This window comes from Helianthus annuus, chromosome 8 (assembly GCF_002127325.2).
Source record: "Helianthus annuus cultivar XRQ/B chromosome 8, HanXRQr2.0-SUNRISE, whole genome shotgun sequence".
NCBI classification, from domain to species: Eukaryota; Viridiplantae; Streptophyta; class Magnoliopsida; order Asterales; family Asteraceae; genus Helianthus; species Helianthus annuus.
In genome coordinates, this window is record NC_035440.2 from 164,688,304 (window position 1) to 164,832,482 (window position 144,179).

Here is a 144,179-nt window from a genome sequence, read left to right on the forward strand (position 1 = left end):
TTCAATCCATCAAGCCCAATAACTTAATACCCATTCAAGCCCAACCCAACTACTAGTTTTATTAAACAAACCAATCCACATAATTAAAAAAAAAAAACAAATCGCTGCCACTTGCCAGCGACTCCCGCCCTCCCTCTGCCTCACTTCAGCGCCTAGCGACAGCATAATTCCGGCCGGCGACTGCAAAATTTCGGCTGTAAACTGGTTAATTCAGGCCGCCCCTGACAGGTACATGTTTTTTACTAGGGCTTGAAGTTCAAAATTTTGGTTGGCAATCATGTTTGTGGATTATATGATTGTTGGTTGGCAAATAATAATTACTGGGGCTTGAAATTCAAAATTTTAAATTGAAAATTAAGGAACATGGGCTATGGTTGAACACTTGAAGATCCTTGTTTATTTTGTATGTGATAGGATTAGGAATGAACAATGAGTAGGGAAGTTATGCCGCGATTTCTCAAGAGGAAAGGGGTTAAACCACTTTTTTTCGCCGGATTATTCTAATTAAAGAACAAGGTATGTTATAGATAAGTTTTTTTTGTTCTTTTATTGAATGATTAAGAGAAATAAAAGTAGGGGTGGCTTGAACTTTGATGTTTTTTTGTTTGTTAATGTGATAGGAAGTTAGGAACTAGGGTTTGATTGTTTGAGAATTGAAATGGACCCGACCCGATCTGATTCGACCTGTTATGAAACTTTGTTTGTTTGTTTTTACTTGTTTTACATGACCCGGCCCGATCCAACCCGCTATGAACCAATTTTTTTATATAGCTAGAGGTCTAAAATCTTTAAAAAATTTCCGCACCCTCAGGAAAAAAATCTCGGGTCCGCCACAGACTACGACTTGAGATCTTTTGAACAGTTTTTTTTTTTTTTTTTTTTTTTTGAACAGAGAACTTCATTAAAAAAAAACGGGCACGCCCTCGAAACAAGGGCCGCCACAAAAACTATAACATATACAATGGATTCAACGCCCAATCCTTCCACACGATACAAGCAAAATTAGATCTACTTTTTAACCACAAAAAAGAACAAGCCTTAACAATAGCCACGACGTCAATCACCTTCGACGAAGACCCCCGAAAGATTTTATCATTTCGGCTCTTCCATATAGCCCAACATTCCAGCAAGTAACCATCATGATACCTCGAATCACTTTTTTCGCCCATTTACCCCCTGCAATCGACTCATGCATCCCCAACAGATCATTAAAGTGGAATGCCAAAATAGGGTCGATTTTGCACCACTGACCCACTAAGGACCACACTCCAAAAGAGAACCCGCACCCGGTGAACAAATGCATAACATCCTCGTCTCCTGAACCACACAAACTACAAGAGCCATCTTCCACATAAATATGTCTTCTACTCAGCGCCATTTTTGTAGGGATGCGATCCATTTCTGCTCGCCAAACAAAAAGGTTAACCTTGATCGGAATCCACGATTCCCACCGCATCATGTGTTTGCGTCTAACCTCACCTTCTTCTCCAATCATGCTTTTCATCAAGGCCACTTATATATACCTTTGACCAATTATATATACCTTTTTTGTATTGTTATTGTTATTACAAAATAAAGGAAAGTTGAATTTTCATTGAATAAGTGACCACATAAATAGCCACAAGTTACTAAAGACAATCCCCCCCCCCCCCCCCCCCCGAGCTAACAATAATAGCCACTAATTCCTTACGTAAAACAAAAGGAAATTACTAAATAAATAACGTGACAAGAGTTAGTACGAAAGAGGAAATATGTTACCAATGAAAAATGATGTGTGGAAAATAAAGAGTAAGTGAAAATAGAAATAACAAGTAGTAAAACCATGGGTAGCAAAAGGAAGTTATAAAGATATGGGAGGAGCTAACTTATTTACGCATGTTACATGTTATCATACTTGCCTAAAGTTTTCTTAATAAGTCTAAGGTTTTGTCCAATGGATAATCAAGATCTACACAAAGGAATGCAGCGTCAGCAAATGTCATTGCCTTTTTAACAATAGTGTCATCTACATTGGGGAGGCGTGGGTCCAGTGCTTTCCTCATGCAGCTTTCAACTTTCCGATTCGACTTGTATTTTTGTAAATTTGCAATACCTTTTCTACCACCAGTCAGCAGTTGAATCAATAATAATCCAAAAGAACGGCTAATGCCCACATATTTAGAATTATCTGTAATAATCACATCAGGTTGTTAATAACTTAATTTTTTATGCCACTAAGTTAATATATACAATGTAGGAATATGTTAGTACTAAAATAAAATAAAACCACTTTTAATTTTTTATCAAACTACAATACAATAAAAATGGAAAGTAGTAAATTACAACAACTTTTACAGCTTAAATAAACCAAAATACAAGAAATGAGTAAAAATTGGGGCTAAGGAATCTTTTAGACACAGGTTCTTAAAATACATTCTGAGTCTTACAAGAGAAATCGTTTTGTTTCCCAAGGTACAACAGCCGCAGCAATGGTACTGTCGTAATTGAATCTACGAACCATACCTTGAAATAAGTAGGATGTAGAAAAGATTGTTGGAATTCTTTTTTTTTTTTTTGTGTTGGTGTTTCATGGTGTATTTTTCAACCAAGTCTCTCTTTGGTGTATTCAAAAGTTGAGCCATAACAGGTCTAAGAATTAAAAAAACGAAAAATAACTTGCATTGAACGTATTCATTGCTCTTTATTCTGGTATTAAATTATGAGTTGAAACTATTGTTGACTTTGACTGTTTCAACTATCGCAATTCTGAAACTGTTATGCAACTGCAGACTGAGAAATATTTGCTAAGTTGTGCGTGCACCGCGAAAATAGCATGCCACACAGATGACTGAGCACGCAGTTCCACACCACGCCATGTAGACCACACGCATCGTATCAATCCACTTGACTGTCGCGCGATACGCCACGTTGTCTACAGGCTCGCATATGCACACGTCTCACAGTCACGCCAAATGGGGTCTGCCGTCTGCGTCATCCAACACTGATCATTTGCGCCATTCAGAGGCCACCATGCGCACCAGGGCCATCTGTACGCACCGCCACATCATCCTCCACGCCACCTGAGTACCAGATCATGCACACGCGGTCAAAAATATATGGTGCCATGTCATGTAAACCACATGTCGCGCCATATCGATCTGCCACACTGGCATGCCACACGCCACATCGTCTGCATGCTCACATATACACGCACTTCACAGTCACACCATATGGGGTGCCCGTCATCCGCCACACGTACTCACCACTGATCATTCGCGCCATTTGAAAGGCGTCACGCGCACCATGGCGCCATCAATACCCACCACCACCCTACCTCGTCCATGCTACGTGAGTACCGGACCACACCCACGTGGTCAAAAATACATGGCGCCATGTCATTTAGACCACATGTCGCGTCATATAGATCTGCCACACGCCACATCGTGTCATATGGACTCCACGTCATCCGCCAGCCACCTGGTCCATGTTACCTGATTACCAAACCATGTGCACACAATGCAAGATGTGGTAACACAATGTCCTCTTATCCCAAAAACTGAAATTCGAAAACAATACGGGAACCAAAAATTACCAACAGAGGAAAGTCAACAAAGTCGCACTAATCCAACAAGAAAACCAGTGAACAAGCCATCAAATCAAGTGGCTCAGAAGTCAATGAATCAAGGTCGAAAGGGGCAAAATCAAACAAAAGCTAAAAAAAGATGAACTTTGTGAAGTCAACGGGTATTGATAAAATCGAAACTTTAGAAAACAAATCTAATGTGAATATTGTTATTCTTGTGAAAATTTTGAAAAGAGATTGTCAAAACAACTCAAGACCAAGTACCTCGAAATCTCAAAGTTCGTCATCGAGTCATCAACATGATTCTTCGGGGTTTATTGAACGAAAATCATGTTTCAAGTGTGGAGAATTCGAACATATCATTCAAAATTGTCCTTATCTTCATAAGCTTAAGGCTAAAGCTGATGTTCCCCAGACCAGTCTTACCAAAAGCGATATGTTTCACCAAAACAAGATCCGTGTCTTGTGATGGAACGTGAGGTGAAAAAGAAACGTAAAAAAAAACAAGGTGATTGAAAAGCCACTCAAGACCGAAGTGGTTCAAAACCATCTATTTCAGTAAAACCAGAAAATGAAAATGCTTCAAAATTACAAACCGGTAAACCTCAACAGATCTGGAAACCAAAAACGGTCATAAATTCAGGGGGAGCATCACCTTTTCCAGACCATCGCGAAGTTGAAATAACTTTTGCCATCTCCAACTGATTGTTTAAGTACATGTGCAGGGTGTTCCAGGAGGAACAGTTAATAGTCTTTGGATTGTTGATAGTGGAGCATCCAGGCACATGACAGGCGACATGAGGCTTCTGCTGGAGATAAAGGCAGATATATTACAGGAGAATGAATTGTATCCAACAGGGTCGTGAGTTTTGATAAGATCAACTTTGTGCAACAACTTGATCACAATCTCCTTAGTGTTTCTTAAATATGTGATAAGAAGTTTCGGTGCACTTTGATGCTAATAGATGTTATGTGCTGAAGCCCGGTTTCAATATTCCCGAATACTGGATTCTCTTATCTGCTCCAAGAATTAATGATTTGTATGTGCTTGATATGAGCCAAGCAATCACCACGTCTACACAAGTAACCTGTTTTATTTCAAAAGCCACTGAAAATGAGTCCATCTCTTGGTACAAATGGATGGGACACATTCACTTACGAAAAATGAATCATCAAGTGAAGAATAAATTAGTGAATGGTGTGCCTGTTAAAAACTTTCACCTGCAAGACGTCTGTGTTTCATGCCATAAGGGAAAGCAAAGCAAGAAATTGCACCTGAAAAAGAAGGTCAACACGGTGGCAGTGCCGCTTGAACGCTTGCACATGGATTTATTCGGTCCTGTCAGCACAAAATCATCAGCAATGACTCATACTGCCTCGTTGTGACGGATGATTATTCACGATTTTCTTGGGTGGCGTTTATGGCTCACAAGGGCGAGACTTTCGAAACTATCAAAAACCTGATCACAACGATTAAGAATTTGTATAATTTGAAAGTGAGACGTATACGCAGCGACAATGGAATTGAATTTAAAAATCATACTATGGAGGAGTTCTGCACTTCTAAAGGTATTCTTCATGAGTTCGGTGCCAGATACACTCCTCATCAAAATGGAGTCACATAGCATAAGAATCGAACGTTGATCGAAACTGCAAGGACTATGTTAGTAGAGTCACAGTTGCCCATTCCAATCTAGAGTGAAGTTGTGGCCTCTACATGTTACACGATGAACCAAGTCCTTACAGTTAAAAGACATAACAAGACCTGCTATGAGCTTTTGCACAAACGGAAACCAGACTTACAATTCCTTGAACCGTTTGAAGCTCCTTGCACTATGATCGATCTAGATGGAAAATTCGGGGCAAAAGCAATCGAGGGATACTTTCTTGGGTATGCCACCCCTAATTTGAGAGTCTGGAATCTTGATACTAAAAGGGTCGAGGAATGGTCTGAAGTCATTGTTCAGAGACATGTGCTGCCAGTCAGATGTCCTGGTTAGCCATGTATGTGTATGTTTCAGTACAATGACTTTTTCAGTTCGTTCAATGTGGAAGAAGATGTAGTAGATGTTGCGGCACAGATGTTTTTCGATAGTGACAACGCATTAGAATCACCTTTGGTTCGTCCAATTATTGTTAACAATCAAGTATCATCTTCGGTTAACAATAATGCTCTAGATAATAAGGATTTTCAAGATCCTGCTGAACTGAACGAATACTCAGAGGATGATAAATTTTATAATGCAAACCAAGAAGTTCCTACAACAGTTGTGCATGGTACTTCTGAGGCTACACCTCCAGTGGACCGCCCTGTAGCCTCAACAGCAGCTGAAGCCACTACATCATCCTCTTCGCCTGCTCAGGGTCTTGATTTGGTTGTTGATCTCAACTTCAATAATCTGGGTATAAACATTCCAGATCTTGCTAATCCAGAAACGGGAATTCATAATACTCATCCTCGGCAAAACATCATTGGAAATGTTCAAAGTGGTGTGCAGACGAGATATCAGTTAAGAAACAACAACAACGTTAGCTTGTATGCAGAGATTAGAAAGTCGGGTGTGCAGAATGATTGGTCCTTCGCATGTTATCTATCACAAGAGGAACCGAGGTCTTGGAAAGAAGCTTTAAAGGATAATTCTTGGGTGGAAGCTATGCAGGAGGAACTACAACAATTCAAGAAGCTAGGTGTTTAGAAACTGGTTGATAGACCTGAGAACTACAAGAAGATTGGAACCGTTGAGTATTTATGTAACACCTCGTAAAATCATGACCAACATAATGAAGACACGTGTCATGGACTTTAAACGTGTAAAAGTGTGATCTGGAATGACCGAAATCGTCAAACAATGTAAATATGTGAATAAAGGGATCCAAAGGGTCAACATGCCATTCTTGTGCCTCTGATTGACCACACGCGACGTTCGTATTCTTTAAAGAATAATTCATCAAACTTGAAAAGTCGTTTGTGCTTAAAATAAGGATCTTATGAAACATAGTGATTAAAAGTGTCAACATGTTAACTTGATACCTCTGAATGACCTTTTTATTAATTCCAAACCTTAATATGTTTTATAAACATCCAATATATATTCAAATCCAGTTATTTCTGGTAATAAATAATTCAAATTTTGCAAAAAATGGATCCTATGTGTCTTTACGACAAAACTTCATTCAAAAACCTCCTTCAATAAAGTCCAAGAACTTGTAAGTGCATGGCATCACATGCAAGGGCATGCAAGGCCTGATTATATGGTCCCCTCTACTGGAAAAAGACATGAGATTCGAAGTTTAAAAAGGTTGCATGGTCAAATGTTAGAAGTTCACAAATTTTTGTCTTCTAACCAAGCTTTACGGACCGCAAAGGGTCCACTTTACGGACCGTAAGGTGGCGGAGCTGGGCGGATATAATTAAAAAGCGGATACGGACCGCAAAGCCAAAGGCTTACGGTCCGTAAGACCTGTAACTGGGCAGAAATGTGGACAGCTGCATGTTAAGCAGGTAGCACCGCCTTTGAAACCTTGTTTTCGAATTCAGGGGTTGCACCAGTGGTTTTTACAGTATAGGGACACCTGGAATTCATCAGAGATCACTTGTAGACTTGTGTGTAATGATCTTGGAAGTTTTGATGTCCTATATAAGAGCTTGTAGTTTTCCTAGTTCAATGCTCATTCACAAAATTCATTCTAACTCACCTCTGGAGCTTGCAAGAAGTAGGAGAAGAATTCCAAGTGTAGAAAAGATAGCAAGGACCCTAAGTAAGAGTCTTAATCCCTGCTTAATCCTGGTCGGGGGTTAAGGGAACGGTTTGGTAAGGGTCTTGCCCTTGTTCAGCGTTTAGAGGTCCTGCTTGGGACCTGGGTCAAATTTAGTAGGATCTCCTTCAATGCCCATAGGTATTGGATGGCGGGGATCCAAACTCTTTGACCCCCCTCATAAGTTAACTACTATTAATACTATAACCCGGCTATTTAGGAGTGTATCCCTGCTGACTCAGACTACTTAGCCGAGGGTAACGTCACCGCCGAAAGCGAGGCCTACCATAATTTGCATTAATAACTTAATTCATTATCTTCCAATAATCCAACCCTTTAGGATTGTATCCTTGCTGACTCAAACTACTGGGTTGAGGGTAACGTCGCCTTCAAAAGAGGGGCCTACTACAATAACTAAGATAATCTCTTAAACAAGTGCAAAAGTGCGGAAATAATCAAAGGTTATACTAATACACGAGTCGGATCCAAGTGATTCATCTTGTCTATCTGTTTTTACTTTTTTTTTTATTTTTCAGCATTTAGTTAGTTTTTATTTTCTTAGTTTAAAAACATTTTTTCTCACTTTTTGATTTGATTAGACGTTGAGGATAAACCGGTATTAAAAGCTCTTGTGTCCTTGGACGACCTCGGTATCTTACCAACACTATACTACGTCCACGATGGGTGCACTTGCCCATATGTGTGTTTAGTGTTAGTGAATATCGTGTTTTTATAAATTTAAAACTTGGCTAAAGGTGTAAAAAGGGCTTAAATATACATTTAAATTATATTACACTACACACGCATCATATTCATTCTCAAATAAGTGAGTATCTCACATCATATACGTTAAAAACAGATAATAAATGGTATACTCACCAGTAAGATGAACTCTCATGCATACCTTGATATGGGAATGTGTTGTGAGTGGATGAACACAGTTTAGTAAGTATAAATCATACCTTAACGTATCCCCAAGTCATAGGATTACATCTGATTGTTGAGTTTAAGTGGAAAACAATACCGATAATCGTTATAGGATACTTATGTAAATGTTAACTAATTGAACAACAAGGGTGTTTTGGCATGACCGTACACTGATATGATTCTCTTACCCTCGAAACTCGCAAAAAGAATGTCTGTAAAAAGTTATTTATATTTCTTCATTTCTGCATGTCTATAAATATTTTATTTATTGCTTTCCGTCTTTACGTTTGAAATATTCAAAAATACCAAAAAGATTTTAGGTGTGTTTTAATATAAAATTTATAAAAGCCAAAAAGATTTTACTTCTATCTTATTTTTGACTGACCGATGTTGAAACTCGAATCTATCCCACCAAAAACCCTGATTAAAAGCTAGATAACAATTGCATCTTCATAAACAGTCGAAGTAAAGTTAAAGAACTAAAATTGAACAATTTTGAAACTTTCATTGTGTTGTCGGTTGGTAGTTGAATGAGAGTTGGTCACATGTGTGTCGTCTGTTAATATTGTTTAAAATCAACTCTTAGTGAGGTTTTCATCTGAAAAATTCTCTAAGATTGATTAAATCCATAGCGTTTATTCTCATTACACGTTTAGCTCTGTTGTGTGTGCAGATGAGGCATTCGCATCAACTAAAGGCGAAGAGAACGTGTCAGATAACAAGCTGTGGAGTGACACATGACGTGGATGAAATCAAGATGATCAAGATGATTAAGCTGTAGCTGACCACTCATCAACATCATGAGGATTTGAAGCCTTGAAGATCAAAAATTCTAAAGCAACATTCAAGGGGGAGTTTGTTGATACACCTCCTGATTGTGACATGTGAAGACATTTGAAGATCCTACAGCATGAAGAACGAACCATCTCCAGCAACATCCAAGGGGGAATTTTTTGATGCACTTTTGTGTGGATGTGGCTTGGTTCGGTTCGGTTCGGTTCGGGTCAAGACTAACGTCGCGATGTTCCTCTGCTGTACGACCTGGAGTAGGACACACGAATGACGAAGACACAAGAGTGATCCTGTTGAATATTGATGACATTACCATGATCAATAGTATATCAAATGCATGCATGGAATCGAAATAGACATGCATTCTTCTGATCGAAATAGACAAGCATGATGATTTGGACATATTGGATATATTCTATTTGGATATATTCTATTTCGATTACATATGTCTTACATCGAAATAGACTATTTCGATTACATATAAGTGTGTTTCGATAGGTAAGTCTGTATTTCGATGTGTTGCATGTCTATTTCGTCTGTTTCGATGTATCTCTGTTGTATGTACTATAAATACAGAAGAGGCTCTGTATTAGGGAGTGAGCTTGTATGAACTAGAGAGAGAGTGTAGTGACAGAGAGTTGTCGGGTTGCTTTGTATTAGTCGAATCTTGTACCAAAACTCTATCGAAATCAATACACGGAACCGTTTGTTGTTGATATCTTTGTTCATTCTCTCACTCGGTTTGTGTCATAGCTTGGATTCCGCACTCGCTATGGCATCAGAAACAAGAAATCGCGTTCGTCCGACGATCCGTATCGGGACCTACAGATACAACGATCCCCATCTCCTCCCACAAGCAACAACAAGATTTCCATCAATCACCTTCCACTTCTCACCACCAAACTTAACATCTAGTCCCTGTTTATCCAGTTGACTAATAGAAATAAGTTTCTTCGTTAAACCTGGAATTACCCTGACATTCTGCAATTTCGTTATAGTGCCTAGTGAAGTCTTTAGATTGACATCTCCCATACCCGTAACGTTAAGAACATGAGCTTTAGCTAATCGTACCTTTCCAAAGTCTCATTTTTTCATATTCACCATCATATTCCCGCTGTGCATGGCGTGAAACGAAGAATCAAAATCCATAGCCCAAGAGTCTGTAGACTCTTAACAGCAAAGCAGTACGTCACCGTCAGTTCATCTAACATAAAATTGTTTACATGTTGTTTACCATCCTCTTTCTTAGGAGTTAGGGTCAGGACACTCGTATTTAACATGCCCATTTTCACTACAGTTCCAGCACCTCACATTCTTCCCAGCTTTAGACAAGCTTTTCCCACGACTCCCACTGCTTCTGTTATTACCTCTTCCCCTGCTAACACTAAACATACCAGAAGTAGATCCTCCACCAGAGTTCCTTCGGCTAACGTCTTCACCTAAAACACTATCCCGGGCCCAATCAAACTTCAAATTTCCAGTTCTAGCAGTTTCAGTGACCGTTGTCACAAATCCTGACCAACTATCAGGCAAGGAAGATAATAAAACCACAACCTGAGTGTCATCATCCAACTTCATGCCCATAGTTGCTAACCTGGACAAAATTGAATTGACTTCGTTAATGTGATCAGCAACTGAAAGCCCTCGTTCATTCTCATATTAAATAGCTCCCTCATCAAGAACACCTATTACCGGTAGATGGCTTCTCATACATATTTGACAGAGCTGTTAACATACCACGAGCAGTTGTTTCTTTCATGATATTAAATGCAACGCTACTTGTCAAAGCCAATGTAATTTTACCTCTTGCCTTTTTGTCCTTTGAGTTTCAAATTGCTTCAGCAGCTTTCTCCATTCCAGTAGGTTTTTCTTCCAATACCACATTCAAATCACATTCACCAAGCAACGCCTCTATTTGCATTCTCCACCATGCAAAATCAGTACCGTTGAACTTCTCGATTCGTAACTTCCCGTCTTCAACCATAGAAAACGAGAAAACCAAAAAAAACCCACAGAAAAAAGCACCCGAAGACCCGAGCAACCTTCAATAAACAAGAAATCCGAATCACCCGAACCGGTGACTTCTCCCGCAAACCCGAGCGTACAACCAGCGAATTACCAGGGTTTAAGAAGCAAAAGCCTAATCGCCAAACACCCCAAAACCACCAGATCTGCAACAGAAACCCTACGGCTCAAACCCTAGACTTACGAGTCGTAACCAGAGAATAGGTACGATCCATAAACAAGTCAGCGGTGACGGCAGCAACAACAGATCAAGATCTCTCGTCCAGTTCTCTCCCTCTCCTGCAATAACAGTGTGAACCGTGTATTTAACTGAACCTTTGGCTCTGATACCACTTGTTAGGGTATCGGATCAGAGTAGGCTCGAGCGGAAGCGGAACATACCATGGGTTGCAACTAGGGTTTCATTTTTATTAGATGCTCACAACTGTTTACAGAATGACACAGACTACAATTACTTCATAGGTATTTATAGAACAAGATTAGGGTTTCCTACTTGATCAAAAAGTTAACTAAGTGGACCTAATAACTAGGGTCGGCTACCCTAAAGCCTACGAACCCAACAACCTGAGTACCAGACCACTCGCCACTTGCACGCAGTCAAAAATACGTAGCGCCATGTCATGTAGACCACATATGACGTCGTATCGTTGCGCCACATGCCACGTCGTGCTATATGGAGTCTGCATCATCCGTGAGCCACCTAGTCCATGTTGTTGGAGTACCAGACCACGTGCACATAGTGCAAAATACAAAGGCAGCCATCAAAGGGCCACATTGTCGTATCGATCCCCCACATGCCACGCCGTGCCATATGAAGTCTACTTCATCCACCAGTTTGAGTATTAGACCACGTGCACACAATGCAAAATACATAGGCAACCATCAAAGGGGCACATTGCGCCCATCATAAACGCCACTCGCACATGTGCGAGTTACCCTTTGTGTCCGCACAAGTATGTGCTTGCATGAAAAAATAAGGAATGAGAGCTCCTACCTATATATCATCTCAAGTTTTGTCTCTCCTCCTATGTGGTACAAGTTCCATTTTACCATTTTATATAATTGGTAAATTTTTTTCGGCTTTGACAATTTCAACACCAACTTTCAAACATCGATATCTCATCCATTTTAGCTTTGTTTTAGGCACGGTTTGATTCGTTTCGAAGCTTTCACATCATAGAAAACAAACCCACAAACAAATATATACTAACCTCGGTTACATATACATATTTTTGTCCAAGGTTTATGAACAATAGTTTTCCTACTTTTGTGAAAAACTCATTTTCACCAAAATTTCCAACATACATGTCTAACATGAATGTCAACATCTACGGAAGTAAGAGAGATAACATAAAGATAGGAGAGACATAGAAGCAACTTACTTGGTCGACTGCAGTAGTATAATGAATCGATAATCTCCTCCGCGTATAAATCTCCATATACCAGTTTTGTAGATTCAAAATCAGAAATCTTTGCGTTGAAGTTCTACAATGCATGCTCGGTAAAATGAGAAATAAAACCACTGGTTGTCATAGTTGTTGCATTGTAAGTAACAGAATTACCTTGTCCAACAATATCTGATGCATCTTAATAGAGTACCTATAAGCCTGATAACTAGTGTGCAGGGATGAAAGGACTTCACCTATTTGTATTGCTATTTGAACTCTTGTCTCCCATGAAAGTGGTATCTTGTCTTCTGAAAACGTCGATGCAGAGGTTACATTCTACATCCCGTAACAAGTTACAACATTTAGTTTCTTATATGTTGTTTAAGGATCCACTTACTTGTGAACATGTGAGACTCTAAGCTTCCATTCTCCATGAATTCATAAATAAGGAACAGTGTCTTGTCTTCAAAGCAGTAGCCTAGAATCTTAACCAGGTTTGGATGATTAAATCTGCTTAAGAATGTCATGTCAAGACGCTGCAGCCATATTTGTTCGTTAGGTCCAAAACCATCATTCAAGATATGACAATATAAAGCATGGGGTGTAAGTTTTCACCAAATACCATCATTCAACTGATGCTTTTTCATAATTGTCCGTAATAGGCGATGCTAGTATTTCCTTAATTAAGAAGTTCTACATATAGGAGACTAGCATTTGATGGTGGGCATGGTTCAGTGGCGGAACCAGAACGATTTAGTTAGGGGGTTATCATAAGCTTATATTATATACTGGTTCAAATTAGGGGGTCCATCTCTAAGTTTGTTCTTCAAAAACTCAAAATTTATAAATAAAAATTCAAAGAGTTCCGGTGACTGGAGGGTCAACGGACCCCCTTGACCCCCCTCTAGTTCCGCCCCTGGCATGGTTCATAGATACTATGCTTAGGGTTTGTTGTGTGTCAGTTGGAGAGTGGCCTACCTCTCGAAAGTAAACGGTTGCCTCTCGAAAACTGCAAATTTGTGCTTTGTGAAATTCATATTAAGTTGTGTAGTTGTGTACTAATATTTGAAGGATTGTCACAAGGGTGTGACAAATAAAATAACAACCAACTCTGTATTTCTATTTTAGGGAGACTATAAGATGTTCATAGAAACCATTTAAAACAAATAAGATTTTTTGGCTTTTATGATTTCTTATGGAGCATATATGAAGCCATGAAGACAACCAGGCTAAAGCAGTATGGCTTATTATAGATAACAAATTGGGTGAATCATACGTAAAAACTTATTTATTTGATGACCTGCAATATTATTGATAAACTTTCATACTTATGTTTGTCTTTAAGTTGCAGTAGATGATAATATTAGAAAATTACTGTAGACTGATTGTTGTCAATATATAACAAACCCTCCTCAAAGGAAGTCACATACAATATTTGATATTCTTATCAAAATGTTAATATAGTTACCTTCTTTTCCAGGTGATGTTGTATCTTGGAGTAATAAAACCTTTTAATGGCAATCCTTAATTGACCATTAACAACAGAAGGAGAAGATGTGTTTGTATGTATCCAACCTTCAAAAACCTCTCCAAATACTCCGTTACCAAGCCTCGTATGGTTCGTAAAGTCTCTCGTGGCACTTTTTAGATCATCAAAAGAAAACTTCTTCAGATCATAAGCCAGTATTTGTATATTCTCATCAGAAAATACTTCAAGGTGATCATCATTATGGTCTTTTGGCAAGGAGGCATGATTAATGTTGTCTTTGTCAAGAGGCTTGGGTTGATCTTGAGGAAATAAACACAACAAAAAAGAACATAAGAAAGAACTTCCTCAACCACGCATTCTTTTCGATCTTTTGAGGATATGTCCATTATATGACAAATAGATATGGAACAAATGAGACTTGAGAAAATTACAATGAATACAAATCACTAAATAAGTTGCACACTACCTGGAACATGATTCAAATGATCCGGTATATCAACCAGAGGGGTCACTTCACCATGATCATCGCTATCTTCATTGACTGTTGAGAGCTTTCCATCACTTTGAGCTATAGGGGAAAATGATGAGGATCATAAGTAACGGTTAATAATTTCATGGAATACACAAATGATCTGTATATGTATATACCAGTGTTGATTTCAAGGGAGATAAAGGGCCACTTAATCCTTCTAGCCAATGCCAATATGCCTGCAGCTGGCTTTACACGGCTGTCGAATTTATTTTGTAATCTCAGAGAGAGCTCAAGAGCTACCAGAATCTCTGCCATAGTGGGGCGTTTCTTTGACTCACTACTCAGACAACGATCTGCAATCTGCACGAATACCTTCAAACATTTTGGAGAGATCTGACTTTTGATATCAAAATCAATAATTTCATACATTTTCCCTTCCTCAATAGATTCATGAGCCCACTTAGCCAAACTGCACTCATCTTCGTCAAGACTGTTATCAAGTGCCGCCCTCCCGCACAACAATTCGAATAATACCACGCCAAAGGCAAACACATCTGATTTTCTTGTCAATCGTCCAGTCAAAAAATACTCTGGATCGAGATAACCAAAGGTACCCCTAACAAGTGTATTGACATAGGCACCAGATGTGTTTGTTGGACCAATTTTGGATAATCCAAAATCTGATATCTTAGCAGCATAATTTTCATCCAACAAAATATTTGTGCTTTTTACATCTCGGTGTATGACTCCATCTTGGGTGCCTGTTCCGGTATGAAGGTAGTGCAATCCTCTTGCAGCACCTATGCTTATCTGTAGTCGTTGTACCCAACTCAGGCTACTACCCTTTCTGTGCAAATGATCATCCAGGGTTCCATTCGGCATAAACTCATATATAAGGATCATCTCTGAGTTATCGTTACAATAACCAATCAAAGACACAAGATTACAGTGCCTCAACTTGGTAAGCATCTTGATTTCAGCCCAAAACTCGGTTGCTCCTTGGCTGGAATCTAATAAATCCAATCGCTTGATGGCAACAATAAAAGTTGCCCTGTTTTCCACAGTGATGGTAGCTTTATACACCTTACCAAAACCACCCTTCCCTACAATCAACGCATCATCGAAATTCTGGGTGGCTAATAGAATCTCACCAAGTGAAAACTGGCGGCATAATAATGTGTAAGGCAATGATGACATTTCAGCTTCCATTGAAAAAACAACAATGGTTGCTATAGTTTTGGAAGTGTGTATGCTATAATGAAACCATTGAAAAAACAATGGTTGCTATAGTTTTGGGGCCTATGAGAAGTGTGTATGCTAAAATGAAATAGAAACCACTAAAAATCTACCCAGGTCAACAGTCAACACGTTGAAAGATAATTGGCACTTACGTACACCAATTGACTTCTTTTTAGAATTGAAGAAACAAATGTCAATTAAAGTGGCTAACTTCGGTTGAGGCTAATGACTTTGGTGTTGGAAAGGCTAAAAGGTTGTGCATATGAGAGAAGTACACTAAGCATGAAAAGTTGTAGAAAAATGAATAGTAAATATGTATATGAAGAAAAACTTTCAAATTAATATATACTAGTATTTTGACCGTCGCGTGTTGCGGCGGCGCTCGACAGGTGAAAACATATAGTAAGACAAAACACGATTCGTAAAACGCGGTGCGTAAAAGACAATTACAAAAAAAAGTGTAAAACACAAAGGTAGACACAAAGTGTTAAAATAAAATGCATTTGGGCTTGTCATTCGTTTGGGTTTAATAAAGGTTGACTGGGCCTATTATATTGGGCTGGTTGTTACTAAACAGTTTAGTTGTTATAGTTGTTGCAACAGGTTGTTACTGCTGTATAAGTTGAGGGGTGCAAAGTGTACATTTACAAGGGTCGCGATCATCTCTTGCAATAGATTTGGACTAACGTGCAACTTTTCAGTTCTGATGTATAAAAAGGGGTTGTTCAGTCATTTGTATTATTAACCCCCAATTTTGTTCATCTCTTTCACTGTATAGTTCTAGGGTTTGCTGCGATTGTTGCAGCCGTTGTTGTATCTTCACATCTCTCATCTGTTTGAGAGATTTACAGTGGTTGTTTGTGTAGATGATCATCAGTGGATGATCATCAAGACTGGTTGTATCGTTCTTTTTTTGTACAGATCTTACGTTTGCAAGATCTCTGGGTTATTTGGGGGGTAAACTTTTCTGGTTTGGGTTAATAAGAGTTTTGTCACGTTTTTGTCGCTATTTTGCTATTTGTCTTGTTATTTTGTTGTTGATTCATCATAATACCATTGTTTTTAACATGGTATCAGAGCCTTCGAGCTCCGGTTGATGATTTGTTTTGTGTATCCGCTGCATTTGATCTTGTGTTTACTAATTAGTTGTTTGTTTTTTGTTGTTTAGGGTTTCTGTGCTCGGAAACTCCTGTTGATAACAGATCTGGTTAGATCTGTTTATTCTTGGTGGTGTTGGACGAAACCCTAGCTTAGGGTTGACTGGTTATTGACAGATCTGGTTAGATCTGTTCATTCTTGGTGGTGTTGGACGAAACCCTAGCTTAGGGTTGACTGGTTGTTGGTCTTCTTTGATCAAGACTTCTGTGTTGGTCTCTGAATCCTTAGAAGATTCAGGGCAAACTAACCAGAAGGGTTATCTCGTGGTCTTCTTCTTTATCAGGTCCTGTAGTTCTTGAAAACTACAGATCTGGTGTTTGTTGAAGACATTTGCACCCGCTGTAAGATCGTTCTAATCTCTCTGTTTTTTGTTTCTGTTGTTGGATTAGTTGAAGTCGGGGTAGTGAGAACCGGCACTTTATTTGCTCTGTGGTTTCTATTGGTTATCTAGGGTTAGAGTGGCTCCTAAGTAAAGGCTTGTCCAGGCACCTTTGAGTGATGAACCTGGAATCTGGTCCCTGACTCAGCTTCACCCTTTGTTGTTTGATATTTTGAGTATTATTAGTTGTTGGTGCTTGTTGTTTGTTTGTATTGTCTGTTTTGTCTGCTGTTGTTCTTGGTGTTTCTTGTCATTATGGCAGGTGGTGAGGGAACTTCTGTTACCCTGATTAGTAAACTGGACATAGGAGACCCTCTTTATTTGCATCCCAGTGACTCAAGTGCCCTGACCATAGTTAATATAAAACTAAAAGGCACTGAGAATTATTCTGTATGGTCCAGTGCAATGAAACTTGCACTAGAAGCAAAAAATAAGTTTGGGTTTATAAATGGTAAATGTGAGAAACCTAAAGATAATGATGTTTTAGCTGTTCAATGGGATAGATGCAATTATGTGGTGTTGACATGGTTATTGAATTCTGTATGTGATGAGTTGTTTTTAGGGCAGGTCTTTTCCAAACTCGCTTCTGAAGTTTGGACAGATCTGAGAGAAACTTATGATAAGGTTGATGGTTCTGTTGTCTATGACTTATATAAAAGGATAAATTGTATTTCTCAAAATGGTAGTTCTGTGGCTGAGTATTATAATAAATTGACAACTATGTGGAAGTAGTTTGATGCAATGGTGCATCTGCCTTCATGTTCTTGTCAAGCAGCCAAAGACTACAATGATTTTTCCACTTTAATAAAACTGATGCAGTTTCTCATGGGTCTTGATGATGTGTATCAATGTCACACCCCGATTTCCACGTGTCTCACCGGTGGGCCCGATGGGGGATTACCGTGACGTAGTTGGCAACAATATAGTCAAACCACACAATTATATGAATGCACAGCGGAAGCATAAAGATAAATATAATTCAACCATTGATTGTAATATCGAATGTATCACAAATAGTCGAATGGTATCCACAGGGGGATCAAAATAATAAAAAGTATTGTTCAACAGACAGGGCATCAAAGCTTGCGAGACTTCTTAAGATGCTAAGGAGCTATAGCCAGCCGATAACGTTTAGTACCTGCAGTTAATCTTTTTGGGAAAATACGTCAGTTTATACTGGTAAATACATTCAACCGACACTTTTGTAAAATGTTTATTAAAATTGATTTGAATGCACAAGGAACAAACTCTTTTATAACTTGGGGTAATTTATAACTAAATCTTGTAAAGAATTACATGTTTGCTATGCGTTCGGTCGCCCGGGTCGTGCCGGGTTAAAGTTTAATAGACACACCACATAGCATATAACACCGTGGCGGGTAACCAATGGCTATACTTTTATAGTTATAGACATAATGCCGGGTGTACGCCTACACCGGGATGTCAAGGTCGTGGCCATTCGTAAATGCTGCCAAGGATATCCAGGACATGGTCATTAAGCCCCCAAAGGCGTTAAGCCAACAAAACAAGTTTTAAACGGGTCACATCGATAATACCCAACTACAAATGAGTTGGGGTCAATTGCCCGACCAAGCGGTATTTTAGATACCGTAACCCAAGCCCGTAATACGGAAAATAAGTTAAAAGTATTTACCTTTGCAAGTATAGTCCTTAATTGATTAAATCACAGATATCTTTTACTAGGCTCGTATTCTAGAACGAAGGTTTAAAATAACCTATTAGAATCCTAACGGGTCTTTATATTGGCCGTAGCCTAGACCGGTCAGTTTCAAAGGATAGATACGGTTTAATCGCGTGAAAGGAGAAAACCGAGAATGGAATGTGATTCTGACCCAACAAGTTTGAAGGCTTGTTTTATATGGGTTTAATATTCACACTCTGGATTTTGGGATCAAAACAATATGGTTTGACCCGTATCGGCTAATTTATGTAAACTAGTTACATAGGCCGAACCGTGCGCGCAAGAGGCGCAACGGGTAACCGTAAGAGTCCTACACTGTTTTCCTAAGTCAATATACTTTAAAGAGATTGTGGTATCAGTAGGATACCTTCCATAATGCCCGTAACGAGTTTTAAGTTCATTATACGCCCCGTAGGGGTTTTTCGGTCATTTTAAAGACTTTTAAAAGAGGTTTTAGAGTTCTACAGGAAATCTGAGTTTCCCGAACAGTTTATAAAGTCTAAAATACTTTATTTATTATTTAAAATCAGTAGCAACTGGAATCGGGTCAAAAGACCTTGTAGAACTCAAGTTATGGTCGAAAAGGACGTATTCGGTATTTACCAAACCGTAGCCATAACCGTAGGTTATGAGCAGGTTAAAAATAATTAAAAATCTTTAATATTCCCAAAATATTATTTTACAACAGTGAGTAAAAGGTTTGGTGACGAAATCTTGGTTTAGGTAGGCGTTATGCTAATTGCGCCTTTTATTACAAAAGTTTCCTTTAATTGCGCTATTTAGCATAACTCCTATTCTAGACCTCGGATTGACGTGAAACTTTAGAGACATGCTTAGAATTTAGTAAGCAAGGTTATGGTCCCTTCACCTGTCCGAAATACTCGTTTTATTTTGATAAGGGCGTTACGGTCAACTTTTAAGCACTTAACGGAAAGGTGTAAAAGACTTGGACAAACGATGAACCGGTCACAGAGGGTGATACCATCATGTGACCTGGTCCTAAGAGAGTCCTAAGGCATATCTACATTACACTAAAACGGGTCAGAACTGTAGTCAAAGCAAAAGTCAAAGTTTTGCGACTTTCGGCTCCGAACCGGGTCAATATAGCAAATGGCCGGATCAAACAAGCTTAGACGTGTTAATATACTTATTATCATGTTTTATGAATGTTCAAACAGGTTGCATACCATCTACATTACAGATTACATGTAAAATCGCAAAATAGCTTTCTGTTGACTTTTTCTAAGCATGTTTGACTCGTTATTTGAACTAGTTAGAGTGGCGATCAGAGGGAACCCTTTTAAGGGTTTATTACCCACATAAATACCAACACATAACTATCTTTGATTCGACCAATCACTGGACCATTCGTGATTTATCGCAAAGTCAATCGTTAATTACGACGGATTGACTTTTAAGCAAAACTAAGCAAAAACTAAACCACAAAAGGGTTAGACAACTTACAGAAGCTTGTGCACGACTTAGGATGATATAAGAACACTTGAGAGCCTCAGGAATGATCTTGAGAGCAGTGTTTGAGGTGTGGTGAACTTATGCACAATGTAGGCCTTTTTATAGTAAAGTTTGGTGCACAAGATCATTACAACACATCCAACATTGCTCATGGATGATCAGCAAGTGTCCTGAGGTGCTAGGGGTCAGGTAGAGGGCGCCCATGCTTCATTGATTGCTCACAAGATCGTTTTGAAGCCAAATCATTGAAGCTGCCCATGTTTTCTGCATCTGTGTGGTTCACGCGGCCTGCATTAAGATTTAGACTGGGCTTACGCGGGCCGCCTAAATCTTAATATCAGAAACGTATCTACAGGAGGCTCGCGGCCCGCGTTAACTTATGTGTAACCTTTACGCGACCCGCGTTAGGTCTGATTTCCAAGATTTTTGAATCTTTTGTAATGATTAACGAAATCTTCGGTAATTAATAACCTGACCTTTCGGGTTTGAAGGGGTAACTTTGCGATATGGCCCTCGGTTTATTACAATTAAGGGCCTCGTGCCGTTTACCCGTATTGTTAAGTCCCCGGTTAATTTAATTACTATCCGGAAAGCCTTAACTTTCATTGTTGACGCTTTTAACCCCTCTCGTACGAATTTGATCATAACTTTCTCGTTTTAAAAACGGAACTTCGCGAAATTTATATAGTACATTATAGTGAGCGTATTTTACTGTTACGAAGCCTCGGGTTCGTCAAAGGGTCACTCAGAGGTATAATTAAACATGTTGACACAGTTAACCCCTGCAGCTTGTAATCTCTCATTTTCTTCCGCGTTTCGCTTCCGTACGATCCATGATTTATTCGTTTGAAGGTACGAGCGTCGTTTTAGGTTTACTATACAGTATATTTACCCTTTGTTGGCATTTATAACCCTCGAATTTACATGCTTTCAAGGTTTGTCAACTTTAGTCCTTTATTTAATATTAAATGCCATGTGTAAACTCATGACACGTGTTAACACATTATTGGACACAAAATTTCGAGGTGTTACATCCTCACCCCCTTAAAATAAATCTCGACCCGAGATTTACTCGAACAAATAAGGGTATTTCTCTTTCATCGTGGCTTCAACTTCCCACGTGAATTCGGGACCTCTACGGGCATCCCACTTGACCTTTACTATAGGTACATGCTTCCTTCGAAGCTTCTTCACATGTCGATCTTCAATCGACAAAGGTTTCTCTACAAATTTCAGGCTCTCATCTATATGCACATCTGTGTGTGGGATCACCAATGATTCATCAGCGAAGCACTTCTTTAGATTGCAGATGTGGAACACATTGTGAATTCCATTGAGCTCCTCCGGTAAGTTTAGCTTATAGGCAACGGAGCCGGCCCGTTCGATAACCTCGAAAGGTCCTATGTATCTCGGGCTCAGTTTGCCCTTCTTACCGAAACGCATCACCCCCTTCCAGGGTGATACTTTAAGTAATACCTTTTCACCTACCTCGAAGTGAAAATCCTTACGCTTTGGATCAGCGTAACTTTTCTGCCTATCACGGGCAGCTTTGAGACGCTCTCGAATCTGGACAATCTTGTCCGTTGTTTCAAAGACTATCTCTGGTCCTGATAATTGGACCTCTCCAACTTCCGCCCAACAAACAGGCGATCTACACTTTTTACCGTATAATGCCTCGAAAGGCGCAGCCTTAATGCTGGTGTGGTAGCTATTGTTGTAGGAGAATTCGATTAGGGGTAAGTTCTTATCCCAACTACCACCCAAATCGATAGCACATGCACGCAGCATGTCTTCTAACATTTGAATAGTACGCTCACTCTGATCGTCTGTCTGAGGATGGTAAGCCGTACTAAAATTCAAACGTGTGCCCAAAGATTGTTGGAAACTCTTCCAGAAATGCGACGTGTATCTAGTATCTCTGTCTGAGATAATGGACACAGGTATGCCATGTAGGGCTACAATCTTATCAACGTACAACTGGGCTAAAGTGTCGGAGCTATAAGTCTCCTTGATGGGTAAGAAATGAGCTGACTTAGTCAGTCTATCGACTATAACCCATATCGTGTCATTTCCTTTCCTTGTTTTGGGTAACTTGGTAATAAAATCCATAGTTACACATTCCCATTTCCATTCAGGAAGTTCAGGCTGTTGTAGCAAGCCTGACGGCTTTTGATGCTCTGCCTTGACTTGCGCACAAGTTAAGCATTTGGCTACATAAGCGGCTACAGACTTTTTCAAGCCTATCCACCAATAATTTGCCTTTAAATCCTGATACATTTTATCCGCTCCAGGATGGACAGAATATTTGGAACTATGGGCTTCCTGGAGGATAACATCTCGTAGTCCTCCATAAATTGGAACCCATACTCGCCCATTCAATCGCAAAATCCCATCCTTGCTAAGAGTTAACTGCTCCTCAGTCACTCCCAGCTTCTCCTTAGGATAGTTAGCTTCCGACACAGCTTCTCTCTGTGCAGCTAACACCCTTTCAATCAAATTATTCTTTACTTCAATGCTCTTAGCATTGATTCGGATTGGTTTCACCCTTTCTTTTCTACTCAGGGCATCAGCGACTACATTCGCCTTGCCGTGATGATATCTGATTTCACAATCATAATCATTTAAGGTTTCCATCCAACGGCGTTGCCTCATGTTTAATTCCTTCTGATTAAACAGATGTTGAAGGCTCTTGTGATCTAAATAGATCACAAACTTGATTCCGTACAGATAATGCCTCCACAGTTTTAGTGCGAACACAACGGCACCCAGCTCTAAGTCGTGAGTGGTGTAATTCCTTTCGTGCACCTTTAACTGTCTCGAAGCATAGGCAATAACCTTGCCTTTCTGCATGAGCACACACCCCATGCCAGTGCCAGTGTGTGACGCGTCGCAGTAAACTACGAACTCTTCGGTACCTTCCGGTAGTGTCAACACAGGAGCGTTGCTCAGCCTTTGCTTCAGAATATCAAAGGATTCTTGCTGCTTAGGGCCCCAAACAAATTTTATCTTCTTCTTGGTTAGAGAAGTTAAGGGCGCAGCAATCCTTGAAAAATTTTCAATGAATCTCCTGTAGTATCCTGCTAACCCCAGGAAACTACGGATCTCTGTAGGCGTCTTTGGCTCTTGCCAATTCATGACCGCCTCTACCTTAGCGGGATCCACCTGGATACCACGCTCGCTGATGACATGTCCTAGAAATTGGACTTCTCGAAGCCAGAATTCGCATTTAGAGAATTTGGCATATAGTTTCTCGCGATGTAGTAGTTTGAGAATACAACGAAGGTGTTTCTCATGGTCAGCTTTGTTCTTTGAGTAGATAAGAATGTCGTCGATGAACACGATGACGAATTTGTCCAAATACGGCTTGCAGACGCGATTCATGAGATCCATGAACGCAGCCGGTGCATTTGTGAGTCCAAAAGGCATCACTAGGAACTCGTAGTGACCGTATCGAGCCCTAAATGCTGTTTTATGTATGTCTTCATCTCTGACTTTCAGCTGATGGTAGCCCGACCTCAAGTCGATCTTCGAGAAATAACTAGCCCCTTGCAACTGATCGAACAAATCATCGATCCTTGGCAAGGGATATCTATTCTTTATCGTGACTTTATTAAGTTCGCGATAATCGATGCACAGACGCATCGATCCGTCCTTCTTCTTAACAAACAGGACAGGTGCTCCCCAGGGAGATGAACTAGGCTTGATGAAACCTTTCGCTAACAGTTCATCCAGCAGAGTCCTCAACTCCTTCATTTCGGTTGGTGCTAGTCTGTAAGGTGCCCTAGCAATAGGAGCTGCTCCAGGGATGATATCGATTCTGAATTCCACTTGCCTATCTGGTGGCAACCCAGGTAGATCTTCGGGGAAAACTTCTGGATACTCCGAAATGACGGGAATGTCCTCTATCTTTGGTTTGGGCTCTTCAATAATCACATGTGCCATGTAGATGACACAACCTCTTTTTAAACATCTAGAAGCCTTGAGCATAGTTACGTTCTCGGGCAATCCATACTGCGTATCTCCTCGAATGGTAAGCGATTCACCAGTCGGAGTCTTTAGCACTACATGTTTTCTGTTGCAGACGATCTGGGCCTGGTTGTGGGATAACCAGTCCATACCCAGAACTATGTCAAAACCAGCCAGTTTAAAGGGAAGTAGAGATAGTGGAAAAGAGTGGTTCTTAATGGATATCACACATCCATCTAGTATAGTGGCGACGGTTTCTACTGTGCCATCTGCTAGCTCTACCTCGTATTTCACATTTAAGGTTTTGACAGGCATATTCAGCAATTTGCAAAATTTTTGGTCTACGAAGGACTTATCAGCGCCTGAATCGAAAAGTACTCTTGCAAAGATATTATTTACGAGAAAAGTACCTGTGATTACGTTATCATCTTGCAAAGCTTCCTTCACATCCATCTTGAAGACTCTAGCATTGTTCTTCTTGGTTTCTTCAGGCTTTTTGGCGTATTTGGGGCAGTTGCTTTTAATGTGCCCCTTCTCATTGCAGTTATAGCAGGTCGCATCTTTTATCTTCTTGCAGTCCACAGTCTTGTGGTCCTTGGGCTTGCACAGTCCACAAGTATACGACCTTGACTGGGACTGCGAGTTTGACCCAAGCCTACATTTCCCAAAGTGATACTTCTGGCAGTTTTTGCACTTGGGCTTCTCTCCAGATTGTTGCCCATCTTTCCTCAACTCTGACCCTCTCTTGTTATCACCGTTCCCACGGTGTTTCTTGCCCGACCTTCGTGAGGTATCGTCCTCACGCTTCCTCTTTTCGGCTTCTTTGTTTCTCAGCGACCGTTGCCGGACCGCATCCTGAGTGAGGGACAAAGATAAGTCGGTCACAGATCTGAAGGTCGTTGGCCGAGAGGCCTTCACACTTGCCTTTATTTCGGGTTCTAACCCCCCGATAAAACGAGCGATTCTCCTTGGCTCCGGGGTTACCAGATATGGAACCAACCGAGACATCGTGTTAAAGCTCGTTAGGTAAGCTTGGCAGTCGAGGTTTTTCATCACCAATGACACAAAATCGGATTCTGTCTTTTCCACCTCATGTTGAGGGCAGTAATTTTCTTTGATGAGAGAAATGAATTCCTCCCATGTCATGCTGTATAGCACAGCTTTTCCCGAGGCCTGAACCAGCGCCCTCCACCAAGCCAGGGTCTCGCCCTTAAACGATTGCGACACAAACTTTACCACATCCCTTTCCGCACAGCCACTGATGTCCACCACAGTGTCCATCTCATCCAGCCACGTCATACAATCGACGGCACCTTTCTCCCCCGTGAAGTCTCGGGGTTTACAAGACACAAAGTACTTGTAGGTGCAGCCCCTGGCACGGGATGCATCAGTATACTCCCTTTCACGACGAACGCTGTTTTCATTGGACGAGTGATTATCGTCGTCCTTTTTGGGCTTTGACAGGGGTTTGCTGTGGGATTTTGAGTGTGTTTTCGGCTTGGAGGGTGGTTTGGATACGGTTCTGCTCCGAGATTCGGTATATTGTCGATCTAGAGCTGCCTGAACAGCGTTGTCGACAAGAGCTTTTAATTGAGCGCCCATTAAATGTACTTGGGCGTTATTATATTCGTCTTCACTCGTATGACTATTTTCTCCATTAGGATCCGCCATGGTAACTTGGATCTGTTACAGAAGATAACGAAAATTTTATTTAGGAGTTTATTATTGAATTGTCTTTTATGGCAATTCATTAACCATGGTAACAGAGACCATATCTGGTTAATTTGTTACTCACTTTTATTTAGGATTTGAACATACTTATCCTAATTACAACTAATATTGTTTGTGGCATAAAAGCCTAGTCACGAGGACGTTATTATAATATTAGCCGAGATTACAGAGAATCAAGGTATGAAGGTTTGAACCGTAGTCCTTTTACCCTTTCTGACAGGGAGTCATAAACCACCACTGTCTTTTGTCTTATACGACAATAGTTATGGCCCGTAGGCACGACATCACTAATGGATGCTTAATAAGGTTGGCCCGTAGGCACTACATCGCTAATGGATGTTTAATAGATGATCATCTTTATTGATGATTTAACCCATGATTTATTATATCATTTATTTGGGCTTTGGAGTCCTTAGAAGGATTCTTATATAAGAATGACGCGTGCGATTTTAACGAATCACATCTGCCATGAACGTTAACATGATTACAGAGGTTAACAGAGAAGCTGAATCTTTTAATTAGGTCTTACCATCTTGGCTGGATCTTATAACGATACCTGGCTAGGTTTCACTCTTAAGATTCTTTATTTAGGCAGATTTAATTTAAAAGGAATGATTTTGATTTATTTCATATATAGTAATAACAAAAATGAAATTATAACATAACATTCCATAACTTCAAATACGATTACACGCTGCCCTAAACGGGACTTTTAAACAAGTACATACCTACACAGAGGTTAATAAAGAGACAAGTCCACGCAGGGACTAATACAAGATAGATGTCCGCGCAGGGACTAAAAGATAAGTCCACGTAGGGACTGAAATACGATAAACGTCCACGCAGGGACTTATTTAAAATAGACATTACATTAGAACTTATATAAGGACTAATGGTCACGTTTCTTCTTCTTGCCTTTCAACAGGTTCGCTAGACTCTTAAGGAATCCCCTGTTGTTCTTTCGTTCTTCCTCGAAATCCCGTTCCACACGAGTTAAGCGGTGGAGGATTTCTTCTTGTTTAGGCGGAGAAAAAAGTGGTTGTGGCGCCGGTTGCGGAACTGGAGGTCTAGGAGGTGCTGGATACCCATGAGCTGAGTATTCCGGTATCCCCATGTTTCCAAAAGCTCCATCGGGATAGCGGGCATTATACCTAGCCGCTACCACATATGGGTCGCGTTCATAGTTGTAATTGTAATGTACGTGCGATGACGGTTCGAACGGGTTGTATGCCGTTGTGCCCGTGTACGCAGGTATTGGGTGGTCATACCCAAATGGTGGCGAAGATGGTGCAACTGGTGCAGAGTTCGCCTCTTGTACTGGACTTGAAGGTCCTTCTTCTTGTAGTGGCGGGTAGTGGCTACTACTAGAGTGTCGAGGGGTGCTGAAGTGGAATTCCCCTCCTCGGGTGGACATACGAGCACCCGATCTCCTACGCCTCGGCGGATCAGGCATTATTGGCTGAACCGGTGGCGGAGGTGGTGGCGTAACTGCCACGAAGCGTGGATCCTCGGAGGGATCTTGTTGTTGTTGCTGCTCGTGTTGCGATGTCTGATGGGAGGGTGTGAAGTACCACTCGTGCTGGTTGAACAGCGCTTGAAAGCTATCTGGCCCTTGATAAGGTGTGCCATGAAAAGAAGATCCATCAGAGATCTCGATAGGATGTGTGGACGTACCACGAGCAGGTTCTATGGGATCTGTGTCTTCATCCATATGGTCTTCTGAGAAGTGATCCTGTGGTCCTAACGGGACAAAGCTTGCAGGTTCCTGAATGTAATCTGATGGGTTAAACTGGCCTCTGAAGTAAGGAGTAGGATCGTCAAAAGCACGGTGCGATACCGAACGCTGTAGAGGCATGTAGGAGGGTTGAGGGTTATTGGGATCATTTTCGGAATCTGGCCCGAACGAGTGACGGTACGATGGCGTCGAGCTATGCGAGGTAGAATGCCTCGCAGGTTCAAAAAGGTTTCTTCGTGTTTGAGGTTCTTCACTCCTTGTGGTCGAAGGAGCTCGCGTATTCGAAGGTCCAGCTTCGTGATCATTGTGAGTAATGTCCGTTCCTCTGCCTCTTCTTCCTCTTCCTCTTCCTCGGAATGTTACAGGTGGCATATTTCCTGCTTTCAAAACTTTAAATAACAATAATAATAAAAAGACAAACTTGGAATAACAATTCGAATTTGTCCTATGTTCTTGTCTAGACTCAAGTAAGTGCAATTGTGTCACTGAGATTAAACACATTAAGATAGTGTTTAATTCACTCAATGTTGGCTCTGATACCAACCTGTCACACCCCGATTTCCATGTGTCTCACCGGTGGGCCCGGTGGGGGATTACCGTGACGTAGTTGGCAACAATATAGTCAAACCACACAATTATATGAATGCACAACGGAAGCATAAAGATAAACATAATTCAACCATTGATTGTAATATCGAATGTATCACAAATAGTCGAATGGTATCCACAGGGGGATCAAAATAATAAAAAGTATTGTTCAACATACAGGGCATCAAAGCTTGCGAGACTTCTTAAGATGCTAAGGAGCTATAGCCAGCCGATTACGTTTAGTACCTGCAGTTAATCTTTTTGGGAAAATACGTCAGTTTACACTGGTAAATACATTCAACCGACACTTTTGTAAAATGTTTATTAAAATTGATTTGAATGCACAAGGCACAAACTCTTTTATAACTTGGGGTAATTTATAATTAAATCTTGTAAAGAATTACATGTTTGCTATGCGTTCGGTCGCCCGGGTCGTGCCGGGTTAAAGTTTAATAGACACACCACATAGCATATAACACCGTGGCGGGTAACCAACGGCTATACTTTTATAGTTACAGACATAATGCCGGGTGTACGCCTACACTGGGATGTCAAGGTCGTGGCCATTCGTAAATGCTGCCAAGGATATCCGGGACATGGTCATTAAGCCCCCAAAGGCGTTAAGCCAACAAAACAAGTTTTAAACGGGTCACATCGATAATACCCAACTACAAATGAGTTGGGGTCAATTGCCCGACCAAGCGGTATTTTAGATACCGTAACCCAAGCCCGTAATACGGAAAATAAGTTAAAAGTATTTACCTTTGCAAGTATAGTCCTTAATTGATTAAATCACAGATATCTTTTACTGGGCTCGTATTCTAGAACGAAGGTTTAAAATAACCTATTAGAATCCTAACGGGTCTTTATATTGGCCGTAGCCTAGACCGGTCAGTTTCAAAGGATAGATACGGTTTAATCGCGTGAAAAGAGAAAACCGAGAATGGAATGTGATTCTGGCCCAACAAGTTTGAAGGCTTGTTTTATATGGGTTTAATATTCACACTCTGGATTTTGGGGTCAAAACAATATGGTTTGACCCGTATCGGCTAATTTATGTAAACTAGTTACATAAGCCGAACCGTGCGCGCAAGAGGCGCAACGGGTAACCGTAAGAGTCCTACACTGTTTTCCTAAGTAAATATACTTTAAAGAGGTTGTGGTATCAGTAGGATACCTTCCATAATGCCCGTAACAAGTTTTAAGTTCATTATACGCCCCGTAGGGGTTTTTCGGTCATTTTAAAGACTTTTAAAAGAGGTTTTAGAGTTCTACAGGAAATCTAAGTTTCCCGAACAGTTTATAAAGTCGAAAATACTTTATTTATAATTTAAAATCAGTAGCAACTGGAATCGGGTCAAAAGACCTTGTAGAACTCAAGTTATGGTCGAAAAGGGCGTATTCGGTATTTACCGAACCGTAGCCATAACCGCAGGTTATGGGCAGGTTAAAAATAATTAAAAATATTTAATATTCCCAAAATATTATTTTACAACAGTGAGTAAAAGGTTTGGTGACGAAATCTTGGTTTAGGTAGGCGTTATGCTAATTGCGCCGTTTATTACAAAAGTTTCCTTTAATTGCGCTATTTAGCATAACTCCTATTCTAGACCTCGGATTGACGTGAAACTTTAGATACATGCTTAGAATTTAGTAAGCAAGGTTATGGTCCCTTCACCTGTCCGAAATACTCGTTTTATTTTGATAAGGGCGTTACGGTCAACTTTTAAGCACTTAACGGAAAGGTGTAAAAGACTTGGACAAACGATGAACCGGTCACAGAGGGTGATACCATCATGTGACCTGGTCCTAAGAGAGTCCTAAGACATATCTACATTACACTAAAACGGGTCAGAACTGTAGTCAAAGCAAAAGTCAAAGTTTTGCGACTTTCGGCTCCGAACCGGGTCAATATAGCAAATGGCCGGATCAAACAAGTTTAGACGTGTTAATATACTTATTATCATGTTTTATGAGTGTTCAAACAGGTTGCATACCATCTACATTACAGATTACATGTAAAATCGCAAAATAGCTTTCTGTTGACTTTTTCTAAGCATGTTTGACTCGTTATTTGAACTAGTTAGAGTGGCGATCAGAGGGAACCCTTTTAAGGGTTTATTACCCACATAAATACCAACACATAACTATCTTTGATTCGACCAATCACTGGACCATTCGTGATTTATCGCAAAGTCAATCGTTAATTACGATGGATTGACTTTTAAGAAAAACTAAGCAAAAACTAAACCACAAAAGGGTTAGACAACTTACAGAAGCTTGTGCACGACTTAGGATGATATAAGAACACTTGAGAGCCTCAGGAATGATCTTGAGAGCAGTGTTTGAGGTGTGGTGAACTTATGCACAATGTAGGCCTTTTTATAGTAAATTTTGGTGCACAAGATCATTACAACACATCCTACATTGCTCATGGATGATCAGCAAGTGTCCTGAGGTGCTAGGGGTCAGGTAGAGGGCGCTCATGCTTCATTGATTGCTCACAAGATCGTTTTGAAGCCAAATCATTGAAGCTGCCCATGTTTTCTGCATCTGTGTGGTTCACGCGGCCCGCATTAAGATTTAGACTGGGCTTACGCGGGCCGCCTAAATCTTAATATCAGAAACGTATCTACAGGAGGCTCGCGGCCCGCGTTAACTTATGTGTAACCTTTACGCGGCCCACGTTAGGTCTGATTTCCAAGATTTTTGAATCTTTTGTAATGATTAACGAAATCTTCGGTAATTAATAACCTGACCTTTCGGGTTTGAAGGGGTAACTTTGCGATATAGCCCTCGGTTAATTACAATTAAGGGCCTCATGCCATTTACCCGTATTGTTAAGTCCCCGGTTAATTTAATTACTATCCGGAAAGCCTTAACTTTCATTGTTGACGCTTTTAACCCCTCTCGTACGAATTTGATCATAACTTTCTCGTTTTAAAAACGGAACTTCGCGAAATTTATATAGTACATTATAGTGAGCGTATTTTACTGTTACAAAGCCTCGGGTTCGTCAAAGGGTCACTCAGAGGTATAATTAAACATGTTGACACAGTTAACCCCTGCAGCTTGTAATCTCTCACTTTCTTCCGCGTTTCGCTTCCGTACGATCCATGATTTATTCGTTTGAAGGTACGAGCGTCGTTTTAGGTTTACTATACAGTATATTTACCCTTTGTTGGCATTTATAACCCTCGAATTTACATGCTTTCAAGGTTTGTCAACTTTAGTCCTTTATTTAATATTAAATGCCACGTGTAAACTCATGACACGTGTTAACACATTATTGGACACAAAATTTCGAGGTGTTACAATCAACCTGTGAGAACTAACTTGTTGACAAGAGAACCATTTCCTTCTGTTAAGGCTGCTTATGCCTTAATTTCTAGAGAAGAGTCACATAGACTCTCAAGTAGTGGGTCTAAGGGACAAAGTGTTTCATATGTTGCTAGGTCTAGCCAATCAAATCAAAATTCATCTAGAAGAAATTTTAGAGGACCTAATTCAACATTAAAATGCACTCATTGTAATACGATAGGTCATACAGTTGATCGTTGTTTTGAGTTGATTGGTTATCCTCCTGGTTTGAAAAAAAGACCTGTTGGTCAGTCTGGTAGAAACAATGTAGGTAATAGGTCAAATCAATCTGCTGCTCCTTCTAGTTCTGTTGCATCTGCTCTTCCTTTCACTTCTGAGCAGATTACTAAGTTGATGAGTTTAATTGGTGAGAAGTCAGAAGGAGAGCAACTGAAGTCTAATATGGGAGGTGAGTCTAGTTATGTGAATAGTTTTGTTAGATGTTCCAGTGTTGTTAATTTTGAACATGATTATAGTTGGGTTGTTGATTCGGGAGCAAATCAACATATGGTTAAAACTGATAAAGACATGATTAATTGTGTTGATGTTTCTGAGTGTGGTTTAAAAGTTGGTCATCCCAATGGAACTAGTGTAAATGTTTTAAAAATTGGTGAGTTAAAACTGATTAACAATGTTGTCTTAAAAGATGTTTTTTATGTTCCTGGGTATAGTGTTAATCTTCTTTCTGTGCATAAGTTAGCTAAAGATAATAACATTGCTGTGTTGTTTAATGAGAGTAATTGTATGTTACAGGATTTGAAATCAAAGAAAATCCTGGTGATTGGTAACCAGGATAATGGATTGTATTTTGTTGGTAGACATGGTAATTCAGTGAATTTATGTTATAATAGTGTCTTAAAGTCCAATGTGTGGCACAGTAGGTTAGGCCACCCTTCAGATCATGTTCTGGCTGTTTTGAGAGATAAATTAGGAATTAAAACTATTGAGCATGGTCCATGTGAAATTTGTCACAAGTCTAAACAAGTTAGAGTGCCTTTTCCGTTAAGTGATCATAAGTCTAAGAGTATTGGTGATATAGTGCACTTAGACTTATGGGGTCCATATAAAGTTGCAAGTTATGAAGGATACAAGTATTTTTTAACTATAGTTGATGACTACTCTAGGTCAGTTTGGTGTTATCTACTTAGAAATAAAATGGAGGTCTTTGAGAATTTAAAAAACTTTTATGAACTTATTTTAACGCAGTTTAAAACCAAAGTAAAAGTGTTTTGTAGTGATAACGGAACTGAGTTTGTGAATAATCAGATGAATGTTTTCTTTAAAGAAAAAGGTATTTTACACCAAACGTCCTGTTCATATACACCACAGCAAAATGGTGTAGCTGAACGTAAACATAGACATCTATTAAACATAGCCAGAGCATTGATGTTTCAGGGTGGGCTACCACTGAGGTTTTGGAGTGATTGTGTGCTAACTGCTGTGTATTTGATTAACACGCTTCCGTCTTCTGTGTTAGTAGGAAAGAGTCCGTATGAACTTATGTTTGGTTTTGAACCCTCCTTGTCACATCTGAGGTCTTTTGGTTGTTTATGCTTCAGTACTGTGTTGAATGAGTCTGATAAATTCGCTTATCACGCTGATAAGTGTGTTTTAATTGGATATTCCAATGTTAAAAAAGGATATAAACTGTGGAGTTTAGACGAGAAAAAAATCTTTTTTTCTAGAGACGTAAAGTTTTATGAACATGTTTATCCTTTCAAGTCTAAACTTCTTAGTGATAATGTGGACAAAGTTGGTGTTGATAAAAGTTTAAATCATGTAAATTTTTTTGATTTGTATGAAGCATATTCATCTGAAATACCTCAAACTCCCAATGATGAAGAGGGTATAGACAGATCTCATGACATTGTCAGTGATGATCAGCAGCCGATTCCCTCTACGTCTGTCACTCCTGGACTTGATGATTTAGGTCGCGTCTAGTGTAGGTAGTAGTGATAGAGTGGAGTCAGGCGTGGCAGAGGACACTGCTGTGTCAGATGTTGAGATCGACCCATCTGAGGGAACTTTTACAAGTCTTAGAAGGTCGTCTAGGACTACATCTGTTCCTAAACGTTATCAAGATTATGTGCTTAATAGTAATGTTAAGTATGACATTAATAAAGTGGTTAGTTATGCATGTTTATCTGCTGATTCTGCTTGTTTTATTAGTAGGTTAAATAAAACCATTGAACCTAGTACATATAGTGAAGCTGCTAAAGATCCCAAGTGGATCGAAGCAATGAACTTAGAAATGGAAGCTTTGCTTCGTAATAAGACTTGGGAAGTGGTTGATTTACCTGCTAATAGAAAACCCATAGGATGTAAATGGGTCTTTAAAATTAAATACAAAGCTAATGGTGAAATCGAAAGGTATAAGGCTAGATTAGTTGCAAAAGGGTATAATCAGCGCGAAGGGTTGGATTTTGGTGAAACTTTTTCACCAGTTGTTAAGATGGTTACAGTTAGATGTGTTTTGAGTCTGGCTGTAACAAATGAGTGGACTTTGTTTCAACTAGATGTTAACAATGCGTTTTTGTATGGAACAATAACTGAGGATGTATACATGTCTCTTCCTGAAGGTTATTTTTCAAAAAATGAGAATAAGGTTTGTAAACTTGTTAAGTCATTATATGGGTTGAAACAAGCTCCAAGAAAATGGAACGAAAAATTAACGGATGTGCTTCTTAATGTTGGTTTTGTTCAAAGCTGTTGTGACCATTCGTTGTATACTTTGTCTAAAGATTCTGTTTTTATTATTCTGCTTGTGTATGTTGACGATATTATTATTACTGGTAATAATAATAATGAATAAATCGAATTAAAAAACTTCTTAGTGATAGTTTTCAAATCAAGGACTTGGGAGTTCTTAGATATTTTTTAGGTTTAGAGATTGTTTATAGTAATGAGGGAATATGTTTAAATCAGAGAAAATATTGTTTAGAGCTGTTAACTAAGTTTGGATATCTGGGTTGTAAACCTGTCAATACACCCATAGAGTTGAGTCATGTGATTAATAAAAGAGTTAGTGAAGAAACAAGTGTGTTAGATGATATTACCAGTTATCAGAAGTTGATTGGTAAATTGATTTATCTGTCGCTAACTCGACCGGACATTAGTTATACAGTTCAGTACTTAAGTCAGTTCATGCATAAACCCTTGTTGGTCCATCTTAAAATTGCTTTAAGATTGTTGAGGTTTCTGAAGTTGAGCCCTGGAAAAGGTATTATGTTTAAGAAAGGTAATTCTTTAGAGTTGGTTTGTTATACAGATTCGGACTGGGCAAAATGTCTAGATACCTGAAAGTCTGTTACTGGTTATTGTATTTTCCTAGGGGACTGTCTTGTTTCTTGGAAAAGCAAGAAACAAAGTACAGTTTCCAGGTCTACAGGGGAGGCTGAGTATAGAGCAATGTGCTCAGCTACCTATGAGTTGGTTTGGATTGTAAATTTGCTTAATGAGTTACATGTATTGTGTAAACTGCCTATTAAAGTGTTTTGTGACAGTAATGCTGCTATATCAATAGCAGCTAATCCTGTTTTTCATGAGCGAACCAAGCATTTTGAGATTGACTTATATTTTCTAAGGGAAAAGGTTGCAACTGGGTTCATAAGTACTGAGAAAATTGAGTCTGAAAATCAGCTTGCTGATTTGTTCACTAAAGGGTTGAGTATTAATCAACTTGAACATTTCTGCAGCAAGTTAGGCATGATCAATCTGTTTAAACCCAATGAATGATGGGGGGGGATGTTAAAATAAAATGCATTTGGGCTTGTCATTCGTTTGGGTTTAATAAAGGTTGACTGGGCCTATTATATTGGGCTGGTTGTTACTAAACAGTTTAGTTGTTATAGTTGTTGCAACAGGTTGTTACTGCTGTATAAGTTGAGGGGTGCAAAGTGTACATTTACATGGGTCGCGATCATCTCTTGCAATAGATTTGGACTAAAGTGCAACTTTTCAGTTCTGATGTATAAAAAGGGGTTGTTCAGTCATTTGTATTATTAACCCCCAATTTTGTTCATCTCTTTCACTGTATAGTTCTAGGGTTTGCTGCGATTGTTGCAGCCGTTGTTGTATCTTCACATCTCTCATCTGTTTGAGAGATTTACAGTGGTTGTTTGTGTAGATGATCATCAGTGGATGATCATCAAGACTGGTTGTATCGTTCTTTTTTTGTACAGATCTTACGTTTGTAAGATCTCTGGGTTATTTGGGGGGTAAACTTTTCTGGTTTGGGTTAACAAGAGTTTTGTCACGTTTTTGTCCCTATTTTGCTATTTGTCTTGTTATTTTGTTGTTGATTCATCATAATACCATTGTTTTTAACACAAAGTGTAAAACACAATGCCTAAGACATTTCGTAAAAGACAATGCATTGACATTTGTAAAAGTAGGAGTTGTAGTCTAGGGGTTACAATTGTAATTTTTTTAAAGTTGGACGGGTGTAAAAATTGAGTAATAGTGTAAGGGGTAAAAAAGCAAAGTCTAAAAAAGACAGTGTAAAAGTATAGGGATAGTGACGGAAATGTGTAAAAGATGAGGGGGTGTTGGTGGAAATACAAAAGAAGGGGGTTGGTGGCGTAACTGTGTAAAAGATGAGGGGGTGTTGGTGGAAATATAAAACAAGAGGATTGGTGGCGTAACTGTGTAAAGGCTAAGGGGGTGATGGTGGAAAACCAAAGTAGAGGGTTGGTGCTGACAAAGTTTGAAAGATGAGGTTGTGGTTTTGGGAATTCAAAGTAGAAGGTTTAGGGACTAAATTTGTCATTTTATGAAACTTTAAAGGTACCAAAGTTAAGGGGCTAAAATTGCAATATCGTTAAACTATAGGGACAGGAAGGCAAAGCCAGTGGAAAATCCACCGAGTTTGTCTTTTAAGATTGTATACATATATATATATATATATATATATATATATATATATATATATATATAGGGTTAGGATTTAGAGAGAACGGTGAGAACGATTTTGGTGGTGACATGTGGCATTGATGTTAAATTACACTAAGGGGTAATATTATCAAAAAAATCATTCACATGAACTGGGTGTTCAAATAAAACGCAATAAAAACACTCAAAAGCTATTTTTTGAGCTATAATTTACAACAGCTCAAAAAAACCATTTTTTTGAACGCCATAAAACACTCAAAACGCCATGAAACACCATAAAACACTCAAAAGCTATTTTTTTGAGCTATAATTTACAATAACCCAAAAAAACCATTTTTTTAACGCCATAAAACACTCAAAAAGCTATTTTTGAGCTATAATCTACAACAACTCAAAAAAACCATTTTTTTCAACGCCATAAAACACTCAAAAGCTATTTTTTTGAGCTATAATTTACAACAACTCAAAAAAAACCATTTTTTTGAACGCCATAAAACACTCAAAAGCTATTTTTGAGCTATAATTTACAACATCTCAAAAAAACCATTTTCTTAACGCCATAAAACACTCAAAAGCTATTTTTTTGAGCTATAATTTACAACAGCTCAAAAAAATATTTTTTTTAGTCCCAGTTAAAACGCCATAACAAAAAAAGCTATTTTTTTGAGCTACAGCTCAAAAAAACCATTTTTTTAGCTATAATTTACAACAGCTCAAAAAACCTATTTTTTTAACCATCCGCCTAAATTAATATTTTTTGAGCTCAGAAAAATCATAATTTGTACTGTAAAAATGCCATAAAATACACAGTTCAGAAAAACGTCATGAAAAAACTTAGTTGAAAACGCCATAAAACACTAAGTTCAGAAAAACGCCATGAAAATATCTAGTTAAAAAGCCATAAAAACACCTAGTTAAGAAAAATATCATGAAAATATCTAGTCTAAAACGCCATAAAACACCCAGTTCAGAGAAACGCCATAAAACCCAGTTTTTTTTTTTTTCGAAAAGTATATCAATAGTATACTCATTGGAAAGATAAAAAAAACGCTGAGTTTTATGGTGTAATTTTTTTCGAAAAATAATCACGTATAAAAAACTTATTGTCGTTTAAATATGATGGGGGAAAATGGCATGTGATTAGCATGTGCACCTTTGTTTGGATCTTCCTGTTTTACCCCTCCTGTTAGTTCCAAGACCCCTATTATTTACAAAAATGGCACCGCATCAATCTCAGCCGCAAACCACTAAGATCTTGTGGCTGAGAATCGTTCTCACTGTTCTCACACTTTGAACCGTTCTCTCCTGATCTTGTTCCTATATATATATATATATATATATATATATATATATATACATATATGGATAAATAACTAAACATAAAATATATAAATAAACATGAAACTTAAAAAAATAATTAAAAACACAATTACATTAAAATTAAACTACTCATCTCTCAAATCGGAAGATAGGATAGCAATGTGTTCCACAAGGTCATATCGAAGTTTTAAAGTGTTCATTGTTGTATCGTGCAGACACCCTTCTAGTATAAATTAAATTAAAGGGTGTGTGAGGTTCAGTTTTGTTCGGTTATTAGCCTCAGCTGAAATTGAAACCGATGACTTCGGTTAATCTAATTTATTAACCAATCATTTTTCGGTTAATTTGTTCGTTTATTCGGTTAGATAGTTGATTTTCAATTTGGGGCGATTAATTTCGGATAATAACCAAACCAAGCTTGGGTTAAAAGTTTTTCTTTGAAATACATGAAATAGATGTACAAATACATGAGATGGAAGTATATAACATGAAATACATGTAATGGAGATATAAAACCTAAAAATTTATGAAAATCTGAATGGTGGGTTCGGTTAATTTCGGTTATTTGAGTGTATAAAAATACTGATAAACGATTTTTGATAATTTGGTTTTCTGGTTAATTTAATTATTTGTTTATTTCGGTTCAGTTTCGTGTTAACGATTCGGTTCTTGCTCACATCTAGACATTTTTAATCACTTAACATATCAAGTATATTTAATTAAAAAAACTATAGCCATATTATACTAAAATTAAAGAGAATAAAATGTTCGTTTTTATGATGTGGTTTAAAAAAATTTTAACGTATGAAAAATTATGGTCGTTTGAAGATCGTGAAGTCCTTGGATTAAAATAAGGGGGCAAAGATGTAACTACTACCTAATTAAACATAACTAGCAATAAGACCCGCGCGCGTTGCAGCGCGGGTACATCGTAAACATCGAATGGATTAGTCTAAGCATTATATGATGTGTTAACTTTATGAAAACGTGCATTTCGACATATCATAGAAAACATAATAGGTATAACAGAAAAACTGACATGTATAATTGAAAGAGATTAATTAGAACTTTTGGAAATAAAGGGAAAAAAAGAAACCACAATTTGACTCCACTCGGTTCGAAACAAAATTGGTGAAACATTCATATAATAAGCAAGGAAGCATATTATATTTGACCTCACTAATTTCATAAAAAAAAGTTTACGTTGAAACATACACCAACTCGAATACCAAAACGTACATATAAGTATGGACGTAAAAATGTTTTTTAAACAAATGCATAGTATATTTGATCTGACTTATTTCCAGGAAAAAGTTTTTGTCGAATAGAGAAAACTAAATTCATACCGACACGTACATAAAAATATACATGTAAAAATAGTTTTCTTTAAGTAAAGGAAGTCTAGGGGTAAAGTTGAGACACATTATTTTTAGTAAAAAATTTAATACGTTAAAGACGTGTGTAAAATTGTGCCAAGTAGTCCAATGCCACACCACCAACACAGAAGAGCTGTAAAATAAAATAAATAAAAAGAGTAAAAGTAACTCGGAACGAAAAATAGACGTAAAATCATTGAATCATGCACACCCGTTCCGGTATGTTAATGCGAAGAAATTACCGAAACATAAAACGTAGAAAGAAAAAAAGTAAGTCAATTTAGGACCCGCACATTAGAACGAACTTGTCAAACGAAGAATAATAGACGCGTTGCGACGAACCTGTCAAATAGGAAAAATAGACAAAAAACATTGAACCATACACACACGTTGCGTCGTATTGACTCGCCAAATTTTGAACAAAACGTAGAACAAAAAACTTGCAAAAGATGAAAAGTATAGATGACTAAAGTTGAAAATAAAAAAGTGTTAGAGGTTAAATTGTAAAAGATGAAAGTCATTGGGCTAAAAGTAAATGAATAAAAAAAATTAAAATGAAAAGATAAAAATTTTAGATGAAAAATGAAAATGGAAAAGAAAAAGAAAAGAAGAAATTTTTTGAAACTCACCCCATGCACATGGTACAACTAATGATGCAAGAAAAAGTTGCTTATTTATAGTAGTATAATATAATATAATATAATTTGGTTAAAGATGATAGAATTAAAGTCAAATTATTATTATTATTATTATTATTATTATTATTATTATTATTATTATTATTATTATTATTACACTATAAAGAAGCAACTTTTTTGTGCATTAGGAGTTGTACCCCAAGCTAAGGGAGTTTTTCAAAAAAAAAAAAAAAACAAAAACAAAAACAAAAACAAACAAACAAACTTGATTTTACACTTTTAACCCAAACATTTCTTTTGTATTTTAACCCTTTTTAGTTTTTTTACTTTTAACCCAAAGTTTTCCATCTTTTATAATTTAACACAACACTTTATTATTTACAACTTTGGTCCCATATACTTTTTATCTTTCGCAAGTTTTTCGTTTTACGTTTCGTTCTAAATTTTGCAAGTTAACATGTCGTAGTGTGATGTGGTTGTGACCAGAATATAACACAATCAAGCCATATTATAAACACCTTGATTAGGGACAATCAAGCAGATCAGGCGAGTTTTTTCCCATAATAGTGTTGGTGGAAAAACTACTTACCAAAATGGTGTTGTTAGAAAACTATTTACCAAAATAGTGTTTTTGAAGAATTTTTTTGTTTCTCACTCTTATTCTAATTGGATAAATCCAATTCATTAAATAGCTATTGATCTAATCATGTTTTTTTAGAATCTAAAAAGAAAATCATTTTTTTTCTTAAACCTACTTTCAAACAAAAACATATTTTATAGGTCGAAAAATTTGTATTTCGAAAAATCTAAAAAGAAAATCACTTTTTTTTCTTATAACTTTCCTCATATTCATGTTTAAGTTATTCATTAAAGTTACCCCCTCATATTCAAGTTTAAGTTATTCAACGAAAAAAAGTGAAAATTCACTTAATTTTGTCATTGATATATTTCTGATGACTAATATTTTATTTCTGTTGACTAATTATTTTATATATTGTTATATTGAATAAAACATAATATATTAAATAAACTTGTAAAACTGTTTAAGTTTAACCGGTAAATAAAAAAAGCTTTTCTTTATTATTTTCTCTTTTTTTTACAAAAACAAAGTTTGTAGATTTAATTACAACTGATAAAAATTTAAAAGTCTAAATTTTGTTTAAGTAAAGTATTCTCTAAGAAAAACCCACATAGAAATTATGTATTTCATGTTCGAACACATAAAAGAGATAGTAGGTTCGAACCTACTAACTCCTTTTAACATGTATTAATTAACGAAGAAAGTAAGGACGGATCCAAACCTAGTTAACGGATTGAATAAAAATGTTCAAACTCAGAGCTTGAAAACTTGATTTTTGAAAAAAATAAATAAGGTATCAACGGAATAGGTGACTAAAAATCCTTTTTTTTTATCAAATACAATTTTTTTTTAAATATGTTTTTGTTTCAAAGTAGGTTTTATAAAAAAGTTGTTTTGTATATTCTTTAAAAATATGATTAGATTAATAGTTATTCAATGATTTATCCAATTAGAATAGGAGTGAGAAAAACAAAAAAAAAATCTTCAAAAACACTATTTTGATAAATATTTTTCTAAGAACACTATTTTGTTAAATACTTTTTCACCAACACTATTATGGGAAAAAGAGCACCACAATCGCAGCATCTGAAGGAAAACAGAAACTAAACTGAATAGATGAGTCCAAGATTCAGAGCAATTAAAGAGCACCACAATCCACAATCACAGCATCTGAAGGGAAGTATGACCTGCCTCCAATCGAGCCGAACAGTTTCAGAGGTCTGTTTTTTTAGATCAATTGAAGATCTTAACACAGATAAAGGGACCGATATTAGAGCCGAAGCTCCGATACCATGTCAACAAATGAAAATTATATGCTTTGTTAAATAAATAAACACAAACAGATGTTCAGTTCTCAAAGAAAAAAACCTGTGTAATCCAATACAAGGTATGCAAGACTAAGTCTTGAATAATAGAGAAAAACTGAACGATCGTATCACACACAACAAAGGAACCACCGGCTGAAATCAGGCGAGAAGAAGGCAGCAAAATAGGATAGACACAAAATCTATGCATACCAGTGGATTTTCCTTTGGGAATCCAAAAAAATCGCGTCTTCAAGCATTTCATGGGCATCTTTGTCCAATATTCCTAGGCTTAATAAAGCAGCGGTCTGAAGATAAAATGCAAGTGACCATTCAGGATTTATAATCTGTGCTTGCATTGCATCTCTTAATGCTTCTTCTGCCTTGTTTATCATCAGATAACTCAAACAGCGTCTTACATGCCTGATTGGTGCCACCATGATCTCTTTCTCGATTAACTGCAAAACCCAAGATATGATTATAAAGTTATATTATAATCTAATTCTTTGAATAAAATGATGTAAGATGTTAAATGACACTTGAGGGTGACTTTCAACTCGTTTGACCTCATACATATAATAAATAGTTTGACTCAACTCATTCATCAATAAAAGGGTTGAAGTTGTCCCTTCTATAAGAGTTCCTTTTTATAGTTGATACTATATTACTTACACTTGTGTAACATTCTAGCAGTAGTGAAATCCTTGGCTAGAAACGCATTGTCTCCGTTCTTCATATGGTTTAATGCATCATACATGTCACTAGTCCGGCAAGGGTACAGAAACTACAAATAAATAAATAAACGAGTAAACTGCCATTTTGGTCCGTGAGGTTTAATCACTTTTGCCACTTTAGTCCAAATTTGAAACCTTTTGCATCTGGGTCCCTGTGGTTTCACTTTTATTGCTATTTTAGTCCAAAAATAAATCAGGTCATATTTCTCAAAGAGTTAACTACCATTTTGGTCCCTGTGGTTTGGTCACTTTTGACACTTTAGTCCAAAACTCAAACTTTTTGCATCTGGGTACCTGTGGTTTCAGTTTTATTGTCATTTTGGTCCAAAAATGAAATCAGGTCATATTTGTCTTATAAAATTATGCTATTTTGTCATTTTCCGTAGGGGCAAAATGATCATTTCTTTTTTTATAAATAAATACCATATTTTATAAGACAAATATGACATGATTTACCCCCTGAGGAAAATGACAAAATTGCAGGATTTTATAAGACAAATATGACCTGATTTCATTTTTTGACCAAAATGGCAATAAAACTGAAACCACAGTGACCCAGATACAAAAAGTTTGAGTTTTGAACTAAAGTAACAAAAGTGACCAAACCAACCAAAATTGCAGTTTACTCTAAATAAACACAAAAGAATTCAGCATCCATTTCGGAGATTATCAGATCATGGGGAACACATATTAATATAGTTTCATAAACTATTTTATGTTTTTTCGAAATCATACGTCATCCTCAACCCCTTTATAACCATCATACTTAAATATTTATCAGTATCTCATGTATGGCGGCTAACTCCGTTCTTGAGCAAGCATCTCCAAGTGGTGAAAGTTCCTCACTAATTCTCAGCAATACACGTGATGAAGCCTGTTAAAATATCACTTAAATTAGAAAAAGAAAACTAGATTCCGATGATGCTCACCGGTTGTTATCAGAGGCGTCTCTGAGAATTCACATACCCTGTTCAAGCTTGAAAAAATGTGTCCTTCCATTATGTTTTGTTATTATTTAAAAAAAATCAAATTAGTATTGGGTTCAATAAACGTAATTCCAAGTGGCCTAAATTGTAAACCATAAAAAATGATTTGTAAATGGGCTTATATTGGAAGTGGTATGTGTTTACTATTTAAAAAAAATAACATATACGTATCGGATTTTTTTAAATCGCATGCCCCTCGAAATCGCGGGCCTTGTGCGGAGGTCCTCCCCGCACACCATCAAAGCCTCCCATGGTCGTTATTTCTGTTATAGAAACTTTGTAACTTAATTTTTCTTTTTTGGGTATGTTAGAGGAGTAATACGTGCACTTACATCTGTTTGTTTTTGAAGTGGAGTAAGCGCAGCCACAACAGATTCGATATTGGGCCTCTCTTGAGGTTCATATTCCAAACAATGTAATGTGGTTCTTATTAATTTAATTCCATCATCATCAGAGAAATTTCCCTCTAAATGTGAATCCATTAGCAGCATCCAATCCCTCCGTTTAATTAGATCAAGAACCTGCAAGGATAAAGTGTGAGAAGATTCATCGCGTAGTTTCTATGCAGCTATTCAAAGCTTTATGGGATGTTCGGATGAAGAGATGATTATGTTAAAGTATTATATCAGATAACTAGATGCTCAAGCGAACTTACGTGGCTCGGGGGAATCTGCTTTGTGCTAAGAAGATCAAGTAGTAAAGTACCAAAGCTGTAAATTACACTTTCTGCTATCACTTTACCTGTCAAACAAGAAAATTAACCTATTTTAGCTTTACCTAAATTTGTCTTACATTATATAATCTTGTTATGACCATTTGTTATACCTGTTCTCAAATATTCTGGAGGGGTGCAAGCTACGTTCGTGCTATAGCTTTTTTCCATTTTAGCTATTCTTCATCAGGCCAAAACAGGAGAGCCTTGGATTGCATTCTTACCCGAAACAATGATAAGAACACAACAACAGAGCGTAAAAAGCAATTTAGAAAAAAACTGATTGTGAATGAATCTGATTGGGTTGGATTCTGTCTCAAACAGGTCAAATAATAGTAGGTTAGTAAAAGGAGAACAAATCAAATTGGTTTAAGTCACTTAAAGTATATTTTTAATGCACACAACCTTTTAAGAAAGAGTCAGACGGGTCAACGCGACCTGCCCAACCCATTCAACCCTGATCTTTCCCTACCGTCAATCTTTCCAACTATAATATGTAGTTACCAGATCAAGCAAGACTCTGTAAGCATTAAGGTTGTGATACAGAAGCCGCCCTTTGCTGTTGCAGTAGTGCAGTACTCTAATGCTTGTGCCATGTACAAAGCTACCCGCAAACGCATCGCCAATTTTAGTGGTTGGCTTTTCGCTAAATCAATTAAGTTGTACACTATAAGTTATTTATAACATATGAAGTTGGCAATGAAAACTGATAAACAACTCACAATGAAATAGATATTCGGCTAAAGTTTCAAGAGGCATGAATTCTACCACCACCAATCTTTCATTTCCTTCATAGCAACATCCCAAGAAATTGGCTAATCTTTGGCTCCTAAGCTGTCCAACTGCTCTTGCTTCATCCTAAGAGCCCAATTAACACACAAGTAATTAATGTCAAATACCATAATAAACAAACACACTTTTTGTTTTTTTTTTTTTCTCACAAATATCCGTCAACTTTTTTGCATATTAAAGTCCCTCTACTTGGTTATTTTGAACAATGAACTTTTTTCTTGAAAAAAATATTTAGTTACAAATTAGGTCATGTAATGTATATATATGTTGGCCCTCGCGGTGCTATGTGTGAGCCCGGTGGGGCAAAAGTGAAATTGCACTAATTTTAACGTTATTTTATTATTTTTGTGAAAATAACGTTAAAAGTGGCGACAGTTAATCATGTGGTGGCGTTGATAGCCGAAAGACGAAAGGGTACGTGCACTAATCAGTCTTTGTCCCGATTGCTGAGTGTTATGTGCCTTATGTCCAAGGCTTGATGAAAAACTACTATCGAGCTGGGGTCTCACTAGAAGCAATCTCTATTCCTATGGGGTAGAGGTAACGTTGTCTACATCTTACCCTCCTGAGACCCTACCTTAGCTTTGCTATTGGTGGGATTTACTGAGTACAGTGATTAAATTTATAGTCGCTTACATATCATGTACTTTAACTTATGTTTTTTTCTCAATATTCTCTACCCCCATTATATACATACAAAAGAAAGCCAATTTCCAATTACTAACTCAAGATTATGTCATGGTTGGCTCAATCAATCGCTAGCTCTCTCCAAATCAACGCAAAAGACATGATAATAATAGGGTTGTTCGCGGTCCGGTTTTGACTTTTAGGTCAAACCGCTAGTAATGGTTTTTTAGTATGGAAAATCAAAACCAAACCATTCAAATTTAAAAAATGAAATCATATCGAATTGTTGCCGACGGTTTGGGGCCAGGTGCCCCCCAATGACGAAGCAAACAAAAAAAAGGTGTTTTTGCTCTGAGGGCGGGAAGAGAAAAAGAAAAGTTCAAGTGTTCTTGATGACAAGGGATCTCTCAACCCAACCCACATCTCCTACCCACATCACGGCCCACCCTACATCACCTAACCCAACTCAACATAAGCAACTAGTTATTAAAGTCATTAATACAAAACCAATTAAGAAGTGTAAAAGATTAAAAATAAAAAGTATTATACTAAACACTTGTCTTCACCAAGTGATGTAAGAGACTTAGGCAAACATGGCCTTGATTGTCAAGAACTCTTACGATCAATCTTGGATCCCGAGACGACTCACACACTCTATGATGGACAATGGATGATGGTGGTGGATGATGGTGGTGGGTGGTGGATGAACTGTGAGAGAGGTGGTGTGCCAAGGGATGAGTTGCAATGAATCCAAGCACTCCTATTTATAGGCTGAACAGAGGCCTGGGCACGGCCCCGTATCCGCTGGGCACGGCCCCGTGCCTGTCTGACACTATCTCTCCTCATTAAATGTAATTCGCAATTACAATTAATGCGCCTGCAGTACTTTGGGCACGCCCCCGTGTTCACTGGGCACGGCCCCGTGGTGAGCAATAGAAGCTTCTACAGGTTTGTCTTTTCTGCTGCTTCTTGGGCACGGCCCCGTGCTCGCTGAGCACGGAGCGTGTTCAGCCTTCTGTCTTCCTTGTTTTGCTTGGGAGGATGCTGTCGAGGGGTCGGGTTGTCCACTTTTGTTCCCTTTCTTGTATTTATGTTAGATTTAGCTGTCTTTTTGCTTCTTTTGTTAATTTAAGCTCATTTAATCCTGAAAATACAAAAGGAAGACAAAAACACACTTTTTCCAACATTAGTACTTAAAAAGGGTTAGTTTTATGCCTCATTTTATGTTGCATTTTACACACATCATGTAACAAAGAATACCGATGTCAGTGCGAAACGCGGTCTTATCTTCATCTTCCAAGGCCATCTGGATTTGATGAAGCCTTTGTAGCAATCCAAGAAACATTTCCCACCTGAATGGCGCGAGAGGGTCTATTTTTTTTGTTGATCTCCGGCAGTGAGTAATCGTCTTTGGGACATGCCTTGTTGAGATCTGTATAGTCGACGCACATGCGCTACTCTTCAGTAGACTTCTTGACCATGACAGGGTTCGCGAACCAACTTTGATAGCGCACCTCGCGCAATATTTCTGCCTTGAGCAGCTCACAAACTTGTTCATTCATAGCCTTCATCTTTTCAGTCCCTAGGCTGCGCTTCCTTTGGACTTTAGGTTCAACAGACGGATAAGTGTTCAAATAATGCTCGGTGATGTCGCGCAGGACACCCGATATGTCTGACGGTGTCCAGGCGAATATATCCATATTTTTTAAGAGCAGTTGTTTTAGATGCGACCTGATGCTTGGGGAAATAGCGTGGCCAATCGTCACTGTCTGTTCGAGGTATTTGCGATTCAAAATCCATTTCTCTGGTTCAGTTGGTGAGACCCCACTGGCCTTCACCAGAAGGGCATCTACTGTCGCCATAACCTCTTTTCTTGAATATATGATTACCACTCCCGTTTCAGTTGGAAACCCAACGTCTAATGGGGAGTGGAAGTGACCATGCTCATTTCTCCTTGGGTCTCTCTTCCAATCAAAACGTCGTGTCTTGACTTCACTGGCATAACCATGAAGTTGACGTTTGTTGTTCTTGAGTGTTTCCCATCAGATAGCATGACAGGGAAGCTAATCTGACCTATTGGGAAAACTGTTTCGTTGCAGAACCCAGACAACGGGTAGTCTACTGGCTCGAGACGTGCTTTATCTTTGGGTCGAACTGATTGAAACACTGTTCATAGATTATATCGGCCGTGCCTCCAGGATCAATGAAAACAAAATCTGTTTCATAATGGCCTATGATGCCAGTAATGACATGACGACGGGGCGTGTGGCGCGTGGCCCCCGCGCACTACTGGGAAGATGACTTGTTGCTCTTGCCAAGTTGGCTCAAATGGGCGTTTACATTTGCTTTTCGTGTTGTGTCTTGGTCCATCGACCATGCGCGTTTCCAAACGTCTGACCTTCTTTTGGCCCCTTCATCATTTCTTTGAATTTGGCGCGTCTCCTTGCGCACGTTCTTGACTAGATGGCTCAACTTGCCGCTTTTTAGGGCCTTCTCAATATCTTGTCTCAAGCTTATACAGTCATCAGTCAGATAGCCTGTATCTTTGTGAAAGTCACAGTAAATATTAGGGTCCTGACCCTTCTTGTTTGTCATTAGTTTCGGCACTTTAAAAACATGATTCTCCGTCATGAGCACCTCCTTAGGTGTCTTGATGAGCGGAGTCCAATGTTTTTCTCTATTCTCATTTTTGACAGCTTTGCGATAACCAATCTGATCAATTGTATCTCGTGCACCCTCATTGAAGTGAGGTCTTTCTTCATAACCGCTGGACTGGCTTGCCTTCCAGCCAGGGTTCTTGTTTTTGTTGCGCCTGTTAGAATCGCGCGCGTTGCTTCTTGAATAACGATCCTCTAAATAACTATACTTACCACCAGCCAGTGATTCTTCGGTTTGCGCAACTATCTTTGCTGCTGCCATGAACTTGTCCCATTCTTTAGGCATGTCGTCTTTACATGTGATAGTCCTGATCAGACTGTCACAACGGATGGCCTTTTTGAATTAGGCGCGCATCAAATCTTCACTCACGCCTCCAATTTCCAAACACTTCTTGTTAAAGCGGGTGATGAAATCTTCTAACCCTTCATTCTCTCTGCGCCAGATATTCGTGACTTCGGATGTATCGCGCTGGTAACGCCTCTGCTGGCTGAAGTGTGCTACGAACTGGTCTTGAAAATCGATCCAAGATTTGATTCTTCCATATGGGAGGCTATCGAACCATGCACGAGCAGCTTCCGTGAGAGTTTGGACAAAGAGATGGCACCACATTGGCATGGTCCATTGTCCCAATACACCAACACTTGTGAAGAGTCGAACGTGATCATCAGGGTCAGTAAGGTCGTTAAACTTTCCCATGGTTTGTGGAAGTTTATCTTTTTCCAGCGGAGCTAGAGCGATGCTTCGGATAAACTTGGAATGCTCGGCTGCTGCCGCTGGCCTGTAAACGAGACTGAAATCGTGCTCTACTGCTTCGTTATACGCAATGCGCGACTTCAGTTTGTATGACTCATTATTCTTCTGCAGGCGGCTAAAGACTGAAGAACTTACTTCCTCTTACCAAGTGGGATCATCCTCGTCCGTGTTGTCCCATGCATTGTTGATATTGCGCGGCCCAAGCCGGCTGTGCAACGGACGCCTGTGTTGCGGGTTTGACGGATGATCGTAGTAGTTGCCAGTCTCCTCATAGGTATCGCATGTGTCATGCATGCTTTGTCTACTCTGAGAGGGAGGTCTCTCATACTGTCTTTGCACGTTCTGCTGAGGAGTTGCCTGACGCGCCCCCTGTGTTAGTGTAGGAGTTGCCACCAGAGAAGGTTGCGCTGGTAACATTACTTGTTGCGCGCTTAACGATCGGTATACAACATTTAAAGTAGCTTGTTGTTTGGCATACCAGGAGGCCAAGGTTTCACCCTTTAGTAAACCTAACAACGTGGATATGTTTGAAGGTGCTGGATTTGACAGGCCAGTAGTGTGACTTGTTGGGGTAGTCGTTTGGGTGATGCAAACACCACTTGCGCGGGGTCCCTCAATGTTTGTTGCTTCGCCTTCGGCTAACTCGTCAATGGGAAGGTTTTGGACGTGCGAGGTGTCCTCCCCCGTCCCCATTTGAGAGCGTGTACCGAAACCGAAATCTGGTATTCCCTGATCAGCCATGGATCGAGAGAACAGAAAAGCTCAGAAAAAAAGATGAAAATGATTGTAGAAATCGGTGGGCGCCAATGAGGAAACACGGAACTAATTTTAGAAATTTTGTTTGGTTTATGTTTCGACCATAAGGGTTAATCTTCTTAATCCTTCCTGAGCTGTTGACTTGATCTCCCTGCAAAATACTAAACACCTCATTAAGCTCGTTAAGAGGAGGGGAATAGGGGGGTTCTACTCTTAACCACTCTCCAACGTGAGAATAAATATATGTTTTGAGGGAATAAGTGTGTGATTAAAGCTGAGAGAGCAGAGAACAGAAGAATTAACCTGTACATGAAGGTCCATATTTATAGCCGGAATAGTGTAGAAGGAGATGGGCTGATGGGCACTTGGGCCTGGAGTCAAGAACAAAGAATATCCTCTTTGTCCCTTCTGTCATGACCGTTAGTGTTTCTAGAAGGTTAAGGGAGCTGGCGCACCCTTAGTGGAGCCACGTGTCCTAGTTGTCATCGTTCTTGTCTCCCAGACATCAGCAGGTGAGTGGAGATCATGGGGCGGATGTCGCTGCCCTTTGATTGGTGCCACGTAGGTGTCCTTGTGTACCTTCTTGTCTCCTGCACGATTGCTAATCGTGGAGCACGATACGATACAGCCTGTTGGACGCTGATTGGCCCACTACTCTGCCACTCGTACCTTTAGTACTTGTCCTTAGATGGCCTGCGCTTCTGTCCTCCGCGCGACGTATTGGTGAGCCCCATGTAGCCTGCGCGAGTTCCAGGAAGTGAAGGCTTTCATCCAAGAAGCTAAGTGTGGAATTTGGTCTGACCTTTGCTCGGCTTCGCGCGCGACCTGGGTTTCACCCGATTAGTCGGCGCAGGGTCTAGAAAGTAGACAAACTAATGTAGTAGGAGTATGGTCCTGCGCGCGACTTGATTGGTCAACGCGGATTTTTGAAACCATACCCTTCAGTTTTCTTTCTCATACTTCTTATCTGTCAAAGACTCATCGACGTCATTCTCCTCGTACATGTATGCGGTTTTTTCTATTACTGTTTTCAAAAATGGTTGCTATATTAAATATGTCATAATAAGGTAGAAACCCAGGTCAACAAACACCTTGAAAGATACTTGGCACCTGCTCCATTTGACTAACACCTTTCGAAGATTACAAGGATGCTGTCTTCTTCAAGCTTTTTTTTTATTCAAGAGTTGAGACTCTATTGATTAAATTACACCGGAAAAAAAAACATGTAGGGCTTGTTTGGCTAAGCTTATATACTCAAAAAGAATTTTTGTGAAAAAGATTTATTGACTTATTAATTTCTGAAAAGGAGTTTTTAAAAAAAAGTGTTTAGATTAGTTTATTGGGTGGGAAAAGCCAATAAGGTTGTTTCTTAATAAGTTTTTGGCTTAGCTTATTCATGTAAAATGACTAAGAGGGACATTCTTTTATATGTCAATTAGTTGTTTTTTAAGACGTGCTTGGCTTAGCATACGAATACAAACCATGTATCAAAGAAAGTAGATAGATAGATTGAAATTCATGAAATGAGAATACAAGCAAATTAACAGAATTATGTGCAGAGGTTGAAACGAGAATACAAACAAATTAACAGAATTATGTTACATACCTGCTCGTAACTGAGAGCTGGAGCCGGTACTGAACCCTTGTATTCGGTACCGGTACCGATACCCACTTTTCCCGTTTTCCAGTACTGGTACTTTCGATACCGATTCCAGTTCGATAACGAACGGGTACCGTGCTTATTCCTACCAGCAACCAACCAAATGTGAAACCGTATATTTACATTTACAAATATGTCTTTAAGGTCTAATGTTCTATGCTCTTTTTTTTCTTGTATTGAATGGTTGAAATGAATACTTCCAAAATTCTATGTAGTTTATATCACGTTACCAGGAACGTTTTCGTCTTTCACCAGCGGGTTGTACTTGTACCATCATCACCCTTTACAAATAATCCCCAACAGCTTTCAAAACCCTAGAACCAACCAACCAACCAACATGTCAGGCGGTTTCTTCCGGGTGAGTCCTTTCACTTTCGTACGCCTTTACATTCATTCAAATTTCCTCATCAACAGCTTTTCTAGGTTAACGCTGATGAAACTGATGAATTTGATATTCTGTTAGGGCACTACGGCTGATCAAGACACTCGTTTCTCTAACAAGCATGCTAAGCTCCTTAAATCGCACAAGTTTCCACCTGAATTGGAACATCTGGTTCGTTTTTCTTTTTTCTTTTACATCATTCATTCGTGTTTTTTATATTTCACAGATTCTTGTTTTTTTTATGTAATTGTGATTGTATTATAATGAGCTATCTGGAGCTTCTGTGAGTGAGTGAGTGAATTTTTGTTCTAGGAGATAAAACAAACAACGTTCAAAAGTCAGATTTTAGTGAGTGTTATTGAGAAAGGCTAATATTAGATCTGTTTTAAAATTAGTAGTAGTTAATGCGGTAAAATATCATATATTGATCAAGGACCCATATTTTATTGCGGTGGGATATTGGTAATTTTAATATCATGCTAAATTTAACACTTAGGGGAGGGGGGTGGTTCACTAGTGATAAAATTCCATCACTCACAACCTTTTTTAGTGGGGGTGGTCATCACTCATCACCACACCCAACAATTTCCCCCCAACCAACAATTCCACTCACAAAAATAAATCATCACGCGTTATACTCATCACGAAAATCGATTTCGTTGAACTCACCATGCGTTATACTTGTTGCCGGCGGTGGACATTAACGCGTTATACATGTCTCCCGTGATGAAATAACGTGCAAAAAGGGAACCACCCCGGGTCCCCTTATACTATTAACAAATTAACCTTTTGCAACTTGCAAAACACTAACAATTGTAGCAACTAGGAACTCATTAAGACTTAAAACAACACATAGACGGAAATACAAGAAGACAATGCCCTGCAATGTCCACCTAAAGTTTAGGAGTAATCTAGAGTCTAGATCCCTTGACAAAAACGATAAAAGGAATCTTGTGGACACAAATCAAGGCATCAGTTTCTTTTGTGATAATTATGGGAAAATTAGTAGTTTTGGTTTGCATCTTTTTAAAACAAGGTTGTAATTTTAATGGACATGAATATGATATTGTGGACACAAATCAAGGCATCAGTTTATTTTGTGATAATTATGTCTCTTCCTCAACTACTGTAGGACAGAGAGGCTGTTGATGTGAAAGCTGCTAATTTGGACACCCACTCGAGGAGACGCACAAAGTTTTCTAGCAAGTGGTCAGCTGATGACAAAGGGACGGATGAGAAGAATGGATCAAAAGAAACCGTCAGGTCATTTGTATATGTTTGGGAGCATAAGTAAAACAATTAATTTGATAATGCTTGTGAAAGAGTGTATCTATACTAACAGCATTGTTAAAATGTCCCATTATTTGATCCTTTTTACAGAATATCTCGATCTCCGCGTCCAGCTGATCGTTCTATGTCACCACCTCGGTACCATTTTTATCATTACTAAAGCTTTTTAAGGGTCTCAGACCTTTACATGCCTCTTTTAGGAATTATTTATGTTGTTTCTTTATTGATTTTTTTTGTATCTACATTACTTATTTTGCAGAGGTACACGCTCCAGATCGGTTAGCAAATCCTTTTCTAATTCTAGAAGTCATTCAAGGTGTGCAACCATTCGGATCATAAAGCATAATTATTTATATATGGTCGGGATTTAGAGAAAACGATAGAAAGTGTGAGAACGGTGAGAACGCTTAACGATCGTCCGATCAAAACAATCTATGGACTAGATTGGCGCGGTGGCGTTTTCGTAAATAACATCAATTTTATTACGTGGACGCGCTTCATTAAGGGTAAAAGGATCTTTTGACAACTCCACATAAAACGCCAAATCGTGAAATAAAACGCCAAAAACAAAATCACAGACTATTCTAAGTAAAACGCCATTAAATATAAAACGCCAAACTTAATTATAGTAAAATCTCGCCTTAAAAAACCGTCAAAAAAAATCCTATATATACAACATTTCAAACCTTCGGTTAAAAACACACACAAAAACCCAAACGCCATATTTAATATAACCCATTCGCCTTAGAAACGCCAAAAAACCCAAACATCAAATATCTTCAACTCCAAAAACGTTTTTTTTTTTTTTTAATTCAGTTTGGCTGTCAGTAAGATTTCGCTCAATGAAATAGACAAAATCCTAAAGTGAGGATATAGTCCATTTCATTTAGTAAAATCTCATTGACTTTATTAGACTATGGGCCTACGGGCTCGGTTAGGTTTCTAGGGTTACTCGTAATCCCTATATATTGTAACATACTCATTCAATAATAATCATTCAGTCTTTTATAATTCTTACATGGTATCATTGGTATCAGAGCCAGCCTAGGCTCTCTACCGTTTCCGCCGTTCCACACACAAATAACCAAACCCTAGCCGTCACCACTTGAGAAAAACCCTAGACAGGGCGGTGTGCCGTCACTATCGCCGCCGCCCTGTCCAGCCGTTGTTCGTTTTCCGTTTCCGGTTCTTTTTTTCCTAGTTTCATGTTCAAATAAAGCTTCGTTTTTTGTTATAGATTCACCCGTGTTCTTACAGTCTCTTACCACATAGATGATTGCTACGGTTTATCTTGTTGATTTCGCGTCTGCATCAAGCCGCCCCTTGCCGCCGTGCCGCCGCCGCTCATTAGACTACGGTCTCCCACCACGCCGCCTGCAGGATTACGATCCGCCGCCGTTGCACTGCCGTATTGGTTGCCTCTTATAGGATTACGAGATCATTCAAAACTGTGGATCAAAGATTATGGATTGAAGATTGCAAGATATTGGAATTTTGACCAAAATCGAAGACAGTTTTTTAGGGTTTATTGTTGTTTTTTTTTTCAGTCTAAGCTTCTAGTTCCATCCGCTACGACTATGGGGGAGTATTAGACTATGGGCCCACGGGCTCAGTTAGGTTTCTAGGGTTACTCGTAATCCCTATATATTGTAACCTACTCATTCAATAATAATCATTCAGTCTTTTATAATTCTAACAGACTTATCATAAACTTCCATCAAATTTATAACGCCAAAACATACAAACATATTATTGAGGTTTGTTGTCAATAAAGTTTAGCTGTATGGGGTGGACAACATTGTCAGTTATCTTTCTTAACCGAGGATTAACAATGTTGTCCATCTCATACAGCAAAACATTATTGATTTTAGCATGATCAAAATTTAAGGTTTAAGGTGATCTTATTTCGTGGCGTTCTTTTTATCGGTAAAATGCCAAAAAAGTTAAAAAAATCAAACATCGTTGATTGTAAAAATTCAAGATTGTTGGCTGAAGGATATAAACTCAATAACATTTTGCTGCATGAGATGGACAAATATTCAAGAAAAAGATGTTGATGTTAGACTGTGTGCTTCCAAACAGCAACACAAAAAACTACTTGAAAAACAAAAAAAAAAAAACAAAATGAATCATACGAAAGTTGAACCATCCAGTTAACATGATTCAAAAAAGAGAAAGAAAGAGACTGGAGCCAGAGAAGATTTGGAAGATCAATTGTTTATGTATTCTTTTTTTATATTTTCCTTTTCAGTTAATTGTTATATAATAAAAACTTCATATATAATAAAAACGCCAAAACAGTCAAAATGCTTGTTTAAAACGATATCATCCAGTTAAACGCCACCAAAAAATTGCCAAACTATAATAAGATTACTTTGAAAAATTGTTATAAAAAACCCAAATAAAAAAAAATAAAAATAAGAAAAAAAATAAAAAGCAAACTTGAAAATATAACTAGAAACAGTAAATACAAAATCATTAAATACCGAAGAATCTAAAACGCCAAACTTGAAAGATGGGACGTGTTACAGACTTCAGAGATAAAAGTTTATCAAAAACATTAATTACAAAACAGTAACTGAAAAGACAAACTACTTTATTATAATAATGCGCCGCCTAATTTAGGCGCCAAAAAGACATCCTATAAAATGATACATCTCAACAACTTCCATTTAATCAAACCAAAAAAACAAACGCCAATTACTACTAAATACCACCCACTGTAAAACGCCAACAAATAAACTGAATGAATTGTTATGAGAGGGAAGTACCTCAGAAAAAATTTTGGTGCATGAGATGGACAAAATTTCAGGAAAAAGATACTGATGCCAGTCATATGGCATTTTGTATTTTTTGTTCTTGAAGAAGGTTTGGATGAGGAGAAGAGGTCAATGACACTGAAGAGTGGGTTCACTACAAAGATGAAGATCCAGATAAAGAAAAAGCGAAAAACTCACTCACACGCCATAGATCTATGTCCCCAAACATCCACACAAAAAGATAGTTCAACAGACGAGCAGGCAAAAAAAAAAATCAAACCCATGGGTTTGTTAAGTTTTACATAAAACGTCATATATTTTATGACAGTTCTTGTACTATTAAAGAAGATAGAGACTGATGACACAAAAGATTGGGAAAAGAGATCCGATCAGGATTTTTAATTTATTTCCTTCCCTTGTATTTTTTTTTTCCTGTGGTTGAAATAAAATTTAACAATAGTAAAACGCCAAGATAACACAAACGCCAAAATGTTTATAAAAAATAACAAATCGATAGGCCAACTTGTTTAAACGCCTTGGAAAACGTCATTCAAATAGATTTCCTGCCCCCTGGGTTCCATTGGCATATTATATGAATAACGCCATAAACGCCAAAATGTTGATACAATGGAACCATGAAAACACCATTAGTTATTGAATTTGGTTAACGCCAAAAATCTCAAAAACCAAAAATTAAAACAACATTGGGAAAAAGTGGAACAGGAAAAGCAGAAGATGAAAGGACAAAAAAGCCCCTCCACCATTTTCTAAGAGGCGTTACACGTGTCGGGCCAGGAAGCGTTATCACCGTTCTCAGACTTTTGATCGTTTTCTCCCGATCCCGTTTCTATTTATATATACTCTTATTAACCGTCTTTTCAACTATCTTCTCACTTTGTTTTTTTATATATCCAATTATCCTCTTCTCAGGTCAAGAAGTTTGTCAGCATCCTCCAAAGCCTCAAGGCGCTCAGTTTCTGTTGAAAGGAGGCCCCGCTCTGTTTCAAGACGATCTTCTACACTTCGCAGAGTGGGGTCACGTCGGCGATCCCTATCCCCTGCACCTTTACATAGACAATCACCTTCACCTGCAAGGCGTAGGTTGCGATCACCATCCCCTGCACCTTCACATGGGCGATCACCATCACCCGCAAGGCGTAGGTTGCAATCCCCTGCACCTCGGTACCTTTTTTTATCATTACTAAAGCTTTTTAAGGGTCTCAGACCTTTAAATGCCTCTTTTAGAAATTATTTGTGTTGTTTCTTTATTGATTTTTTGTATCCACATTACTTATTTTGCAGAGGTACACGCTCCAGATCGGTTAGCAAATCCTTTTCTAATTCCAAAAGCCATTCAAGGTGTGCAACCATTCCGATGATAAAGCATAATTATTTATATATACTCTTATTAACCATCTTTTCAACTATCTTCTCACTTTGTTTTTTTATATATCCAATTATCCTCTTCTCAGGTCAAGAAGTTTGTCAGCATCCTCCAAAGCCTCAAGGCGCTCAGTTTCTGTTGAAAGGAGGCCCCACTCTGTTTCAAGACGATCTTCTACACCTCGCAGAGTAGGGTCACGTCGGCGATCCCCATCCCCTGCACCTTTACATAGACGATCACCTTCACCTGCAAGGTGTAGGTTGCGATCTCCATCCCCTGCACCTTCACATGGGCGATTACCATCACCCGCAAGGCGTAGGTTGCAATCCCGTGCACCTCGGTACCTTTTTTTTATCATTACTAAAGCTTTTTAAGGGTCTCAGACCTTTACATGCCTCTTTTAGAAATTATTTGTGTTGTTTCTTTATTGATTTTTTGTATCTATATTACTTATTTTGCAGAGGTACACGCTCCAGATCAGTTAGCAAATCCTTTTCTAATTCCAAAAGCCATTCAAGGTGTGCAACCATTCTGATCATAAAGCATAATTATTTATATATACTCTTATTAACCATCTTTTCAACTATCTTCTCACTTTGTTTTTTTATATATCCAATTATCCTCTTCTCAGGTCAAGAAGTTTGTCAGCATCCTCCAAAGCCTCAAGGCGCTCAGTTTCTGTTGAAAGGAGGCCCCGCTCTATTTCAAGACGATCTTCTACACCTCGCAGAGTGGGGTCACGTCGGCGATCCCCATCCCCTGCACCTTTACATAGACGATCACCTTCACCTGCAAGGCGTAGGTTGCGATCTCCATCCCCTGCACCTTCACATGGGCGATCACCATCACCCGCAAGGCGTAGGTTGCAATCCCATGCACCTCGGTACCTTTTTTATCATTACTAAAGCTTTTTAAGGGTCTCAGACCTTTACATGCCTCTTTTAGAAATTATTTGTGTTGTTTCTTTATTGATTTTTTGTATCTACATTACTTATTTTGCAGAGGTACACGCTCCAGATCGGTTAGCAAATCCTTTTCTAATTCCAAAAGCCATTCAAGGTGTGCAACCATTCTGATCATAAAGCATAATTATTTATATATACTCTTATTAACCATCTTTTCAACTATCTTCTCACTTTGTTTTTTTATATATCCAATTATCCTCTTCTCAGGTCAAGAAGTTTGTCAGCATCCTCCAAAGCCTCAAGGCGCTCAGTTTCTGTTGAAAGGAGGCCCCGCTCTGTTTCAAAACGATCTTCTACACCTCGCAGAGTGGGGTCACGTCGGCGATCCCCATCCCCTGCACCTTTAGATAGACGATCACCTTCACCTGCAAGGCGTAGGTTGCGATCTCCATCCCCTGCACCTTCACATGGGCGATCACCATCACCCGCAAGGCGTAGGTTGCAATCCCGTGCACCTCGGTACCTTTTTTTTATCATTACTAAAGCTTTTTAAGGGTCTCAGATCTTTACATGCCTCTTTTAGAAATTATTTGTGTTGTTTCTTTATTGATTTTTTGTATCTACATTACTTATTTTGCAGAGGTACACGCACCAGATCGGTTAGCAAATCCTTTTCTAATTCCAAAAGCCATTCAAGGTGTGCAACCATTCCGATCATAAAGCATAATTATTTAAATATACTCTTATTAACCCTCTTTTCAACTATCTTCTCACTTTGTTTTTTTATATATCCAATTATCCTCTTCTCAGGTCAAGAAGTTTGTCAGCATCCTCCAAAGCCTCAAGGCGCTCAGTTTCTGTTGAAAGGAGGCCCCGCTCTGTTTCAAGACGATCTTCTACACCTCGCAGAGTGGGGTCACGTCGGCGATCCCAATCCCCTGCACCTTTACATAGACGATCACCTTCACCTGCAAGGCGTAGGTTGCGATCTCCATCCCCTGCACCTTCACATGGGCGATCATCATCACCCGCAAGGCGTAGGTTGCAATCACCTGCACCTCGGTACCTTCTTTTATCATTACTAAAGCTTTTTAAGGGTCTCAGACCTTTACATGCCTCTTTTTGGAATTATTTGTGTTGTTTCTTTATTGATTTTTTGTATCCACATTACTTATTTTGCAGAGGTACACGCTCCAGATCAGTTAGCAAATCCTTTTCTAAGTCCAGAAGCCATTCAAGGTGTGCAACCATTCCGATCATAAAGCATAATTATTTATATATACTCTTATTGACCGTCTTTTCAACTGTCTTCTCACTTTATTTTATTATATATCCATTTATCCTCTTCTCAGGTCAAGTAGTTTGTCAGCATCCCCCAAAGCCTTGAGGTGCTCAGTTTCTGTTGAAAGGAGGCCCCGCTCTGTTTCAAGACGATCTTCTACACCTCACAGAGTGGGGTCACGTCGGCGACCCCCATCTCCTGCACCTTTTCATAGACGATCACCTTCACCTGCAAGGCGTAGATTGCGATTACCATCACCTGCAAGGCGTTGGTTGCAATCCCCTGCACCTCGGTACTATTTTTTATCATTACTAAAGCTTTTTAAGGGTCTCAGACCTTTACATGCCTCTTTTAGGAATTATTTGTGTTGTTTCTTTATTGATTTTTTGTATCTACATTACTTATTTTGCAGAGGTACACGCTCCAGATCGGTTAGCAATTCCTTTTCTAATTCCAAAAGCCCTTCAAGGTGTGCAACCATTCTGATCATAAAGCATAATCTATCTACTATAATAAAACAAACCAAGTTTTGGAGACGTGTCATTCATAGAAGGTATCCTCAAATCTATACTTATCTTATATTAACTAAATAAATAAATAATAAATTAATATTAAATCTTATCATACTTTAATAAAATATTATCATCAAATCTAAATTGTTAATTTAATATAATTTTAAAACAAATACCTCTCTTTCCTACTTATCTTATATTAAATATATAAATAATAAATTAATATTAAATGTTATCCTAATTTATTAAAAATATAAATTTTTTTATTAATTGGTATACAGAATTATATTTATTTAACTCGTGTAAAACGCGGGGTTTTAAAAAATATAACCTTTTTTTATTATTTACTATACAAAGTTACATTTATATAACACGTGTAATACACGAAATTTTTAAAGATATAACTTTTTATCATTTGTTATGTAAAATTAGATTTATTCAACACGTGTAATACACGGGGTTTTTAAGTATACAATTTTTGTATTATTTGGTATATTTTCAACCCGACTATATACGGATTCTTTTAAAGATACGACGTTTTTAGTATTTAATAATATACAAAATTACATTTATTTAATATGTGTAATACACATAATTTTTAAAGATATAACTCTTTTTTAGATCTATTCAACACGTGTAACATACGGGGTTTTTAAGGATGTAATATTTTTATTAGAGTAAATTACAAGTTTTGTCCTTTATGTTTGTCCCAAATTTCAGGCGCTGTCCTTTACCTTTAAAATTGATGAGTTTTGTCCTTAACGTTTCAAAATCTTGCACGTTATGTCCTTTAGTCCTAACTTAGTAAGATTTTTTTTTTTGTTAAATTAGATTGCAAAAGAGTATTTTTAGTCTTTTTACCTTCTTAGGGGGGTATTGTGTAAACAACTTTTAATGAGGGACTCTTTGTACAAATTCAAAAAATAAAAGGTTTTATATAAACTTTATCTTCTCTTTCTCTCACTCTCATCAGATTTTCCCCCCCTCTCTCTCTCTCTCTTCTCTCTCTCATCTGAAATTCCAGAACCACCACCGCACCACCCCCACTTTTTACCACCAACTCCACATCCACTTTTTCAGATCAATAAATCTCCAATTTGTAGTGGAGGCGATCAGAGGAGATTTCTACAAATCATATATAAAATGTTACATATAATTAGGATATAACATTTTTAATTTCCATAAACCTCCACGGCTTCAAAAGAGTGAATGAATCGACCAGATGTCGTTTTGACTTCATAAATCTATCACCGTAATATTCCTCACCGGAATCCAGATCTTCAAGAAAACCCACCGGAAAAGATGGTGCACGCTGCATATAACTCACTCGAACTCCTCGCCGGTTGTCGTACGAAGATCGACACCGTCGAATCCTACGCTTCAAACCTCCTCATCGCTTGCACCGATGGATCTCTTTGAATATTTTAGACAGAGCTATTGAGAGAATATTTTAGATAAAAAGTCTGAGCAATCAGAAATTTTATTGGTGTAAATGGGTTTTTGAGTTCTTTTAATTGCTGTTGTTGGAGTGAAAAAAAAAAATAGGGTTTTGTAGTTAAAAGAGAGATGGTTGGGTGGGTTAGGTTGGAGGTGGTGGCAGAAGATGATGCTAGGTGGCGGTGGTGGTTTGTAGGAGAGAGAGAGAGTGTTTAGGTTAGAGAGAGTATACAGATCTATTCTATTCATATATATTTTAATTATTTTACACTTAGATATTAAATATTTACCCAATAGTCCCTACAATTGTAAAAGGACAAATATACCCTCACATGCAAGTCACATGACCAGACATAACAGAAAAATCCAACTGAGTTAGGGCTAAAGGACATAACGTGCAACATTTTGAAACGTTAAGGACAAAACTCGTCAATTTTAAAGGTAAAGGACAGCGACTGAAATTTGGGACAAACATAGAGGACAAAACTTGTAATTTACTCTTTTTATTATTTGGTAGATTTATTCAACCTGATTATACGCGGGTTTTTTAAAGATATGACGTTTTTAGTATTTAGTATACAAAATTACATTTATTTAATCTGTGTAATACACATGGTTTTAAAGATATAACTATTTTTTTATTATTTGATATATAAAATTACATTTATTTAACCCGTACAATATACGGGGTTCATAAAGATATAATTTTTTATTATTTAATATATAAAATTACATTTATTCAACCCGTGTAATACACGGGGTTCTAACCTAGTTATTTATATATACTCTTATTAACCGTCTTTTCAACTATCTTCTCACTTTGTTTTTTTATATATCCAATTATCCTCTTCTCAGGTCAAGAAGTTTGTCAGCATCCTCCAAAGCCTCAAGGCGCTCAGTTTCTGTTGAAAGGAGGCCCCGCTCTATTTCAAGACGATCTTCTACACCTCGCAGAGTGGGGTCACGTCGTCAATCCCCATCCCCTGCACCTCTACATAAACGATCACCTTCACCTGCAAGGCGTAGGTTGCGATCTCCATCCCCTGCACCTTCACATGGGCGAACACCATCACCCGCAAGGCGTAGGTTGCAATCCCCTGCACCTCGGTACCTTTTTTATCATTACTAAAGCTTTTTAAGGGTCTTAGACCTTTACATGCCTCTTTTAGAAATTATTTGTGTTGTTTCTTTATTGATTTTTTGTATCTACATTACTTATTTTGCAGAGGTACACGCTCCAGATCGGTTAGCAAATCCTTTTCTAATTCCAAAAGCCATTCAAGGTGTGCAACCATTCCGATCATAAAGCATAATTATTTATATATACTCTTATTAATCGTCTTTTCAACTATCTTCTCACTTTGTTTTTTTATATATCCAATTATCCTCTTCTCAGGTCAAGTAGTTTGTCAGCATCCCCCAAAGCCTCAAGGCGCTCGGTTTCTGTTGAAAGGAGGCCCCGCTCTGTTTCAAGACAATCTTCTACACCTCGCAGAGTGGGGTCATGTCGGCGATCCCCATCCCCTGCACCTCTACATAAACGATCACCTTCACCTCCAAGGCGTAGGTTGCGATCTCCATCCCCTGCACCTTCACATGGGCGATCACCATCACCCGCAAGGCGTAGGTTGCAATCCCCTACACCTCGGTACCTTTTTTATCATTACTAAAGCTTTTTAAGGGTCTCAGATCTTTACATGCCTCTTTTAGAAATTATTTGTGTTGTTTCTTTATTGATTTTTTGTATCTACATTACTTATTTTGCAGAGGTACACGCTCCAGATCGGTTAGCAAATCCTTTTCTAATTCCAGAAGCCATTCAAGGTGTGCAACCATTCCGATTATAAAGCATAATTATTTATATATAATCTTATTAATCGTCTTTTCAACTATCTTCTCACTTTGTTTTTTTATATATCCAATTATCCTCTTCTCAGGTCAAGTAGTTTGTCAGCATCCCCTAAAGCCTCAAGGCGCTCGGTTTCTGTTGAAAGGAGGCCCCGCTCTGTTTCAAGACAATCTTCTACACCTCTCAGAGTGGGGTCATGTCGGCGATCCCCATCCCCAGCATCTTTACATAGACGATCACCTTCACCTGCAAGGCGTAGATTGCGATCTCCATCCCCTGCACCTTCACATGGGCGATCACCATCACCTGCAAGGCGTAGGTTGCAATCCCCTACACCTCGGTACTATTTTTATCATTACTAAAGCTTTTTAAGGGTCTCAGACCTTTACATGCCTCTTTTAGGAATTATTTGTGTTGTTTCTTTAGTGATTTTTTTGTATCTACATTACTTATTTTGCAGAGGTACACGCTCTAGATCGGTTAGCAAATCCTTTTTTAATTCCAGAACTCAATCTAGGTGTGCAACCATTCCGATCATAAAGCATAATTATTTATATATACTCTTGTTAACCGTCTTTTCAACTATCTTCTCACTTTGTTTTTTTATATATCCAGTTATCATCTTCTCAGGCCAAGATGTTTGTCGCGATCCCCTTTTCGAAGTAGGTCGCGATCCCCTGTTCGTAGTAGGTCGCGATCCCCTGTTCGAAGTAGGTCACGATCCCCTGTTCGAAGTAGGTCGCGATCCCCTATTCGAAGTAGGTCGCGATCCCCTATTCGTAGTAGGTCGCGATCCCCTGTTCGAAGTAGGTCGCGATCCCCTATTCGAAGTAGGTCGCGATCCCCTGTTCGTAGTAGGTCGCGATCCCCTGTTCGAAGTAGGTCACGATCCCCTGTTCGAAGTAGGTCGCGATCCCCTGTTCGAAGTAGGTCGCGATCCCCTGTTCGAAGTAGGTCGCGATCCCCTGTTCAAAGGAGGTCCCGGACCCCCATCCGGCGTAGCTCACGAACCCCGATCAGGCGAAGGTCACCATCCCCGTTTCAGCGAAGGTCACAGTCCTCTGCATCCCCTTACTCTGTGCATTCTGGATCTCCACCAGTTCGTGGCAGGTCTCCATCTCCTACGAGGCGACGAAATCAGGGAGCTCCGTCAATTCCATGCGGTCGGTCTCCTTCTCCAGTTAGGCGTAGGACAACCGTCCCTGTGCGTCAGAGATCCCCAAGCCCTCAAAGCAGGTCTTCTTCACCATCACCTGTACAATCTCCTAGACTCATCGTCCTTCTCCTCATACATGTATGTGTTCTTTTATTACTGTTTTCAACAATGGTTGCTATATTAAGTATAAACCCAGGTCAACAAACACCTTGTAAGATACTTGGCACCTGCTCCATTTGACTAACACCTTCCGAAGATTACAAGGATACTGTCTTCTTAAAGCTTTTTCTTATTCAAGATTTGAGACTTTTGTTTTTTTTTTTCGAAAATAGCTTCCTGGCCTCTTATGTCTGCGTCGCGCAGACATTTGGGTCTGAAGACTGTTTGTTTTCTCGAAGACCTTTCATTAAAAAAAGTTTGTGCGTCCTCTTTTTGGTGCAGATGTGGACTCTTCTCTTCTAACCTCTTTTCCTCCCCTAATTTCCATTTCCCCAATTCAATGAACCACATCTGATTCAATCGCAATCTTCAACACAATGGACGTCACGTATCTCTACCAAACCAAATGCATATCCAATCTCCATTCAACTCATCATCATCCTCTCTCAGTTCTCTCTAGGGTTTCAATTTCAAAACATTACGAGCATAATGCTCGCCGTTCATTACGGTTAGGCGTTCGGAACATGTGTATGGCTTCCAGCTCCGACACATTCGTCTTCGGTAAGTCTTCTTCTCCAACTGTCGCCAGCAAAAAAAGATATAGAGGAAGAAGAAGAAGATTTGAAATCGTGGATGCATAAGAACGGTTTGCCTCCGTGTAAAGTAGTTCTTAAAGATAGAGTTGCGTATGATTCACGGCATCCTCCTATTCATTGTGTTGCAGCTAGTGAGGATTTGCAGGTTGATCTGGTTTACTGTTTTTCGTTTGATTTTGGTGAATTTTAATTAGTTGAAATGAATTAGGTTTGTTTGATGATGTGTGTTAATGAATGTTGCTGAATTTTGGTGTTAAATTTCATAAATTTATAAATTTGTTGGTAGTTTGCTGAATTTTTTATTAATATTCATGCCTATTATGTTGTTTTAGCGGCTTGCAGAAGTTAAAAAAACAAACAGTCTTCTTCTTACAGACTGCAGAGATTTGATCCACCTCTTCAGCTGCAGATGTGGTCCGCAAACTGCAGACGTTTTACCTCTGAAAAAACAAACACCACCTAAATCACATTGGAAAAAACATGTGGTCATCAAATCTTGTGTAGAAATCCTCATAACATGAGCAAATGTGTGTTAAACTAGTGCAACAAAATAACTTTTTTAATCACTTAATTACATTTAATAAAGCGGCTACGGAACTACTTTAAATCACTTTGCTGTAAATGAGATAAGGATTTTTTTTTTAAAGCGGTTCGCTTAAAAAAAGGAACCCACTAGATTATCTCAATTGTAGTGGTAACTCGCTAAAATTAATCCATATCGGTTACAGCAGTTCATAAACCGATCTAAAAAGATGATGAACCCGCCAAGATTATCTCAATTGTAGTGGTTGACCAAGGGCGGTAAAAGGTAACCCACTAAAAATTATCCCTACAGTGATTCTTAAACCGCCCTAAAAAATATATCAATTACAGCGATTCCTAAACCACTTGAAAGAAAAGAATGAATCCGCCAAGATCAACAATTACAATTACAGTGTTCCACAAACCACATTAAAAGAAATTTAGAAAATTAGTAACCTTTTACAGCAGTTTATAGAACCGCTTAAAAGGTTTTTCAAAAGAAAATGATGATAACAATATATTACCAGCAACCAACCAAATGTGAAACCATATATTTATATTGACAATAGAACCGCTTAAAAGGTTTTTCAAAAGAAAATAATAATAATAATAATAATATATTACCAACCAAATGTGAAACCATATATTTATATTGACAAATATGTAATGTTCTATGCTCTTTTTTTTTTGTTCCTGCGAAGTTAATAATATATATTCCTACAAGCATATCTTTGGTGGATGGGGTTCGGTTAGAAAGTCCAAATTTCCTAAAAAGTGTAAAAAGTCATAAAACACTCTAATTTCAGCCATAAAACACATCTAAAACCCACAAATAACAAAGTGAAAATTACTAAAACACCATATTCAAACCATAATAGTTCATAAAAACTTAAAACACACAATCGTAGAACTATGAATATAAAACACAACATGCTAATCAACATAAAACACAATAATATTTGTTATTCGATAATCAGAGCCTTATCATCCAAAACACAAAACACAACCCACATATATGATGTTTTATTAATCTTTATTTTGTTATTTGTGGGTTTTTGGTGTGTTTTATGATTGACAATTTGGTGTTTTATGACTTTCTACACTTTTTAGGAAATTTGGACTTTCTAGCCAACTCCTAACCTATCTTTGGTATACATATATTTTTTTTGAAGGGCTTAAATTACACCAGTTCCGTCTTCGGCGGAACTTGAACCCTTGGCCTCAAGGGGAGCAACACCACATTAACACCCAACTCTAATGGCACTTCCCATAACAAAAGATCTATTGTAAAGGTAAGCCCATAACATGCGATCATGAACAGAATCCCGACTAAAGACGCTTTGGTAAGAAGGAACATCTCGGTTGAGTCGGATTTGTGCGTATTCTGTCACGAAGATTTGGAATCTGTTGATCACCTTTTTACGGCTTGTGTCACGGCTCATCGGGTGTGGTGTCGGTTCAGCGAGTGGGTGAAAATCCCTCCAATTTTCGCCTTCTCATTGACTGACCTTACTGATTTGCATAAAGGTATTAATGGGGACAAAAAAACAAAGGAGATTGTTCAAGGCCTGATCACGGTTACATGTTGGTGCCTTTGGAAAGCGAGAAACGCGAAGATTTTTTCGGATGGGAGCGGTAATGTGGACGAGATCTTTGGGGAGGTTAAATCCCTTAGTTTTCTTTGGCTTAAAAGTAGGTCCTCGTTTAGTAATCTAAGTTGGAGAGAGTGGTATAGTTTTCCTTTGTACATGATGTAATCAAGTTGAGGTGTGGTCCTGTTTTTGCAGCCCGCCTTGTGTTAATAATATTTACCTTTCAAAAAAAAAAAAGTAAGTCCATAACAAGATAATCCTCCCAAATTGATTAAACATTAACTCATGGGTTTGTCATTAATAAACTCTACAATCAATTGCCAAAATGACAACTTACGGATAAAACCATAACAAAAATCAACATATTCACAATTAATAACATATTCACCCATGCCCTAGATTACAAATCCATGCATGAAGATAACATGAAAAGAAGATAAATGTTTATCTTGTAGATGACAAACTTTTGCAAATATTTGTAAATTAAATTCATTCATTTTACATTTCCACGTAATACCACAATGTGGGGCTAGCCCACTTGGTAGAGGTTGATGTCTCTTAGAGGGGAGGTCTCAGGGTCAAACCTGGACAAATGAGAGTACTTTAGGATTAGTGGTGTAAAAATAGAATAAGAGTAACATTTGTTGTTAAAGGATTAATGGAGCTACTTTACACCTGTAAAATGTAATTACCAAAAAAACCTTGATCTGTGCTTTTCTTCTCACATAAGTAAATCCGTACAGGCTCGAGACTATTTATTAATTAGGGCAATAGAGGTTTAATCATCATTTTTTTTTTTTTTTTTGAAAAGTAACTATCATAAAACCAAAAAACGCCAACCCAAGCCGGGCCGACAAAACAAACAAACAAAAACTAACTTATATATTTACAAATGAACACCAATCGTCCCAAACTAAATCTTTATACTTGGATCTTCTCGAAAACCATAAAAATCCCAAGGCCTTAACTTCACTGACGATATTTTCAATCTTAAACGTGGAATCCGAGAATCTAGCCTTGTTTCTAGCTCGCCATATGCACCAACATGTAATCATCACAATCCCTTGAACCGCATCTCTCTTCTTCTCCGAAACCCTTAGATCTCTAAATATCGTGAAGAGGTCTTTAACCGAGAAGGCAAAAATACCGGGGATTTTGCACCATGAACTGACGATGTTCCAAATAACCGCAGCCGACTGACAACCGATGAAGATATGCTCAGCTGTCTCTTCACTCGATTCACAGAACTTGCAAAAAGAAGGGTTGATGATAACATTCCTTTTTTTCAATGCCTCCGCAGTCGGTAATCTATCCATAGCCAACCTCCATACGTGTATATTACATTTTGCAGGAGCCCAATTACACCAGTCTAAGACAAAATCCGGGGCTTGTTCACCGACAGATACTAACAACTGCTTTACGCATCATTGATATAAACTGCTTTAATCATCATTGATAATGCTTTTTTTTTAATATCCAACAAACTGTTGGCATAATTAGGGGAGAGATAGTTTAAGCAAATGAATTGTTCAGGAAGAAATCATGAACAAAGTATAACGATATGAACTTAGAACATACTAGGAGAAATAGTTTCCTGAAGTCTCAGCCCTTAATAGATTGCGGGTTCCAATACGGATATAGTATTAGTTGATACTCGACCCGATTACCTGAAGCATACAATAACAGACCCATAAGCTTTCTTCGTTGGGTCAAAAATCATTGAGATTCTGTTGTCTAAAACCAAAATAAAATTTTTATATACAATCAAAATATGTCAATCCATCCGGTTGTTTAAAATCGAAATAAAATTTTAATATACAATCAAAATACGTCAATCACCAATAGATACATATGTGATAAAAGTACAACATTCCTATAGTTGATCTCAACAATTTATTTTTGAAAATTATTCATATCATCTAGAGAAATACTCCCAAGGGCGAGTCACACCAAGGTGTTTGGGTAACTCAAGGTATAAAGCGCACCGCTTCACATACATGGGTCGCAAGGTATTTATAGAAAATAACAATATATTTCTCATACATTATTATATTTGTTATAAATCAGATATACATATCATAGTGTATCTCTCACCATAACCGTTTAACAGTTATACCCATATGTATATAAACTCTTGTATTGAATGGTTGAAATGAATAACTTCCAAAATTCTATGTAGTTTGTATCACGTTACAAACCGTCCATCTTCAACCTTTTGTCAATCACAAATTTGTCGTTGTTTCAAGCCGCCGACCACTTTGTTTTGCGATTCATCAAATCTTATGTTCGTCACAATCCATAAATATGTATACTAGCTCCAGCATAGCTATTAACGGTGATGAATGTCTGGTAAATAGCGGTAGTACTAACACAATTCTCAAAGATATGAAATTTTTCTCCAAGTGGTCTCCGGCGGAGACACCTATTGTTACTATATCTGGTGTTAGTAATCTTATTGAAGGCTCCAGGAGAGCACACATAACCATATCTTCGGGTTTATTGACAATACATACATTCTAGTACATCTAGAAGAAATTTACTTAGTTTTAAAGATATCTAAAAAATTGTTACCACCTAGAAACAATATCCGGAAATAATATTGAATATCTTCATATTATTTCAAACACAAATGGCCAAGAAACCATTGTCGAACAACTACAAGCTTTATCCTCTAGACTATATTGTACTAGTATCAATCCTATCGAATCATACATGGTGAATAACCAGAAGTTATTAAATAAAGTTACATTCATGGTATGACCGATTAGGTCACCCTGGTAGCATAATGATGAGACGCGTAATTAAAAGTGCAACGGGGCACCCTCTTAAAAACTTAAAATTTTTGTTACGACAACATCTAACATGTGCAACATGCTCTCTAGGCAAACTTATTACTCGACTCTCACAAACTAAATTAATACCAACACCCATTACCCTATACCTATGTGGGTAATCAACTTATCTTAAACCATCTTCCCTAGTTTAAGTCTAGACACTATCCTTGTATCAAGTTCAATTAAATTGCAAGTCTGATATCAACTTGTAACACCCGCCTTCCAGGATAGGCTCTGGTAGTGTTACTGTCACACCCCAACCGATGGCGGAATCATCGGGGCATGGCACTGAGCGAAACAGATTGTCCAGAAGTTTCCACAACAACTATCATTACTATTTATTTTAAATGATACGTCCCATACCGTATCCCAAATAATAAAACAAGTTATTACAGATAAGCATCTAGTCAAATATACTGTTCCGACAACTCAGATTTAAATAAAAATATAAAGGTTGTTTAAATGCTTCTAGAGACTCGATCTGCAAGATCTACCGACAACTATGCTCTAGACGCTTATTCCTAGCTCGCCTTCCTAGCAGATAAGCATCCTAATTGCCTGTCACATACGTTAAAATAAAGTCAATACATAAAATGTAAAGGTGAGCATACAAGTTTGATAGTAGCATATAGAGTTTGAAATAGTTTACGCATAACCAGCACGTACACAGAGGAAAACGAAGCATGTTAATTATCAACATGGATCTATCGATACCAATGACTGCGGGTTGACTGTCCGAGACAGTTCGCAATACATGATTACCACCGTAATCCATGCAAGTAATTGTCCTTAACAACCCCCGTGTGAACGGGTGCTGAGTCCAAACTATAGTACTACGTCGTTAAGGCAGGTAGACAGCATTCCACGTGTAAACATAACAACAAGCATTCATTTAGTCACGTAATACATGCGAATTGGTTAGCGTTCAAATAATTGAGTAGTGTGATCGATTGTGATTTAGATAAGTAACGTATGTAACACCCAAAAGTGCTAAAGCAAAAAGGGTTCGAGTATACTCACAGCGATTGATTGATGGATTGAAGGGAGCGCTTGAGAGTAGGGTTAGCCTGAATAGTTCCATAGCATAACGATGAGTACATGTAAAATGGAAACAAGTGATGATGGGTCGAACAACCTGGTCGATCGAACAGCAGGTTCGATCGAACGGGTTGTTCGTTCAGTTAGGCAGTCCGTTCGGACAGCCTGTTCGATCGGCCGGTAGGCTCGATCGGTTAGACTGTTCGAGTGGATTGTTTCTTCCTCTGAGTAGGATGTGTTTGTGTATGATGGCTTGTCCTTTTGAAGTTTTCGTTGTAGTATTTGAGAACACTGAAGTGTCCTTACCTTTCAGGTCGATCGATCGAACGGCCTGTTCGATCGGTCGGCTTAACCGATCGGTTAGGAACTTCAGAAATGGGTCCTCAGTAGGATGTCACCTGATCGATCAGCATGTTCGATCGGGTGGCACTCCAATATGTCGAACGAGTTGAAAATCGATTAAGGGTTGAAGCATAGTATCTCATGATCCGAAGCGTAATGTTACCAAACAGTCGTTCGGACGAACATTACTTCGTTCAATACCATACTTCATAAAATTGTCAAAGTGTGGGGCCATATGCTAGCCGATCGGCTGGCCTGGTTGATCAGCTGACATGTCCGATCGGCTGGGCTGTTCGTTCGAACAGCCTGTTCGATCGGTCAGCATCCTGACCTGGTCGGCCTGTTCGTCTAACACTTGGCTGTTTTGATTGTTTGACGTTATATCTAGGTAATTTGACAACGAGCTGAAACATGACACTTTCGTTCTTACTTGTTTCCTCTGCTCAGACAGGAATCACCCAAGTCCGGCCGGTGAATGGTTCGGAACGGTAGTTTAACGTTTAACCCGGAATCGGTGAACCTCGTTGATAGAATCCGAATCTTGAGCCACGCAACCATTAGAATGATCACCAGTTGGCTCAAGCTCCGTTTCTACCGGTTTGAAGGCATTGAGTGTAAAAGAGTTGAAAGAAAGTTGGAAATCCTTCTTTCAATCCTTCACGCCATGTAAATGTTCAGATCTGTGATAGATCTTAGTTTGTTTATGTGGAAAGCGGCTAGATCCAAGTGATTCTTGGTGGGTTGAGGCCAAAACATGATGTTCTTGAAGAACACCATGATGACATCATCCTAGAATGCTTAGATCTTGATGATTTCACGGTTAGAAATCAAGATTTGAAAGATAGAAAGGTGTAGGAGTGTGTTGTGACACCTGTGTCACCGCGACCATCAAACAAATACCAAGCCAATGAAATATTGTATTTCATACTTGGGATCTTGTATAAATATGTGTATCTTTTGCACATATCAATTCTTGTTCAATTTCAAACTCTACATCGCTTTCTGGAGAATTATACGCAAACTGGTGCGTAAACGTACTCAGTTTAATGTGACAAATACTCCGGAACCTCAACATATACTTAACATACCTTAAGTAACCTATACATAATTTAGAAATAAGTTTTGAAGGCTTTGGTATGGCAAAAACAAGTTAATTCGCTTAGAGGGACTAAACTTGACAAACTGCGAAAGTATGCCAATTTGAACTGTAACGAACATTCCGGAACATGTCCATAAGTTAAACATGCCATAAATATCCTCTCCATAGCTTAGAAATAGGCTTTGAGGTATTCGGTGTGCTAAAATAAACTTTTGGATCATTCAGGGACTAAAAGTGTCAAAAAGTGCATAAGTTTGCACTTTCGCGCATAACTTACGTTCTGAATACATTCGGACATCCAAAAATTTATGTAAGCATCCTTATATTATGCCTTAGTGTTTGACATGAGAAAAATCCACCCGTCGCGTCATTTGGATCGTTTTTCGCGCTTATGCGCATTCCGTCGTAATTAACCGAACATCGCATTCGTACGGCCAAACGAACCAACACCCGACATATTTTCGAGCATGTTTCATGTCCACAACGTTTAGGCATCATTTTAGGGCCTTAAAGTTGGCTTTACGGGCCTTAGAAGTGTCGGAAATGGCTTAAACATGCAACAGGGACCAAAACTGCCATTTCTGAAAAATTGTGCAGATCAGGCATGCCCAGGCAGCCCGCCTGAGTTTTGTGCATATCCTGAGGCAGGCCGCATGGCCCCTGCAGATGCAGAAACTTGTTTTCTTGGCTGAACTTGGCCTTTCAATCACTCCAAAGGGCAATGCCCTTACACAATCTCAGGAGCTAAGGGTCATTATGAGCCACCACAACTTTGCGACAAGTGTACGGCTTGGATAGTGGCACGATATTCAAGAAACGATCCTAACGGCTTTACTTTTCCTATAAATCCCCCCCCCCCTTGGCTAAAAACCCACAAAATCTGATCTAAAGCTCTAAGTTGAGGCCTTTGCTTCATACCTGAGCTCCTGGATCGAGATTAGCTTTCGGGGACCCTTCGTAAGTGTTCTTTCGTCCTTTTATTCGCTTTTCGAGTCCGAAAGTCAACGTTTTGTTTGACTTTCTGCGTTGACCAGCCTATGGTCAACACGAAGTTCAATAGAACTTCATAACGTGAGCGTGATCACGATGGCTATAGTCCGTAGTGACTATACCTACTGATTACCACGTTATTTAGGCTCAGTGACGAGTCGTAGTTTCGGCCAAAATGCGCATTCTGGCGTATTTTGTAACCAAACTACTCGTGAGCATCAAAGCCGTTTGTTTTGATGCCAAACCTGTTTTCTAAACTTAGTTAAGCATGTTCTAACATGCTTAGCTCGTCACTTTTAGTATAGAGCTTATATAGGGTCGTAAGGTAAACCATCGCTTATACTTTCGAACCCGGCCCATTTGGTCGATCATTAGGATCCGACCAAACACATTAGGTGACCATAGCTGTAACCTTCCGAGGTTATACCTTGTGGTCACGATGTTAGGCGTTCGAAACGCGTTATACGCGAACGACGCGTTAAGGTAGCATAAGCTACCTAAACGGGTCGTAGTGGGCCGCATGCACTTAGGTTAGGTTTCATTTTAGTATGTAGGCTTTGTTGAACCATATTACACGAGTCTCCATACTCGTTTGGTTTACGAACCTGCATACTATCCGATCCTTCCGATTTTGGGTCCGGTATATTAACATAGCTACCTATTAGGTGCCGTTTGATATTCCGTGATCTCTAGCATTATTTGGTTATTATACAAGAACTTCAAAGCAATCTCAGGTGAGTACATTGAACCCCTCTTTTACTGTTTTCCAAACTGTTTTGGGGTGAAACACATGTGCCTACTTGTTACTTTCATGCTCTCCATGTTTTCACACCATATACCTGCTATATTCGTTAGTACATTATAGTACATGATTTCATTACATTTCATGCTATGTATGCCCATTGTGTGCGTACTTAGTACATGGTTTTACATTACATTTCATGCTATGTATGCCCATTGAGTGCGTACTTAGTACATTGTTTCACATTACATTTCATGCTATTTATGCCCATAGTGTGCATACTTAGTACATTACTTTACAATACATTCCATGCTACGTACGCCCATTGTGTGCATACGTAGTACATTATTCTACATTGCATTTCTGTTGCATATGCTCATCCAGCATATGAACACATTCTACTACATTTTGAACCGTTGTAACCATTTGACTATGTGAACCGTCTAAACCCTTTGATTATATGAACCGTTCGTAACCATTGAACCGTGTGAACCAGTTGTATCTGTTGACATGATTTACATTTGACAATAGACATTTGACTATACATGAACATTTCTACAATTGTTAAACACTTCATCTTGATGGTTTGGTTTGAGTAAGTGATCTAAGTAACGGGGCGTGTGTAATATGATACAAGCATGGTGGATAGGCCGCTGGTACTTCCTATACATAAGTGTTTGTATGATATTACATATCGTAGCGTTATTTGAGACATTTCAATTTGAGACATATAACAATTTATACAAACTCATTTTACATGGTTATCCATTTAACCACACAGTGTTCTCTTATTTATACATATCATCTGATCCTATCGTTTTTCAAATGATTTACAAGACAAAGCAAAATACAAGGTTCATGACTAAACATTTTCTCAAACATAAGTCATGAATTCCGTTTTCACAAAACCAATGTATCTCACAGGCATTTTTATGCTGACGTACCTATTTTCACATGTGTTTTCAGGAGATGATACATAGGACTTATCAAGACATACTTAGGCGGACCTGTGCCTTAGTGACTTAAAACGAGACAAGAACTAGTTAATTTATGTTATGTACTCTTTGGTTCTTGTTTAAACAATGTATACTTTCATGTTTGATTAATAAAACGAAACTTCAATTGCCATGGATTTGAAACAATTGATTCTGTTACAACACTCCCCGACGTTTCCACCACGTTTTGTATGTTCTACGTGGTCGGGGTGTGACAGAAAAGTTGGTATCAGAGCCAATGGTTATAGGGAATTAGGTTATTAGTAATGCTTTGACCTAGTCTATAACCTTCCTAGGACCCTAACGCGAGTTTACTTGCGTTTAGTCACAAAACAATACCGTCACCTATCCTTAGGCGACGACCACAACAAGAACATAAATTTCAAAACCGCTTTGAAAACTAATCATCTGTTCTAGGATGATTGATTACTAGGTTTTGAACCCTCTGTTATAAGGTTTTGAACCCCTTTGAGTTTTCAAAACTCTCGTCAAAGTCTTGGGTCCTAAATAGTGTGAACACGTGCAAACTGGAAGAGTGAATGCCTGTACTCTGGGTTTTCTGTCTAAGGCAAGAGTGTTCGTACAAATCCACATAATCAGACCCGTCACTCTTACCTGGGAACTCTTGGGGTGAGTGTCCACTTATAGGCGAGCATGTCTTCGCGATACACTATGAGGATCTATTTGCTTTGATTCAGCCTTGGTGTTGTTTGTTTGCTTCGTGGTTCAAACAAATGACCATCAACCATGATTATGGCCGGTAATTGTAACATCCTATTCTTACCCAATGCCATTTCATTTGTTTTCTTTCTTGTTTCTCTTTTAGAATGCCTCCTCGACGCGAAAACCAGATAGCAACTGCCGAACTGGCAGAGATCATTGCACAGCAAATGGCTGCTCAATTCCCAAACCTCTTTGCTCAATGGAACCAAGCCAACAACAACAATCATGCCCCCTGCAACTTCAAGACGTTCAACTCGGCTAAGCCATCAAAGTTTTCTGGGTCTCAAGGAGCGACTGCACTTCTACAATGGTTCGAGAGTTTAGAGAGCACCTTCAGACATGTTCAATGTCCAAACGAGCGAAAGGTAGAATTCGCATCTAGCATCTTTGAGAAACGAGCTTTGACATGGTGGAATGGTGTGATGAGAGATAGGGGTGCCGATGTGGCACTGGCTCAAACATGGCAAGAGCTTCGAGCTCTGATGATGAAGGAATTCTGTCCTCGTCACGAGATCAGGACATTGGAAACGGAGTTCGACGATCTTAAGCAAGTTAGCGGTGAGCATCGAGCCTACACGGATCGTTATGAGGAGTTAAGTTTGTTATGCCCGGATATGGTTACACCTTTGGATAAGGCAATCGAAAAGTACATTGATGGCCTCCCTGACTCAATACAAGACATTGTGACTTGTAGCAACCCTACTACAGTTAGACAGGCCATTGAGCTATCTGCAACCTTGACTGAATCAAAGATCAGGAAAGGTAAACTTTTCCGAAAAGGTGACAAGAAACCGGACAGGGAATCGAACCCAATCGAGGAATCAAAGACCATGGATGAACAGACTGAATCCCCTAAGAAGTCAAAGAAGCAAAAGGCTTCTCAGAACTTCGCCGTGGTCGCTCACAATGGTCAAGCCGTCCCCAACCAACCAGCTCAGCCCCCTGCTAGAAAACCATACAATGGAACTGCACCCTTGTGCAACCAATGTAGTCTCCATCATCACGCCAATGTACAGTGCCGAAAATGCCAAACTTGTGGACTTATAGGCCACACCGCAAGAGTCTGCCCAACTGCAGCTACGCCAAACCAAGCTGGCAACAATCCTGCTCAAGGTTGTTTTCTACCAGGCTCTTGTTTCAACTGTGGCGAGATGGGTCATTTCCGAAGAAATTGCCCAAAGCTTGCTAATGCATATCCAGCACAATGATGAGCATCTGACTGACTAGAAGACAACATCGTTTAGAAATAATCACGTCTTATGTATTATTTTCTTTTGTTGTCAAGGTCCAAGAAACAGTTGTTACTATTGTTTATAAATAAATCTTTTATTTACATTGCAATGTATTATCTGTGGTTGCATGTATAAACGACATATCCCCTTACAATACCGACAATCAAGGAACCGTATTCCTTAAAGAACAAACTACCCCCAAAATTCTCCCATTCTATGATCTCTTGCGTCTTCCACGAAATTCCTAAGTACCCGTTTCTTCTAAGGAAAACGAAATACAAGGCGCAAGTTACAACACATGACGAATACCCAAAGTACCACTATAAATCCTTAATAGGGTACCTAAGGATTTCCCGTAAGTCCTTAATTGTTGTATACCTTAATTCGAATATGATAATTCCTTGTAATCAAAAATCGAATTTTGGGAGATCTTTCTATCTTCTCAGATATATTCCAGTGAACATTGAGACCCGTCGATTGGTTTCCATATCCGTATTCAATCAATAACAAGTTAATAACAAATTATAATCAAGTTAAACAATTATGTGACTTTGTGCTTATGTGTTCCCTTATGTGTTGTTGTGTGATCCAAATTATGTTATCCAAATCCTCGTAGAATCCTACATTCTTGTACAAGAGATTCATCGTAGGATACCCAAAGGTATTACTTAAAATCCTTAATGGACTTCTACGTTACAGTTAAGTCCCTTGGGTTATAAAGTACTACTTCATAATTAGACCCCTTGAGTGGTCTAGTTAAACAGATTCATCCAAAAAAAAAACTGGTTAGGGATATCATGTGACGATATAGCTGAAAGGACTCCTTGGTGGCCTAACTAAGAAGATCCCCTGTGGATCTAATTAAAAGGACCTGATGGAAGTCTAGTCACCCTCATCACAAGTTTGATATCCTTCCCCAAAACATTACAAAACACACTGTGCGGACTGTGCAAGGGATTACGTAATTATGGATGCATACATAATTATGGAATTTAGTGCACAGAAATCACAGCAAGTTATGTCATGTGTCTAGAGTTAACTCTATTCATTTCCAACTCTGAGGAAGCAACCGTTGAAAATAACTCCGTTAGTTCATTTTCGTCTCTGAAGATTTACCCGTTGAGGAAATGAATATCCGTTGTGTAATCCTTCATTTCCAACTCTGAGGAAGCAACCGTTGAAAATGACTCCGTTAGTTCATTTTCGTTTCTGAAGATTTACCCGTTGAGGAAATGAATATCCGTTGTGTAATCCTTCATTTCCAACCCTGATGAAGCAACCGTTGAAAATGACCCCGTTAGTTCATTTTCGTTTTTGAAGATTTACCCGTTGAGGAAATGAATATCCGTTGTGTAATCCTTCATTTCCAGCTCTGAGGAAGCAACCGTTGAAAATAACTCCGTTAGTTCATTTTCGTCTCTGAAGAGTTACCCGTTGAGGAAATGAATATCCGTTGTGTAATCCTTCATTTCCAACCCTGATGAAGCAACCGTTGAAAATGACTCCGTTAGTTCATTTTCGTTTCTGAAGATTTGTCCGTGGAGGAAATGAACATTCGTTTGCTTATTCCGTCATTCCCATTTCTGAAGAATACTCGTTGAGAAAAATGACTCCGTCTGTTCATTTTCATTTCTAAAGAATGACCGTTAAGGAAATGACAGGATATTGCCTTGCATATCGCTGATGGTTATTTGGCAGAGTCACAAATAGACTCCTACGAATAAATTTCGGGACGAAATTTCCTAAAGTAGGGGAGACTGTGACACCTGTGTCACCGCGACCATCAAACAAATACCAAGCCAATGAAATATTGTATTTCATACTTGGGATCTTGTATAAATATGTGTATCTTTTGCACATATCAATTCTTGTTCAATTTCAAACTCTACATCGCTTTCTGGAGAATTATACGCAAACTGGTGCGTAAACGTACTCAGTTTAATGCGATAAATACTCCGGAACATCAACATATACTTAACATACCTTAAATAACCTTTACATAACTTAGAAATAAGTTTTGAAGGCTTTGGTATGGCAAAAACAAGTTAATTCGCTTACAGGGACTAAACTTGACAAACTGCGAAAGTATGCCAATTTGAACTGTAACGAACATTCCGGAACATGTCCATAAGTTAAACATGCCATAAATATCCTCTCCATAGCTTAGAAATAGGCTTTGAGGTATTCGGTGTGCTAAAATAAACTTTTGGATCATTCAGGGACTAAAAGTGTCAAAAAGTGCATAAGTTTGCACTTTCGCGCATAACTTACGTTTTGAATACATTCGGACATCCAAAAATTTATGTAAGCATCCTTATATTATGCCTTAGTGTTTGACATGAGAAAAATCCATTCGTCGCGTCATTTGGATCGTTTTTCGCGCTTATGCGCATTACGTCGTAATTAACCGAACATCGCATTCGTACGGCCAAACGAACCAACACCCGACATATTTTCGAGCATGTTTCATGTCCACAACGTTTAGGCATCATTTTAGGGCCTTAAAGTTGGCTTTACGGGCCTTAGAAGTGTCGGAAATGGCTTAAACATGCAACAGGGACCAAAACTGCCATTTCTGAAAAATTGTGCAGATCAGGCATGCCCAGGCGGCCCGCCTGAGTTTTGTGCATATCCTGACGCGGGCCGCATGGCCCCTGCAGATGCAAAAACTTGTTTTCTTGGCTGAACTTGGCCTTTCAAACACTCCAAAGGGCAATGCCCTTACACAATCTCAGGAGCTAAGGGTCATTATGAGCCACCACAACTTTGCGACAAGTGTACGTGATGCGCGTGTAGTGTAGTATATTTTTGATGTATATTTTAAGCCCTTTTTACACTTTTAGCCAAGTTTTAAATTTATAAAACACGATATTTACTAACACTAAACACACATATGGGCAAGTGCACCCATCGTGGACGTAGTATAGTGTTGGTAAGATACCGAGGTCGTCCAAGGACACAAGAGCTTTTAATACCGGTTTATCCTCAACGTCTAATCAAATCAAAAAGTTAGAAAAGGTTTTTAAACTAAGAAAATAAAAACCAACTAAATGCTGAAAAATAAAATAAAATAAAAACAGATAGACAAGATGAATCACTTGGATCCGACTCGTGTATTAGTATAACCTTTGATTATTTTCGCACTTTTGCACTTGTTTAAGAGATTATCTTAGTTATTGTAGTAGGCCCCTCTTTTGAAGGCGACGTTACCCTCAACCCAGTAGTTTGAGTCAGCAAGGATACAATCCTAAAGGGTTGGATTATTGGAAGATAATTAATTAAGTTATTAATGCAAATTGTGGTAGGCCCCGCTTTTGGCGATGACGTTACCCTCGGCTAAGTAGTCTGAGTCAGCAGGGATACGGTCCTAAATAGTCGGGTTATAGTATTAATAGTAGTTAACTTATGAGGGGGTCAAAGAGTTTGGATCCCCGCCATCCAATACCTATGGGCATTGAAGGAGATCCTACTAAATTTGACCCAGGTCCCTTGCAGGACCTCTAAACGCTGAACAAGGGCAAGACCCTTACCAAACCGTTCCCTTAACCCCCGACCAGGTAGCCAACATACCTCCATATAGACCGTGGAGATATGAATGGTGAAAATCTTTTATTTTATATAGACAGTAAAATAATGCCAAGACACCACGGACAAACGATAAGGAAAGATCACCTTCAACATAAGTAACTAGTTATTAAAGTCATTAATACAAAACCAAATAAAAAGTGCAAAAGATTAAAAATAAAAAGTATTATACTAAACACTTGTCTTCACCAAGTGATGTAAGAGACTTAGGCAAACATGGCCTTGATTGTCAAGAACTCTTACGATCAATCTTGGATCCCGAGACGACTCACACACTCTACGATGGACAACGGATGATGGTGGTGGATGATGGTGTTATGGTGGTGGTGGGTGGTGGATGAGGTGTGAGAGAGGTGGTGTGCCAAGGGATGAGTTGAAATGAAACCAAGCACCCCTGTTTATAAGCTGAACAGAAGGTTGGGCATGGCCCCGTGTTCGCTGGACACGCCCCCATGCCCGTCTGACACTGTCTCTCTTCATTAATTGTAATTCGCAATTACAATTAATGCGCCTGCTGTACTTTCACCACGCCCCCGTGCTCACTGGACACGGCCCCGTGGTGGGCAATGGAAGCTTCTATAGGTTTGTCTTTTCTGCTGCTTCTTGGGCACGGCCCCGTGCTGGCTGAGCACGGGGCGTGTTCAGTCTTCTGTTTTCTCTTCTTTGCTTGGGAGGATGCCGTTAAGGGGTCGGGCAATCCACTTTTATTCCTTTTCTTGTATTTATGTTAGAATTAGCTGTCTTTTTGCTTCTTTTGTGAATTTGAGCTCATTTCATCCTGAAAATACAAAAGGAAGACAAAAACACTCTTTTCCCAACATTAGTACTTATAAAGGGTTAGTTTTATGCCTCATTTGATGTAATTTATATGTTGCATTTTACACACATCAGTACGGCTTGGATAGTGGCACGATATTCAAGAAACGATCCTAACGGCTTTACTTTTCCTATAAATACCCCCCCCCTTTTGGCTAAAAACCCACAAAATCTGATCTAAAGCTCTAAGTTGAGGCCTTTGCTTCATACCTGAGCTCCTGGATCGAGATTAGCTTTCGGGGACCCTTCGTAAGTGTTCTTTCGTCCTTTTATTCGCTTTTCGAGTCCGAAAGTCAATGTTTTGTTTGACTTTCTGCGTTAACCAGCCTATGGTCAACACGAAGTTCAATAGAACTTCATAACGTGAGCGTGATCACGATGGTTATAGTCCGTAGTGACTATACCTACTGATTACCACGTTATCTAGGCTCAGTGACGAGTCGTAGTTTCGGCCAAAATGCGCATTCTTGCGTATTTTGTAACCAAACTACTCGTGAGCATCAAAGCCGTTTGTTTTGATGCCAAACCTGTTTTCTAAACTTAGTTAAGCATGTTCTAACATGCTTAGCTCGCCACTTTTAGTATAGAGCTTATATAGGGTCGTAAGGTAAGCGATCTAAACCATCGCTTATACTTTCGAACCCGGCCCATTTGGTCGATCATTAGGATCCGACCAAACACATTAGGTGACCATAGCTGTAACCTTCCGAGGTTATACCTTGTGGTCACGATGTTAGGCGTTCCAAACGCGTTATACGCGAACGACGCGTTAAGGTAGCATAAGCTACCTAAACGGGTCGTAGTGGGCCGCATGCACTTAGGTTAGGTTTCATTTTAGTATGTAGGCTTGTTGAACCATATTACACGAGTCTCCATACTCGTTTGGTTTACGAACCTGCATACTATCCGATCCTTCCGATTTTGGGTCCGGTATATTAACATAGCTACCTATTAGGTGTCGTTTGATATTCCGTGATCTCTAGCATTATTTGGTTATTATACAAGAACTTCAAAGCAATCTCAGGTGAGTACATTGAACCCCTCTTTTACTGTTTTCCAAACTGTTTTGGGGTGAAACACATATGCCTACTTGTTACTTTCATGCTCTCCATGTTTTCACACCATATACCTGATATATTCGTTAGTACATTATAGTACATGATTTCATTACATTTCATGCTATGTATGCCCATTGTGTGCGTACTTAGTACATGGTTTTACATTACATTTCATGCTATGTATGCCCATTGAGTGCGTACTTAGTACATTGTTTCACATTACATTTCATGCTATTTATGCCCATTGTGTGCATACTTAGTACATTACTTTACAATACATTCCATGCTACGTACGCCCATTGCGTGCATACGTAGTACATTATTCTACATTGCATTTCTGTTGCATATGCTCATCCAGCATATGAACACATTATACTACATTTTGAACCGTTGTAACCATTTGACTATGTGAACCGTCTAAACCCTTTGATTATATGAACCGTTCGTAACCATTGAACCGTGTGAACCAGTTGTATCTGTTGACATGATTTACATTTGACAATAGACATTTGACTATACATGAACATTTCTACAATTGTTAAACACTTCATCTTGATGGATTGGTTTGAGTAAGTGATCTAAGTAACGGGGCGTGTGTAATATGATACAAGCATGGTGGATACGCCGCTGGTACTTCCTATACATAAGTGTTTGTATGATATTACATATCGTAGCGTTATTTGAGACATTTCAATTTGAGACATATAACAATTTATACAAACTCATTTTACATGGTTATCCATTTAACCACACAGTGTTCTCTTATTTATACATATCATCTGATCCTATCGTTTTTCAAATGATTTACAAGACAAAGCAAAATACAAGGTTCATGACTAAACATTTTCTCAAACATAAGTCATGAATTCCGTTTTCACAAAACCAATGTATCTCACATGCATTTTTATGCTGACGTACCTATTTTCACATGTGTTTTCAGGAGATGATACATAGGACTTATCAAGACATACTTAGGCGGACCTGTGCCTTAGTAACTTAAAACGAGACAAGAACTAGTTAATTTATGTTATGTACTCTTTGGTTCTTGTTTAAACAATGTATACTTTCATGTTTGATTAATAAACGAAACTTCAATTGCCATGGATTTGAAACAATTGATTATGTTACAACACTCCCCGACGTTTCCGCCACGTTTTGTATGTTCTACGTGGTCGGGGTGTGACATGTGTATTGATCAAGAAAGTACAAGATTTAGGATGAAAACTTACCGGAATCAAGAGAAATCTGAGAAAAGAGGAGGAGCACGAGCTGGTCGAACAGAGGGTTTCCAAAAGTGGAAAGAATGACAATGACAAGCCTATTTATAGGCTTCCAAAAGAGGAAAGGGCCGGTCGATCGGCCAGCCATCCCGATCGGACAGCCTGCTCGATCGGACAGTCCGTCCGATCGGCTGGGCTGTTTGATCGGCTGACAGCCTGATCGATCAACAACCTGGTTCGAGTGTTCGGTGCGACGATTTCTGATATTTCGATTTCGATTGAAGACGATACGAGTACGATAGAGTTTCCTGTTCAAATTACTTTTAGTCCCAACCACTATATCTACATACAAGCATCTATATTTCACACTATCCTTACGCTACCATTCATCATAATTCGATTTCGATTGCATTCGATTGAGGTTCGAGTTTCGATTCGATTGATTCGATTGATTACCACACAAACATAAAGTAAGCACGCACAGGTAACACATAAGGCACACACACACGTAATATAACACCAAATTCGCATAGTTCAAGTTTCGAGTTCGATTGATGGTTCGATTAGCTTGACTATTGATTGATTAACTTTATCGCATTGTTACTTCCTACTATTCACAGTCGTAAATCGTTTCGCGTCGATTAAACATTCGATTACTTCGATAACACTTACTCCACATAATACAAATAAAATATAAAATAGATTAATTACAGTCAAAGAAGTCAAAGTTGACTTGGACTTTGACTTTGACATTCGAAAACACGGGGTGTTACAGTTACGCACCGGATATACAAAACACATAGTAACCAAAGAATTCGCAGTGGGAGTTTTAACTTTAATTAAACATTAAAAAGTGTTATGCATTTGTCATATTTACGATCTAGCTTAACTATACTAGATATTTATGTCTTCAATAACGCCCTTTTTATTTATCCTCATAAGCTAGGCCCATAGTCTCCAATCACATGGCACCCAGGATGTGTGCCACAAAATATTTGGAATGAGGAATGATTACATCGACAGCAAGATAAAAGCAAACCAATAGAGTATCACCATCTCTACTTGATACATGTGGAGCATCTGCCCAGAACTCAAGTGACAGAAAATTTGCTTAAGCAAACATCATCAACCTTGGAAAGGCATATGCCTCTACTTGCTTCTAGACAAATTGACAAATGAATTACCACTTGGGTGATTCACTTGGTTGATCTAGTAGCAAACCAACATAATCGACGAAGAAACCCAGTGTATCTCTTTCCTCCATACACCACACATCTCCTTTTGCAACCAACGCCTCACCTTGCATCTGTCTAGTCTCATCATCCTTCCTTTTGATTGGTGAAGTTATATCCTCCGGTACCAAGGTTTCCACTGCTTTTCCTCTATTTAATTATAGATACATGTTTGATTGTGTATTAAAAATATTTACTCCTTTTGTGTTTGATTTTGTTCAATATTAAAGGTATGTAATCTTTAGTTGTGTTTATGGTTTTTCATTTTTGAGCTGAATGATTTTAAAGTCGTTCAACAATAGTCGCATAGTTTCGGTTTTGGGTAGTGGAGCGTGGTAATGATTAAGTACCAACCAATGTTGTAATAACCGTTAGGCCCTAGGGATTAATTAGGATTAATCGGTTTGGAATTTTTATATGTAATTTTATTATGTCTATATATATATATATATACACACAACCATCCACACAAAAATAATACTTCAAAATTCAATGTATATTTCAAATAATATATTTAATATAATATATGTAATAAAAATGTGTATAATTAATATTTGTGATAAAAAAGTGATATGAGAACCAATAATATATATTTAATATTTGTGTTTAGGGAACCAAAAAGCTGTAGGAACAATACATATTAAATATAGCTGTGATAAAACAACGATAATTGACCAGTTTTGAGGTTTATTTTTTTATAATAAGATCTTAAGAAGATGAATCGATGTCACTTGTCGAAGAAGAAAGATTTGCCAGTCGGAGGAGCGTCAGACGATCGGAGAAGGAGAGACGATGTCGGAGGAGAGCTGGTTTTGACGGAAAAGGAGAGTTGATGTCGGAGAAGACTGTTTTGACGGTTGATTTCGGGTTCCAAAAGGTACCGATTAGCTCCGACTAGCTCTGACCAGGCTCGATTTTGACCGGCTTTGACGGGTACCTATTTTATTGACCGATTTGCTCAATTTTAATCGATGGGGTACCGATGACCGCCTAGGCACCAAATAATCGGCCACGTAGAACGACTTCTATAACACTGGTACCCACAACAAACTCAAAAAGACAAGTAGGGGTGTTCAGAATTCGATTCAGATTCCAAAAGTTCGAAATTCGACTGTCAATAATTCTATTCGATTATCAAGAATTCGAATTCGATTCAGTTTGAATTACAGTCCAGTAAATCAAATACGTATTTATAATTTTAAATTTGATTCGATTTGAAATTCGAATTCAAACTATACATATTTATTTATTATATTTATATAAAATACACACATATAATTTTAATTTGAGCTATAGTTTAAATTAATCTATAAATTTAATTTAAGTCCTAAAATAGTATATCACTAGGACCAAGTAACACCTTACATTTTTTAAATGAATTTGAATTAAAACGAATTTATTCGAATTTGTCCGAATTCAATTCAATACAAATTGGCGTAGTAAATACGAATTCGAATCAAAGTGACCAGTTTTAAATCGAATAGAATTCAAACGAAAAAAATTATTCAAAAAATTTGATTCGAGTAATTCAAAAATTGTTATTTGATTCGATAAACACCCTTGAAGCGAATCACATATTCAAACAATTTTAATGAAACATTGATAGATGCCTAAGATATGCAATTCAAACAATTTTAATGAAACATCGATAGGTGCCTAACATATGTAAAATATGATATTGGCCATCATATGTCAAGCACGTGATGAGTCCATTGGTTGCTAAACCTCAAAAGTTACGACCAAAGGTGTAAATATTTGAAGTTTCATCACCAAAAATAACACAATTTCAAAAGGTCTGGGATCGATTGTTAAAGTTATCCTAAACTTGAAGGGTGCACTTTGTAAAGTATGCATCAGCGGGTTGTACTTACTTGTACCATCATCATCACCCTTTACAAATAATCCCCCAAATTAGATCCTCGTAGCCCTATTTCCGAACATCTTTTCAAAACCCTAGAACCAACCAACCAACATGTCAGGCGGTTTCTTCCGGGTGAGTTCTTTCACTTTCGTACGCTTTACATTCATCCGAATTTCATCATCAACAACTTTGGTAGGTTAACGCTGATGAAACTGATGAATTTGATATTCTGTTAGGGCACTACGGCTGATCAAGACACTCGTTTCTCCAACAAGCATGCTAAGCTCCTTAAATCGCACAAGTTTCCACCTGAATTGGAACATCTGGTTCGTTTTTCTTTTTTACATCATTCATTCGTGTTTTTTATATTTCACAGATTCTTTTTTTTTTTTTTATGTAATTGTGATTGTATTATAATGAGCTATCTGGAGCTTCTGTGAGTGAGTGAGTGAGTGAGTGAGTGAATTTTTATTCTAGGAGATAAAACAAACAAGGTTCAAAAGTCAGATTTTGGTGAGTGTTATAGAGAAAGGCTAATATTAGATCTGTTTTAAAATTAGTATCACTTTAAGTAGTTAATGCGGTAAAATATCGGATATTGGTCAAAGACCGATATTTGAGATATCGGTTATCGCGGTGGGATATCGGTAATTTTAATATCATGCTAAATTTAACACTTATACTATCCTAACATTAACAAATTAACCTTTTGCAACTTGCAAAAAACTAACAATTTGTAGCAAGTAGGAACTCACTAAGACTTAAAACAAACAATTAAGACTTATAAAACACTAACAATTAAGACTTAAAACACTAATAGCAGCAATAAGAAGAAACACGAATGGTAGAAATAAGAAGAAAGGTACTGATATCGAGAAAATCAGTTAAATATCAGTCAATATCGCCGATATTATCGCTACTGATATTTTGCACTGATATCTCGGCAGGGGACCGATAACCGATGTATCGGTGATATATCGGGATATTAATAACATAGGTATCACTCTATAGCTTTAATAATGATATCTTTAACATTGTAGAAAACACCTTTTTTCCGAAACAAAAAAAAGTTCTTTTAGAATTCTGTAAAATATGCATTAAATACACTGTAGGTGACTTTCAACTTGTTTGACTCAATTCAGTTGTAGCAAATTTTCTAGTTTACATGTTTGACCAATTAAAGTTAAAACATACACATAAAAGATAACACGTGACTCGAATCGGCTCATCGCAAGGGAATGGGTTGGAAGTCTGTACTCTTCAATGGGTGTTCACCTTGATTATGTTTCTAAGTTGTTTTTTATGCTAGAGTTACTGGCTATTATCATGGAGGATACTAACTTTGTGTATATTATACCTTTTTTTTGTTCCACAATTAAGACTTAAAACACTAACAATTAACAATTAAGACTTAAAACACTAATAGCAGCAATAAGAAGAAAGACGAATGGTAGAAATTAGAAGAGAGGTACTGATATCAGGAAAATCCGTTATATATCGGTCTATCGCCGATATTATCGCTACCGATATGCTGACCGATATTTTGCACCGATATCTCGGCAGGGGACCGATAACCGATATATCACGATATATCGGTGATATATTGAGATATTAATAACATAGCGAGTGTATCACTCTATAGCTTTAATAAAGATATCTTTAACATTAAAAGTTAAAATGCTTGTTGATTAATATGAATGGTCAATATGCTTGTTGATTATGATGAAAAAGTCAGAATGCTTAAAGGATTGATGATTTAACATTAGATGTTAAGCTAATAACTTTGTATCTGTAGCTTACTGTATTAATTTGGAGGTGACTAGATTAAGGGTTTGGCTTTTCTTTAGTAGAGTTGAAAGGAACTCTGTAAAGAGTAGATGCTGCACACTCGTTACTAACTCTCATGAAAATTGCAATTTTGGCATGGCATTTTGAAGTTTCTGATAATGTATCAGATATACTCTTTGACAAAGACAGCAATAACAACAACCATACCTACTAAATCCGGCAACGAGCAAAGTTTTTGGGAGGGTTTGGGGAAGGTATAGAGAGGCTGCTTCCAGCGAAACCCCTGACTCAAAAACAAACAGCAGACAAACATATAGATCTAGATAAGTAGAATAGAACAGCAAAAATATCAGAAATGGTAATAGAGTAACATTGTACAAATATAAATAGATATAACAACATAAAACAACACATAGACGGAAATACAAGAAGACAATCCCCTGCAATGTCCACCTAAAGTTTAGGAGAAATCTAGAGTCTAGACTCCTTGGCAAAGACGAAAAAAGGAATCTTGTGGACACAAATCAAGGCATCAGTTTATTTTGTGATAATTATGGGAAAATTAGTAGTTTTGGTTTGCATCTTTTTAAAACAAGGTTGTAATTTTCATGGACATAAATATGATATTGATAAGTGATCTAGTGTTACAATATCTGTGGGACGGATGGAGTAGAATTTGAGCATTATAAGCAAAAATGTTACAATTCTTTACTCTCCTAAACTTTGTATTAAAATGCTTTTGTAGCTATGTTTTTTTTTCCCCAGTCTCGAAGGTATTCATGATAATACTTCGGTATTTTGTTTAGGTGGATATGTCGAAAGTCAAGATGGATGTCATGCGGCCATGGATAGCTCACAGGGTAACCGAACTTCTTGGATTTGAGGATGAAGTTCTCATCAATTTCATTTATGGGCTTTTAGAAGAGAAGGTAACCTATTATTTTATACAATTGTTTATGGACTTATTGACCATAATTATACGTTTACACAATATAAAGCAAAAGTGTTCTATCCAGTATCCACTAATTCTCAAATATCGTGGTTTGGAATGTGAACAATCTATATGAGGATCAGCTTTATCGTATAGTTTTGGATTGAGTTTAAACATGAATCAAGAAGTGATAGTTGACACCTAACACCTTATCTTTTCTATCTTTTGGTATCCGGAACTAGCGCCTATTATAAAAGGCTGACAATTTGTTGCACATTAATGCAGGTAGTTAACGGTAAAGAAATTCAAATCTCACTTACTGGATTTATGGAGAAAAACACTTCGAAATTTATGAAGGAGCTCTGGACCCATCTTCTTAGCGCTCAGCAGAACGCCAGTGGGGTCCCGCAACAATTCTTGGATGCTAAGGAGGAAGAAACTAGGAAGAAGCAGGTATTGTTTCTTTTTTATTTTTAGTAAACTTATCATATTCTTTATTGCATCTTTTAAGTTTTATTTTATCTCACTATAATAACATTATATTTATAGGAGGATACAGATCGTATAACCAGAGAATTAAAGAGAACAAAAGAGAAGGAAGGCAAGGATCACGAACAAGAAAGAGGGAAGACGGTATTAATTCTTTCTATGCAAGAGTTAGTTACAATAGAGTCAAGTTTTTGGTTTTGACTTATACCTTTCTCATGACATTCAGCTTGCTTCTGCAATTATTTGGGTTCATGTCTATTCCTCAACTACTGTAGGACAGAGAGGCTGTTGATGTGAAAGCTGCTAATTTGGACACCCACTCGAGGAGACGCACAAAGTTTTCTAGCAAGTGGTCAGCTGATGACAAAGGGACGGATGAGACGAATGGATCAAAAGAAACCGTCAGGTAATTTGTATATGTTTGGGAGCATAAGTAAAACAATTAATTTGATAATGTTTGTGAAAGAGTATATCTATACTAACAGCATTGTTAAAATGTCCCATTATTTAATCCTTTTTACAGAGTATCTCGATCTCCGCGTCCAGCTGATCGTTCTATGTCACCACCCCGGTACCTTTTTTTATCATTAGTAAAGCTCTTTAAGGGTCTCAGACCCTTACATGCCTCTTTTAGGAATTATTTTTGTTGTTTCTTTATTGATTTTTTGTATCTACATTACTTATTTTGCAGAGGTACACGCTCCAGATCGGTTAGCAAATCCTTTTCTAATTCCAGAAGTCATTCAAGGTGTGCAACCATTCCGATCATAAAGCATAATTATTTATATACACTCTTATTAACTATCTTCTCACTTTGTTTTTTTATATATCCAATTATCCTCTGCTCAGGTCAAGAAGTTTGTCAGCATCCCCCAAAGCCTCAAGGCGCTCGGTTTCTGTTGAAAGGAGGCCCCACTCTGTTTCAAGACGATCTTCTACACCTCGCAGAGTGGGGTCACGTCGGCGATCCCCATCCCCTGCACCTTTACATAGACGATCACCTTCACCTGCAAGGCGTAGGTTGCGATCTCCATCTCCTGCACCTTCACATGGGCGATCACCATCACCCGCAAGGCGTAGGTTGCAATCCCCTGCACGACGCAGATCACGGTCTCCCGTTTGGCGCAGATCACGGTCTCCCATCTATCGGAGGTCACGGACCCCTATCCGGATGCGGTCACGATCACCTGTTCGAAGGTGGCGGTCCCCTGTCCGAAGGAGGTCACGATCCCCTGTTCGAAGGAGGTCACGATCCCCTGTTCGAAGGAGGTCGCGATCCCCTGTTCGGAGGAGGTCGCGATCCCCTGTTCGAAGGAGGTCGCGATCCCCTGTTCGAAGGAGGTCGCGATCCCCTGTTCAAAGGAGGTCGCGGACCCCCATACGGCGTAGATCACGAACCCCGATCCGGCGAAGGTCACCATCCCCGTTTCAGCGAAGGTCACAGTCCTCTGCGTCTCCTTACTCTGTGCATTCTGGATCTCCACCAGTTCGTGGCAGGTCTCCATCTCCTATGAAGCGACGAAATCAGAGAGCTCCGTCAATTCCACGTGGTCGGTCTCCTTCTCCAGTTAGACGTAGGACAACCGTCCCTGTGCGCCAGAGATCCCCAAGCCCTCAAAGCAGGTCTTCTTCACCATCACGGGGATCCCTGAAGCGCCAACAGAGATCACCTGTACAATCTCCTAGAGATGAGCACAGGTTCTTGAACTTCTAACTTAATGTTCATCAGTGCAATGGTTATTTTGCTATCATTTGGACAGCTCTGAACCATGTAGCATTTTGCAGAAATGTTCAAAGAAATGCTCCTGATCGTCGTCAAGCTCCACAGAAAGAGGCTGCTGAGCGTCCTATTTCGGTAAGATCTGTAGAAAGAGATCCAAAGGGCAAGATAATATCTCATAACGGAGAGCCAGTTTTATCACCCTCACCATACAAATCTCCTTCCAGTTCTGTATCTCCCCCAGCTGCTGCGAGAAGTACTAGTCAGGAGAGGAGGTATTATGTGTGTTATTATGTGATCTATTACATTACTATGTCAGGTTCTGCATATAGGAGTCCTGTATAACTAACTAACAGAAGATACTGTTTTCTGACAGCCCCATACCCCCAAAGAGCCAAAGACAAAGTATGAGTGTGAAAGAGACTTCTTCCAGGTTTGCCATCCATTTGATAAATATTCAAAGTCTCTTGTACAAAATGTTCTTTTTCTCAAATGGGTTGAGTCAATAAACTCGGACAAAAGGGGACCTGCTTGGATTAGTTGAAACTTGAAAGCTTTGTTGTTAATGCAGTAAAAAATCGGATATCGGTCAAGGACCGATGTTTGAGGTATAGATTATCGCGGTGGGATATCGGTAATTTTAATATCATGCAGAATTTTTTATATATAGCAATTTAACACTAACAATTCAGTATACACTCCTACCATTAACAAATTAACCTTTTGCAAGTTGCAAAACACTAACAATTGTAGCAAGTATGAACTCATTAAGACTTAACATTTAACACTAACAATTAACACTTAAAACTCTAATAGCAGCAATAAGAAGAAAGACAAATGGTAGAACTAAGGAGAAAGGTACTGATATCCGGGAAAATCAGTGATATATTGGCCAACTATCGGTCAATATCGCCAATAATATCGGTACCGACATTCTGATCGATATTTTACATGGGGACCGATAACCGATATTAACTGCATAGCTTGAAAGGCACCCAAACCCTTTTTAACACTTGCAACTCAAATCATTTTTATTGAATGACTTAAGAGACTGAGAATAAAGCATGTCAGTTTGTTTTTAATTTATTTACAGAGTGAAGGAAGACAGACGTGAGGTCAAAGATCCAGTCATTGATAGACATGACAAGAACAAAAGGTTATTTCTTTTACTAGTATACCAAGCATCACACTTGATGAGACGGGTTGTAATCTTTTTTTTTTTTTTTTTTTTTTTTTTTTTGTAATTTGACAGTAAGAATGATGATGGAAAGAGGAATTATCCTGAACTTACACGTGACAGGGCACACGACTCTGAAAAAGCATATAAACCTGATGAGATGAACCAGGAAGCAGTAAAAATGCCAAAAGTCGAGAGGCATAATCAGAGTGGCTTATTGGATTCTGGCTCTGATGAAAGTGACCATAAGAGAAAGCACAAAAGGTCAAAAAGGAAAGACGCCACATCAGATGACGATACTAGTCACGACTCCCGTACTGAAGACCGAAAGGAAGCTAAGAGAAGACGCAAAGAGGAAAAAAAGTTAAAAAAAGAAGAAAAACATAAGCGACGTGAGGAAAGGCGTCGCAAAAAAGAGAGCCGACGGTCAGAAAAGCTAAAACTGAAGACAGAGAGGAATGTTTCTCCATCTTCAGATGACGAGTCAACATTGTCTGATCAGAAGAAACTTGAAATTGAGTTGCGGGAAAAAGCCCTTGAATCTCTTAGAGCCAAAAAGGGCGTTGGTCACTAGTTTTTTTTTTTGTTGATTTGGAACTTTATCGTTACTGTTTAAACGGATTTCCTCATCTTCTCTACTACCCTGCTTTTGCTTAAAATGTTTTCGTTTTGATTATGTACTGTATTGTTGATAGCTGTTTAATACTGGTATGTCTTTGCTGATGGCAGCTGAAACGACTGAGATGTTTTCTGGTGATTAATGTCTTTCTTTTTGCTGGGGGCTCATTGGTAATTTAGCTTTTCTGTGCTTACAATTGCCTAAATATCTAATGTATATATGTGGATTACGATGCTGGTGGTGATCAAGTTGCTAGTAATAGGTTGTTACTACTTACTAAATTAATATCTGTAATCTGTGTGTATATATCATATATGTGGATAACGCTGCTGCTGATGATGATGATCAGGTTACTAGTAATAGGTTGTTACTAAATTCAATTTATGGTTGACTTTTAGATGAAAGTATTGTTGACTAGATGATGACTTGGCTGAGCAGTCGAGCAGATCTTGTTCTGTATATTTGGGATCATCAATCGTCAAAGCAGGTAAGTCGTTAGCAGGGTATTTTGGCTTTATGTTTATTATTGTCTTGACCTTGGATTAACTTTTTAATGGTTGACAGGTTTAAACTTGATTCGGAACTTGGTGTCCTTTCTGACTGGAAATAAGTAAGTACATAGTTTATGTCAATTTCCGCTTGTGATGTTCTTGTTTGGATCTTATAAGCGTTGACGTGGGCTATTTTGTTTTTCTGTATTTAGAACGAGTCAAATCAGAATGTTTAGCTGTAGGGGGAACGGGTTAAATGGGCTAAAAGTCACACGATAGTCTATCAAACTTATATTGCTTCCTAAGTTGTGTCAAATATCAAATCATTTTGTAATCATGATTAGTACATGGAATGTTGTGTTTTAGAAGTGGACAAAAAGTTCTTATAGGTCAGCGCGGCCCACCCAGACCGATCTGATCCTACTAAATTGACCTGTTTCATCTTGTACCTGTTTTATTCATAATTCAGACCGCGCAACCTGTTCATTGACATTCCTAAACTGCCAAAATCCTATATCTTTTTGTTATTTTGAGTTTGTGAATAACTCCCTAATTGTTTTAGTGAAATATGCTTCAAATGTTATATGCACTTGTGATTTTGTATTGGTCTACAATTTTTGTAATCAATTGATCACACAATTATAAATCCTAGTAGCAATCATAAACTCTGTTGTGGTTATCACTAGAATATCTAAAGGGCGTCTGGTTGTATGTAATGGGTGACGGAGTTGATAGTCTTGGTAATCTTCATTGATGATGTTAAAATATCTGTATTTAATTTTGCTTTGCTTACAAACCTGATAATTGATGGGTTAATCTGCTGTTAGTCGATATTAATAAGTGTCATGATCGTTTATATGCGTTTTAGTATCATTTAGATGAAAAACAGATTGTTGTGTAGTATAAACAGCCAACTTCAGTTGGCTGTAAACGGGTCGTTATATATCGAGAAACTGATCTTCTGAAGTCTAAATCATACGATTCGAAAAACGCTTCAAATGGCACTGGAATCACATTTTTCTGAGGTCGTTTGCTATTTTTAAAGAGCCGTTTTACATAGCAGCAAAAACTGCATTATTCTGCAGAAAATTCATGTTATGCTTTTCGTTATAACTTCCAATCTGGATGGAGTTAGGCTGTGAATTTCATATAGTAGCTGGGCACGGATGTTGCCGAAAATCTCCCACTGGAATTTTGCCAATTGGACAGACGATGAATTTTAAATAAATTTTTCCGTGGACTTCAGTCAGAAAGCGACGAATCTGACTGCAACCTATTAGATGATTTTTAATAAATAATTGGTAATGATTTAGGTCTTGAGATTTTTACACAATGTGACGTGGACCACTTGGAACGTTCTGTAAATTATTTAGAATTTTTGGAATAAGACAACTATTTTATAAAAATATCCAAAAAACAGCCTAGTTCTGGACATCAAAGGTGAAACGTAATAAGTTGTTAGATAAAGAGACGTTTGGAGTACCGATGAGGTTTTCTTTTTGGGCTAATAGGGTAAAAGTGATATAACCATAGGGGCAAAATCGTAAATTACTCTAAAATAAATATCATACATGACATGAAGTATTAAAGAAAATATTCTGGAGCTGCTATTGTTGAAAAAGAACATTCTAAAAATAGACTTCACATGAAGTAACAAGATCATGTGCTTTAACATGGAGTGAAGCCTTATCTAGAGTCGCATGTTACAGCTGGTCCAGGAGCCATGCGTATGCCGCCTAAGAATTAGATGAAAACGCATTTATTACAAGCTTTGGTATCACTTTATTATTTTGTTTTTTTAGCACTCGTACGAGTACAAATAGCATTGCGGGTAATAAATAGGTAAAATGGATACGAATGCCATTAAGATACAAGTACCAAATAGGTAAAAGCGATTAAACTTCTTGAATCCTTTATATTCAATATATAGTTAGACGACTAACGTAACTAAGTACAATTCTTAGCCGTGTGCTCCAATACCCTCCATTGGAAATGATCTCACAATACACATTTCGGTTTGGATGTTGTACTGATAAATGTCATGTGTAGCGAGTCATCTGACACATGTCTTTGAACCTTGAAATTCACAAAGTCATCAAATTTCATTAAACGCCGATTGCGGCAATGAAGGAGTTCATTTGGGAGAGAGTATTTTGATAATCTCGCAACAACTCAAGTCCAGTGCTAATATCTTTGAAACAAAGTGTTTATCAGCTCGGAAACCCGACCTTTCTTCCACCGCCATCATATACCCCTCACTACAAGTATAAACTTGTTGCTTGAAATATCTCTCGGAAGTGATGATTGGATTGGCAGATCTCATTCAAATCAACTCCAACAAATCCATCCTTCTATGTGAAATGTTATCCATTAGGGCACACGGGGTGGTCCGTTATACCACCCCGATCACGCGTTATAAACTAACGGAACACCGCCGCCGGCTATAAATCAACGCGTTAGTTTTTGAACGCGTTAAAGCTATCACGCGTTGAAAATGGAAATCATTCATTTGTGAAATAAGGCTCTGCATGTAACACGTGTACATATTCATGAAAATGGCAATCATTCATTTGTGAAATAAGGCTCTGCATGTAAATGACAATCATTCATTTGTGAAACGTGGCAGCTTAATTTTAAAATAAAAATTATAAAAATTTGGGAGTGATAGAATTGTATCACTAGTGACCACCCCTCCTACATTTCTACCACTAGTGATAGAATATTGGGTGATGACATGACATGATTTGATTGGATAGTGGGAGTGATAGAAACTATCACTAGTGAACCACCCCTCCTCCCCTTAGGATGTCGAGAATGACATGTTTTATAAAAATCTGAATATGCCGTTACAACGTGATTATTTTTTATCTACGTTTCAATAAAAGTTATTTTTTTGTTATTCAAACCGAACCAATTCCGACCAAATAATATCAGTACTAGTATCCGTATTATTCGAACCAATACGAATATTCGTTTTTTAGTTTTCACTCAACGTCAAAACACATGTCGGTATCCTCGTAGACATGTCTCTTTTTGTCGCTATATCAAGTGCAGCTTCGTACTTGTATTGTAACGAAACGAAACGAACCAGACCAATACAGACAAAATGTTTGCCAAAAATCCTACTAGTTTTCAGTGATTTTCTCCATTTTTATATTAATTTAACAATCTTTTTTTGAAACTCTTCAAGTAGAGAAACTAATGCTCTTGGTTCCTTGGTTCCTAAATCATCCTCAAATCAACTGGAATTTGAAACATGTGTGGTGCATTTGTCTCACCGTCGTCGTCTATCCTAATAATCCCCAGAAAGCTTCAATTTTTAACCCCCTCAAATCGTTCATTCAAAATCAAACCCCCCAGGTACACAAGTGTTGTGAATCAAAATCATTCCAACAGATGGTCTCTTCAAGGGATGACTGCTCTTGTTACTGGCGGCACCAGAGGAATTGGGTATTAGTAGTCTTCACATTCCATCTCATACTTTGATTTATGCTTACAGCCCTAAAAACGATTTGGGTATTTTTTTTGTATATAATGTTTTAAGTTTAATATAATACTTTTTGTGGAAATTTAAAAAAATGTAAATGTGATTCTTTGAGTTTGTAATTCAACATCAATTTTAGAAGGAATCTGTGATAAGATAGTAATGGGGTGTTTGGCAACATCTGAATGGTTAAGTGCTGAACGAACGAGTAAGTGGTCTGAACCATTAAGAGCCTGTATAATGCTTAACCGTTCAGAGGCAAGTGTCTGACTAGTTCAGATAAGAGGTCTTAACCATTCAGACTTTGTATAATGCTTAACCATTCAGAGGCAAATGTCTAAACCATTCAGACATCTGCTCGTGAAACAAACAGTCTGAACCAATAAGAGGTCTGAACTATTAAAAAAAAAAGGGTAGTTGCACGGTACCCCTGACCGCGGAAGGGATCTCCCTTCCCAGTTCACCACCCGACAAGGATCCCTGGCGGCAAATACCCATAGCCATCAAAGAGGGGTAAGAAACATGTTTCGAACCCGAGACCTCGAGTGTCCTCGGTCCGGCTTTAAAGCGGGTGTCGGTGGCCACCAAAGTGGCACTAATGGGAATTGAACTTGGGTCTCCATTGGAGAACCCAGGTCACTCCACCACTAGGCCACTTGTGGTGGTTAGGTCTGAACTATTAAGAGCCTCATTAAGAGGTAAACAGACTTTTGTGAACCAAAACCACATTTGAAAAGGGTGCTACTATACGCACACCACCCAAAAGGATGTATAAACGGCGAAAAGGGTCATACAGGCCCGTATAGCCATTGCTGGTGTTCAGTCGCTTTTATGTCAGTCTAATACATCATACGACTAAACATTATGGCCTGTATAATGTGTCAGTGGTGTGGTTAGTATGTCAATGGTCTGACCCTTTGAGAAATTTGGGATTGATATTCATGCAAACAATTGGGAATTGAGTATTGTGTGTAATGTATAGATGAATGAGTTTATAGTGTAAATGATATAAGAGCTGCAATTTTTTTATGATGTTGAACTCAATGAACGTATGAATAAGTTTAGGATTTTGTATTTTGTATGTATAGACGCGCAATTGTGGAAGAATTAGCTGGACATGGGGCGATCATACACACGTGTGCTAGAAATGAGTCGGAACTGAATAGCTGTTTGAAGGGTTGGCTGGATGAGGGTTTGAAGATCACTGGTTCAGTCTGTGACGTATCTTCACCGCATGACCGTGAAAAGTTAATGGATGATGTTTCTTGTGTGTTTGACGGAAAGCTTTATATACTTGTAAGTGCTTAATTTCCTTCTTCTGTTTGGTTAGTTGCGTTAATGTTACCGTTTATACATATGAAATTGTCTTGTGAAATTTTAAACATATGAAATTGTCTTGTGAACAGTACAACTTTTGTGGATTGCATTAGTAGGTAAACAATGTTGGGACAAATATTCGGAAACCTATGGTGGATCTAACTGCGGAAGAATTTTCCACGTTAATGTCGACGAATTTTGAATCTGTTTTTCACATGTGTCAACTTGCCTATCCCATGCTTAAAGCATCAAGAACAGGCAGCGTTGTGTTCACTTCATCTGTCTCGGCCTTTGTCTCACTCAAATCCATGACACTCCAAGGAGCCACCAAAGGTAAACTAACTTTTTATTTCTATGTTTGGGATTTTATAAATAATTAATTTATAGAGTAAACTTCCGTTTTGCTCCCTGTGGTTTGGTCACTTTAACGGTTTTGCTCCAAACATTTAAAAATAGCCATTTTACTCCCTGATGTTTTGGTTTTGTTGCCAGTTTGCTCCCCGCAGGGAGCAAAATGGAAAAACAAACAATTTGGATGGAGTTAGAGGCGGGGAGCAAACTGGCAAAAAAACCGAAACATCAGGGAGTAAAATGGCTATTTTTAAAGGTTTGGAGCAAAACCGTTAAAGTGACCAAACCACAGGGAGCAAAACGGAAGTTTACTCTAATTTATAACTTTATATACACACTATATTGTTAAATCTTATTCTTTTAATAAACCAGTTTTGGAGGTTTTTAAGCAATTGAGTAATTAACATAGTTGTTAATGGCGAATAGTGACAAATAGCGATAAGGTACCTATATGCTACATAGCAAATAGCGATAAATAGCGGACGTCTATTTTATAAATAGCGATACACTAAATAATTTTTTTTTAAAAGTAAAATCCAGCTATTTTATAGCTATATTTAATTGCTATTTAGATTAAAAAAACAAAAGAAATAAAGTGTCACTATTCTCGCTCTCCATCGCTACAACCCTAATAGCGACACTAGACCTGTACGCTACGTAGCGCGCTATAGCGAATAGCGATCGCTACGATCGCTATTGACAACTATGGTAAGTAACAACACGTTGGGTAAAGTTCCGACCCATTGGAGATAAAGGATCCACTTTCAGGCAAATGGGTTGAATTGATGCCTCTAATACAAAGATTAGCGATTGTTGATTAAAGTATCACATGTATGTGTCATTAATCGGTTTCAGGAGCAATTAATCAGCTTACAAAAAATTTGGCTTGTGAATGGGCAAAAGATAATATCAGAAGCAATGCTGTGGCTCCTTGGTATATCAAAACCTCCATGGTAGAACAAGTAAGTTCCTGACTTGTTAAATGGTCACATTAATGTTTTTTTTTTTCGCAAACAAACCACTCTTCTTTATCTAAGTTAATAGAACACAATTTTCAGTTTATTTATAATTTACGTTGGTAAAAAGGAAAAAATAAAATAAAATAATAATAATAGGCTCACACTATCTGCACACTTAGGGTTTACCTACGCTGCGTATAGGTCTATACGCTGCACAAAAAGACAATGTCACCCCTGTGTTTGACTGCGTATAGCCCCCAATGCAGGGGTAAAATGGTTTTTTTTACCATACTTGCCCCATATATACGCCACATAGAGGGCTATACGCGGCGTATAGTAAAAAAGACCATTTTACCCCTGCATCGGGGGCTATACGCAGCCAAAAACAAGGGTAATAGTCTTTTTGACCCTTTATATACGTTGCGTATAGGTCTATACGCAGCGTATATATACGTTGCGTATAGGTCTATACGCAGCGTATATAAAGGGTAGTTTTTATTTTTAACCCCAAACCTGTGGTAATTATCTTTTTAACCCTTTATATACGCCGCGTATAGGCCTATACGCAGCGTATATAAAGGGTGTATTTAAAGAAAAACAGTTTTTAGTATCGTATCGTATAGTATAGGTCTATACGCAGCGTATATAAACTTTATGAAAAACTGATGCCTAAAACCTACCAAAATGATCCAAAAAAATCTGATGGTTTATATACGCTGCGTATAGACCTATACGCAGCGTATATAAACCCTTGTTTTCTGTGCAATGATTGCTGATAAGGCTCTGAAATCCATGGTTTATATACGCTGAGTATAGTTCTATACGCAGCGTATAGAGGTAACCCTATACGCTGCGTATTGGTCTATACGCAACATAGGTAAACCCTGATTCAACTAGGGTTTGGTGTGCATATAGGCACATTGGTGTGCCAATAGGTACACCCTAATAATAATAATGACACGGGTCAGGTTTGATTTAGGTATTAAGTAACAAAGAGTATGTTGAAGAGGTTCTTCATTGCACGCCACTTGGGCGACTCGGGGATCCAAATGAGGTAGCGTCACTTGTTGCGTTCCTTTGCATGCCGGCTTCATCATACATTACTGGGCAGATTATATGTGTTGATGGCGGGATGTCTGTGAACGGTTTCTACCCGCGAGATGGTTAAGTTTTTCTTGGTAATCCTGTTTTCTAGTTGATGACTTGTAGTGGTACAAATTTGTTCAGTCGTTGATATTTGGACATGAGGATAGCAATCATGTCACTTTTGTAACTGATTTATCTTCTTTGTTAGAAAACTAAGATCTAATAATTATGAACAAAATATGTATGTTCATTTTCTTTTTATGCAGATAAATTTATTTATAAAAGTGAATTTCAAAGATTGTCCTTTATCTTTATACCCATTTTCAGGCGTTGTCCTTTATGTTCAAAATTGACGAGTTTTGTCCTTTATGTTTTCATATCATACACGTTTTGTCCTTTAGGCTTAACCCAGTTAGTTTTTTTTAGTTAAATTTGGTCATGTGCTTTGCACATGAGGGCATTTTTGTCAATTCAAAGGTTGCAAAAGCTTTGAGCTGTAAATCTGCCGTTGAACTTACCTTTGAATTGACAAAAATGCCCTCATGTGCAAAGCACATGGCCAAATTTAACTGAAAAAACTAACTGGGTTAGGCCTAAAGGACAAAACGTGTATGATATGAAAACATAAAGGACAAAACTCGTCAATTTTGAACATAAAGGACAACGCCTGAAAATGGGTATAAAGATAAAGGACAATCCTTAAAATTCGCTTTTTATTTTATTCTTATATGTTCATTGTCTTTATGTTGATAACGGTGAGGATAAGGTAAAGCACATCTATGTAGTGCATTGATGATTTAATGAGATAGAGTGGTTGATAGTTATGTGATCGTCTTTAGCTTCACCCTTAAAACAAAAGGTACAAATGCATTATGTGTTTCCCGCACCTCTGTATTTTTTATTTTTTTTGAAATGAATGTCCCTCGTATATATTAAAGAATATTATTTAGGTAATATGTCTGTTTAGACTTTGATCCTAATCAGAAGCTTGAGTTTAGGCAATTTGATTTTAACTCTTGTTATACCTAATTTCTTACAAATTAACCAAGCTGTCCAACCAAGTAACCAAACTCTTGAGTACTAAATAATAGGGCTTAGGTGAGGGTTGGGCACTTGGGCCTTTTCAACTTTGGTTAAGTCATCCTTTATGATAAAATATTCTTGACAGCAAAATAATATTCAAAACACATACTAAAAATAGAAAAAAAAAAGAAGAGTTTAATATTTTGGAATAATAACAAGAGCCAAGATCTAATATTTTTTTTTCATATGTTAAGTATGAGTCAACTAATTACTTGAATTGTTTTAAATTGGAGGATGGAGTTGGTTATCTACTAATTACTTTTCTATCCCAAAACAACTCTGCTTTTACTTTTTTTTTTTTTGAGTAAATTACATTTTTGGTCTATGTGGTTATATCACTTTTACTATATTAGACCAAAATAAGAATTTTTAATATATCTGCCCTCATAGTCTCTATAATTAACCATTTTAACCCCTAAGTCTAGAGATCATAGGGGCCAAAATGGTTAGTTATAGAGATCATGAGGGTCAAAATGGTTAGACTTAGGGGCCAAAATGGTTAGTTATAGAGACCATGGGGGCAGATATGTTAAAAATTCTTATTCTGGGTTAATATAGTAAAAGTGATATAACCACAGGGGCCAAAAACGTAATTTACTCTTTTTTTTAGTTTTTTCTATCAAAATACAGATTCAGTCGTATATATTTTTTTAACGTCAAATTAAGCCACTCTTAATTATTCTTATACTTGTACTAACAAGATTCTATATTTTCTATTCATCAAGTTAGTAGCCATATCTTATGATGTAAAATACCTTTTTGAGATGACTGTCATCGGTTTAATATTCCTCAGTAGGGATGAGCATTTGGTACCAGGTATCGGTACCGAACCGTACTATGTATATTCGATACCAGTACCGGTTCTCATTTTTCCCGTTTTTCGGTACCAGTATTTGCAGGTAAAACACCGGTAAATACCGGTACCGTACTGGTACTGAACCGTTATATTCGGTACATTTTTCTCCGTTTTCGGTACCGGTACCGAACAGGTACTGTGCTTGTCCCTAGCCTTCAGATTGTTAATGATGATTAGGCCTTCGGGTATACTTTAACCTAAATTAACTCCATCTAAGTGACACATTAACTTTTTTTCCTCATTTTACTTTGTCTCACTCTAAGGAAATGGTTTAACATGTTAACACATAACTCATTTAATGCACTTTAACATTGAGTTTTTGTCTAAAAAAGAAAATAATAATTAATTTAATCTCTTAACATTATGTTAACATGTTAACACGTAACTCATTTAATGCACTTTAATACAAGGAGGGAGTGGTTTGCAAAGTTAGTTAACATGTCATGTCATTGTTAACACTCTAGATGCTAGAGTACACTCCATGACCTTATAAAACTGTCATCAAAATGATATTAAACTTAATAGATAAGATATAATACCTTTTTTTAACGGCAAATTTCTTACTCCTACTTTAGCATAATGAATCTAAATACCCTTAATACATAAAGATAAATAGAATTTTTACCTAAAATGGTAACAAAAACTAGTAAAGCATCTTAATTCCCTTAAATAAAGCAAGTGTTTTAACCTTATTTTAATTAAAGTAAATTCAAAATTTGGAAAAAACAAATAAACTATAATCATAATTTATAGCTTTCATTTACTAAATTAAACATATTGATGATTGATTGATTACATAAAGTCATAAAGTAGTTACTAAGAAACATTACTTTATATCAACAAGAATCAGACATGTTTTTTTATGAAATATATGTAGTACAAGTTTCATATATATTAAAATTCATTCAAATTATTTTATGTAAATCAAGTTGTTTGAAAAATATACGATAACTAGATTTTAACTCCCCCCCCCCCTCCCCCCCGCGTTGCGGCGGGGGCGTAGAACTATGCCAAATAGCACTAATGTCACACCATCGTCAGCGACTACCAAGACTAAGTCGATCCAGGACCCGCACGTTGCAACAAACTTGTCAAACGAAAATAATAAATGTAAAACATTGAACCACACATGCATGTTGTGTCGTGTTAACTCGCATAATTTTGAACGAAACAAAAAACACGTTAAACGACACACGCACGTCGCGCCGTCTTAACTTGCAAAATTTAGAACGAAAGTAAAGCGAAAATTTGCGAAAGATAAAAAGTAGAGGGACCAAAGTTGAAGGTAAAAATATTGTGAGGTTAAATTGAAAATAATAAAACTTTTGAGTTAAAAATGAAAAAAAAAAACAATTTATATGTGTTAAAATTACAAAACATAATAGCTTTTGGGTTAAAGTTAAAAAATCAACTTTTTTTTTTTGAAAACTCCCAAAAACATAAATTACAACACCTTATGCACAAAATTGTTGCTAATTTATAGTGTAAATTTCAGTTTTTATTATTTATTTTAAATTTTCCAAATCAATTTGATGTACATATATAATGATGAGATTTATAGGGGAGACTATTTTCACACTTGGTGTGTAGATAGTCAATCCAAAAAGGGCTTTTTTGTTTTATATGCACACCCTGCAGTGTCGAGCTATAGCCAAAGTGCGGCGTTTTGGTCCGGTCAACCAGACAAAGACTGACGGGTGTCTGACAGGTCTGTTGACCGAACCAAAACGCCGAGCTTTGGCCGCGTTTTGGTCCTGTCAACCAGACACCTGGTCAGCCTTTTGTCTGGTTGACAGATCAAAACGCGGCCAAAGTTCGGTGTTTTGATCCGGTCAACAGACCCGTCAGACACCCGTCAGTCTTTTGTCTGGTTGACCGAACCAAAACGCCGCGCTTTGGCCACAGCTCGACACTGCAGAGTGTGCATATATGACAAAAAAGCGTTTTTGGTGTGCATATAGGCATTTGGGTGTGCCAATAGGTATACCCTTTTTTATATCTCGACTAAGGGTGAGGTTCCTATAAAAAAAGACATTTTCGTGAGAAGTGTGAGAATGCATATACATTGACATGTAGGCATCATGTTTTGGACTTAGCCATGATGTTTCTGGGGTTTTTTGGTAAGAAAAACACTAAACATAACAATTTAAAACACAATGTAATGTATTATGGGCATAACATTTAAAAAACAACAAAAGTACACAGCTTAACACTTAAAACAAACTACTTAACGTTCTTGGCATAATGTTTTAATTTTTAAGCCTAGAATTTATTCCATTGTGTTTTAAATTGTTATGTTTGGTGTTTTTTCTTGCCAAATCAACCAAAAACATTATGCCCAAGTTCAAAACATGATGCTTACATGTCTATTCTTATGCATTTTCACACTTTTCACGAAAAGTGTCCTTTTTTTACAGGATCCTAAGACTCTCGACTAATGCCTATAATTTCTTTGTAAGTGTAAAGATCAAATACAAATAAATCTTAACATACAAATTAAAGGTGAGATTTTTTTTTTTTTGAATTTTTTCTTTCAATACAAATTATATGTTAATATTTGTATCAGAACCTAACCCAATATATAAATAATAATATAAGTCATCAAAGATAAATTAAAAATAAGGAGACATGCAATCATATGTTTAATAAAAATTATAAATTATATAGAAAACTTTGTAAGATATTATTATTACTCATGTTTGAGACCCCGTAGAATTCTTTGAAGCTTTTTATATTGTTGTGAGGGCCAGGTTTGTGCCAGCACATAATCGAGATCGTGACGCAGCATCCTACGTGGGTCCCCCTGTCCCCACATCTCATACTTAACACCTTTGAGAATACATCATCTTCATTCATGGCCCTTCATTTTTCATTCTTTCCAATTTTAGACTGCCATCTTTTTTCCCATTTATAATATGTTTTTTCAATTAAAAGATGGTTAAGTAAAGAGTCTTTGTCACAACAAAAGTACTATGTCGAGTTAGTTTTTGAACTTTATGAGAGCATTTTCTAGAAAGCCACCGTCGTTATGGAACCGGTGTAGATGAGAGAGAAAGAGGTATGTGGTCACAGAGACACAGGTTAGTTTTTGAACTTTATGAGAGTATTTTCTAGAAAGCCACGGTCATTATGGAACCGATGTAGATGAGAGAGAGAGAGATATGTGGTCACAGAGACACAGATAAAGTCTGTAAACAGGGAGGAGAGAGAAAGGGGTGCATCTGTGCACGTTTCTAAGGCAAACTCCATACAGGTTTAACGTGGCTTTGTTTGTGAAGCATCCAATTGGAAAAGCTTTGACGTATTAGAGTATCTAACCTAGAACATATTTTGTATGGTTTAGTTAATTTGCCATCTATATTGACATGTTACAGGTTGAGGGGTCACAAGCTCTCGGGTATCGTATTTCTGAAAAATTAAGGCACAATAGTTTTAAAAATCACAAGGTTGAGGGGTCACAAGCTCTAGGGTATCGTATTTCTGAAAAATTAAGGCACAATAGTTTTAAAAATCACACTAAAATGCAATGGTTTTCAAATTCTTCTTGGACATGCAATCTTCTAGCACAACAAGATTCTTAACAAAACACAAATAAAGTTCATAAATTTATATCAAGTTAACCATAATGCATATCAAAGTGAAATCATTTGCATTTAATATAATTAACTAGAGACGATACAATATCATGAATAAAAAATGGGGGTTCGTTACTCCCAAAATATGATATTTTTCAACTTCATTACATCAAGTAATATTTATTTTACTTTTAATTTTTACACGTTACGATTACTTTAAAGTTGATACATTCTACCTACGTTAACTTTAAGTTTTATTAGTCACACTTACTTACTGCAGATCTCATTCATTATCTTCTCTACCGTACATCGTAAGGTATAACCTGACACACGACATGATTAAAACATCCATGCAGTCATAATCCTATACCATCTATCACACAATTCACTATGGTTTCGAGCAATATTACAAAAGATCATGTTCCTGCTTGTCCGCTACACCAAAGTTCAAACATATTTCGTCACATTAATTTTGGAATTGTTTTTAGGACTTGACACTTCTAATCACTTGTTTTCTAGGTACATCCACAAATGACTATTTTGATACTAGCATTCACGTTCATGTATTGAACACACCTTTTGTGACACTTTTTGTGGTTTATACATAACATGTCAAACATTTTGAAAAATTGTTCCAATATTCACTTTAAAAGTTAATGTGAAAGATTTGAATATTCACAAATTATCAAACAATGTTATGTTTCATGACTTATAAATGGCAAATAGTTATTCAAACATCTCAATCACGTTTCGCATGATTCAAACACACATTCATATTTTCTGGTGAGAGTCCAATTCGATCAAGGATTCAAAACATACCTTCTTAACGTGTTTCATATTTCAATCATTATTTGTCTAACATCCCTGTGTATTATTCAACGGATAACTATTAAAAAAATCACTTTTCAATATGTGATTTAACAAATATTATGTTCTTAAACATATTAAACAAAATAGCATCCAATTCCCATTTTTTTTCTACTGATGGTTTGTTGACGAATTGGTGTGGAGGCCCGATCAAGGGAGGGAGGGTGGCCGGCCCTAGCCTTGGGTCGGCCCACACGTCCTTATATGGCATTTAAATTAGGGTTTTAATTTAGCCAACCCTAGTTATTTTTATGTGGGTTTGGGCCTAACTTGGGGATCAAGTTTCCTAACCCTAGATTAGTCTCTATATATTGACATCATTGTACTTGTAATTCCTTGAGCACCTGAATAATAAAGAAACCCTAGTTGCAGCACAGTGGACGTAGGTCAGCTGGTCGAACCACTTTAAATCTTCGTGTCGTTTACTGCTTTTGTGTGTGTGTGTTCAGTTTCGTGTGTGTGTTCAATCCTAATGATCCTAACAACTCTGCGGGAAACCACTGTGATAATGATGATGCATTAGTCTGTAGTGTGGATTCCTGGGTCATGGATTTTGGTGCTTCATTTCACACTACCCACAACAATAACCACTTTAGAATCTGAAAGAATGTGACTTTGGAAAGGTAAAATTGGCGAATGATGAGGTACTTGATGTTACGGGCATGGGTGACATTATTTTGAAGACTTCAGTCGGTTCGTGGACTTTAAAAGATGTCAGGGTTATTCCAGGTTTGGAGAGGTTGTTGATTTCTGTCGGCCAGTTGGATGATCGGGGACATGAAGTTAAGTTCAAGAATGGACAGTGGAAGGTCGTCAAAGGGAATATGGTCATGGCCCGTGGAAAGAAAAGAGGCTCATTATACATGGTCAGTATACCATCAGAAGGAAGTGACGTTCCAGTTCTGAAGAAAAACAAAGTCGAGTTCACAAAAGCTCGGGGACAGAAGAGGGTTTCCTTTGCAAGAGAGAAACCGAAAGTCACAGGGAAGATTCAGAATGAACGAGTTTGGAAGGTCGAACTAGTCGGGGGACATCGTGACAGGGGGAACACATGGCGTGTTCAGTTACAGTTACAGTTTCAGGGCGACAATGGTTTAAAAAGACCATAATTCCAAATGGAAAAGTCTCTCCAAAGAATCTCTTGTTAGTATTGGAGAGTGTGTGTTCTCGGGATTTATAAGTATTCGACAGTTCGTTTATGTGGGAGCCGGCAGGGACAGAGAACGAGTCACTGGTTGTTGAGAAGGTTGCTGTAACTAGGTGGTAAAGGAAGATTACAAGATGTACAAATGTTGAAGACTATTGGGCATTGTTCGAGCCTCCAAGTGGGAGATTGTTAGGCGAATTGGCGTGGAGGCCCGGTCAAGGGAGGGCGGCCGACCCTAGCCTTGAGTCGGTTCACACGTCTTTATTTGGCAGTTAAATTAGGGTTTTAATATAGCCGGTCTAGTTATCTTTATGTGGGCTTGGGCTAACTTGGGGATCAAGTTTCCTAACCCTAAATTGGTCTCTATATATTGATATCATTGTACTTGCAATTCCTTAAGCACCTAAATAATAAAGAAACCCTAGTTGCAGCACGGTGGACGTAGGTCAGCTGACTGAACCACTTTAAATCTTTGTGTCGTTTACTGCTTTCATGTGTGTGTTTTACTTTCGTGTGTGTTCAATCCTAACAATCCTAACATGGTTAACTTGCTACAGAGTGATCAAATAGTTAAATATAAATAATAAACTATGTTTAAATTTTACATGATTAAAAATAGTTATATTGGATTTAAATAAGCTCTACTTTATCACTTCTAACTTTTAATTTGTATCACACCACTCACAACTTTCAACTTAATTTTCTCTAGAACTCCTAAACTAACTGAACCTGACCTAGTTAGCTGATGTTAGACGGCACGTCATAAAAAATGGCATGCCAGCTACCACATCAGTTGCCACATCATCAAAATGCCACGGCAACTGCCACATTAGTCGCAACATCATCAAAATTGCCATGACAATTACCATGTCAGATGCCACATCAGCTACACGTCACCAAACATAGCATCACATTAACAAAAGACTAATTGGGTTAGGGTTCAGTTAGTTGAGGAGTGTCAGAGAAAAATAAGTAAAAAGTTAGAAGTGATATGGTAAAAATCCGCTCAACAAACGGCCTTTGACAAACCCATATATAATCTCTTGATCAACAAATAATACTAAGCAACAACAAAAAGTTTATTGATTTTGAAAGCTCTTCCGGGCAGCAAACACCCGCTCAACAAACGGCCTTTGACAAACCCATATACAATCTAACATCCGTGAATTCGTCATTTGTCACCTGTCCCACCTAAGCATCATGTGCTATTTTTATAACAAACTATAACCTTTTTTTTCTTCGAGAAGAATGCATTAGCCCATGTGTTTTTTCTCTCAAATAGATAGTTTTTCCAACAGAAAAATACGTTACTCGTGATGCATGTCTAAACTAATTACTGTATTAACTGAAAATCATAATAATCTCTTGATCAACAAATAATACTAATTAAATCCAAATAAACCTATATAATCACCTTAGCTTTAAATATAAGATCATAATCTTTCATGGTGTGTTTAATCATAATTTTGATGTAACAATCAGGACTAAAAAAAATAATAATAATAAACTAAAACTAGGATAATTAAGAAAACACAGCCATTTAATTTGATTTAAGAATAATTACAATGGTCTAAACTTAGATCATCATTGAAGATTTGGAAGACAAATTCTTTTCCCCCCAAAACACTACAAAGGTTCATAATCAAAAGCATTTTCATTTCCTCCTTAGATCTATAACCACCACACTAACATTATCCGAACTCCGTCGTGCCAACGCCAACTTTGTCAGCAACATGGATGCATCGGAGCACGCTTTGTCCCACTTCTCCGACCCTGCCTGTTCGTTCTCTATCGGATTTTTCAAACTTGCCGACGGCCCTTTGCCTTTTAAACACATCCTTGCTACTCCACACGCTGTGTCGTTTGAAACCACGTCCCATAATCCATCACTCGCGATTATCAAACACTCGTCCTCAGCTGTTCGTTCAGTGATCGTCACCTCCGGCTCGCAGCTAACGTATGGTTTCAAATAATTGTCACCTGAAATATGTGATTGTAGATGGTATTAAAATGTGTTTGGCATTGTTTATTTAAGTCAGTTAAAACTCACGGGCATGTTTATTTTTAAAAGCAACCTCTAGATATTCCAAGATGTAAACTTCCATTCTATCAACATAATTTAAACTCCCAACCTTTTAGTTATAGATTACACTTTCATGCATTGTAACACTAATTTAATTTTTTCACCTAAATACCCTATTGAGGGTACGAACTCACCACGTTCGTATCGTAAGCACCAGTACCACTAGACTACTAGATTATCGATGTACTTAGGACTGCCGGGGCGGTTCCGTTATATAATAACGGAATGATATATAACGAGTGATGGGCCACCGCCGGTATAAACATTAACACGTTATATTTTCAACGAAGTCCATTTTCGTTATTTTCTTCACGCGTGATGGTTTGGTTTTGTGAGTGGAATTGTTGGTTGGGGGGAAATTGTTGGGTGTGATGATGAGTGATGACCACCCCCACTAAAAAAGGTTGTGAGTGATGGAAAAATGGTCGATGACATGGCGGAATTTGATTGGTGCTTGTGAGTGATAAATTCTATCACTAGTGAACCACCCCTCCCCTTAGAGGCTTGTGGGCCTAGCAGTAGCAAGATGTGCCGGAAAACATCCCTCGTATATATATTTAAAAAAGAAAAATGAATTTAGACCTCACCGATAGCTCTTGACATGGCAAGAACTCCAAGAACTCTAGCACCTTCCCAGTATATAACTCTCCCACCGGCAGCTTGAATCCGGTTGAGCTCATCGGGACGATCCGGCTACAAAAACACACATGAAAACATCTTAGAATTTTACTAAAAACCGCAACCTTAGACGCTAATTATCAGTAACTAACTAACTAACTAACTAACTAACTAACTAACTAACCTTGTGATCGCTGGAAAGAGGAACCGCTTTCCCATTTCGACAAAGCACAGCTCGTGAATCCCCACAATTCGCAACGATAATTTTATCAGGAGTGGTAATGGCAACAACAGCAGTAGATCCAACAGCATCAGAATCCGGAGCTTGAAGCTCGCAACGACAGTTACCTCCAAGTGTTCCTTTGTTCCAATCGATCACTTCTTTATCCATCCGGTTAAAGCTTCGCTCCATAGTTTTCGTCCACTCCATCGACTCAACCTTTTTTTTATTCAATTCCTCTTTCACCAACAAGTGCAGCCGATCCTTACACCTCGTCGCCACCTACATACAACAACCAAACGGAAAACTTCAGCACGCGTGAGTGAATTCGGTGTTGAATTCGTTTTCAATTTATTTAATCTTATACATACGTACGTGAGAACAACCATGACCGTCGTACACGCCAAAGTAATGCAGATAACAATTTTGATCAGTGGTTAAAAATGAAGGATGTATAGCCACAGCATCTTCCATATCTCTCCGCCGTCCACAAACCGACGCAACACCGAACTTCGGAACAGCAGAGCCCAAAGGTCTCAAAATGGCGGCAACGAGAGGTGGTGTATGTGTATGCTTAACAACAACAGCAGCATCTGCATCACGACCTTCATCGTCTTGTTTATGTGTTAATTCCGAACAGTTACAGTTTGGACGAGTTACAGAGGTACATCCACCACGTGAGAACGAAGCAGGAGATATAGACAACCGTGGTTGCTTAACTCCATTATTATTATTATTATCCGGTTCAATTCCGGTAGCGAAATTGACTCGGTGTATCTCCATCCTTTTCCGTCTCGTTGTTGCCGCTGCTTGTGAGTTGGACTCACAAGCAGCGACAACAGACGAGGCTTCGTTATCGCTGACAACACCGCAGCAAATCTCAGCCATTTTCATCCAACGCCGACACCACCACCACCACCGGAATAATAATAATAATAAATCAACCTACTAGTTATAATAATAAGGTTGATTAACTGACATGAGGGAGGGTGCACAAAAATCTACAACACAAGAATGTTAATGTTGATATAAATTGAAAAGGCAAGGAGAGAAGTGTTTAAAGGGGACACTATGGGAAACAGGAGGGACCTTAACGGAAGCTTTTTGGTGTCGCCACGGGGTTACTGCCCGTGAATAATATCGGGCAAGGGGCAACTGAACAAGTGACGTGTGGGAGTATGTTATGAGAGTGGTTCCCTGCCTAAAAACCTATCTCCATGATCTCGGCCGTTGGTTTGTGATCGGATCGGACGCGTGTGCTGTAAACTTTTCCGTGCGGGCGACGTGGGCCAATCAGGATGAAACACGGTTGAAGGAGAGTAATTTCACGGTCTGACACGCATGTGGTGTTTCTTTCTATTGAAAATGAAAATAAAACAGCTTTCTTTTTTATTATTAATAATAAATTTGTTTATTTTTGTTTTCAGTTTTAATTTTAATTTTGGGAGGCAAAGTCAGCCTCTAAAGAGGTGTACGTGGCAAAGATCGTCAAGTACGAGATTGTGTAGTGTTTTCTCTTTTTAATTTAACAATGACTAATGATGTAAAATTACTTAAATACGGTATCAGTTACTCTAGAAATAATTACGTTGCATCTTAATTGGTTTATTAGTAACTAGTATTAAGCTCCTGTGTTGCAACGGTTGTTATAAAGCTGTGTTGAGTACTAGCAATACTATAACATTGTCAGCGAACATCAACATCGGAAAAACTCGTAAAAACAAAGTAAATAAAAACGGGAAAAAATTAACGCCAAACGAAAAGCAGACGTAAAATCTCTGAATCACGCACGCTCGTTGCTGAGAAATTACCGAAACGTAAAACATAAAAAAAAATAACTAAGTCCATCCAGAACCCATGTGTTGGACGAACTTGTCAAACACAGAAAAATAGATGTGACGCGACGGGCCAGTCAAACGAGAAAAAAAATATACGAAAAAATGTTGAACCTCACACGCACGTTGCGGTGCGTTAACTCGCAAAATTTAGAACGAAACGAAAAACTTGGGAAAGATGAAAAGTAAGGTGGATCAGAATTGAAAATAAAAATGAGTTAAATTGCAAAAGATGAAAAACTTTGGTTTAAAAGTAAAAAAAACAAAGGATCTAAATTGCAAAATTAAAGTTATTTATTAATTTTAGATAAAGATAAAAATAAATAATATCTGTATATTGGTTATTAATTAATATTAATATTAAAAGAAATTTATTAAACAAATATAAATAAAATTTATGAGATTGAAAGAGAGAATGACATGTGACATTATTTGTAATCTTTTATTATAAGGTAGATTAGATTTTACAAATTGTTTATATCCTCGTATTCATTGTTTTATAAATGCTTTATTTGATTTTTTTTGTAAGATATGTAGTCTAAGATTACAAAATATTTTAGAATCATCGTATGTCTTTATGTAAATATTATAATCAAATTATATTTTATTATTTAATGCTAGTATTAAGCCCTGCGTTGCAGCGATTGTCATAAACTGTGTTAAGTAGTAACAATGCTATACTATTGTCAGCGACCACCAACACCGGAAAAACTCGTAAAAACAAAATAAATAAAAACGGGGAAAAAATAACGTCGAGCGAAATGCAGAAGTAAAATCTTTGAATTAAGCACGCTCGTTGCTGAGAAATTAAACCAAAACGTAAAAAATAGAAAAAAATAACTAAGTCCATCCAGGACCCGCGTGTTGGACGAACTTGTCAAACGCAGAGAAATAGATGTGACGCGATGGTCCAGTCAAACGTGAAAAAAATATACGAAAAAATGTTGAACCCCATACGCACGTTGTGGTACGTTAACTCACAAAATTTAGAATGAAACGAAAAACTTGAGAAAGATAAAAAGTATGGTGGACCAAAATTGAAAATAAAAAAGAGTTGGAATTAAATTGCAAAAGGTAAAAAACTTTGGGTTAAAAGTAAAAAAAAACAAAAGGTCTAAATTGCAAAATTGAAGTTATTTATTAATTTTAGATAAATATAAGGATAAAAATAAGTGGGGCCAGGATCATTTCAGAACCATAAATATTTACAGAACTCGCAGAACTCCCAATAAACAATCTTTTTATTTATATATTTTTATGTCTAGGATAGTTTTATCATTTATTATGTGTATTTTTACGATTACATACATGTTAAGAGTAATTTTATCATTTTTTCATATGTAATTTTATAATTACACATATGTAAACTAGTTTTTTTACATATATGTAATTAGTTATGACACATATGTATAATTTTGGCAATTAAACATATGTAAATTACTTTTAACATGTATGTAATCAAAGAAATACATATAATAGATGATAAAAAGATCCTAAATACAAAAACTTATATATAAAATGATTGTTTATTAGGAGTTCTGAAAGTTCTGTAGTTATTTAGAGTTCTGAAATGAACTCAACCCAAAATAAGTTATATCTATATATTAGTTATTAATTAATATTAATATTAAAAGAATTTAATTAGATAAATATAAATAAAATTTATGAGGTTGAAGGAGAGAATGCTATGTGACATTATTTAGAGTTTTTTTATTATAAGTTAGATTAGATTAGTTCGAATTTTACATGTATATCTTTAACACCTTTAATTTTCACTTAATTTGATTTTTTCTTATAATTTGTGTTTGTTAACTATTTAAAATTTTTGAGCATGTAACTTTATTTTGATATAACTTTTTTATTGAAAATAGAGTTGTATTCATATTTAGTACGTAAACTATATCAAATAGCGGTGTCGTATACTCGTATTGTTACTATAATGAACCAAATTGATATCAATCGAAATTGAATTCCATCATGCTGGAAGAATCCCAAACCCACTAGTACATATCTTAAAAGTGATATGGATATTAAGGGTTTTATTGATTCTATAACGCAAAAGAGAGTTTACATGGATAAAGATGTATAATCATCACCATATATATAATGGGTTATATTGAATCTAAATTGCAAAAGAGAGTTTACATGGGGAAACAATTCGATGTATAATAATCACCATATATAATATCAGTCGTCCGAATTTTTAGAATTATTATATGTTACATGATGTTGTGTCCAACTTCTATCATTAATTTAATCTTTCAAAGGAAAACAAAAAAACTACTAATAAAGGAATAAATTGCACTCAAATGACACATATCTGTATTTTAAAAGGATACAGGTATTCAAAGATATGTTTACTGCCATCTGGCATGCGGTATGCACGACTTAAGAGCTCCATTTTTTTGCGTATAATTACGGGTTAATGTCATATCTTTCAAATATATTTAAAGATATATTTCTTGTATTAAGAACTGATGGTTCGTGATTCATAGTTCTCTCTTTATTTCAAAATCCACATGAATGGCGTCGTGTTATTATCTCAACTAGTTGATTCTCAGCCCGCGCGTTGCGACGGAGACCTAATGTCTACAAAACATGTCTCAGCAACATAAATAAAAATGACGTGGTAAGGATAGTCACTTTGTCCTAAAAAAACGATTTTAAATAACCTAATATATAATAATAGATACCACACGTCATAAACGTTGGAAATTCGGTTGTTACGTTAAAATATGGATGAGCTCGGTACCGGTAACGGCACCGAAAGTACCGTTCCGGAAAATCATCGAAATTAGGTACCGGCACCGAAAATGCTTTGTACAAGTATGGTATTTGAAGTTAAAATCAATAAATACATGAATGGTGCTAAACAGGTGTCGAACCGAAAGTAACAATTCTGAAAACGCCAAAAGGTGGGTACCGAATTGGTACCGAAAATTATTTAGTATAGTAAATTTGGTACCGATACGATACCGGTTTGAATACAGGATTTGATACGATTTGCTCATCAATAATCTAAATATCCAAGTTAATTTTACATGCTACAATTCATTTATTATATAAAAATACAAAAAAGAAAACAAAATAAGTTGTGTATATAAAACCTCATTCAAACGAAATATACTGTGTGTATAAAAAAATAATCTAAACGGTGCAATTACTTGCATTGCTACGTTGCTACAGGATTTGATGAGCTCGGTACCAATCGGTACCGAAAATACCATTACCGAAATCCCAAAAAGTGGGTACATATACCTAGTGTGGTACGGTTCGGTACTGGTACGGTGCCGGTATTAGAGGGTAAAAACTGATGAATACCGGTGCCGAATCGGTATCGAAAATACACCCACTTTAATAAATTTGATACCAATACCGATACTTGATACCTTTTACTCATTCCTTACTATTAATTGCATTCTAAATTTAATAATATATATTATTATTCATTGCATTCTAAATTAATGTTATATTAATTAATATTAACTAGTGTGATTCCCACGCGCTTCGCGGCTAGAATTCAGTCAGTATCAGTTTGGTTCGTTACGATATCAGCACTCATTACAATAATCGGAAACGAAAACATTACATCGATCGAAAACAATAAAAACGAATATCGATATCAGTACTGATGTTGCTCAGTTGATATCAGTCCGATTCTTCTGTATTCTATGTTTTCTATTTTAACATTGCGATTTTTTTTAAATGGATACTGTGTTGGTATCGTACCAGACAAAATCGAACCGATTGAATAACTTCTGTACCGGTACTAGTATTTATATATTGTTTTTGCTTTCGATAAACTAACACTGCATCGCTACCATACTGTACCAAACTGAACCTTACAATATCAATATCGATATGCATTAATTTTTATGTTTTTTTCTTTGATGACTCATCGTATCATAAAAGTTATTTTAGAAAAAATATATGTTTAAAATAAATTAGAGTAACAAAACAATAAAATAATAAATACTTTGAAACTTTGAAAAAAAAAATTTTAATTACTGTTCATCGACAGATTCTAATAATATGTATAATATCGATATGCATTAATTTTTATGTTTTTTTCTTTGATGACTCATCGTATCATAAAAGTTATTTTAGAAAAAATATATGTTTAAAATAAATTAGAGTAACAAAACAATAAAATAATAAATACTTTGAAACTTTGAAAAAAAAAAATTTTAATTACTGTTCATCGACAGATTCTAATAATATGTATAATATTAATATTAATAATATTAATATTAATATTAATAGTATTAATTCCATTCTAAATTTAATATATATTACTATTCATTGCATTCTAAATTTAATATATAGGTAAAGGTAATGATATGAATGTTATTGGGGGTTGAAAGGATTCAATTATGTTATAGCGTCGAATCAGCTAAACGCCAATCGAGGATCATCTCTTTGATGTCTGCATAAGTAACATTTGTTAGCCTCGTTAGAGTGAGGGAGAATTCTTGTGTTATGGGATAGAAAGATTTGAGGGTAGGAGAATTGTGAAACTTACAAACACTTTTTTCGTGTCTGATAAACGAGTATTTATTAGGGGGAGTGCTTTTGGACCTTTATACCGAATTGGCATGTGGTCTCAAAAGCATAACCCTTTACGAGGAATCATCCGTTGTTGGTGTTGTACCACATTGCAAACTACCACATGGGGGCATCCGTTGGCTTGTCGTGTTAGCTATTGGTAAGTCCACATTATCATTGTCGAACGATGTAAACGTCAAACTGCGCCACAACCTCATTAGGTTGTGAGTATTCGAAGTTTATAAAGTTCGAATGTTTGCTCTACAGTAGCTCCAAAGTTTTTCTTTTGATCCGAAACTCATAATTCTATACGTCTTAAGTTGGAGCAAGGCATCAAATTTTGATTTAGGTTTCCCCTAATGTATACTAGAAAATGTTGACACAGTTTATACCTTAGTATTAAATACTTGTATTTAATAAGTTACTTTTTTGTGTAACTTATAACTATTTTCACATTTATTATGCCAATGGACTGGACCGACTGGTGGTGGAGTGGTAAATGAGATACTTGATGTTCCAAGTGACACAGGTTCGACTTTTGCCCCTACCATTTAGTTCGATTCTTGAACTGAGCGGATTTTACCTCACCGTATTATTGTGCCTCGGGCGAGTGTTCATGGGCCTCAGCCCTAGGTGAGAGTTTTCTCTATTTCGGAGACAAATGTATCCCGATATGGTGTATTTTACCTGTAGCCCATTTGAAAGATTCGTTGATCGTTCAATTTTTTTTTCACATTTATTATTTGAGTTTAACATGTAAATTATAAAAGTTATCAAAATAACCTTTCGATGGGACTACTTTTGTTATTTACTTTCAGTTAAAATATGCACTAAAGGGTTAACCAGGTTAAACTCACCATTCGCTTCTTCCCAAGCCCCTCTATCCATCAAACATGCTAGAACTACTAGCAGTCTATCCGATGGCCATACCAAAATGTGGCGTACTTCATCTATATCTATGTTTGAGAATCCAAAATGGTTGTGGTTGGATTACTAAAATCAGGATGAGGGTTCATCGTAAAAAAATCACATACATGTAATATTCATTAAATGGGAGATTGATAAATCGCACGGGTATGTCATCTCCCATTTGATGAGGTTCACTTGAGTTGAGTCATTTGTATTCATATTAGCTTACAACGTCAACTCGTTTGCGGATCTTCTGTACTATATTGTGGATGGCCTATTTTTTTAAGACGAGGACCCTAAGCACTAGTAACACAAGTTCAAGGGTTTTAAAATATAACAGATTCATCGCTGAACGCTGACATCAACAAAAGAACCATCTGGATTTCTTAGAGATTCTACGTTGAACTTATACGTATTTCTCACCAGCCATCGTTGTAAAACAAGGTTGACCGAGTACTCCCCGAGTAGTCGCTACAAGGTAGGCTGTAGAGGCGGCTTTCTGCATCTCCGCCCAATTACTCGGAATCGATCAAACGCGGTCAAGCTCGGTTAGAATCAGATCTAGTAGGTCCACTCGGGTCGAGTTTGACTTAAAAAATAAAAAAAAATAATTTTTATGCCTATCATATTAAAGAGTGAATATCATTTTCACGTATTTTGTTATAAATAATTAATAAATTTATGTTATTTGACATATATTTATTTTCCGAAAACTAATTTCTTTATCTATACTATATTATAATGCATGAGGGAGGGGCATTTTAAGATGCCCAAAAAATAAGAATTTTTCCCCCTCTTTATTTATAGAAAGACCCCTAAAATGAGGGTAGTTTGGTCTTTTAAACATTATTTATTTTTTAGCCCCTAAAATTATTACACTTAAATCCCTAAGGTTTTAACAAAATTATAGATAATTAGTTACAATTCACCCCTCCATAACAAACTTATAATTTTTTTACGTATCTTGACATATCTTATAAACTATACTGTTTAAAAAAAATTCAAAGATAGCATGACGACCTACACATTTTTGTCGACGTTTTGGTAGTTGTCTTTTTCAATATCGACGCACGGTTTAAAAGGTACAAGTCAATTATGCGTTAATGTACAAGTAATTAATACTTGTGACCTAATTTGCCTAATCTACAAAAATGGGTCCATCTATGCAAACAAAAACAAAAGAAATTAAAAGTACCGTAACATAAAATGAAGATATTATGTGTCAAATTTTATTTTATTATATCTTATAAAAACTTAAAACTAACCACAACAAACTTCCTAAATAAAGGGGTGACAAATCTAAAATTAAACCCTAATTCACTTCTATAGTTACTACTATAAATATAGCAGGACACTCCTATATCTATTGCTAAACAAAGTTAAAAAAATGAATTCAGTTCTGAATTCAATTGTTGCGAAATGTCAGTTTTGTTATATCGCAGCAGTGAATATTTTTTTTCTTCAGATTCAGTTGCATGATGAACATGCCAATATAAACAACACATTTGTCGAACAAGCTTCTAAGGTATTGATTTTGCTGGTTTTAAGTATTATTTTTGCGTATATCTTTCATATTAACATGTTCGTTATGTTATTATATGTGTGTTTTATTGCAGGATGATGGTGATAAAAATATTGATATTATTTTTTATGGTGCAATGTTTAGTCCATACAAGTCTAATCTTCAATGTGAATTTAGTGAAGATGTAATTTTAAGGTTTATTTAATCTTTTTTAACTTTTGTATTCAATTTTTGTCATTTATAGGGATCGGAAGTTTGAGACTCAAAGTAAGAGATCAAAGAGACTCTCTTAATGGAAATGGAGTGAGGTTATTAATTTAGACGATTCTGAGGACAATGACAAAGAAGAGGAATTAGAAGATACTGTCGATTCAAGCACAAACCAGAAAACCCGATTAAAAATACGTCGCCTGTCAATTCAGAAACGGACATATTTCCTGCAGTCTAATATGAAATCTATCAGGTGTTTTTATATATATTTTTTTTCATTTTCAGTTGTTATGTTTGACCTAGACGTATGAATAAAGTTTATTTTATATTTGAACTTTATCTTTGGTGTTAATATAATGCAGTTATTAACCATATTAATAAAGTTCAAAATAAAGTTAATATCCTAAATTTATAAGTCAACTGAACTTATGTAAGTTAATATCCTAAAGTTGCAATAAATAGATATTGTAGTTAGATATAGTAAAGCTGAAACTATAAAATATTACAGTTATTCTTGGATATTAATCTAATAATTTGCACTTTTTTAATTAAAAAGTAATAAAGTAATAAACTTTAAAGCTAAACTAAAAAACTAAACTTACTATGATATAAAGTTAATAAAAAAATAATTATTTTATAAACATTTTTATAACAAGTAATATAAATAAAATACTCCAGAAATTTACAATCTTTACTAGATAAATTCTAAACTGGGTTGTAAATTTTTAGTAATTATAAGTTCAACTATATTGTTATAGATAATATTAGTCAGTTCTAAAATAATTATTTACCAAGTTGACTAGATACATAGTAGTAGATTGTGTTGCATATTTTTAGGGATTATTAGTTTAAAGTAGACTCATATAGATAAGATTAGTTAGGAACTAAAAAATTGAACTTAATATGATATAAAGTTAATAAAGATATAAACTCTTATTATCCTATTTTTTATAAAAACAGTTATTGAAATCTTATAAAAATATAAATTTTTTTATATTTGTAAAAAAAACCGAAATTTAACAATTTAAGTTAAAGCTCTAAAACGTACTTACGAGTCAAATACTATTTTTTATTTTTATAAAAACGAAAATTTTAAACTTAAAGTTTATTGGATGGGTACTATGTGGATATTTAGAAAAAGTTATGAACTTTAAAGAATAAAATTATACTTTATAATTTAACCAATAAAATAAACAAACTTTACAATTATAACAACTTATCTTTTATTTTTTGTCTTTTGATTATTAATTTTTATGAAAGAACAAAACTTTTACATATGTGTAAACTTATGACATATATCCACCACTTTAATGTTATGATAAATATTATACGAATAAGAAAACTACCAGAAAGAAACGAGTGTCGCAATGCAAAGTGTTGCCCCCGCCGCATCGCGCGGACACCCTGCTAGTACTTTAACATGTCCGAGTACTCTTAACTCTCTGGTCAACCGACTAGGGAACGCCTAGCGACTTTTGCAAGCATGTCACCAGCGGTTTAACAGTCAAAACAGGGTGCCGACATTATAAGTAGGTGAAACGAATAGAGGGTCGTATTTTTGTTCTGTTTAAATAACAAGTCCTATTTTTATACAAAAAGTAAAAAAGAAGTGTTGTACACAAATTGAATCTCACATCTAAAGTTTTCTATTTAGACCTTAAGAGTAGATATTTATGTAATTAACTTAAATAAAAAGAAGTGATTATTTGTGGAAAAAGGTGAAAAGAGAATGGAAAACGTGTAAATAGGTGAGGGGTGATGTAGAGAGGTGGGACCAATGGTTTTGACGGTCCTTCAGAATGAAGTACAGTAGTAGTATATATACATCTCGATCATAGAGGTGGGTGGGTTTGCTTTTGGACACCTGTCCTCTTTTTTAATGGGAAAATTACCAAAGTAGCCGTTTGACCAAGCCAATTTCGAAAATAGCCATTTGACCGGGCATAATGCACCCTCCCATCAAAGTGAACTCCCATATTTATGCACCTTCAATCCAACCACCAGCTAGCCGACACGTGTCCCTGCAGCCTGAACCGGCTTTATGCCGCGTCGCCTGTCAGCCGAGCCGCTTCCCCCCAAGCCAAGCCGCTTCGCCGCCTGCCCACAAGTACAAGCCATGCCGCCTAAAGTACAAGCCAAGCCGCGTAAATTACAAGCCGAGCCGCTTCAGTAGCATTTTTTAAAAAATATCAAAATATATAAAAAAACATCAAAAAAATATCAAAAAACATCAAAAAATATCAAAAAAAAATCAAAAAAATATCAAAATACTCTTTCTCTCCATATATTTAATAACTCGGTTGAATATTGTGAAGAATAGAATTCATTTTTATCTCTTTTCTCTTTGTTTTTTATCAATTATTAATTTAATAATTTAATATTTTATTAAATTAAATAAACTAATATTTTAATAAATTAGTTTTTGGTTAACAAGGTTAGTAGAAAACTAACCTACTTAGTAGATCCTTTAATACATTCAAAATAACCTAGTTAGTCCAACTAGGTTAGTTTTTATAAAAGAAACCACTAACTGAGTTAGTAAACTCAGTTAGTTCAGTTAAGAGTCAAAAAAAAAAAAAAGAAACAAAAAGGCAAAAAACAGATGTGTGTAAAAGACAAAAAACAGATGTATATTTATACATACGAAATTATAAATAAAAAAACATGTGTAGCGGCTTGGATGTGGAATGAAACGGCTTGACCAGGGTGAAACGGCTTGGCGGGAAGCTGAAGCGGCTCGTATGCAGGGTGTAGCGGCTTGGATGTCTGATGAAACGGCTAGAGGACAGGTTATAGCGGCTTGGATGTGTAGCGGCTTAAATTCAGATTATAGAGGCTTGGAATGGGGTAAAGCGGCTCGGCTTTAACATGAAGCGGCTCGGCTTGGCAGTCCTCAAAGCGGCATAAATCAGGCATTCTGCGAAGCGGCTTGGCTTGGGGGGAAGCGGCTCGGCTGACAGGCGACGCGGCATAAAGCCGGTTCAGGCTGCAGGGACACGTGTCGGCTAGCTGGTGGTTGGATTGAAGGTGCATAAATATGGGAGTTCACTTTGATGGGAGGGTGCATTATGCCCGGTCAAATGGCTATTTTCGAAATTGGCTTGGTCAAACGGCCACTTTGGTAATTTTCCCTTTTTTAATTTTATATCCCTTTAGTTTCTTTATTTTCTCGTCTAGATGTCATTTTTTTTAATTTTATGTCAATTCTAAAAAAAAGAATCTGATACAATCAAGAGAGGCAAATTGGTCCCTAACACGTTTGTAAAAGTGATCAGATGGGAGATGGGGAGGTCTATATAGAAAACCTTATATATATAGAAAATCCTAGAAAACCCAACCTCCCGGTATTTTTTTTTTTGAAAAAAATAACACATGTAATATACATATTTTTAAGAGTTTTAGGCCAAAAAAATCAAAAAAGCGCCGAAGGAATGATTTAAAAAAAAAAATCAAAAAAGCGCCGAAGGAATGATTTAAAAAAGAAAATCAGCAAGTTTCTGTCTTTTGTGCCTAACACATGTTAGGCAACCGGACATTGCTGAAATTTATTTTTTTTTTAAAACATCCCTTCGGCGCTTTTTTGTTTTTTTTGGCCCAAAACACTTTAAAACATGTATATTACATGTGTTATTTTTTTCAAAAAAAAAAAATGTCGGGAGGTTGGGTAAAAATGGGGGGAAATTTGAGTTTCCAGAGTTTTCTAAAAACTTAAGGGTTTTCTGTCTAGCCTTCCCTGTGATCAGATAATAATAAATAAATAAAACGAGTTGAAATGTTAAATGGTTAAATAAAAGATTATAAAAAGAATGGGGTGAAAAGTAAATAAGTAAACTATATTAGAAGTGTAAAACTAAAACAATTTTATAAACCAACCCAAAACACAGATCTCTTAAAACAATACAAGATACAGAGATACAGAAACTCTTATTAAACCAACCCAAAGATTTTCCCCCCAATACCTGAAATCTTACAAACAGTAAGATCTCTCAAACAATACAAGATACAGAGATACATGTGATGATCATCCACTGATGATCATCAATCTCAGAAATACAATCTCTCTAACAGATGAGAGATGAGAGATGATACAACAAACTTGAACAAACAACAAACCTTAATTGCTACCAGTGAGAGTGAAAGAGAGAATGTGAGAGGGGTGAGTGATGCGAACAGTGATAAACATCATTTTTATATCAGCATCTTCCAATGTTACAACCAAGCCCCTCGAATATTACACCAAGAACCCTGAACATAAGTAAGAGATGATCGCAGTCCTCAAGTTTATAAGAATGTTACATTTAAACCCCTCAACATGTTCAACCTGCATATAACAGCTTGTAACAACTTTTGTTATAATAATAATATATCTAACACATGAATGACATTATTTAACCAGCCCCCCCCCCCCCCGCGCGTCATTCATTTGTGAAACCAGTTAACATGTCCCAATTGTCACAAAAAAAACTCATGCTGAGTAATACTCGACCCCTTTGTGAACACATCAGCCAGTTGATGTTCAGATCAACTTTCTCAGGTTCAATCACACCTGCTGCCACTTTTTCTCTCAAAAAATGTAGATCAATTTCAAAATGCTTGGTTCGTTCATGGAATATATGATTTTCTGCTATTGAAATAGCAGATTGACTATTACAAAACACTTTAACTGGTAAAGTAGCATCAACTTTAACTCTTTTAAAACATCTATTATCCATAACAACTCACATGTAACAGAGCACATAGCCCTGTATTCAGCTCCAGCAGTGGATCTCGACACAGTGCTTTGTTTTTTTCTTTTCCAGGAGATCAAAGAGTCTCCTAAGAAAATGCAAAAATCAGTCACAGATTTTCTTGTGACCAAGCACTTTGCCCAGTTCGAATCTGCATAATACCCAAAGTTTTCACCTTTTTTAAAACTCAAACATTTCCCAGGTGGCAACTTTAAGTACCTTGACAACCTTAATGCTACTTGTAAATGTATTTCCTACAGTGCATGCATAAATTGTAGGAACTAGATTCACTTTTTATAAAATTACAAAATATATAATAACGAGACTCTCGTTCTTCGTAGGAAATATCATCGTACAATACCGGTTGCAATAACTAAATAAAAAGAATATAAAATATAATTTTATATACCAATCTTGATTCAAGCCGCATCTCTGGTGGGTCCTTCACGCGCATTTGATAGCATCCTAGACTCGAGTATTCATCATCTTGAGTCTTGAAAAATACTCCTTGACTGCAACAAAGAGCACACTAAAACGTTGACGATTTTGGTTGAGGCACGTGTTCAACACGCTTCCCCTAAAACAGATTTCGCGCCTCTACTAAAGACGACGCGTCTGTCTCCCAGGGTACAACATCCGAAGCAGTATGTACTGCCGGAGTTGGCCACGCGCCCGAGGTTACACCGGATAAAATTATAGTGTTAGAACTTGTGGAAAATAATGATATGAAGATGATGAAATAGAATAGAGACAACATATCTCTCTAAGTACCCAACACATGGGTCTTCAAGTATCTCCAAGAACTCTTCTAATTTTTTTTCTTCTAAAATTCTACTTTCAAATCTCTACTTGTAACTAGTTTCATCAAGTTAGGCACATAACCTACTTTGCATACAAGAGATATGGGGTAGAGAAGAGTCTCACTTTATTAGAGATTTTATTAGAGAAATAAACTCTAATAAAAACTAATAAATTGACATAAAAACTCTCCTAAAAGTCTCACTTTATTAGAGATTTTATTAGAGACATAAACTCTAATAAAAACTAATAAATTGACATAAAAACTCTACTTAAGAGTTTATCGCTCATATGAAGAGTCTAGTAAATAATTATAATTTTACTAAATTATAATTTCACTAAATTCATATCCATTCATACCATCTAAATTTCCAACAATCCCCCACATGAATGAAGATCGTTCTAAACACACAAAGTTTCCAATGGAACCTCGACAGTTGAGTTTTGCATACGATAGGTAGGTGTTACCCTTTGAACCTTCACTCATGAAATGCACTTAGCCCACTAGCTCTGAGTAGATCTCGATGTCTTTGAACTCGCCTGCCGTTTGTGTAAACGACAATACACTTCACACGAGACTCTCCCTAGTCGGGTTATCTCCTCATAGTCGCGTCCAATAATGGTCGTGGAACACTTTCCTGGTTCTGCGAGAGCTCTAGGAATTGTGCCCTCAATTCCATTCGAAGCGACCCCACTTCTCTCTAACGTAGGTGATTCTCCTTAGATCATTAAAAGCATTGTGGTTATCGTGATTTATCCAAATCATTTACCACATATTATGCTTAGCCTCACTCTTTGTCACTGAATATCATAGGAATAGACTAGGACGTATTTAAACACCCTTTTATACTTTGGGGGTATGTATAACCATATATACTGGCTTATGCATATCATTTATGCCCCCACAGTGACCACCTTTAGGCATATGAGTTAGTTGTCCTATTGAACTTAGATCTTGGGATCTCCAGTCAACTAAGTTAGGTGTCCTTCACATACCCTTTTTCCATGGGCTTCAGTCTCATTCCACAACTTGATCTCTAATAAACCCTCAGGTTGTTGGATCCATAACATTAACAAATAACTTTGCGTATTTGAGATCAGTTGTCATGATGTATTCTTAACTCGTAAGTTAATTTTGCCTATTGTCAACTTCTAAGACTATAACCTCACTGGCCATCTGAATCTAGTTATAATATATGTCTTTGTAAGATACGCTTATCATTTAAGGCAAACACATCTCCATTATGCACTACGACCTTTGTGTCCTCCACATAGTCGTCTGTTTGCAATGTTAGATTGGATTACAAAATCCTTATTACCAAACTTTTATGATACAAATGCAAGACACCCCCACATTAAGTGTTATAGGATATCATCTAGATGGGGTAATGAAAACCATTTCTACATACCCTTATAGGGTTGTTTCTAAATGGATCCTCCCCCACATTTCTTGCCATTTGATCAACATTTCTGTAACACCACTTATGGCGACATTTATACACATATGATTGAATAAGATCAACCTCATTGCATCAGTGAATTCAACTCATTGCATTAGCTTACATAAGCTTCCAAGCTGACCAAAGCAACACATGCCATTGTCATAAGTTTGTCACAACTTAGAATAATTCTAATTTAACATCTAGAATAAGCTTAGACAATGAGTTCTCCTCATTAGCTTTTCGAACAAACTCTTAAAAAGTTACATGCCTTTTCCTTGTAATGAATGAAAATTCTCCCTCAACTTTGTCTATACACAAGTTTTTTTTGTGTTCATACACATTTGAATGTTTCGAGTTAATTAGTCTCCGTCAAGACCCATAATTAACCACGTACTAGTCTAGCATGCTTTAGACTACAATACTTTAGCATGTGAATAGAAGATGCATCATTCTGATTCTTCACAGCCCTAAGGATATCATAATATCACTTTGCAACATTCATCCCTTGTTAAGACAAAATAATGAGACTTATTCATAGTCCTAAAACATCAATATTTAGGAAGGTCTCACAAATGATTGTATATAGCACATAGCTAAATTTCATCATTCATTTAAGGAACATAACTTGTTTACCTTTGATCTCCAACAATCTACCATTGACTCATAAGTACTTAAACATAAGCCTTAATTCAAGTCACTTGGTGAACACATTCATCACTAACAAGATGAATGTTTCTCGTCTATAATCACTATTATCTTTGAGATAGAGTCAACTAGATTGGCACTCAACAACATGGCATTCATAATTTTGCCATAAGTGATTTGCACACATCTATTGTTATTCATTAGAAGATATGTATATTTAGGATGCTCTCCCAAATGAAGGTAAAATCTCCTTATAGATCTAACAATAATCAAGTGGTAAACGCATCTACTTATAAATCTTGCAAGATTTATTAAAGGTATACAATAACATATAGTATTTTTACTTTCATATGTTAGAATTCACACTTTTGAATTTTCCAATGACTTCTAATGAAGTATGTCGACATAAATGTCGTTAGTGTATTTCATCTCAATACAATCACAACGTTCTTTCATTACTCACTCATGATGTGGTTATACATTTGATGTTTCATCTTTGACTTTTAGTCAATGTAACAATTCTCAAGTTGTTTATGTCCAAGTATTTTCATGTACTATCCGTTTAAAACCATATTCTTTTAAACAATGTATAACCGACGTTATAATTATTTTCCACAAAAATAATTTCTACGTCACAACCATTAGTGATTTATTTCTTTGTAAAAAATTGCATGTGTTATCCTAAGATATTGAACACAAAACAATAAAATACATTGGAAAATAAATCATAAGTGTAATGTAACGCCCGGCTCTTTTGTACTTTCCATTTTTAGAAAGTTTTGTTCGTATTTCTATTTTTGGAAACCTTGTATTCTTGTAATCGCTCCTTTCATTGTAACCATTATCAAACCGAGACATGGATCATTAATGAAACGCGTATTCTGAATACAAATATGTTATACACACTTTTTATATGCTCAAACATTCACTTTTATGGAACGATTGATACTTATTCGTGATTCTTGAAAACTATGTACTAAACTTGTAAATACATGAAACTTGTGCATTAAACGTATTTTGAACGTAAACAATACTTGATTATGAAACTTATACGCTTAATTATACTTCGGTTATGATTATCGTGCTTGATTACATCTTATACTATGCTTTTATGTCAAAACAAGTCCCTAAACTCTCAAGTTTGCACCTAAAAGCATCAAACTCAAAACTTCAGGGGCTAAATTGTAACAAAACGAAAGTCTGGAGATCAAGGGCGCCGCGTGACGCGAGGCTCCTTGGCGTCACGCGAGCCCCCTGTTTCGGCAGACTTGTGTTTCTTGAGCTGTTGTGCACGAAATCCAATCTTCTAATCTCACCCAATCACCTTTAATCCACCTCTAATCACCTCCAATCACCTTCTAACTCCCTAATTATAAATACCCACCTTCTCCAACCCATTTGACACTTTCACAACTCTCTAATCTTCACTAAAACACTCTCAAATCTGCAGAAAATCTGAGTTTGGACAGCTTCTTGTATCTTTACTAAAGTGAGTGTAACTCACTCATTTCTTAACCAAATCACTTGGTTCTTCTTCCTAATGCTTCATTATGTCCTTAGGTTTGAATCCTTGGTTTTTCCTTGGAAGAATCATGCTTGGATTTGCCTTAAAATGGACCAAAACTTTCTGTTTTATATTTTATTTTTCAACAACTTGTTATTCCTTATCAAACTTGAGTTTACTCATCTCATTCCTATGTCCTAATGCTTACAACACTTTTGTGGTTGGTTAGGCTTAAAAACAAGGTTGAGACACTTAAAAATCAGAGGATTAAACCTCATAAACTTGGTGTTTTATTTAGGGTTTTAACCCACAAATCATGTCAAACTTAAGCTTTGATACATGAGTGATTATGGAACAACTTGGGTTGTTCCAAACATAAAATCCTCACATGGTTTGATGATTTCTAATAGTTAGTTTACTTAATGTACTTATTATAACTTTAGTTCATGACCCTCCTTGGTTGTTTTTACATCAAGTGTAGTGGTGAACATCAAAGGGGTACCTAAATGGGAGCTTGTCTTCCTACCCCATACGTGACATCTATGACCCATCTTGAGGTACCTAAATGAAGAATAAATCTTCTACCTCTTACTTGAATACTTAAAATATATATATCCTACAAGTTAAATAATATATATGTACATACACATCTTTGATAATCATCTAAGGACCTAAAACCTTGTCATGATTCTTATGAGTGTTCAACTCATGAAATCACTAAGACCCTTGTGGTTACCAAGTGTCATGCAAGTGTTGAAGGGAAGATGAATACTTTGATATTATATTCTATTACATTTTCATGTTACTTAAATTCCGAATCTTCCGAATCCCCCAAACTCATACACTTTGTTTCTTGGTGTAGAGGAACAAGGTGCTCCAACTAGCTAAACCACCAACTTACTCTCGGACCTCAAGCTAAAGACTTGCAAACCGTGAGTATACTCGTATTTCCCCCTTTTTACTTTTACCACTTTTGGGGTGTAACATGTTTACCTATTGAAAACTTACACACGAACACTTTGTTAAACACATGAACGTTCCTATAACATGCTTGTATACGTGATGGCTTGATACTTTAAACTTGGGTTATTCTTATGTGTTGAACTTATCATTAACTTCGTACGAGCCAAACCTTGACATATGTAGCGCTATAGGATTAACGACCCGCCCGTAAACTTGAGGTTATGTCTTGAGCATATTGCGTTTTCTTGGTTTGATATGTTAGACACATGCCATATTTAATGTTTATCTTGAATCATATGCATGCCATGAGGAATTGTTCACACTTTTTATCTTATGCTATGTACGTACCAAACTTGTATACTCGCCTTTGCTTTTGCATTGAATTGTATTTTTAAACATGTTACAGGTTGATGATGATGAAATGAAAACGGATAGCAAAGATGCCTAGATACTCACTTAGACGTTTAGGTTTAAAGTGTTGTATCAATTTTGTTTATGTTATGTTGAACAATGTTGTTATTTGCTTTTCTTGTAATGTTTTGACAATTTATTTTGGAAATGAAATTTGGATTATTAAATTATTGTCACAAATAGCGTTATGATGTCTCGAGCAATCTTCACACTTCGTCTCATCCCGATGTTTCCGCCATTGGTTGGGGTGTGACAGATTGGTATCAGAGCCATAACTATAGGGAATTAGGAAAATTGCCATGCTTTTGCCCTAGTCTATAGTTTTAGGAACTTTGTCTCTTATTTGTTGTTTAAAACATTTGTGCTCTATCTTACATGCTTCCTAGCTACAATTCTTGTTATTAAACTTATGCGCCTTTCCTAAGGCTAACACGAATACACTTATGCTATTTTATACTCTTGTAACATCAACGAGACAACTTTACCAAAATAGGCGTGAAACCCACAATTTGGTAAACGATTCTCACTCTACCTTTAATCTATTTTTGCACGAAATTTCACCATTAAGCTAGGAGTGACATCCACAACTTAATGGTAATTTCCATTTCAACTCTAGTGGACCCTTGTCAAAGTGTCAAAATTTTATTTTGGCCGACAAGTACCAACCACATTTAGGGTACGAAATCGTCAAGTTAGGGGTGAAACCCGCATCTTGTCGATTAAGTCCCATTCCTTGATTTTTATTCTCGCCAAAGTCCCGAATGTTCCAATCATTTAGAGATGTGTAGTAAACGGAAGGGTAAGATACCGTTAATCGCTTCTCGACGAGAGTATCTTACTTATAGGCCAAAGCACAATATCTCTAAATCGAAAGGACTTTCGACCCACTTTGGAATTGTCGACGTTTCTCTACCCGAAACATTCCTATGTTTTATTGAGCCTCTCTTTTATGTATCTCAATTTATAGGTGATTTTATACTTGAACGTTCATTCATTTCGAAATGTCGTTTTAATCATGTCGCACATTATCGCAATCACAAACAATAATAATTCTCATGAACCAACTAAATTTATATTTTCCTATTCGTAACTTATGTGCTATACATGTTGAATGTGTGTTGGAAACTTATGCTTTATGTGAACTTTACTTGGTACTTGAACACCTACTTGCTTTGCATACACAAACCTTGTTTTCAATTAATGATCAAAGTCTCATCCTTTCCCTTCTCTTTCAAATCTTTTAGATGTCTTCTAGTTCATCCAAGAGACAAAGGTCAAAGAAGGGTTCGACCTCCTCCGCCATGTCCCAAAAGGATTGTATGAAGTTTATGGCTAAACAATTTGCAAAGGTCCTACCCGACATTGTTAGCAAGATCCAAACCGATTCACCACATGGTTCGGTCGACTCAAAGGCCGACAAACCCAAAGCCACCTTCCAATTCAAGCAATTCATGGCTTGCAAACCCTTAGAATTTACCGGCAAGAATGGCGCTACCGCCATGATGAATTGGTTTGACTCCATCGAGCTTACCTTCTTACAAAGTGGTTGCCCTGACGAGTTGAGAACATTGAATGCAACCGGTGTGTTTCGTGAAAAGGCACTTGAGTGGTGGACAACTGAGCGTAACAAGAGAGGAAACGAGGTCGCACACGCTATGCCGTGGGACGATCTCAAACAACTTATGAAGGATCACTTTTGTCCCCCTCACGAACTCCAAAAGTTGGAAAATGAATTCTGGAACCTCACGCAAAAAGGGAGTGACATGGATGGTTTGATTACACGCTTCAAACAGCTTAGTGTTCTATGCCCTGGTCAAGTAGAAACCGCCCCCAAAACCGTGGCCAAATTCATTCGTTGTGTTGCACCTTCCTTAACAAACCATCTTGCATCTGCCAACCCTCAAACCATTGAAGACGCGTACCGCATAGCTACCGAACTTAACAACAATTGTGTTCTTCATGGAACCTTTGACAAGGTTTCAACAAAGAATGCGCACCAAGCCACCATTGACTCTCCTAATGAGTCTAAACCCTCCCAGCAATCTAAGAGAAACCAAGGCAAGAAGCGGAAGGCTTCAAGCCAAAACTGCGCGGTCGTCACTCCGCCAAACCCACAACCCCTTCAAACTGTGCCTGCTTTCAATGGTAAGCGCAAGGTTTATACTGGAACGCACCCAAAGTGCGACAAATGCCGATATCATCACCCCCCCAAACGCTCATTGTCGAAAGTGTGACAAGTGTGGCCGGTATGGGCATCTCTCGCCATACTGTCGTATCCCCCCACAGGCCTACCAAAACCAGGCTCTTTTGGCTCCAAATCAAGTCGCTCCTGTGCGAGCATGCTTCACGTGTGGTGATACCAACCACATGGCCAATGTGTGTCCTCAACGATATCAACCACAACAACCTCGACAGCAACAACCACAGCCACAACCCCAACAACAACAACAGGTTCAAGAACCCGCTAGGGGTCGATCTTTCCTTCTCACCACAGCTCAGGCTCAAAATGCAAACGACGTCATCACTGGTACGTTTCTCATTAACCATGTCTATGCTTCATGCCTATTTGATACTGGTGCCGATAAAAGTTTTGTGTCGTTAGAATTCGAGTCCTTGCTCAAGTGTAAACGCTCTAAGTTGCCAAAATCTTTCACTGTCGAAGTTGCTAATGGTAAAACCGTCAATGTCAATTCTGTTCTCTCCAATTGTTCTCTAATCCTTAACGATCATACGTTCTCAATCGATCTCATACCTATGCAAATGGGTAGTTTCGACGTCATAGTAGGTATGGACTGGCTTGGGCGAGTTCGTGCTGAAGTTGTCTGTTCTGAGAAGTTTATTCGCTTGCCTCTTCCAAATGGTGATTCTCTACACGTCTATGGTGAAAAGCCTTCTCAAGGCCTTAAGCTTATGTCATGTATCAAGGCAAACAAGTGCTTACGCAAGGGTACCTTCGCCTTTCTCGCCCACATCGTGGAAAAGAAGGATAAAGGCCCAAGCATAAGTGACGTTCCTGTTGTACGTGACTTTCCGGATGTATTTCCCGAAGACCTTCCTGGTCCTCCTCTTGCTCGTTCTGTCGATTTTCGCATCGATTTAGTGCCTAGCGCTACGCCTGTCGCTAAGTCCCCCTATCGTTTAGCACCCTCTGAGATGCAAGAGCTCTCGAGTCAACTTCAAGAGCTTCTTAACAAAGGCTTCATACGCCCTAGTACTTCTCCTTGGGGCGCTCCCGTGTTGTTCGTCAAGAAGAAAGATGGATCCTTTCGTATGTGTATTGACTATCGTGAGCTCAACAAGCTTACTATCAAGAATCGATACCCTCTTCCTCGCATTGATGACCTCTTCGATCAATTGCAAGGCGCAACCTGCTTTTCAAAGATCGATCTTCGTTCTGGGTATCATCAACTTCGAGTACTCGAAGAAGATGTGCCTAAAACCGCCTTTCGTACGCGTTATGGTCATTATGAGTTCGTGGTCATGCCCTTTGGTTTGACCAACGCACCTGCTGTCTTTATGGACTTAATGAACCGCGTGTGCAAGGCATACTTGGACCGTTTTGTGATCGTCTTCATCGACGATATCCTCATCTATTCCAAGACGCAAGCAGAGCATGAGCAACACTTGCGCCTTATTCTTGAACTCCTTCGTACTGAACACCTATATGCCAAATTCTCCAAGTGTGAATTTTGGTTACAAGAAGTTCAATTCCTTGGTCACACTGTCAACAAACTTGGTATTCACGTTGATCCCGCAAAAATCGAAGCTGTGAAAAATTGGGTCGCACCTAAATCTCCGTCCGAAATCCGTTCGTTTCTTGGTCTTGCTGGTTACTATCGTCGTTTTATCTCCAACTTTTCGAAAATCGCTGTTCCTTTGACCTCCTTGACTCAAAAAGAGAGACCTTTTGTTTGGGGTCCCGAACAAGAGGAGTCTTTTCAAACGCTCAAGGACATGCTTTGCAATGCTCCTATCCTAACGCTTCCTGATGGTAACGATGATTTCGTTGTGTATTGCGACGCTTCAAACCTTGGTCTTGGTTGTGTCCTTATGCAACGTGACAAAGTTATCGCTTACGCATCGAGGCAACTCAAAATTCATGAGAAAAACTATACTACTCACGACCTTGAACTTGGTGCGGTCGTTTTTGCATTGAAGATTTGGCGACACTACCTTTATGGTACTAAATGTGTAGTCTTCACCGACCATAAGAGCCTTCAACACATCTTCAATCAAAAGGAACTAAACATGCGTCAACGTCGTTGGGTGGAATTGCTAAACGACTATGATTGCGAAATCAAATACCACCCGGGTAAGGCGAATGTAGTAGCCGACGCCCTTAGTCGTAAAACTCACGTCCAAAGTATCCGTTGTTTCCAACTCGTCCACGATCTTCAAAATCGCATACGTAACGCCCAGTATACATCCGTTAATGAGGGTAACCTCTACAACGAAATGCAATGTGGTGCTGAGAATAGTCTCGTGTCCAAACCCGATGGTATTCTATACTATCTCAATCGCATCTGGATTCCCAATCGTGACGATCTTCGCAATTTCTTGATGAAGGAGGCCCATAACACGAAATATTCTATTCACCCTGGTGCCGATAAGATGTACCACGATATGCGTACTTCCTATTGGTGGCCTGGAATGAAGAAGGATATAGCCACCTTCGTTTCTAAATGTCTTACGTGTTCCAAAGTAAAAGCCGAACATCAACGTCCCTCTGGCTTGCTCGAACAACCAATAATTCCCATTTGGAAGTGGGAGAGCATTGCCATGGATTTCATCACTAAGCTTCCTCGCACTACAGCTGGTCATGACAGCATATGGGTCGTCGTTGATCGATTAACCAAATCAGCTCACTTCCTCCCCATTCGTGAAGACTTCAAAGTCGAGAAATTGGCTAAGGTCTACATGAAGGAAATAATCTGTCGTCATGGGACGCCCATTGATATCATTTCTGATCGTGATGCTCGTTTTACGTCTCGTCTTTGGGAAACTTTTCAATCTGCTATGGGTACTAAGCTTAACCTTAGCACCGCCTTCCATCCTCAGACTGACGGTCAAACCGAGCGTACTATCAAAACCTTAGAGGATATGCTTCGTTCATGCGTAATAGATTTTGGTGGCAACTGGGATTCATACTTGCCCTTGGCTGAATTCTCGTACAATAACAGCTATCACACGAGTATCCAAATGGCTCCTTTCGAAGCATTGTATGGTCGCAAGTGCCGTTCGCCTATTTCTTGGCACGAGATTGGTCAAGCCCAAATCACCGGTCCCGAGCTTATACAAGAGGCTACGGACAAGATTTTACAGGTTCGAGACAACTTATTGAAAGCCAGGAACCGACAGAAGAGTTACGCTGACAAAGGACGCAAACCTATGGAATTCGAGACAGGTGACAACGTGCTTCTCAAGGTATCCCCTTGGAAAGGCGTGGTTCATTTTGGCAAGAAAGGGAAACTCGCACCTCGCTACGTTGGTCCTTTCAAAATCCTCGAAAGGATTGGCAAGGTTGCGTATAAACTGGAGCTGCCTGAAGGACTCAGCAATGTACACCCTGTCTTCCATGTGTCCAACTTAAAGAAATGCCTAGCTGACGAAGGACTCCATGTTCCTCTCGAAGACTTGCAAGTCAACGAGACACTTCACTTCGTGGAAAAACCGGTCGAAATCGTGGACCAAGGAACCAAGCAATTGAGGCGCAGTCGAATTCCTATTGTCAAAGTTCGATGGGAAGGAAAACGTGGCGCTGAATTTACTTGGGAGCTCGAAAGCGAAATGAAGACTAAGTATCCTCATCTTTTCCCCGAGTCTTCCTAAATTTCGGGACGAAATTTCCTAAAGGAGGGGAGACTGTAACGCCCGGCTCTTTTGTACTTTCCATTTTTAGAAAGTTTTGTTCGTATTTCTATTTTTGGAAACCTTGTATTCTTGTAATCGCTCCTTTCATTGTAACCATTATCAAACCGAGACATGGATCATTAATGAAACGCGTATTCTGAATACAAATATGTTATACACACTTTTTATATGCTCAAACATTCACTTTTATGGAACGATTGATACTTATTCGTGATTCTTGAAAACTATGTACTAAACTTGTAAATACATGAAACTTGTGCATTAAACGTATTTTGAACGTAAACAATACTTGATTATGAAACTTATACGCTTAATTATACTTCGGTTATGATTATCGTGCTTGATTACATCTTATACTATGCTTTTATGTCAAAACAAGTCCCTAAACTCTCAAGTTTGCACCTAAAAGCATCAAACTCAAAACTTCAGGGGCTAAATTGTAACAAAACGAAAGTCTGGAGATCAAGGGCGCCGCGTGACGCGAGGCTCCTTGGCGTCACGCGAGCCCCCTGTTTCGGCAGACTTGTGTTTCTTGAGCTGTTGTGCACGAAATCCAATCTTCTAATCTCACCCAATCACCTTTAATCCACCTCTAATCACCTCCAATCACCTTCTAACTCCCTAATTATAAATACCCACCTTCTCCAACCCATTTGACACTTTCACAACTCTCTAATCTTCACTAAAACACTCTCAAATCTGCAGAAAATCTGAGTTTGGACAGCTTCTTGTATCTTTACTAAAGTGAGTGTAACTCACTCATTTCTTAACCAAATCACTTGGTTCTTCTTCCTAATGCTTCATTATGTCCTTAGGTTTGAATCCTTGGTTTTTCCTTGGAAGAATCATGCTTGGATTTGCCTTAAAATGGACCAAAACTTTCTGTTTTATATTTTATTTTTCAACAACTTGTTATTCCTTATCAAACTTGAGTTTACTCATCTCATTCCTATGTCCTAATGCTTACAACACTTTTGTGGTTGGTTAGGCTTAAAAACAAGGTTGAGACACTTAAAAATCAGAGGATTAAACCTTATAAACTTGGTGTTTTATTTAGGGTTTTAACCCACAAATCATGTCAAACTTAAGCTTTGATACATGAGTGATTATGGAACAACTTGGGTTGTTCCAAACATAAAATCCTCACATGGTTTGATGATTTCTAATAGTTAGTTTACTTAATGTACTTATTATAACCTTAGTTCATGACCCTCCTTGGTTGTTTTTATATCAAGTGTAGTGGTGAACATCAAAGGGGTACCTAAATGGGAGCTTGTCTTCCTACCCCATACGTGACATCTATGACCCATCTTGAGGTACCTAAATGAAGAATAAATCTTCTACCTCTTACTTGAATACTTAAAATATATATATCCTACAAGTTAAATAATATATATGTACATACACATCTTTGATAATCATCTAAGGACCTAAAACCTTGTCATGATTCTTATGAGTGTTCAACTCATGAAATCACTAAGACCCTTGTGGTTACCAAGTGTCATGCAAGTGTTGAAGGGAAGATGAATACTTTGATATTATATTCTATTACATTTTCATGTTACTTAAATTCCGAATCTTCCGAATCCCCCAAACTCATACACTTTGTTTCTTGGTGTAGAGGAACAAGGTGCTCCAACTAGCTAAACCACCAACTTACTCTCGGACCTCAAGCTAAAGACTTGCAAACCGTGAGTATACTCGTATTTCCCCCTTTTTACTTTTACCACTTTTGGGGTGTAACATGTTTACCTATTGAAAACTTACACACGAACACTTTGTTAAACACATGAACGTTCCTATAACATGCTTGTATACGTGATGGCTTGATACTTTAAACTTGGGTTATTCTTATGTGTTGAACTTATCATTAACTTCGTACGAGCCAAACCTTGACATATGTAGCGCTATAGGATTAACGACCTGCCCGTAAACTTGAGGTTATGTCTTGAGCATATTGCGTTTTCTTGGTTTGATATGTTAGACACATGCCATATTTAATGTTTATCTTGAATCATATGCATGCCATGAGGAATTGTTCACACTTTTTATCTTATGCTATGTACGTACCAAACTTGTATACTCGCCTTTGCTTTTGCATTGAATTGTATTTTTAAACATGTTACAGGTTGATGATGATGAAATGAAAACAGATAGCAAAGATGCCTAGATACTCACTTAGACGTTTAGGTTTAAAGTGTTGTATCAATTTTGTTTATGTTATGTTGAACAATGTTGTTATTTGCTTTTCTTGTAATGTTTTGACAATTTATTTTGGAAATGAAATTTGGATTATTAAATTATTGTCACAAATAGCGTTATGATGTCTCGAGCAATCTTCACACTTCGTCTCATCCCGATGTTTCCGCCATTGGTTGGGGTGTGACATGTAACACCTCGAAAATTCATGTCCAATAATGTATCGACACGTGTCACGAGCTTTAAGCATGTAAAAGATTACTTATGAAGGACTAAAGTTGACAAACAGAGAAAGAATATGAATAAAAGTGTTCAAAGTGTCAACAATGGATAAATATACTTCACAATAGCCCTACATGATGTTTATACCCTTAAACGAATAAATTATGGATCATACGAAACTAATTGTGAAAGAAAGTGAGAGATTACAAACTACAGGGGTTAAATGTGTCAACATGTTTAAAGTATACCTCTGAATGAACTTTTAGCAAACCCGAAGCTTTGTAACGATAAACTATACTCACTAGAATGCGTGATAAAAATTTCACAAGGTTTCGATAAAGTATGAGAAAGTTATGACAATATTCGTATATGAGGGGTTAAAAGCGTCAACATTGAAATCTAGGGCCTTACGGGTGATCACAAAGTTAATCAAGGACTTAACGATGTTTGATAATCCCTTGGAACCCTTAAAAGTAAAGTTAGAGGGCCAAAAGTGCAAGAAAAATGCTTAAAACCACGTTTGAAAGGACCAAGGACCAAAAATGCAAAACTTGAAACTTGTTTGGCCTGTTTTGCATAGCCATACCGGCCGTGTAAGGTATATGGGGATCCTTACACGGGCCGCGTGAGTAGTACAGCGACAGAATCCACCTGCAGGTGCCAGTTCAGGCCTGTTAACCGACTTAACTCGCTTGTTTTGCATACCAGGGGCTGCCCCAATGGTATTTCATGCATAGGGAGCACTTGTCTTGATCTGGAATCAGTTGTAGACTTGCTTGGCACCATCTAAAGCAATTAAATTCACTATATAAGAACCCACTTAGTTGCAACACTTCATACTTCACTTGGAAACTTTCACAAGCTTATTTCTGGAGCTCTCTGGTCAGCAACCAAGTTTTCTTAGGCTTCCTAATCGTGCATAGGACCTTTGTAAGTGTCCTTAACTTTCTTTAATTCAGTTTAGCTTAGTTAATTAGCTTAAAGTCAAACCGTCGTAATTAAGGTTTGACTTCGAGATTACTTATGATTTGTCCAGTCACATCTCCAATTGAAAATACCTATGAAAATAAACCCTTAAAAGGGTACTCTCTGATTCCCACTCTAACTAGGTCAATTGTCGGGTCAAAGTTAATCTTAAAAAGTCAACAGAAAGCTTATTTTCAAATTAACACATAATTAGCAATGTAGAAGCCATGCAACCTATTTTATCATTAAAATAACTTGGTAATTAATGTAAGAACATGTCTAAACATGTTCACCCCGACAATTTTCAGTTTAGGCTCGGTTCGGAACCGAAAGTCGCATAATTTGACTTCTGCTTTGACTTTCAATTCTGACCTGTTTAAGCATAAATTAGAAATGCCTTAGAGCTTGATTAGGACCAGGTTTCATGTTAGTATAACCCTCTGTGATTATACAACTCGGTTCATTAGTTATCTGATTCATATGCATGTTTCCGTTAAGTGCTTAAATGTTGACTATTATGCCCTCTTCACCTTAAAATGTGATGTTTGGAAAAGTAAAAGAATAGAAACCTTCATTACCGATTTATAGACTTGTCCCTAAAATTTAACATCAGTTTGAGGTCTAGATTAAGAGTTATGCTCATTAGCGTAAATGAAAAGCTTTTTATGAATTAAACGGCGTAACTAGCGTATAACCTATCTAAACCCAATTTTTGATATCAAACTTTTTACCCACTGATGTAATATAATATTTTGGGATTTTTGAAGATTTTTATTTATTTTTAGGCTGAGCATAACATAGAGTTCTAAGCTTGATTCGATTATTGTCGATTTTGCCCTTTTAGCCTATAAAATGAGTTTTACAAATCCTTTTGACTCTAAACCTTTTGCTACTGATTCTAAATGATAAATAAAGTATTTTAAGTTTTCTGGAGTAATAAAAATATCAGCTTTTCTTATAAAACCCGGAAATAGCTTAAAATCGCCTTTTTAAGCGTTTTTAACGCATGGTATGTATTAAAACTATTTTAAACATATAAGGATTGATGTCTACTGATATTATCAGTAAATTTTTATATTTTAATAGTAGGTAAAAGTTTTAAACTCAGATTTCCAGAATTGACCTTTTAGGCTAATGTGAAATTACCAAAATGCCACTACGGTACATAGTTTAGTTAAAAATGATAAATTTCACATATATGTCATACCCTACTGTTATAACTTATTAAATTAAGTATATTTACTGATTATATCAGACCTGTAACTCAGTTAAATATTTAAACTCTTTTATAACCTTTAAAATGACCAAAATGCCCCTACGGGGCATAGTTTGAGTTTAAAATCATTTTGGGCATAATAAGAAGATATCTTACTGATGTCAAAATATATTTAATGCATATTAACTTAGGAAAACCTGTATATGACTCTTATGGTCACCCGTTACGCATTATTCGCGTTCGGTTCGGTTTATGTAACTAGTTTGCATAAATTAGCCGAAACGGGTCGAACCTTATCATTTTTGTCTCAAAATCCAGAATGTGTTTAGTTTACCCATATTATACAAGTCTTAAAACTTGTCGGGTCTAAATCACATTCTATTCCGGTCTTCGCTTATTCATGCGTTTGAACCGTATCTTCCTCTAAAACTAACCGGTCTAAGTTTAAGCTTAATTAAAGACCCGTTAGGAATCTAATAGGTTATTATAAACATTCGTTCCAGAATAGGAGACCCGGTAAAAGCTACGTGCACTTGCTTGTTGTGATTATTACTTGCAAAGGTAAATACTTTTAACTTATTTTCCCTTATACGGGCTTGGGGTACGGTATATAAAATACCGCTTGGTCGGTGTAACACCTCGTAAAATCATACCCAATAAAATAAAGACACGTGTCATGTAATACAAACGTGTTATGAACCCGGATCCAGATAAAGATGTACGGTAGGATTTAAAAACGTCGACATGTTAATTTATACCTCTGAGCAACCTATTAATAAATCCCTAACCATGATATACTTAATCAACATCTAAATTGTATAAATAAATCTGGTTATCCTAAGTAATAAATTGATTGTAACTAAGACATGGATCCAATGTGAATTCTCGATAATTTTGACATCTAAAACCTCCCACAAGAATCAAAGGTTGTGTTAGTACATGCAAGGCATGCAAAGGCTGAAAACTTGGTCCCCTCTACTGAAAAGAAGCACAAGATTCGGACTAACAAGATTGCATGGCCAAAGCTTGAAAGTTTGCAAATTTTTGTCTTCTGATGAAGGCTTACGGACCGCAAAGGTAGTCCCTTACGGTCCGTAAGATGGCTGAGCTGGGCGATCAGGTTCGGAGAGCGGATACGGACCGCAAGGCCAAAAGCTTACGATCCGTAAGACCTGTAACTGGGCGAATTTTTGGACAGTTGCCTGTTAAGCAGGTTGCACCGCCTTATATGGGTGGTTTTCGAAAACAGGGACCTTGCAACTGGTATTTAGCAACATAGGGACACCTGGGAACATCCCATAACATCAGTAGAGTGGCTTGGCATGATCTTGTGCATTTGGGGTTCCTATATAAAGAAGTGAAGTTGCAACCATGTTTCACATTCATTCAAACTCACTTTAAGACTGGTCTCTGGAGCTCTCTGGTCAGCAACCAACTTCTCTTAGGCTCCATAATCATAATTAGGACTCTTGTAAGTGTCCTTAACCCTTCTTAATTCAGTTTAGCTTAGTTAATTAGCTAAAAGTCAAACCGTCGTAATTAAGGTTTGACTTCGAGATTAATCAATAATTATCCAGTCAAATCTTGAATTAAAAATACCTATGAGTAGGTAATTATGTGGGTAACAAACCCTTAAAAGGGTACTCTCTGATTCCCACTCTAACTAGGTCAATTGTCGGGTCAAAGTTAACTTTAAAAAGTCAACAGAAAGCATATTTTTAAATTAAGGCATAATTAGCAATGTAGAAGGCATGCAACCTGTTTTATCATTAATATAAATTGGTAATTAATGTAAGAACATGTATAAACATGTTCACCCCGACAATTTTCAGTTTAGGCTCGGTTCGGAACCGAAAGTCGCATAATTTGACTTCTACTTTGACTTTCAGTTCTGACCCATTTGAGCATAGTTTAGAAATGCCTTAAAGCTTAATTAGGACTAGGTTTCATGTTAGTATAACCCTCTGTGATTATACAACTTGATTCATTAGTCATCCAATTCACATGCATGTTTCCGTTAATTGCTTAAATCTTGACTATTATGCCCATATGACCGTAAAGTGATATTTTTGAAAATGTAAAAGTGTAGAAACCTTAGCTACTAATTTATGAACTTGTACCCGAAATTTGACATCAGTTTGAGGTCTAGATTAAGAGTTATGCTCATTAGCGTAATTAGAAAACTTTTTAGCAATTAAATGGCGTAATTAGCA

The 144,179-nt window shown here is 37.5% G+C and overlaps 6 protein-coding genes and 1 pseudogene across 17 annotated transcripts; 3 read left to right on the forward strand and 4 right to left on the reverse strand.

Moving 5' to 3' along the window:
* Window positions 1–1,773: 1,773 nt before the first annotated feature.
* Window positions 1,774–15,693, reverse strand: LOC110873892 (receptor-like kinase LIP2). Its single transcript, XM_022122917.2, has 7 exons — window positions 14,588–15,693; window positions 14,406–14,507; window positions 13,919–14,238; window positions 12,848–12,986; window positions 12,625–12,758; window positions 12,445–12,547; window positions 1,774–2,167 (listed from the first exon to the last, which is right to left on the reverse strand). Exons 1-7 carry the CDS (start codon window positions 15,618–15,620, stop codon window positions 1,899–1,901), a joined length of 2,100 nt encoding a protein of 699 aa, XP_021978609.1. The 5' UTR covers window positions 15,621–15,693; the 3' UTR covers window positions 1,774–1,898.
* A 26,360-nt stretch (window positions 15,694–42,053) lies between these two features.
* Window positions 42,054–47,563, reverse strand: LOC110870699 (annotated as a pseudogene).
* A 4,143-nt stretch (window positions 47,564–51,706) lies between these two features.
* LOC110873893 (serine/arginine repetitive matrix protein 1) lies at window positions 51,707–65,545 on the forward strand. 9 transcript variants are annotated; one of them, XM_035976234.1, is made up of 25 exons: window positions 51,707–51,886; window positions 51,992–52,081; window positions 53,043–53,173; window positions 53,291–53,338; window positions 53,460–53,516; window positions 56,890–57,141; window positions 57,262–57,318; window positions 57,432–57,683; window positions 57,805–57,861; window positions 57,975–58,226; window positions 58,346–58,402; window positions 58,516–58,767; window positions 58,889–58,945; window positions 59,059–59,310; window positions 59,431–59,487; window positions 59,601–59,822; window positions 59,943–60,083; window positions 62,335–62,586; window positions 62,706–62,762; window positions 62,876–63,127; window positions 63,247–63,303; window positions 63,417–63,668; window positions 63,789–63,845; window positions 63,944–63,994; window positions 64,163–65,545. In XM_035976234.1, exons 1-25 carry the CDS (start codon window positions 51,866–51,868, stop codon window positions 64,722–64,724), a joined length of 3,795 nt encoding a protein of 1,264 aa, XP_035832127.1. In that variant the 5' UTR covers window positions 51,707–51,865; the 3' UTR covers window positions 64,725–65,545. The 9 variants fall into 9 exon arrangements, with proteins under 9 accessions (XP_035832127.1, XP_035832126.1, XP_021978612.1 ...); XM_035976233.1 differs by having other exon boundaries at window positions 63,789–63,994; XM_022122920.2 differs by having other exon boundaries at window positions 63,944–65,545.
* A 1,529-nt stretch (window positions 65,546–67,074) lies between these two features.
* LOC118481070 lies at window positions 67,075–67,518 on the forward strand. The gene has a single exon (XM_035976172.1). The coding sequence runs from the start codon at window positions 67,075–67,077 to the stop codon at window positions 67,516–67,518; it is 444 nt and encodes a 147-aa protein (XP_035832065.1).
* Window positions 67,519–68,231: 713 nt separating this feature from the next.
* Window positions 68,232–68,669, reverse strand: LOC118481071. Its single transcript, XM_035976173.1, has one exon. It carries the CDS (start codon window positions 68,667–68,669, stop codon window positions 68,232–68,234), a length of 438 nt encoding a protein of 145 aa, XP_035832066.1.
* An 18,438-nt stretch (window positions 68,670–87,107) lies between these two features.
* On the forward strand, window positions 87,108–101,785 carry LOC110870695 (tropinone reductase homolog At2g29260, chloroplastic). 3 transcript variants are annotated; one of them, XM_035976239.1, is made up of 15 exons: window positions 87,108–87,252; window positions 87,357–87,446; window positions 89,715–89,837; window positions 90,125–90,292; window positions 90,389–90,472; window positions 90,604–90,734; window positions 90,852–90,899; window positions 91,020–91,076; window positions 91,178–92,026; window positions 92,114–92,323; window positions 97,732–97,785; window positions 98,908–99,115; window positions 99,253–99,469; window positions 100,343–100,449; window positions 101,426–101,785. In XM_035976239.1, the coding sequence occupies exons 1-15, from the start codon at window positions 87,232–87,234 to the stop codon at window positions 101,612–101,614; spliced, it is 2,556 nt and encodes an 851-aa protein (XP_035832132.1). In that variant the 5' UTR covers window positions 87,108–87,231; the 3' UTR covers window positions 101,615–101,785. The 3 variants fall into 3 exon arrangements, with proteins under 3 accessions (XP_035832132.1, XP_035832130.1, XP_035832131.1); XM_035976237.1 differs by lacking the exons at window positions 97,732–97,785; window positions 98,908–99,115; window positions 99,253–99,469; window positions 100,343–100,449; window positions 101,426–101,785 and adding exons at window positions 92,425–92,481; window positions 93,142–93,204; window positions 93,301–94,011 and having other exon boundaries at window positions 87,109–87,252; XM_035976238.1 differs by lacking the exons at window positions 87,108–87,252; window positions 87,357–87,446; window positions 89,715–89,837; ... (5 more) ...; window positions 91,178–92,026; window positions 92,114–92,323 and having other exon boundaries at window positions 97,501–97,785; window positions 101,415–101,785.
* Window positions 101,786–110,581: 8,796 nt separating this feature from the next.
* Window positions 110,582–113,152, reverse strand: LOC110873889 (probable protein phosphatase 2C 24). 2 transcript variants are annotated; one of them, XM_035976240.1, is made up of 4 exons: window positions 112,357–113,152; window positions 111,946–112,263; window positions 111,726–111,836; window positions 110,582–111,040 (listed from the first exon to the last, which is right to left on the reverse strand). In XM_035976240.1, the coding sequence occupies exons 1-4, from the start codon at window positions 112,873–112,875 to the stop codon at window positions 111,026–111,028; spliced, it is 963 nt and encodes a 320-aa protein (XP_035832133.1). In that variant the 5' UTR covers window positions 112,876–113,152; the 3' UTR covers window positions 110,582–111,025. The 2 variants fall into 2 exon arrangements, with proteins under 2 accessions (XP_035832133.1, XP_021978606.1); XM_022122914.2 differs by having other exon boundaries at window positions 111,731–111,836; window positions 112,357–113,148.
* Window positions 113,153–144,179: the final 31,027 nt, after the last annotated feature.

Coding starts and splice junctions, on each gene's coding strand:
- LOC110873892 (XM_022122917.2), bottom strand. CDS start 15,620: ATGGAAGCTGAAATGTCATCATTGCCTTACACATTATTATGCCGCCAG. Junction 12,548..12,624: donor ATCAGATATTGTTGGACAAG/GTAATTCTGTTA, acceptor CATGCATTGTAG/AACTTCAACGCAAAGATTTC. Junction 2,168..12,444: donor ATACTACTGCAGTCGACCAA/GTAAGTTGCTTC, acceptor TGATTATTACAG/ATAATTCTAAATATGTGGGC.
- LOC118481070 (XM_035976172.1), top strand. CDS start 67,075: ATGAACAGAATCCCGACTAAAGACGCTTTGGTAAGAAGGAACATCTCG.
- LOC110870695 (XM_035976239.1), top strand. CDS start 87,232: ATGTCAGGCGGTTTCTTCCGG. Junction 90,735..90,851: donor GGATCAAAAGAAACCGTCAG/GTAATTTGTATA, acceptor TCCTTTTTACAG/AGTATCTCGATCTCCGCGTC. Junction 97,786..98,907: donor GGCGGCACCAGAGGAATTGG/GTATTAGTAGTC, acceptor TTGTATGTATAG/ACGCGCAATTGTGGAAGAAT.
- LOC110873893 (XM_035976229.1), top strand. CDS start 51,866: ATGTCAGGCGGTTTCTTCCGG. Junction 59,823..59,942: donor TTGCAATCCCCTGCACCTCG/GTACTATTTTTT, acceptor CTTATTTTGCAG/AGGTACACGCTCCAGATCGG. Junction 62,763..62,875: donor AATTCCAAAAGCCATTCAAG/GTGTGCAACCAT, acceptor TCCTCTTCTCAG/GTCAAGTAGTTTGTCAGCAT.
- LOC118481071 (XM_035976173.1), bottom strand. CDS start 68,669: ATGGATAGATTACCGACTGCGGAGGCATTGAAAAAAAGGAATGTTATC.
- LOC110873889 (XM_022122914.2), bottom strand. CDS start 112,875: ATGAAAATGGCTGAGATTTGCTGCGGTGTTGTCAGCGATAACGAAGCC. Junction 112,264..112,356: donor ACGGTCATGGTTGTTCTCAC/GTACGTATGTAT, acceptor TGTTGTATGTAG/GTGGCGACGAGGTGTAAGGA. Junction 111,837..111,945: donor CTCTTTCCAGCGATCACAAG/GTTAGTTAGTTA, acceptor GTGTTTTTGTAG/CCGGATCGTCCCGATGAGCT.